Below are 144,179 nucleotides of genomic sequence, written 5' to 3'. Positions count from 1 at the left end.
GAAAAGAAGGGTGCAGGTTTGAAGCAGTCCCTCTGGGGAACGGAAGTATAATGGACTAAAGGATTCAAGTTTTTGAGCCTAGGCAACTGAACAATGATGATTATGTTAACAGAAATCGGAGCTGTTGTTTGGGGGCAAATGGTGAAGAAGGTTTTGAACCTGTTGAGTTCAGGAGAGTGGCAAAAAAATCCATGTGAACAAGTCCTACATGTGTTGAGAACAGCTTAAGGGTGTGCAGCTGTGAAAAGCCCACATCCTCTCCAGACTCTGCCAACAGAGCTGTTCAGCCCAGCTGCTGGGCAGAACCTTGTATTATTACTTCCTCCTACAGAGGAGGCGGTAAAACCATCAGATGTTCAGTATGTGCCGTGGGAGAGTCTTTAAGCACAAAGTCATACAGGCTAATAGATGTTGATGTGACTGAATTCCTGAGGCCTTGTTAGTTGGAAAGGTCATATAGGGAAAGGTAGGCCAGACAAAAACTCCTCTTGTAGCTTTTTTTCCCCTTTTTGTCTCTGTTAGCGAAGCCTTGCTCAGAGGACTTGCTGTTTGCTCTGGAGAGAGAATGCTTATTTGGATTTCAGAGCTTTCCTCAGCCCAGATCATCTTCCCAGCTGTTTCCCTACTGACAGACAAATGGTAACTCTATCTTCCGGATCTTTCAGAATGTACATGAAGATATTTTCTTTTAGAGTCTGAATTAAGATATTTTACTACAATATTTGAAGAAAAAATGCTGCAGTTTCTCAGAAACAGGCCTTAATGGTTTAGGAACCTGAGGACTTGGGGCCACATAGGGCCCTCTGGATCCTTGAGTTTGGCCTTTTGACTGAATCCAAATTTTACAGAACAAATCCTACACAGAACAAAGGGAGTCGAGGGGCCACAGTTGGGGATCTGGAGGGCCACATGAGGCCTTGAGGCCACAGATTCCCCACCTCTGGTTTAGGAGAAAAACAATAGAAAGAAAAAAATGAATGTTCCACCCTTTCTCTTGGCCTCATTTTTATGCCAGCTAATGCTTCTAGCACACTCCATGCCTTCTCTTAGCAGGTGGATCTGATAGATGTGAAGGGCACGGAGCTTCTCTGTCCATACATACAGTAGAAATAGGCCCCTTCGAGTCCCTTTCCTTCCTCCAACTTACTAGCTGCTTCATTCGTGTTCCTGGCCTTGTTTATCCATCTCTCTATCCAGGACTGACTTTTAGCAGCTGATAGGGTGATGCAGCTGTTAGAATTTTTACGTACTCTCCTACCAGATGGTAAATGGGTACCTCCCGGAGTTCCTTGAATCCTCCTCCCCTGGGGCTGCCTCAACCCCTCCCTTAAGACCTCAGACTCCCCCACAGCCCAGCAACCAAAGGGGCAGCTCCTGGCACCACAGAGGTCTCCTTTTCCCAGCTGCAGTGCTACAGCCAGCATTTCTGACTGATCATGATGTGCCCTGCCAGTTGTTAAATAGTTTTAATAACACCCCTGCATCCATCTATCTATTTTCCCTTTCAGCTACATATAGACCACTTACATATCTCTAGCACAATACTGGTGAACAAGGTAGGCAAGGTCCCTACTTTTGTGGAACTTATAGACCACAGCAGGGTTTCTCAATCTTGTCACTATTGACATTTTGGGTCAGTAACTGTTGTGGGCGCTGTCCTGTGCATTACAGGATGTCCAGCAGCATCCCTGGCCTCTTTCCCTACATGACAGTAGTACACCCCCATTGTGACAACCAAAAATATGTTCAGATATTGCCAATTGCACCCTTGGGGGTGAAATCACCCCCCCCCCAAATAAGAGGATAGAGAGTATTATCAAACAAATGGTCACAAAAATAAAAATACAATTACATAGTATAAAGAGGCTCTGGAGAAAACATACAGGCTACTGTGCTAGAGAATGAAAGGAGACTTTAGGTTTGATTACGAAGCAAGGCCCGATGGATGAAGTGACACTTAGCAGAGACCTAACTGATGAGAAGGAGCCAGTCACCTGAGGAATGGGGGACTGAACATTCCTGGCAAGAGAAGAAAGGGCTTTGGTTGTGTGAAGAACAGAAAGAGGGCTCATTGGCTGGAGTATAGGGACCAAAAGGAGAAGGAGTGTTAGATGAGCCTGGGGAGATAGGCTAGATTATTTAGGGCCTCATAAGCCATGGTGCTCTAAGACTAATCCTAATGTTTGCGCAGTGTTTTAAGTAGGGAAGTGATAGGTGAAGATTAATGTTTTAAGATCATCTGTGTGCTGAGTAGCAATCAACTGGGAAACAATGACAGTGGTCCATGCAAGAGACTGAGGGAAGCCTGGAGTGTGGCAGTTGAGATGAAGAGATGTGGGTGGATTTGGAATTTGCCTTGCTTGTTCCTAATGCCGCACATATTTCAATCATACTCAAGAGTTTGCAGTACTAGTTCTGGGACCACCTTTACTTTATTTAGTAGCATTTATTGAGTGCCCATTGTATGCCCAGTGTATAAGACACTGATTTTGAGGCAGCTCAAAATCTAGTAGAGAGACAGACAAAAAATGATAACAGAGTATAGAGGTGCCATGACTCTATAAGCATGATGTGTTGAAATCTGTGGCAGGGAAGTTTGATCTGGCCTGGAGGTAGGGGAACAGTCGGGGAAAACTGGAGAAGGTGACACCTAAACTGATTTTAAAATTCAGTTATCCAAGTGAAGTGCAGGCAAACGAGCATGCCAGGTCTACACAACCCAGCAAAGACCCAGAGGACACCAACAGCATGGCAGGCCAGAAGCATAAAGCCTAGGGCAGGGACAGGTGAGAGAGGAGGCTGGAGGAGTTGGAAGGGCCAGATAGTGACAGCGAGTGCCACCTTTGGGTCTCAAGGAGCAACTGACAGTGTGGTAGAAGCAGGAGCAGATAGCATGGGGTCTCCAGCGCCCAGTCTAGTCTCCTCTGGTGCATCCCCTCTTGCTACCAGGGGGCACTTTCTAAAGTCTACAACTGCTTAAGCCCTCTCAATGTCCCTCTCTTCTCTGTGTCCCAAAAGGTCCCCCACAATCTGGCTCCAGAGTGCCCTTGTCCAGCTCCACTCCTGGTACACCACGTGGTGTGCACTTTTACAAACCCACCACCCCCTGCCATGCCACGTGCCAACTCTCACACGGCTCCCTAAATCGTAGAAGGAGAAAACACAAGATTGTTCATAAAATTAACATAATTAATATCCACTGAAATGCTTAATAATAGGGAATTTCTTTAGTAAACAAACAGCCGCCTTAAAATGATATAGAAACATATTTTACCTGAAAAGATAGTCGTGAATATTATTAATTATAAAACAGCAAGAACACAGTATAACTCCAGTAAGCGTATGGGTGTGCCGTGTGAATGAGGGTGTAACAAAATGTTAACATGCTTATCTCCAAATGGACAGAGTTGTAGAGAATTTTAATTTTATCTTTGACGTATGTAATTCTATAATTTCTAAAACGCAATTATTACTTTTATGACAAGCAACAAACAAAGCTGCCCTAGGGATCTGGTTGGCAATGTGCACAAAAGCGATTGACCTCTGGCTGGCTACTGCGGCTGTACATTGTAGACACAGCTGTACTTTCCTCCAGGAGGACTGCAAGCAAGACTAATTCATTAAGTGCTTTCAGTCCCGAAGATGACAGGAGCCAGGAAAGCATAAAGTCTTGTTACTACGACAGCTGGTAGCCTTGATGTCTGTGTGTTTATTTATTAACTGGACTTTATGTATTTATCCTCCCAGAAGGCCCAGGACCTTCACAGCTGACTTTGATACAGATCACATTCTCAAAATAGTACAGCCCATCCGTCAGAACAAAGACAGGGCTGGCTCACCAGAGGATTAAAACTCCAAGAACACTGTCCTGGGAGGCAAAATGAACTCGAAAGAACATATTGATTGGGGTGGGTGAGGTGTTCAGAGACTAGAGCGTTGAGGAGCAAACTGGGTGAGGTCACTGTCTTTGCACTAACAATCACTGATGCCTTTCTGTGCAGCCATTGAGTATAGTTCCGTGCACATTCTCCTTCCCTTGACGGTGGTTCTGGGAGGAATTTTTCCCATTTTAGAGCTGTTAACACCGAGACTCAGAGAGAATCAATGACTAGTAAATAACAGAGCTTGGGTTTGAACACAGCTGTTTCTGCACCAAACACCACACACCCCTCCATTTCCCTGCTTGATGGATGCTGCTTACAGGCAGGAATTTGTAAACTTGGAAAAGGTCCTATTGATTTTGGCAGGAAGTAGATGCCAAATGCTCTTGTTGAATGGATGGATGAATGAAAGAACAAAGGAAAGAATGATTTTAAAAGGTCACATAATCATATCAAGGCAGGGGAGAGATAATCACATTAGAAACCTATGTCTCAATTGGCACAAATGAGTGTAGAGCAAGGATTCAATAGTTCTTTCTGTTTCCCACCTGAGATTTACAAGTATATGCCTGTAATGGGAGTAAACATCAGGAGGGTTGTTTTTCTAGGGCTGGTAAGAATTAGGATCAGGCTGAGTATGTGGGTCGGGCAGCCCTGTCACAGGAGGAGAGTTGTTAGCCTGGTTGTGTTCCCAGGCACAAAGCTCCATGTCTGCTGTTCTCATTGATCACTAAGGTCCCACCATGTCCTAGTAGTTTGCCTGTATCATTTATGGTCTAGGGACACCACAGGAGGAGGCTCTGATGGCACAGCTTCTTGGACCATTTGTGAGAGAAATGCTTTATTTTCTTTTCAAGATTATATCAAATGAAGAGCTGTTTTTCTCCATGTGTGTGCTCTTGACTTTAGGAATGCTCAGGACTGGTTATTGGGTCAGCGAGTAGAAGTTGAGGGAAGCTTCAGTTCAGTTCTCTTATCTCCTTAGTCATCTTCTTTGCTGCACATAGAAAAGGCTCTCATGTCCCTTTCTCCAGCTCTGTGTTAGTTAGCCAGTGACAGGAATGAAGGCCACTATGTATAGACCACTGTGGGGGCTTAGAAGAGAAATACGTGATGGTCCTTGTCTTCCAGGAGTTCGAAGTGTAGGAGAAGAAACAATAATTTTCCCTCTACCCTGCAAAGTTCTTACCTGGGACCTCCTGTAACAAAAGTCAGATTAGCAAGAGAAAAACAAACAGAAGTTTACATGTTAAACTTCTGTTTGTTTTTCTCTTGTTAATCTGACATGGGAGATAACCAGGGGAAAATGAGTAAATCTCAAAGAGGTGGCTTAGAATTCAGGCTTAAACACCATCTTCAACTAAAGACAAAAGAGAAAAGGGTATGGGGAGAAGCCAGTTATGGGGAGGTGACCAGGAAAAGTCCAAGGGTAAGGTTTGTTGTGTAGTTCTAAGTTGGAGCCTTCTCCATTGATATGACTTTCTTGTAAGTTAGTCATGCTTCTCTTCCTGGCACAAAAAGGGAAACACCCTTACAAATAGAGATTTCCTTTATAGATATAAATTTCCCTTACAAAAAGGTAACTTTTTGTGGGGGGGGGGGTGGGGCGGGGGACAGAGTCTCACTCTGTTGCCCAGGCTAGAGTGCCGTGGCATCAGCTCAGCTCACAGCAACCTCAAACTCCTGGGCTCAAGCAATCCTTCTGCCTCAGCCTCCCCAGTAGCTGGGACTACAGGCATGAGCCACCCTGCCCGGCTAATTTTTTCTATATATTTTTAGTTGTCCAGCTAATTTCTTTCTATTTTTAGCAGAGATGGGGGCTCACTCTTGCTCAGGCTGGTCTCGTGCTCCTGAGCTCAAACGATCCACCCGCCTCGGCCTTCCAGAGTGCTAGGATTATAGGCGTGAGCCACCGCGCCCGGCCACAAAAGGTAACTTTGTTTACAGAGCTTCTCCTGTACCTGCTGTTTCTCAAAATAATCAACTCAAAATAATGATTATGCCAAAGAGGCATATTTTGGCATGGCATATTCTGATCTCTGCAGTCATATTTTGGGGTGGCATATTCCGGTCTCCTACAACAGCTTCCTTGGAAATAAAATATATCCTGACTTTAGGATTACAGAGCAATGTCATCGAATATTTGTGGAAAAACTTGTAAGCAAAGAGGCTGGCTATAAAACACTAGACTGGTTAGTTTCTTCTTCTGAAAAATGAGGGCAGTTGGGATGGACTCTACTTTTTCCTACTCTCTTTCTGATCTAAGAATTTGTAATTCTTTAATCACAAGTCTAACAAGGATCAGGAAAGACTTGAAGGAGGGGACTTCTGAGAAAGGGCATAGGACATTTTTGGAGAATTGTATCTCAGCTTGAGAGGAGACACATAGTTTCTGGGGGTAGGTCATAGCAAGTCCCATTTTACAGATGTGGAAACTGGGGGCTTCACCCCACCCCCAGAATGGCAGAGAAATCCTAATGCTTCTGCTTGTGCCATGGCTGTAAGACAACTACCTTCCCTTGGCTAAGGAGAGGTACTTTCCAGGAGGACTCAGCCAGGTGTGTGTGTTAAGGAATGAAACTGGAGCCTGCTTGCCCAGTGCAGCAAAGCCAGAGATTGAAACAGAGAATTGTAGGAGGAAGAGGAGACATTTTTATTGCATGGTACCATGTAAGGAGAATGAGCTAATGCTTAAGACCCTAAGTCCCCAGTGACTTACAAGCAAGGGTTTTCAAAGGCAGGGGTACATTTCAGGAAATCAGAAGTTGCAGGCAAAATTGTGAATCAATACATGGAGGTTGTACATTGGCCTGGCCCAAAAAGGCAGGATATCCTGAAGCAGGGGCCTCAGGGTCATAGGATTCAGAGATTCTTGGATTAGCAGCAAGGAGTGTTAAGATGAGTGTGACTCTTTCTAGGTCCCTCAGGGAGAAATTTAGAACAAAAAATGGCAGTGGGAGTTCAATTCCTCAGTTCCCCCTTATCTTCATTTTCTATCTAGTGGGGGTTTCTGAAGACAACTCAAGAATATATGTTAAGATGCCATGTTTTAGTTTCCATAGGGAACCAGAAGGCCCATGGCTCTGGCTGGCTTGGAGGGCCATTGTTGCTGCACTCTTCCTGCCCATGAGGTTGCCTATTCACTTTTCAAGGCTAGCCAGATGCCCAGAACTACCCTGGAAGGGACTCAAGATTTTCCTTTATTTCCACACTTGAAGGACCTCACAGGCCCCAAAGAGGGGTCCCTGCTCCAGCTCATGTGGAGGAGTCCGAATTCCTCCCCTCAGCCCTCTGTCAGACTTTGTCCTGGGGCTTCCTTGCCAGCCCTATCCAACTTGGATTGGGGAACTACTTTTAAAAACAATTCTAAAAGATCACACATGTACGGATGCGCACGCACACGCACACACGCACACACATACACACGCACACTGAGTGAGCTCTTTGTATTTTATTTGGAAAACCATAATGACTCTCAGACTACACAGAAAGCTGAAACAATCAAATAATCTTTCCAGGGCTCAAAAGAAACAAGAGTCACAGAACTGGCTGGCAGCACTGCAGAAGACAGAGCAGATGGAGACTCCCATGGGGGTGTGGGGTGACCTTGACAAGGGAAACACTAGTGAGTATTTTATCTGCCCTCTTCCTTTCAGGACGCCAGTGCTGCTGCACGCACCAGCAACAGGCTCCAGTTTATTCTCCTAACATCTGGGCAGAAGGGATGGGAAGACAGTGAAGCAGATAAAAGTATACCCATTTCCAGGAGTGGAGAAACTGAGCCATCAATAGAGAATGGGGCTTTTTAAAGTGCTGGAGACAGATGTTGGGGTTCCTCAAATGGAAACAGGTTGCTTGGACTCTCCCAGTTTTCACACTCACAGTCTCACATCCAGGGAATCCCCTCAGTCCTTGGCAAACTCTATCCCTCAGTTTCCTCTATGAAATGGGGATACTGACAATTTGTACCTCAAGAGGTTGCTGTGTGAATTTGATAAATCCATACATGAAAAGCACTTTTATTTCAAATTCTGCCTGTCTTATAGGAAGGGCTCAATAAATGTTAGCTGTGATTGTTATTTTGTCAGCATCTGCCTGTTAATGAATTACAAAGGCCACAGGATCTTGGAATTCATGGATGCCTCCTTAGATTTCATCTCAGAGCCCCCAAACTTAAATGTATTCCACACATTGTAGCAACCCCCTTCTGTGTTGGGCCCCCCTTTCTTCCTTGACCCACCAAAGTGGCTGCTACTCTACTCCACCTGGTGGTAGTGGTGGGAGAGGGTCTAAATGCAGTATGTCTCAGACTTGAGCATGCACACAAGTCACCTGGGCATCTTGTTAAGTGTGGATCCTGATTCAGCAAGTCTGGGATGGGGCCCAAGACTCTGCATCTCTAATAACCTCCCAGGGGATGCTGGTCAGGGGACCACTCTGTGAGTTCAAGGTCACACTGTGTGTCAGCCTGTTGGGAGTCTGAGCAAAAGCCTATAATATTCATACTGTTAATGGAGAAAAAACTGTAAAATAATTCAAAGAGGTTTATTCTGAGCTAATATGAGTGACTGTGGCCCAGGTAAAACATAAACACAAGAAACCTTGAGTAAGTTCTCAGATTACTGTTTGGTTTTATGTATTTCAGGGAGTTACAGGCAAAGATATAAATCAATACATAGAAGGTATATATTGCTTAGTCCTTAGAAAGGTGGGATATCTTGAAGCAGGAGGGTTAACTAGTCATAAATGGATTTAGAGATTCTTGAATTTGTAATTGGTTAAAGGAGTAAAGATCTGTCTAAAACTTGGAGTCAGTAGAAAGGAATGCTTAACTCAGGGGCTCTGTTATCTGTCATGTGATACCATGCCAGCAAAAAAAAAAAAAAGACCTGTTTAACTAGATTTTATGGGTTGTAAGGTGTGACTTAAACCTTGTCTGGCATGGCCGTAGGTCTTGTTTATAATTTGGTATCTTATTGTCACAAAGAGTCCGTTTTGTCAGTATCATGATCTCTATGTTGATATTAATGCCGGTAAGTGGTTGTGTCTGTCAATGAAAAAGAAGCCAAACTCTAAAATAATTTAAAGATGTTTATTCTGAGCCAAATTTGAGGACCATGGCCCGGAGTCACACCCAAGACACCTTGAGCAAGTAGACTGGCTGTGGCTGGGTTACTGTTTGGTTTTATACATTTCAGGGAGACAGGGGTTACACATAAAGTCATAAATCAATACATGGAAGGTGTACATTGGTTTGGCCTCAAAAGGGGGTGGGGCAGGGGTTACATGTTACAGATGGGTTTAAAGACTCTTTGATTTGTAATTGGTTAAAGAAATGAAGCTTTGTCTAAAGGCTTGGAATGTTTTAAGTTAAGATGAGGAAGTCTGTTTATCAGAGACAAGCCACCAGCCATATACTCAGACTCAAGTAATTTGTTATGTGAATTGAGGACCTGCAGGTTTGTCTTGCATAGCCTTAGGCCTGTTAATGAGTTAGAAAGGATGTCTCCAAGAAGGGACAGGGGCATGATGAGGCGTGTCTGACCTCCCTTCTACATGGCTAGCAACTCAGTTTTAGGGTATTTCTGGTGTCCCCTTGGCCAAGAGGGGGTCCATTCAGTCAGCTGGGGGGCCTTAAGAGGTTTTCCTTTTTGTTCACACATCTAAACTCTAGAAGAGGGGGGTATAAGGAGGAGTGTCGGTCCTCTCTTCCTGTCATGGCCCAGAACTCAGGTTTTTCAGGCTTCTCAGATCTCTTTGGCCAAGAGGGGGTCCATTCTCTTCGTTGCAGGGCTTGGGATTTTATTTTCATTTTACAATACCCAACTGAAGATCCTGAAATGTAGAGAATTAGTGCTGTGGGCAGTGGTGGGCACTGCTTAGACACACTTAGAGCATTTGAGCAGAGCCACTCAGGGAATGGAGACGCCAGCAGGGCGCCAAGACTCTGGGCCAGGCTTGAGATCTGTGGTGAGGAGTGTTGCAGGTAGTTAAGAATATTGGTTAAAGAACTGAGCTTTGGGAATTTTTTTGTTTGTCTTAAATATCAAGACTGTTGCTTAAATCATGGCTCTCTGTGTCTGTGCATTTGCTCTCTTGAATGGTGGACAAGGGATATAGTGCCCACCAGTGCTCAGGAACCACGCACGGTGCGCGTGACTAAAGGTTTAGAACTGCTGGCCTGAAACGACAGAAGCCCCAGAGCTGGGCCTCCAGTCTCCCCCACAAAACAGAGTGCCCTTGCCTAGGAGGGTCTGGATACTTCCTCAGCCACCTCAGAACTCAAGTCCGGCTCTTACAGGTCCATGTTGGATGGATAGACCAAACTCTCCCAAACAGGCCACCTGAGTACCAGAAATAAACATAAACAGTAACCCCTCACATCTGAGGTACAATTCACTCATTTTTCAAAGCCTCAGATGAGAGTCTTCTGCCATCCCCCTCCCAAGTGTCTTCCCCGAGAGGCACCGTCAGATGCCAAGATGGCATCACCGCCTCTCGCAGTGGGTCTGCCCTCCGCTCTCTGGCGTGCACGGTGCTGGGGGGGACCTTCCCAGGAGAGGTCGGGGATACGGGACTTGACTTGAGTCTGAATCTGCCCACCGCTGCCTGGCTTCCCTCAGGTCAGGCTTGTGCTAATTTGAAAAGTGGCCTTATGATAACGAGCACTAAAGCACTCTCCAGACCCCTGTGCCCTGGGAAGAGAGTGGGGAACTCAGTTTCTCCCAGCTCCCTTCCCTCCAAAGCCAGCTTCCAGCTTGCTGCACTTTAGTTTCCCACATGGCTACCAGTGTGCTACACATTTGTACCTGGTATCTGTCGCTTCAGATCCCCCGCATAGCTGCTCTTGGCCAGCCGGGAGCCTTCTCCTTTCTTCCCAGAACGTTCCTCCACCAGCCTGGCCCTTATAAAGGCTTCTACTTTCTTTTGTTCCTGTTTCTTGGTAAACTCACAGCCCCTACTTCTACCTTATAGAACCTTCCCAGCACAACCCCCACCCCCCTACCTACCTGTCCCCCACCGCTATGCCCCTGCACCCCTAGCCTGCTAGAACATGGCCACCATGCTTCCTGATGGATTTCCAAAAGTTGAGGGGATGCCAAACACAGCTTTCCCCCAATCACGTTTCCCTGAGCGGCTCCCCTTGAAGAAGAGTGATGGGGCTCCCATGCCCCTCCCAGCACAGATAAAAGTAACAGATCCCAGAATTTTCTGATGTCCTTCCAATTCCTACAGTCAGAAGGGACCTCAGACTTTTCTTTCTTGTGATTAAAAAAAAAACCCACATAACATTAAATTTATCATCTTAACCATTTTTAAGTGTACAGTTCAGTAGTTAAGTATATTCACATTGTTGTGCAACAGATCTCTAGACCTTTTTTTTTTTTTTTTTTTGAAACAGAGTCTTGCTCTGTTGCCTGGACTAGAGTGAGTGCCATGGCATCAGCCTAGCTCACAGCAACCTCAAACTCCTGGGATTAAGCAATCCTACTGCCTCAGCCTCCCCAGTAGCTGGGACTACAGTAGAACTATTTTTTATCTTGAAAAACTGAAACTCTATACCCCACTGAACACTAATCTCCCCTTTCCCTTTCCCTCAGTCCTTGGCAACCACCTTTCTACTTTCTATGATTTTTGACTACTTTAGATAATTCATATGCAAGGACTCATACAGTATCTGTCCTTTTGTGAATGGTTCATCTCAATTAGCATAATGTCCTTGAGGTTCATCCATTTTGTAGCATATGACAGAATTTCCCTCATTTTTAAGACTGCATAATATTCCATTGTGTGTATATACCACATTGTCTTCATCCATTCATCTATTGGTGGGCATTTGGGTTGCTCCTCAGTTTTTTTAACCCTTTATTTTGCAACTGGCCATTCGCATAAACAAAGTGATTTGCCCAAGACCACACAGCCAATAAGATGTTTGTCACGATTTTGTCATTGTCTCCTGGATTCTGGCATCAGCATTTAGGGGTTCTGGTCTGACCTGGAGTTAGCTGAAACAGGCCCCCTGAGATTTCTATAGGCTGCGGAGGTTCTGATGGCTGTGTGCCTGTGAGAACATCCAGCCTTGGCCTGGGGCCGCTCAGATGTCTTCTATGTGTGGACACTGGATTTCTCTTATGATATTAAGAGCTTGATATTGTTCATTTGTTTAAGTGTGTTAGTGGTATTGTGTTATGCGTTTTCTTAAGAAGACTTTTATAGATGCAGACTGAAATGTTTACAAATTCAATATGATGTCTAGGATATGCTTCAAAATCACTGGGAGGTACATATGAAACAAGCCTGTGGGCTATTAGGCCATTCTCTCTACTTTTGTATATGTTTGAAATGTTCTAAAATAAAAATTTTTCTTTTTCATCTTATATTTGGATAGACCACACCTGCCTCCCACTGTTCAGGAACTCAACAGATTATTGCTGAAATAGGAGCAGTTTTGACTATTATCAGTTGTAAGTTCTGGAGGATAAAGTACCACCACCATTGTGCAGACAGTGTAAAAACAAACAAACAAACAGAAAGTCCTGCGGGATGTGGGGATGGACCAGCAAACACATGTGTGGCCCTGTGCCAGAGGTGTCAGTGGCATGGAGGGCTCAGATCTCTCCACAGAGCATGCTGTATGCTCCCTGCTCCACCAGGCTTTCCTGTTAGCAGTCACCAGCTTCCTGAATTAGAGATATTTGGGTCACAGTGTGAAGTAAATATGACATGTGAGTTTGTTCATTTGTTTCTGTATTCATTCACTGGCTCATCCCTAATTCTTTTTCTAACCACCTACATCCAGCCGACACTATGATTGAATTTGCCTCCTAAATACCTCAGATCTGCCTCCTTTAATCCACGGCCAAGGCCACTGCCCTAGTTCAACTGCTATCATCGCTTACCTTGGTTATTGCAATACCTCCTAACTGGTCTCCTTCTCGCCATTCTTACCCTGGGCATCCCATCCATTCTCTAATCACGCCACTCATCCCTGTGTAATGAAAACCCAGAAAGCCTTCTCGCTGCCCTCGAAATGAATTCTGAACTCCAGCAGTGCCTTGATAAGTCTTGGGGGGACCCAACCTCTCCTCTAGTCTCATGTTCACTCCCACCCTTCTCACTCCTTGTGCCCCAGACACCCTGAAATTCATTCAGTTCCTCAAAAACACTGTGCTCGTTCTCATTTCCAGGACTTTGCCTGCACTGCTCCCTCTGCCAGATACCCACCTCCCACCTTGGCCTGGATACCATACTCACCCTGCAGTCCTCAGCTGAACCTCTCCCTCAAGAAGCACCCAGCCCTCGTTTTCCCCAGCCACACTGGTGTTCCCGCTCTGCACTTACGCCCCATAGCACTCAGCCCCACTTGCTGCAGGTGTTCAGTAAACATTTTTTGAACTGGCAGAATATATTTGATTTGCAAGAAAGGAAGACATATAGAAATATATGTTGCAACAAGCAAGTATTCTCAGTCCCCAGATATTCCCATGCCTTCTCAGTCATCCCAGAAATGTTCCCTGCTCCAATTATCATTGAAGGAAGTTTTCCAATTGCTGCTGAATCTATTGTGCTGCCCTCTGCTGGCAGGGCCTAGTTGTTTGGGTGTGATCTCAATCACACTTTCCCACTGTTAGATCTTCTCAGCCAGCGCCACCCCTACCACCCCACCTCATGCAGGACCAGTTCAATGCCCTCTGGGCACACCCCTAATACAGGGAGCTGGGCACTCTCCCAACAGGGGGCATCGTATTAGTCCTGCATGGGGTGGGTTGGTGGCCGCTTCAGCCTCCAGTAGAGATCCCAAGTTAGGGTGTCCCCCGATGCACCGCCCCCGTGCACCCTCCTATGCATCCTCCCAGATGCACATCCCCTCGTGAATCACCCTCCCCTCTGTGCACTCCCCCAGGTGCATCTCCCTACTTGCAGCCACCTCTGCACCCACAGAACCTCACCCAGCACTGGGGTTCTGCCCCGCCCTCAGATGCTCAAAGTCTGGCAGCCTTACCTCTCTGATCTCTGTCCTCACTGAGGTATTCCTGTGAGAGCTGCTGTCACTTTTGTTCTCTCCTTTGCAAAGTTTCTTTCTTTCTCTCCTTCTTTTGTCTGTGCTTCCACACCACCGTCTCCTTCCTCATTCAAGACCTTGTGCCATCCCTGCCCCCTTTTTTTCTTGTACCTTTGGTCTGTCGCCTTGCAGCTGTGCTCCTTCCTTCAGTCCACACCTGCCTTGGCTTCTGCTCCAAATGACCTCTCTAAGTGGACAGCTGGGAGGTCACAGTCTCTTGCCCAAACATCTCCTCTTATTTTGCATTCCAACTTTGTTGAATATCAGGGCCAAAATTAAACTGCTCCCCTATAAAAAGCAGCTGCTCCAGACTGTTCTTTCTGTCAGCAGTCCTGTCATTCTCTGGTCCCTAGGCTCAAAAACCCACAGCCACCTCTGGCACTTTCCCTTCCTATGCTCATATCTGGCCAGCCCATAGGTCCTGTCACTCTGCTGTCCCTGAGGCTTTCACATCCATCTCCTTTGAGTTCCTCCTACCCTACCCTTAGTTTAGGTCTCACTGCACTGGCAGAAGTCATTTGGTCACCTTCCTCCTCCTCCAGATCATCTTTTCCAGTCTTTATGTCCCCAGACCATTGTCCACTCTGCTGCCAATTTTGTCCATCTACAGAAGTGATTCTCAAAGTAGACCAGCAGCTTCATCACCTGGGAACTATAAATACTTGCTATAAATACTCATTCTTAGGCCCCACTTCAGACCTGCTGATTCAGAAACTCTTTGGGTAGGGCCCAGAAATCTGTGTTGGATAATTTGGCAATATACTAAAGTTTGAGAACCACTTCCCTAAAACATTGCTCTGAGCAAGTTTCTCCTCTGCTTAAAAACCTAAAACATTTGTTCTAGTTAAGATAACGTTCAGTTAGCTATAACAAGATAGAAATCTACTTTTCTTTCACTTAAAGGAAGTCTGGCCATGAACACTGCAGAGCTGATATAACAGCTCCATGGTGTCATTAAGATCCCAGGGTCCTAGCTTTCTGTTTCAATTCTTGGAACATGGCTCTCTCTATCTTCAAGGCTACCTCATGGCTCAAGAAGGCTGCTAGACTCTAGCCATCACATCCTAATACAGGCCAAGAGAAAAAGCAAAAGAGCCAAAAGTGGGAACTCTTCCAGCTGAGTCAGCTCCCTGTAAGCAGCCTTCCCAAGAGACCCAAATAACACTTCCACTTAAATCCTGATTGGGTCAGAATTTGGTCACAAGGCCACACTAGATACAGAGAAGCTGGGAAATATAACTCTTTCTTCTGGATGGCAATATGCCCAACTGAAAATTGAGGTTCTTTCAAAAGTTTACATACAGTACTATATGATTCAATTTATATAACACTCTTGAAATGGCAAAATTATAGAAATGGATAATAGATTGATGGTTGTCAGGGAGTGGGGAGGGAGGGAGGTGACTGGTTATCAGGTAGCACCAGGGATCTTCGTGATAGATCTGGTTGATATCTTTGGTGGTGGTCACAAATCTACACGTGATAAAATTTGCACAGAGCTAAATATACCTGTGTACACATGCATGTGTGCCTGTAAAGCTGGTGAAATCGAGATGTCGCTGGATTGCATCAATGTCAATTTCCTGGTGTGGATATTACACTATAGTTTTACAAGATGTTTCCATTGGGGGAAACTGGGTGAAGGGTATATGGGATCTGTCTGTATTATTTCTTACAATTGCATATAAATCTGTAGTTATCTCTAAATAAAAAAATAGAAGAAACAAAAACAAAGTCAAGGTTCCATTACTAATGAGTAAGGGGAGATGTTATAAGCAACTAGTGGTCTCTGCTATAAGCCTAACCCATCGCCTGCTGTAACCAATCCATGCTTTTTAACATAATCAAGGCCTTCATGATCTAGCATTAAGGTAGCTCCCAAGCAGTCCATACCTTGCCAGGTTAGTGTCATTTGCATTAAAGCATAGACCTCTAGAGGGTAGGCCCCAAAGGTGTGGCCAGTATTCGTGAAACACTTCTTCACCTGTATGGCCCTGAAACATATTTTCCTACCCTCCAGAAGCCTCCATTCTGAGATAGCACCAATATTCTCAGGTGTGGCGTTCACCTAACAGGGAATGAAAATAGCCTCTGTCTAATTGAAAGGGGCAGTGAGCAAAGAGGGACTTTTTAGACCTGCATATTGCTCGAGTGACTACAATGAAAGCAGGAGTTACCAAAGCATATTTTGAAATGACTTCTAAAGAATTCTGTCCTGTCATCTTTCTGCATGTTCTGGACCTCTATTCCTTAAGGTTTTATCTGGCACCAGCTGCTCTCTCACCCCTGGGCAGCTTTGCTGAACTTGACTGCGCCCCACGGGAAAGGAATCAAACTGCCTGTCAGAAGCTTCTGCTCAGCCAGAATGCTGCCCAGAGCCTTTTCCCCAGCAGCTTCTGAGACTCTCAGGTGCCCCAAAGGGAGGTGCTGAGGAAGCTGTACCATGGAAGGGGACACCTCGGTGGCGGAAGGACTCTGGAGAGAAAGAGAGACGGTCCAGAGGGACAGGCATCTGGAGGAAGAACGAAGATGCAGGTACAGCCCTGGGAGAGTGAGGAAGAGACACAATCAGGTGGAGCAAGCATTAAGGGGCCTGGACAGAACATCAGCACCCAGGAGGCAGAACACTCTGCCCAGAGTGCTGCCAGGTGCAGCCTGTGCCCTGAGGAGGGCAGCTGAGGGACACTGCTGGTGGCCAGGCCTGATGGAGCGAGAGAGGGTCCTGGGCTACAGGTCAGGCCCTCCCAGTCCTGAGCCCATGGACTCCCAGCCCAGACTCCAGGCAGGGGGCATCCAGGGATGGGCTTCAGGGGTTCCATGAATCCCTGATCTCATAGGCAGAATTCTGTGAGTGTGTGCTTTTTTCTTCAGGAAGAGCATCCATAGATTTCATCACATTCTCAAAAGGCATCCTTAAGCCCCCAAAAGCTGGAAATGACACCCAGGGATACCAAGAAAGGGAGCTTGGGGGAGGAGTGGTGAGGGAGGGCTAGGTAAAGGGCCGAGTAGAGCAGAGAATAGCGACAGTGGAAAGGCTTCTGAAAAAGTACTAGCTCTGGCTTGTGGGCTGCACGGGTCCGAGCAACACTGGTCTCCCTGGTTCCCCATGGGGTTAGATGTCCTGACCTGCTCTCAGCCCAGGTAGGAGTCATGGCCAGGACAGACCTGGAAGAGACCTTCTCCATGCTGGCTCCTACTGATCTAATCTTTTATCTTTGCTTAGTGAATCCCTCAAGCTAGGGGACCCTTCCTGAGCCCCCAGACCTATTTGTTCCACCAGAAAGTACTCCAAAAGCACCCCACAGATCCCCTGTCGAAGCCCAGCATGCTTGTAATTGTGGCCAGCGTCTCTGTTCCCTCTTCAGGGGAGCCCTGCCTGTTGCGTCCACAGCTGTAGCCTGGCCCAGTGCCTAGCATGTGACAGACACTCAGTATTCAGTAAATATCCATGGGATGGATGGGTGAAAACCTAAAATACATTGTCTTATGGGTGAGGACCAGATACCCAGGGACTACTTTGAGGACCATCATAAAAAGGGCTGGGACTGATCTTTAATCTATCAGGAAAGAACAGGACAAAGATGAGTTTGAGCTTGTGAAGTAATTCCACTGAGAGGAGGCCAAATTCTACAAAACACCCCCTAGAGTCCTTGGCAGGAAAGATTTGTTCTCATTAATTCTTTGCTATAAATTGAAAAGAAAGCAGACAAGGCTGAATGAATTGATCAGATGGGTGGGGGTGAGGGAATTAAGGAATTAGCTACATATTGGGGTGTGTGAAATAGATGAATCATGGATTCCACATAACAGACCTACACTTAATGTGTGGTCTGGTCAACCAGTTGGCATTGTATGAAGTACAGTACTTACTCTGTGCCAGGTGCTAGAGACGTAAGAGCAGTGTAAGTCATGGGCAGGAATAATCCCATGAAAGAGAAACTACCTGCAACTTTACTAGGGTAGCATTCTCTCGTGTCTCATCCCTCAGCTCTGTCCCAAGGGTGTGTGTGTGTGTGTGTGTGTGTGTGTGTGTGTGTGTGTGTGTGTGCTGGCCCTGGGGAAGCCCCTTCATCTCTGTGGGGATGTCAGCCCTCCCCTCTGCCTGGTTGATTGTCCAATTGTGAAATGGTCTTTAGTTGGCAAGATTGATGATCTTCCTTGTTTAATTTAACTCTGTTTAATTTACTGAAGTGAAATTCACATAATAAAATAATCATTTCAAAGCACACAGTTCAGTGGCAGTACATTTACAATGTTACACAACTACCACCTCTGTCGAGCACCAAGTTTCCATCACTCCAAAATAAAACCCTGTACCCATTAAGCAGTTCTCCCCAATCTACACCCCATCTCTATGGATTTGCCTATTCTGGAAATTCCATATAAATGGAAAAAATATAAATTCCATATAAATGGAATCATAACTATGTGAAGTTTTATGTCTGGATTCTTTCACTTAACATAATGTTTTGGAGGTTCATCCAGGTTGTAGCATGTATCAGAACATCATTCCTTTTTATGACTGATTGGTATTACATTGTATGTATCTACCCCAATTTTTTATCCATTCATTTACTGATGAATATTTGGACTGTTTCCACCTTTTGGCTATTGTGAATAGTGCTGCTCTGAACATGGCATGTGTATGTATTTGTTTGGGTACCTGTCTTCTAGGTATATACCTAAGAAAGAAAACCTTCTAAGTTTTTGCCCAAAGAATTTAAATAGAATGCCTTCTAAGTTTTGCCCAAAGAACAAAATATGCATTTAAATTCTACCAGCAAATGCTTACCAAAAGCTCAATGAAGAGAAATATTATTCATGACAGGTTTTTAAACTTCAGTTTTTGATGGAAAGCCCTTTGTCAAACAGCTGACCCCAAACTCTAATATATAAAATATAAAAAGACAGAGATGCCATGATAAGGTGGACAAGTTGGCCAGGAGCTCAGTGAGACCAGCCTCTGTACACCACCCACAGACCTGAGAGCCTCGCAGACCTCCTGCGCATCAGAACCGCTGCTCTAGGTCAGGCTCATCTGTCAGAAAGCTGCAGGCTAGGACACTGCCACTTCTTGGCAAACTCCTTTCAGAGAATTATACTTGGGTGGTAAGTCCTCAGACTGCCCTGGGAGGTACAATACGAAGCTGCTTTTTAGATATGTAATGACGTATTAATAGCAATGACTTTCCCCCCTCAGACTCCCCTTTAAGAGAATCCTCAGGAGAAACTCATTTCAAGGCTTAGTGGAAAGAAAAGCTGAGCTCCTCCTAAATGGTGATTTGTTTTAATGGACTATATTTCTCTCTTTTTGCTTTCATTGCTAGGAAGCTCAGAGTTACATTTGCAGCTCATGTCCAGCAGTTCTGTATACCAACTTTATGACTGGCTACATGTTGCTATACTACCCTTCCTGCTGTCCATTTAATTTTTATCCTCCTGAATGGTATATACAGATGCTCCTCAACTTATGTTGGGTTTACTGGGATGTAATGCATTTAATGCCCTGATAAACCCATTGTAAAGTTGAAAATTCAGAAGTTGAACCATCATAAGTCAGGGAGTATCTGTCTTTCTGAAGTACCTATAATCCTTTTTAGGTTGAGGTAAGATATAAAGAATTATTTTCTCATCTTGGTAGCTGTGAATGTAGACGTCTTCCTGCCATTAACTCTGAGCATAGAACCCAGAGATGGTCCAGATAAATCCTAAGGAGAGCCAGGGCAGCCCTCTTCGCACCCCACTAGCCCCAGCTCCAAGGAAGAGACACCACCCCAGGATGGACCAGGTGAAAGCAGGTGAGCCCAAAGCCTCCTACGGCCATTATCAGCTTCAGTTCAACCGACCCCAAGCACCTACTTGTGAACAGCACTTTATGGAATAAAAGGCAAAATAAGGATGATCGTAGGCCACTAGGAACTGTAGAGGACAAGGCAGCGTGTGCATAAATGACTGTGCAGTTGGTGCATAGGAATGGAGTAAAGCATCACATGCCCCGGGAGCAGAGGGGAGGAAGAGGTTTCTCTGACCATGGGATCTGAAATAAATGAAGGTTTGATTTGGATGTTCTGACAAGTGGTGGTAGGAAGGCTAGTAGCATTCCAGGCAAGGGAAATCACTTGAGCAAAGGCATATAGACAGGGTGAGGAAGGGGACATGGATCAGTGTAACTGGACACACAGGCCACAGATGCAAAGGCCTGCAGGGGTGTGCAGTGAACATGCATGTATAAGGTGTGGGGAAGCATAAGGAAGTTGGTGCCAAGGAGCTCGTGGTGGGACCAGAGATAATCCAACCCACTTAGTAGCAGTGTCCTTTCCGACACTGTGGGCATCACCAGCCAGCTGGACAGACATGAGCTTGATGCAGGCCCTGTGCTAGAGTTACAGGGTTTGGGAGGGAGGTTTATAAGGAGAGAGAAGGCTGACTCAGGGAGACAGGGAATGTTTAAGTTTTATCTTAGAGGCTGGATGAGCCTTCAACAGTTATGTTCTAGAAAATTACTCACAAACCTGAATGCTCTCAATATACATTCATGTATTGAAAAATGATACAAAATATTATATTGTTAAAATATAAAAATTATATTGGTATTAAGAATCTGGGTGGTTTTTATTTTCCTCACACTTTTATCTTTACTGGTATTTATATTATTAGAAAAGGAGTCAATAAAAGTTATATCAAAATAAACAGTCAGAATATTTTATGCTGGGCCAGGCACGGTGCCTCACACCTGATCCTAGCACTCTGGGAGGCCGAGGCAGGAAGATTACTTGAGGCCAGGAGTTCAAGACCAGCCTGGGCAACAGTGAGCGAGACTCTGTCTCTACAAAAAACAAAAAAAGGAAAAATTAGCCAAGCATGGTGGCACCTGCCTATAGTCCCAGCTGCTGGTGAGGCTGAGGGAGGAGGATCATTTGAGCCCAGGAGTTTGAGGTTGCAGTGAGCTATGATGACGTCACTGCACTCTAGCCAAGGCAACAGAGTAATACCCTGTCTCAAAAAAAAAAAAAAAATTATGCTGGCATTAGTCTATGAGGGGTAATAAGACACTGAACCCCAGGGTATTGGTAGCAGGAGTAGAAAGATTAGGTTGGGTTTCAGCCTGTTTGAGGAGGGAATTAACCTAGGCTGGGGGGAGCTGGGGTGTGAATGAAATGGGCTGGAGCAGTCAGGATCACGCCTTCACTTTGTGATTAAAGCCGCCCCTGGAGTGCCCAAGAGCCTCCCTGGCCCATCAGTGTTTCTGCTCCCCTGGTACTTCACTGAGAACTGGTGGGGGTTGGAGACTCGGAGGCTCTTAGCTGGCACAGAGAGCTGCTTCCTCCCAAGGGCCTTAAAAGCCCCTGTGGGACCTGGTTTGTAGGTCTCAGAGAAGAAGCTCAGGCAGTGACAAGATGATGTTTTAGATAAATGAATAGACTGAAATATTCCAGGGAACATAGCCTTGGCGTTCTGGACATTTGAGACTAAACACTGAATACTAATATGTATTCCTATTTCCTGCTTATCAGCTCCTATTGGCTTTTGCTGTCTTACTGCAGGTAAAAAGATTTATGTTGTTTTCAAGTGGAAGTCTCAAGGCATCCATAATGACAAGTGGAGTTTTAAGTCTGGGAATTCTTGTGAATGACAAAGTGGTGGATTTGTGGCCATGGCCTTGGTTAGGGGCCTGCTTTCACCACTAGCTGGGGCATCTTGAGCAAATCATTTCAGTAAACTGAGCCTCAGTTTTTTTTATGTGTGAAAGAGATTTGTAACACCAGCCCAGTTTATGTGATAGGGTTGCTTTGAGCTTTATATTAGGTAACATGAAAATACCATATAAACTATAAATGGTTGTTTTCACAAAGAATGCATGCTCTAAAGAATGCCCTGGCCATGACCCCAAGTCTTGACTCTTGGGCTCTATCCCTGGAGCACAAGACATGGAGGGTTGGGGTCAGGCAGGTTCACATGGGTATTGTGATACAAGCCATGACACATGTTCAAAGAAGAGGCCTCTAGGTAACGGGCCAGAAAGGCTCAGGACTATGTGAATGTATGTATATTTATGTTATGGGTAAAGATCTCAAAGGTTAACCATAACTGATAGGAGAAAAAAAAATCTATAAATCCACAATCACACTTCTATTCAGAAAGGAAATTATTTATTATTTGATTATGCCCTGTTGCAAGCACATTAAGGGACTGATGATCTTGGCTCCCAAGTGTGAAATGGAAAATTTTAAACATAAAATGTACTTGTGGAAATACAAGCAATGTTATTTACCAATGATTATAATCAAGACAAGACTTCAACTTAATCAGTTAGCTTTAAGAAGTGACGTATAAACAAAGCTAAATGCATAAGTTGGGTGATCATTCTTCCTTGCTGTGGCCATTAGTCAATATAGGAGTGGTAACCATGCGTGTACCGTGTCAGTGGTTCTCCAAGTGTGGTTCCCAGATCAGCAGAATCAGCATCACCTGGGAACCTGTTAAAAATGCACATTCTCAAGCCCCACCCCCCAGACCTGCTGAATCAAACTCTGGGGCTGGGGCCAGCAGTCCACATTTTGACAAGTCTCCCAGGTGATTCTGATGCTTGCTGAAGGTTGTATGATTCCTATACAGGTACCTGCCCCAAGATGGTTGGCATTAACTGTCTTTGTGGTTTCTTGTGTTTGCCTGAAATGCCTCATTCTGCATGACAAAATAACTGAGATTCTTGGCATTAGCTGAACTTCTAATGCTATCTAGTTATATCAGCTAGACTAGAGGTATAGGCCCAGACTTACACCAAATAACCAGAGTTCTTCTGAGTATGTTAGTGGTAAGGGGACAGAGGGTACTTGGCAATCACAATGTGTGGCAAGAATCAAGGAAATGCAGCATTTTAAGTGCTTTGAGATCTCAGAAGTAAAAGCATCTGATGTGCTTCATGCAAAGGTCTCTTGGTACCTTTGTTATGAAAATCATAGAGACAAGGGGAGAAATGCAGGTATACAAGATGGCTCTAAAACCAGTGATTTAATAGAGACTGAAAAGTAGATTAGTGGTTGCCAGGGTCTAGGTGAGAGGGGAGAATGGAGAGTGACTGCTTAATGGTACAGGTTTTCTTTTTAGGATGATGAAAATATTCTGGAATTAGATAGTGATGATGGTTGAACAACATTGTGAGTATTCTAAAAACCACTGAATTGTACACTTTAAAATGGTTATGATTTGAATCTTACGTGAATTTTATCTCAAAAATTTTTTTGAATTAATGGGGAGGCATGCTCATACCTCTCTTTGATTTCTCCTTGTCCCACATCTAGCTGCAGTATAGCATGGGGCACGTAATAGATGTTCAGAGAGCTCCCGGTTGCTTGGTTGACTGCTCTGAGCCCCGAGAAAGGGGTTCTCATGAGCAGGCATCTGGGAATTAGTACATGGTTGAACTGTGCTCCCTTGGGGGGGGGCTCCCTGAGGCAAGTGTACCTTTTCTTGGAGTCAGTTCTCACCTCCAGTTTAAAAGATTCCACTGGAATGGGGGAGGGAGTGAATGCAGATTTGTTAAAAATGACTTCTTGCTTTGAGCACGAGTTGTTTCCAGCTCCCTATGATGAGCACAAATTTGTTTATGCCGTCAGAGGAAAAGCTTGGGAGGCCAGCTGCTACTCCTTGATGTGGAGAAGGCGCCTCTCCCAGGCTGACTCCTTTGCAGCCAGCAGCCAGCCCCAGGGAGTGGGCAGGATGATGTCACGGGGAGGGGGGGCGGTGAGCATCCCGGACAAGCACCAGGCCCCTCTGCTCACGGATATAATCAGCTTTGATGGGCAGAGACTGAGGCTGTTTTTCCAATTAGAGCTGTTAGAGGATTCTGGCAGGGGCAGCGGTGGGCTTAATTTAACAGAGCTGGAACTCATTGAATTAGCAAATGTAGAGGGGATGAGAAGGGCACTAATGTAGGGATGCTGGGGCTGAGATGGGGAAAGGGCAAGGGGGCCTTATGATGGGGTTAGGGGGCTGCATGTGAATGTCTTGTCATTTGGCAGGGAAGCTTGAGCAAGCAGGATGGGGCAGACACTGCTTTGGTACTGGTAAAGTTGGCCTGGGAGGCTTTGCTCATGGGGATCTGGATTCTCAGAGGCTGTTGTCCGGGGCTCTGGATGGTTTCTTGTGCTCATCTTATTTGCCAGGGACCTTGAAGCTGCTGCCATCTCCTCCCCTTTCCAGAACCCACAGTTCTAGGCCCACCCTGTCAGGCAGCCTCTCGGTTTGATAATAAAGAACATTAGAGCCACAGCGATACTGAAAGGTCCAGGGTCCATACCTTCATTTTGCAGAGGAGAAAACAGTTTCCTAGAGAAGTTTAGGAACTTGTCTGAGACCACCCAACCGTTAGCCAGTGACAGGGTTGCAATTCAGGCCTCCCACCCCCAGCTGGCGCTGTCTTGCCACACCATGCTCACAGCCCTTCTGTCCTCAGCCTGTGTGTGCATTCCTGGCAACTTACATCCACAGCCACCTGGATGGCTTGAAAACCATTCATCCAAAAAGCTGGGTACCAAACTACAGACAGCATAGTCTCAGCTATATAAAGAATAAAATACATGGAAACGATTGAGTGGAAATATAGGAAAAGACTGCTCTTGGTCTTGGCAGTGAGGTGATTACTGTTAACATTGTAAATAATGTTTATTGGGTTTTATGATCCATCCTAACAGTGGCCTTATGTTGATAAGACTGGTTCAACTCCTGTGTTGCTAGGTGGCAATGAAATTTTGTGAAAACCTTTGGGGAAATAGTTTGGCAATATTTATTTTTTTAAATGTGCATTAAAAAGTATTCTAATTCAAAATAGCTAAGCAAACACCTGTGCTTATTTTCCCTACCTTCCAACATCCCATTGAAATAATAGAATAGGAAAAGATAATCCTATATAGTATATGATAAAAGTGAGGCACAGAAAAGTTTGACCAATGTCACATAAATATTAAGTAGCAAATCCAGAGTCTGGATGCACTGTCAACCACTATGTGGGACTGCCACACACTCCGCACTTTTTTTTTTCTTTTTTTTTGAGACAGGGACTCTCTCTGTCCCCCAGGCTACAATGCGTGTCATAGCTCACTGCAACCTCAAATTCTTAGGCTCAAGTGATCCTCCTGCCTCAGCCACCTGAGTAGCTGGGACTATGGGGTGCACCACCATGCCCAGCTAATTTTTCTATTTTTAGTAGAGACAGGGTCTCACTCTCGCTTTTGCTCAGGCTGGTGTCAAATTCCTGAGCTCAAACAATCCTCCCTCCTTGGCCTCCCAGAATGCTAGGATTATAGACATGAGCCACCATGCCCGGCCTTTGCACATTTTTATACTTTCCAAATTTTCTACAGTTGAGCATATTTAAAAAAAAAAACAAAACAGATTCCACTTCCTGATAGGATAGGCCAGCCAACGGCAAGGAACATTTCCCCAATTATACCTAGCTGGCTCAGGAATGTGCTCAAACGCTGGCCTTAACTCCCAGGGGCACATTTGGAATAGAAGTCCTGAAGGAAAGAGATACAGGTGAGTTTCCTGCCACCCTTAAGACCTTCAAAAATCTGATTTTTCTGCAGAGGAGCCAAAGGTCTGCATCTGGAGGATTCCTGGAAGGCTAGGGGGCAGTTCAGGGCTGGACACAATTGGTTATATTTGAAGACAAGCCTACCCTACATTGACCAGAATCTTGTGCCTTGCAGAACCTCCTGTCTTCACCAAGAATAACCTGGCCACAGCTCAACTTGCCCATGCCCCTACCTTGAGCCAGACTTGCCTCCTCTTTAAGAGCACTGGTGGCAGAGGTAAGAGTGTGGGATCCAAAGCCACTCTACCAAAGTTCATATCCCAACTTTGTCACTTACTAGGGACACTTACTAGACAAGTTACTTTAATCTCTCTGAAATTGTTGTCTCCTCTAAAAATGAAGACTATTATGCATTATAGAATTTGTTGTGAGGATGAACTAAATTCACAGTGAACACAGTGCCTGGAGCGTGGCAGGTGTCCGTCCAGCGCAACCTTCAGCAGTTCCCTTGCCACTCTGTCCAGCATGGCCCTGTATGAGTATGTACCTACGTACTCAGACCCAGAGAAAACATGACATGGTGTCTTCCCTTGAGGGGCTTATCATCTTCAAGGCACAAAACCTGCACACATGAAACACAAAATTAGAAGTAAAAATAGACTAACATTTGCTGAATTCCTATTATATGCCACAAAAAGAAAAAGGATACTGCCTTTCTTTTCTTTGTTGTAGAAGATAGCCTAGTATCAAGACACTTTGCAGTGTACAAAATCTAGACGCCAAGAGTTTGGGGTATTCCTTTCAGCCCTGTCCTTGTGACTGACTTAACAAGTGACTTTAGTCCTCTCTAGCTCTGTCCCTTCAATTCCTTCAGGCAAAGTGGACCCTCTGTTGCCTGGCTACCAGGCAGGTGGTCCCAAATATCAAAGAAAAGCTGCCCAACCTTAGAAATTGGTCATGGACATCACTGTGGGAGGACAAGTAAATATAGAACATCAAGGGGTTATTCATTCAGAGCCTGGCTTCTGCAGCATCTCCTCGCTGTGATTCACCAGGTCAATTAAAGGCACAGTAATTCAGTGTGTCAGGGAGGCTGTGTGGAGAGAAAACGTCCAGCCTCCCCTTCTCCCCCTGGTCCACATCCCCCCACTGCACCCCCACCCAACACTCACCCCAGAAGCTGATGGGATTTGCTCCGCCCTTGCCTGGTACATAAGTTACCACTGCTTGTTTCCAGAAAATCAATTAAGAAACCATAAATTGCAGTCGTCTAGAAAGGTCACTGCCCAGGCTATAAATACAGGCATTTCTAAACTATGAGTGGAACTCTCTGAAGCATGTTCTCTCCTGTATACCCACATCTTCCAGCTGAGGTGTTCCTTTGGTAAAATGAGAGAACATCCAGCCCGAGATCAAAAAGGCATTCCCGGGGTGTTCATTCTGCAGCCTGCCCTCTTGGGTGTACCTGGGAATTCTGAGCCTCTCAGGTATGACTGCATGCCTTTGGCAGCCCAGCCCAGAACAGACTCCAGGTTTGGTTTTGGTTTCATTTGATTTGGGGGTGGGGGTAGTTCATAATAATTGTATCTTCACAATGTATAAAACGTGTATGAGTTCAAGGCAAAAAGTTGGAAAACACTGAAAAGCACAATGGGGAAATAATAACCCATAATTCCACCCCTTAAAACTGTTAACACTTTAAGATATATTCCAGGCTTTCTTTTCTAGTCTGTATGTGCGCATGTCTGTTTTTCTTTACAAAGACATGTTTAAAGAGTGTCATTTAGTAATACTGTTTTGTAGCCTGCTCACTCAGCAGTATTTATGTGCTATGTACATAATAGTCTATGTATACCATAATGTATTTAACTTTCCCCTGTTAAGCATTTAGATTGCTTACAGATTTTCATTCATATATAATACTGCAGTGAACATTATTGAGTTAATGTCTTCATATAGCCATAATTCTTTCTTTCAGGGAAATACTTGAAATGGATTTGCTGAGTGCTCAATCTTTATTTAAGACTGGTATATGTTGCCAAATTGCCCTCTAGAGAGGTTGTATAATACCTATTTACACTTCCATTAGTGTATTCTTGTGACCATTTCCCCACACCCTTGCCAAAAACTGACTATTAATATATACTTTTTAATCTTGACAAATTTGTTGTATTAAAAAACATGTCATGTTGTTTCAACCTAAGTAGTCCCTTGGTACCTACTGACACATCACAAAAGGCTCCCAGAACCACGCAGGAGCCTAACCTGGAGTGGTGGTTCCTTCCCACCAACATCAGCTAGCCTCTTCTGAGCTCCCTCACCTTCAGGACTGTGGCAGTGACAGCACCAAGGTCTCAAGTCTCCCCAGGGTAGATCCAGAGCCAGACATAGGTTGGCTGAAGGGTCCTATTCAACTCAAAAGAAGGGCACTGCAGGGCCAGCCACGAATCTGGGCTGCAGGCCTGAATATCATACACAAAGTAAAATGAACTCAGGATGTGGACCCAAGAACAGAGCCAGGCTCTTCTACTTCCCCACCAGTGCCCTCTGCTCAGCAGCAAATGAGAGCTCCAGGGCTCAGTCTCAAGGGATAAGACTAACACCAGCCACACATGGCAGCAATTAGCTACCTGGTAAGCCCTTTGACATAATTGTGTCATTTGATCCTCAAGACAACCCAATAAGGAAGATACAAATATTATCCCCATTAACAAAGAATCAAGGCCGGGTGCAGTGGCTCACGCCTGTAATTCTAGCACTCTGGGAGGCCAAGGAGGGAGGATCATTTGAGATCAGGAGTTGGACACCAGCCTGAGCAAGAGCGAGACCCTGTCTCTACTAAAAATAGAAAGAAATTATATGGACAGCTAAAAATATATATAGAAAAATTAGCCAGGCATGGTGGCGCATGCCTGTAGTCCCAGCTACTTGGGAGGCTGAGGCTGAGGCAGGAGGATCGCTTGAGCCCAGGAGTCTGAGGTTGCTGTGAGCTAGGCTGACGCCACAGCACTCTAGCCCAGCAACAGAGTGAGACTCTGTCTCAAAAAAAAAAAAAAAAAACACACACACAAAGAATCAAGGTTCAGAGAGATTGAGTAACTCTCCTAAAGTCACAAGGAGAACCAGGATTTAAATTGAAACTTCAGGCCCCAAATCCTGAGCATTTCTAATGTGACCTATAACCTATCTGGCCCCTGGCATTTCTCAGCCCAAGGTCTGCCCTTGTCCTTATGTATTCCCGTGAGTTTCAGGAGCCAGGAGCCAAGGCCTTTTCCTAAGGGCCTAGCAGTGGAATGGGCTGGCAGGGAGAGCAGGGTGCTAGAGCTCTATGCTGGTGGCCTGCCACCAGCTCTGCCTGCAGCCCGGCCACTTCAGGCCTGCTGCCAAGAAAAGGGAGAGAGACGTTTCTAACCACCAAGGATGTGGAAGGATGAATTAGATAAACCTTTCATTAGGCAAACCTTGACATCCTTTGACATACAAGTAGTATTATTAATAATGTTTGAAATGAGATCATTTCAAAAACATTAAGTGGTCATAGAACAAGTGGTATCAAATCCAAAGCAGAGTCTTCCAGTTCCTAAGCAATCTCTTTAGCCCAAGGCTCCTCTTAATTTGTAGTAAATAGTCAGCTATTTAGCTAGGCTATTAGGCCTTTGAGCAAGGAGAGCTCACCCTAAACACTTCTATTCTTGAAACTTGTTGATCTAAAATGGACATAAATGATAGCTCCAGGTACCAGCATGCATGTGTTTATTCAGCTAGCGTTTCTAGAGCTCCTACCATGTGCTGGTCCCTGGACCAGGCACCAGGGACACAGAAATGAATAAGACACAGCCCCTGTCCTGAAGCTTCTGTCACCCATCTTATGTAGTTAAATGGATCTGTAATCAAATAACTACACACCCCTGAGAGCAGTGCAAATAGAAGATACACAGCACCTGTCACACCCGCGAGGGCGAAACCAGGAAACACTTCACAGAGGAGTTTTGCATGAGGAGTAGCCCTGGGCCTGAGAGCAAAGTCTAAGCACACCACTCCCCAGCTCCCCCAATGTGCTGGGCTTTATCCTGGGGTGGCGGGAGCAGGGAAGGATCTGATTGGATGTGTTTTAGGGAACTTAGTCTGGTGGCAGAGTGGAGAAAGGACTGGATATGGAAGAACTGGAGCCCACTGTAGGGCCCAGGTGGGAGGCGGTGGCAGCTGTCCTGGCGAAGATCAGGGGTGCCCACATCCAGCTCACCCTGGGAAACCCAAGGAAACATTTAACCATACAGCTTCCCACCTGTAGAGATTCTGACTCCCTAGGTGTGGGTGGAATCTGGGACCTATATGGTTACAAAGCTCCTCTGGCAACATGCATGCCAGCCAGGCTTGGGAACTGCTGGCTCAGGTGTCCTCCAGCTCAGAGATTCTAGGAGACAAGTTAATATATGGGCTTTGTAAGCTGTAAACTGCTATGCAAATATGAGCAATGTGTTTCTCAGAATTTTCTCCATCAAAGTAATTTTGTCAATGCCCATCCAATCACTTCTTCTCACAATGTATGTAATTGGTGACAAGTTTCCAACACTTCTGCTATCTCCCTGGTCCTCTAGCCTTCAAGCAGTCAAGGCAAAAAGAGAATTCTTCTCCAGCCAAGGGGAACCATTTTGTAAGTGAATAATCCTCCCTCTTTCTCACCACGCACTCACCTGCTCATAGTTTTGGTAAATCCAAATGATAGTCCTCTGGTTTGCAATGAAACTGTTCCTCCCAGACTGCATTTGTTAACCACCCAGAGCCCATTCACCTCTTCCCAGGCAAGCTTCCAGGCCCGAAACCTCACAAGGAAAGCCTGCTCTGGCCAAGACCTGCTCTTCCGCTGGCCCTGCTGCTTTCTTATGCCTGCCAAAGCCTGCGAGAGCCAGTGTAGATCTCTAATAGGCTGAGTCCAGATAAACTCAGTGTGGTGTGGGGCTTTGGGCTTACACACTTGTGTGCAGATCCAAGTCCTGCCTCTTACCAGAGGCAAGAGTTTAGATAAGTAATTTAAATTTCTGACCCTAACCCAACCCTAACCTTGGTTTCACCATCTCTAGAATGGGGGAAATAATACCTATGTCCCAGGGATCTTCCAAGGTTGAAATAAAATAATGCACATTATGTATTTGGTATGCCATTGTGCAGGAATACAGAAATGCAGTGTTGCAGCTTTGTGGAGGAGAGATGTCACAAAAAGAGGGCCCAAGAAGTCTGCAGACAAGGCACTCTGGCTTGGTTGGTGACTGCTTTCCAGTGCAAGGCCCAACCCTCCAGCCTGCCCCACTCTCCAGGTGCTATGTTCACCTGGCACAGAAAACTGCCCGCTCTGTGTCCACTGGCACTGTGTCCAGACCTCTGTCCTTGCTGCCCCTGCCATGTTCCCTGCAGCAGATATATCATCCTCCAACCCCAGTCCCATGCTGACACAGAGAGCAGGTCTCCTTGTGGATATGTCTGCCACCAGCCCCCTTCTATGAGCCCGAAGATGGCTCTGGTCAGCCATCAAAACCACAACTTGAAATAAGTGAAATTTCCAGTTACTTAATTTCAAAATCCTCAAATTCATTCCCAGGAGAGCAAAGAAAAGATCAGATTCTTCCTTCTCTTCTTGTTTTTCCTCTTCTTCCTCATTTCAGATCATTATTAAATCCTAGATCTGATCATCCAACCAGGAGGAAGTACACCTTGAGGCATCCCTTAAAAGGGAAGGACAAAGAGTGTCTGAGCCAGAGGAGCAGTGACTAAAGTCTTAGTATTTGCAGGGCACTGTCCCATTGCCTTAGCTGATCCACACAACCAGCCCACAAGGAAAGTAAAGTCATTAAATAATAAAGTAATGTTGCTACCCCCATTTGCAGGATGAGAACATAGAGAGTGGTTAAGAGCCCTGTCCAGCGCCACACAACAAATAAACAGCATTGATTTGAACCCAGGACAGCTGACTACCAAAATTCACAGATCAACCAACCACACTTCGGATCCTGAGGAATAATGGCAGAAAAGTAGGACTGGGCCTATGTTTTGGAGAGCTGAACAGGTGAGGTTGTGTTTTATGTAGTGGGTGATGGCAAATCTCAGAATATTTTAGAAAAGGGAAGAAATATAATCCAAGAATGATTTGGGAAAGTGAATACAGCAACATACAGAACAGAAAGAAAGGAGAAGAGATTGGTAGAAAAGGAACTTTTCGAAATATGACCCTTAACTCAGATGGTAGTGGTAGGACCAGAAAGGGATGTCAAAGATAACATTAAAGCTCCAAGCCTGGAGGCAGAAGGAATACCATCAACAGGAGTAGGAAGCATTAGTCATAACAGTTCACATATTTTCTGAGCAGCTGTTATGTGTTTGCTACTGCAAAATCAAGAGCTTTTTGTGGACTTTCTCATTAAGTCTCCTAATGGCCCCCTGATGTAGTTACTATTATTATCCCCATTTTAGAGATGGAAATCTAAGGCCCAAAGTGGTGAAGTGCTTTGTCCAGTTTACATGGCTAATAAGCAGTGGAGCCAATATTTCAGCCCAAGTCTGGCTGGCAGTCTGCAGAATGCACACTCTTACCCCAGCGCTGAGCTCTTCCATCCCACCTGCAGACACGAGCTTGGACAAAACGGGTCGACTTGGTAAGAAGGCAGACCTGGCCTCTGTAGCTGCCACATCTGCTAAGAGACCAGATTCACCATTCTCCTGGCCTGGGTAGATGGCAGTCAGCACTCACTGAGGTTGGGATTTCTGTGAAGATATTGCTCTAGAAAAGGTCCACAGTAGGGTGGGGAGGGGGTGACTCCAGTTCAGACTCTGGGCAGACCTGGGAAGATAATGATTCTCATCAGAGAATCAGGAGACAGAAGAAATTAGTGGAAGAAAGTTGCAGGAGAGGAGACCCTCCAAAACTCAGGGGAATTCCTCCAAAACTCAGAACATTCTTAAGGGATGCTACGTGACCAGCCAACAGAGAGAAAGGAACAGCACACAGAAGGATGTGAACTGGAGGCCCCGCCAACTGTCGTGTCTGGGTCTCTCCAGTGATGTTCCTTTTCAGGCCACTGCACCCACGTCTCATAGCCCAGCAAACTTCCCCTAAAGCCCGGCTCAGAATCACCCAGCCTAGATGTCTTTGTCTCAGATAGAGGATTTTGGTCATAAACTCAGATAACATATTATCTCTAGATAATATAAACATCCAAAAGAAAGAGAAGACCAAAGGACCCCTGACATCATGAGACATTAGTGTTAGAAGTAGCACTGCCCCTTACACACAGGCAAAAGAGGCCCCCACCCGGGCCTTCCTCAAGCCACACTGCTCCCCACATGGAGGACAAGTCTGTGGGGTCAGGAGGATGTGTCTGTGCCCTCCCTTCTAGACCACACCCTTGCCCTGGCCAAACGGCCCTAAGCTGCTTCCAGGGTCCGTGCAGGCCTCTGCCCCATCTATCCTTCCAAGGGTTTGCAAATCCCTGTGCCTGTAGGGCAGCTAGGAGGCAGCTCTTTGGGGACAGTGGATGGAGCCTAGACACTAGAGCTGGAGTGTCCACACTGCACGTGCATGAGGCCCTCAGGGGCACAGGACCAAGTCTGGGGTGGAAAGAGAAAGGGGAATGCCTGCAGGCTGGCAACGGGGCCAGCTGTTCCCACGATGCCACATTCCAGCACAGAACTAGTCTTGGAGTTCTTAAATTGAGCCCAGTCTTCCAGATGTTATAAAAGTATATTTAAAAAGGTAGGATAATAGAACATTTTTTTCTTTAGACTCCTATTTTTTTAAGACCTTTTTGTTATTTAACAGTTGCTAGCTTGATATTTAACTCTTAAATATTTAGACATATGGTCTATGGCCTCCATTTATCCTCTTGCCCTGGGCCCCACAAATGAAGGAACCGTTAAAAGCCATTTACTCCAACCACCCAGCCAAGCTTGAGTCCCCACCAAATGCTTAGACACCTCCAGTTATGATTGAGTGCTGGTCTCGCTGTCTTCTGCGGTACTAGATCATTCTGTGGCTGCACTCTTCTCACTGCTAATATTGCTCCTTTGTTCTGAGTCAACATGCCTTCCTGTTCCAGAAACAGCGTTTAGCAGTGATACGCGATGGTTTCCTCTGCCAAGCAACAGAGTGTAGAGGTTGATGAGCTGTGACCTCATGTAGACCAGGGTCCTAATCCTGACTCTGCCACTGACTAGATGTGTGGCCTTGGGCAAACGTCTTAATCTCTCTGAACTTCAGTTTCCTCATCTGTAAAATGGAAATAATAATTCCCACTTGAAAGGATTGTTGTAAAAAATCCCTATGATAGACATTTTTCATTCTTGATATCTTAAACAGAAGGCCCAGTCTCAGGGATGAGGGACGTAATTAGTGCCAGTAAGCAGTGGCTTGATTATTGTTGCCCAGGTGCTTTCCTTGTGGAAAGAGGTTGGCGTTTGGCATAGGAAGACCTGAGAACCAGTCTCTGCACCACCACTTACCAGCTGTGACCTTAGAGGAGTCACCCCTCCTCTCTGTGCCTCGGTTACCTGTCAGTAAAGTGGAATTGATGATATCCCCATCGCCTCACAGAGCTCTTGTTAAAAAGCCCCTACCAAAAAGTCACTTATTCATCTATTTATTCTATAAACGTGCATGAAAGAGCTGCTCTGTATTAGGTGCTGAATTTCAAAATTGTGCCCCAGCTGCTGCCCTCAAGGGACCTGCACTCTACTGGATAAGTCAAAGAGATAATTTAAAAATATAGAATACGACGTGATAGGTGCTGGCACCCTAGGGGACAACTGGCTGAAGGTGGGGACAACTGGCTGTGCCCCAGGAAGGCTGCACAGAGGAAATAGCACTTGAGAGGGGTGAGGGTGGTGGGGAGGAGAATATAATTTTAAAAAAGCATAGAGTCAAAGGCCGGGCATGGTGGCTCACGCCTGTAATCCTAGCACTCTGGGAGGCTGAGGCGGGTGGATCGTTTGAGCTCAGGAGTTCAAGACCAGCCTGAGCAAGAGCGAGACCCCATCTCTAGTAAAAATAGAAACGAAATTATATGGACAACTAAAAATATATATAGAAAAAAGTTAGCCGGGCATGGTGGCGCCTGCCTGTAGTCCCAGCTACTGGGGAGGCTGAGGCAGTAGGATCGCTTAAGCCCAGGAGTTTGAGGTTGCTGTGAGCTGGGCTGACGCCACGGCACTCACTCTAGCCCGGGCAACACAGTGAGACTCTGTCTCAAAAAAAAAAAAAAAAAGCATAGAGTCATGTAGTTTTATGGAAAAGAAATACAGGCTAAAACTAATCCTTCTTTCGAGTGACAGGTCTTTAGATATTTGACAAGGTTATCACGGCCCGTCCCCGCATCCTTTCTCTGACATCTCCTCACAGGCACGTGCCACATGCCCAGGGTCTTCAACTACTGCTCACTTAGGTGGCTGCGAGTCTCCCCAGGCTCTCTGAATACAGTCCCTTCTCTACATGGCCCCAGTGACAGGGAATACATGTATGTCTGCATATGTCACATACGTTGCCATAGCCAGTTCCTTAACCATAGCATAATTATTAATAAAGCCTTATTTTAAAGCAGGTTGTACTTTCCAAACTTCCAAGTCTGGAAGTTATACCACAGATCAGAAGGCCCATCACCCACCTACGTAGTGATGGATGGGCCTGGCTTATGGTGAGAACATGGGGCACGGAAACGAGAAGAAGAACGTGGACACGCACAGGGCTTCTGTGCACTGCTGGCTTAATGCTCTTAGGAGACAAGGACGCCCCAGCTCTAGACAGTGTCTCATTAAAGCTCAAAGGATGCTGGCAAGATAGGTCTAGAACTAATATTTCAGGTGTAATATCATAACTCACTTTGGTTCAAAGGCCTTAGAATTGGCTCTGATGCAACTGGGTGCTTTTCCTTGATTGTAAATTAAAAAGGAAAGCAGAGTGAACAGCAGGACCTTTCCCCAGGAAAGAAGCAACCAAGCTGCCACAGGAGCTAGAGGCCCTGCCACTGTCTCAAATGACCCAGTGGGCATCTGGTCAGATTGCAGAGTGCCACCACACGCTAGGTGGCTATTGCTACCTGTCTGACTTGACACAGGTGCTACTTCTCACTGTAAGGCACTATTTGTGTGAATGCAGTCCCCTTAAAGCCCCATTTATGAGTGAAAAGAACCTAGTACTTGAAGGATGGCTAGAAGAGGGCAGCCAGCACTAGTCCCTGAAGGCTTCATTTACCATGGCCACAGCTGCATCTCCCAAGGTAGCAGACCGGTACCTTTCTGGGGCACCGGCTGGCCTTGCTCTCGCACTCTGGGCCACCATCTCTTCCTGTTCAGCTCAACAGCAGCACTGTGACTCCCTGCTCAGCCCCCAGTTCAGGGCCCTGTCTTTGCTATGAAGTGTAGGGAATTAAAGGGAAGAAGGCACCTGGTTCCCACTCAAAGAATTAGAGCTTTGTTCTCACACTTGATTATCTGAAGAAATACTGGAAATGAGGGTAACTGTCTGGGTTTATGCCAGTTGTCCCAGCATAATTATTAACAATAACCCCTTTTACTCAAAAGTGTCCCAGTTTAGGCAATTGAATAAGCACTCTACTTAAAGTGCATATTACCAGGCCACACCCACAGAGGTCTAGGGGCTCCAAGGAATCTGGATTTTAAGCTGGCATACTGGCATTTCTGTTGCAGGTGAATAGGCACACTTTGAGAAATTCTAATGGTGAGGTAAAAATAGGTAAACCAAAAATCATTATAATAATATTAATGTTAAAAAACAGTAATCCTTTGCTTTTGTAAAGGGCTTATATGGTACTTTTAAATGTATAACTTTGAATTAACAAGTACAAGTACCTACTGTGTACAGAGCTCTTTGCTAGATGCCCTGGGAGACGCAGAGATAAATAAGGTGGGCCTTTGCGTTAGAGGAGTTTACATCTGGTGAGGAACTCATACAGATGCTCAGTGGGAGTGAATTCTGGGTAACAAGGAAATGCTGAATCAGAGGCACATACACACTAGTGTAACAGTGTCAGGTAGGAAGGACATTATTACAGGGAGATGGGAATTCAAAGAGGCTGAGTGACTTATCCAGAGTCCCACTGAACCATGAATCTAACCTGGGCCTCCCACCTCCAAGGCCTGGGCTCCTTCCCCAGATGATGTGCTCACCACAGAAACATGTAGCCACAGACAGCTGCCTGCTTCAGCCCCAGAGATAAATGTGCACCTGATAAGTAAACACTTAGTGAAGTGGTAAGACGAGGGTGTGGGAGAGGGTTATCAAAGTGACTAGAATTAGTGAAAAACATGAAAGAATTAATCTAAAGAGGACAAAAAGGAGTTTATAAAACTTTATTATAAAACATTACAGAAAATGATAAAAATAGAGGGGAAGAATCATCCATAATTCTCACATACCACCCCCACCCTAGCCAAGTATTATGTTGGCCCTGCCTTTGTTCCACCATTTACCTTCAATGTTTTGCCTGCTTGTGATCATATTTTATATGAATTTATGTCCAAGTTTGTCAGCTTAAACAGTTTTTCATATAATGATAAAGTGCTTAATAACTATTCATTGTGCCATTGAGTACCTATAGAATGAGTAAACAAATAATTTCCCTATCATTAGATATTTAGTTTGCTTCCAATTTGTTCTCTACTATAAATAATGCTACAGTGAAACTGTTTTCTGATTTTAGCCTTTTCCTTATTTTGGATCATTTCCTTCTGGGTATGTTTCTAGAAATAGAAATATTAGGTCAAACAGTATGAGAGTTTTTTAGGTTAAGTGTTAATCTCATACACATAATTTTTATTATAAATGGAAATCTATCTCATTCTCTCTAACAATTGCCTAGTATTCCATGTAAGAACTTTAATTTACATGGTCCAGGCATGGTGGCTCACGCCTGTAATCCTAGCACTCTGGGAGGCCAAGGCAAGAGGACTCTTGAGCTCAAGAGTTCCAGACCAGCCTGAGCAAGAGTGAGAACCCGTCTCTACTAAAAAAAAAAAAAAAAAAAAAAGAACTTTAATTTACCTACTCCTCTGCTGATGAATATTTAGCAATTTTTTATTAAAAACAATACTACCAAGAATGTACTTGTACGTGTATCTATGTACATATATATTTCTATAAGATGGGTTCCTTAGAATTGTGGTCCCCAACCCCAGGGCTGCAGACCGGTACCCATCCATGGCCTGTTAGGGACTGGGCCACAGAGCTCTGTAAGCCGCCTCATCAGTGGAAAAATTGTCTTTCATGACATCCAGGAACAGGGTAGGCGGGGGTCGGGGAGGGCGGCACACAGCAGGAGGTGAGCAGCGAGCAAGGGAGCAAGAGCAAAACTTCATCTCCATTTACAGCTGCTCCCTGTCACTCACATCACTGCCTGAGCTCTGCCTCCCCTACCCTTCCCCCATCCCTGGAAAAATTGTCTTCCATGAAACTGGTCCCTGGTGCCAAAAAGGTTGGAGACCACTGCCTTAGAAGTAGAATTGGCTGGCGCAAAGTGGATGTGTCTCTCAAATTTTGATACGTGCTATCAAAGTGCCATCAAGTCAGCCCTGCCAGTTTACATTCTGCTATGGTTTGAATGTATCCACCCAAAATTTGTGTGTTGGAAATTTAACTGCCATTGTAATAGTATTAAGAGATGGGACCTTAAGGAGGTGATTAGGCCACCATGAGGGATCCACCCTTATGAAGGGGTGGATTAATACTGTTTTCAAAAGAGTGGGTTAGTTATTGTGGGAATGAGCTTCTGATGGAAGGATAAGTTTGGCCCCCATCCACTCTCTGCCTCTCATGCTCGCTTGCCCTCTCAGCCTCCACCATGGGATGAACCTTGCCAGATGCCAGCACCATTCTCTTGGACTTCCCAGTCTGCAGAACTGTGGGCCAAATAAACTTCTGCTCTTTATAAATTACCCAGCCTGTATTATTCTGTTATAGCAGTAGAAAATGGACTAAGATGAAAAGTTGGTACTCAGAAGTGGAATTGCTACTATAGAAAATACCTGAAAAATTGGAAGCTACTCTGGAACTTGGTAATGGGTAAAGGCTGGGAGAGTTGGAGAAGCAGGCTAGAAAAAAAACCTGTATGACCATGAACAGAGCGCATTTGTGGTGAGGGCTCAAAAGAAAGGGAGAGCTGTAAAGTCTAAATCTTCTTAGAAATTGCTTAAGTGGTTTGATCAGAACATTGGTAGAAATATGGAGAGTAAAGACCATTCTGATGAGATCTCAGATGGAATTGAGGAACTAGGTATTGGAAACTGGAGTAAAGGCCATCCTTATTATAAAGTAGCAGAGGCCTTGGCAAAATTGGGTCTATGTCTTAGTACTTTATGGAATGTAGAACTTAAGAGCAATGAACTAGGGTACCTGGTGAAATAAATATCAAAGCAGCACAGCTTTCAGGCTGCTGCATGGCAACTCTTAACTGCGTGCAGTGAGATGCAAAAGGAAAGACATAAATTAAAGCCAGCATTTATAATTAAAAGAGAAGCAGAACAGAAAGAATTTCAAATTCTCAGCCTGGCCATGTGAAGAGTGAAAAGGTGTCTTTAGGAAAGCAAACCAAGGGTGTTGCCAAGTGAACATTTGTTAAAGAGATTGTCATGGGTGGAAGGGAGCCAGGTGGTGTTACTTTTTTCTTCTTGCCTGTTTCTCACTTTTGGAATGGGAATATCTATCCTATGCCTGTCTCATCATTGTATTTTGGAAGTAGATAACATCTTTTGATTTCACAGGCTCACAGCTGAAGGCAATTTGCCTCAAGATACAGTGTGCCTTGAATCTCACCCATATCTGATTTAGATGAGACTTCGAACTTTGGACTTTTGAGTTCATGCTGGAATGAGGCAAGACTTTTGGGAATTAGGATAAAGTTAGTATATTTTGCATGTGAGAAGGACATGAATTTCAGGGGCCAGGTGCAGAATGCTGTGTTTGAATGTGTTCCTCTAAAGTTCATGTGTTGGAAACTCAATTGCCATTATAAAAGTATTAAGAGGTTGGGCCTTTAAGAGGTGGTTAGGCCAGCAGGGCTCTGCCTTCATGAAGGGATCAATGCCATCACTGCAGGAGGGGCTCCTGGTGAAAGGATAAAGTCAGCCCCAGTTTTCTCTCTGTCTTGTGCACTTGCTTGCTCACTCACTTTCTGCCATGGGGTAGCCTTGCTAGATGCTGGCGCCATGCTCTTGGACTTCCTAGCCTACAGAACTGTGAGCCAGATAAACTTCAGTTCTTTATAAATCACCCAGTCTGTGGCAGAAAACAGACTAAAATGTACTCTCACCAACAGTGCTAGTGCTGTGGCCTGTCCACAGGCTGAGTGCTCAGTGGTAGCTGGTCCCAGAGGGGTGACCCAATAGGAACATTTTGAGAAATGTTTACGCTTCATGTTTCCTGTCAAACCCCTGTCTCCTTTTGTCTTTTTATACTCCACTCCCTAATTGGGCTTGGTTTTTCTTATGGAAGTGACTTCCTGCCTTGGCCACTCATAACTGATTTCAGTTTAATTATTTTTCCTTCCTCTACCTGTACGTCCCACAAGAGGGTTCTTTCTCCTTTATTATTATCATTCCTGTTATTATTATTTTACTGCTTTTGTCTTCTCAGCCATCTCCTTGCTCTGCTACTTCCTTTCTACTCATCATCTTATTCACTGGTCCTTGACCTTTCTACAGTCACAGAATGCTCTGATATCTGATGAAAGCTACAAAACGCTCTCTAGAAAAACATTAGTGCACACACAGAAACTTAAAATTGAGGAAGTTCATGAATGCTGATCTGTTTTTTCCCAACTCTGCCTAAATTGGCATCCTCTTATCTGTGAGAGTTACTAATAATTCCTACTGATTATTATTCTTTGGACAAGTCATCCTTCTTCATAATGATAACCCAGAAAAGGAAAAAAAAAGTTGCCTTGTGGGCTCAGTCCCTTCAAGGTGTCTCATTCAAAGAAACTCACATCTAATATGCAAACCATATTTGGAAAGCAATTAAAATTTTTATTGAAGATTTTGGGAAAATCCCAAAGGGAGGAATTTCGTTCATAACATATTTTTAAAATTTTTAAAAATCCTCTTTCCCCTGCTACTACTACAGTGGACTAAAAAAAAATCCTCTTTCCCCATCTCCATCTCTCCCAATATCTCACACAGATTACCCCCAAAGTCTCCTCTCTACAGTGTCCCCAGAGTGTTCCTCAAATACCTCTCACGCTGGCTCTTTGATGTATCCTCCTCTCGTCTCTTAGTCTAAGCATATCCAGGCCAGTTACTCTGACCTTGCTAACTTAGATAAATCCAAACAGCATGGTACCTCCAAACTTACCTTTTACTCAAATCTGCCCGGCCCAGAAGATGAGCTGGTAGACATAGTTTAGCAGAAAGTAGAAGGGAAAGGCTATAAACATTGCATCTTAACCTGCTGTGTTTTCCTATTACATAAATGAAGTATGAGGTTGCCCTCTTGCTAACCTACCTGACCTGCTCTCTAGAACAGGCTTACCTGGCCCATCCTGTTCTGGAGGCTTCCCCCACAGGTAAGTTTTCACCCCTTCAGCCTGCAGGTGCCGGAGGAGGACGTGAGGCTCCTGTCCACTTTCATCTTCACTTCTGGGGGAAGAGTTAGAAGCTGTAGTTTAGAATCAGTCAAAGCCTCCCTCACCCCAGCTATAGGGTACAAAGTGATAAAGATTCAGCTCTAAAAGCTATCACAGGACTGTATGTAACTCAGAAATAAGATCTGTTGAGACAGGAGGAATAAGTTCAAGAGATCTATTGCACAGCATGGTGACTATAGTTCATGACAACATATTGTGTGCTTGAAAATTGCTAAAAGAGCACATTTTAAGTGTTCTCAGAACACAAAAAAAAAATTATGTGAAGTATGTTAATTAGCTTTAGCCATTCCACAATGTATACATATATCAAAACATCATGTTGCATACCACAAATATGTATAAGTTTTATTTATTAATTAAAAAATTCATTGAGATACAGATGCTGTTTCCCTAGTTTTGCTCCCTCTACACATCATATTGACTCAGTTAAACAGGTCAATTTTTAAGAGTTTAACTTGGAACTTCACAAAGACACCCAAAGAATTGGTTGAGAATTACCAAGTCCATAATGGGGACTAGGAGCCATATATATTGTGATGTTCGTTGACATAAGCATATGTGTGTATAATTATTAAGAATATAAGTGATGTTTGGATGTGAGTGTCCCGTTCCAGCTTGCTAAATGAGGGTGGGAGCTCCAGTCTGCCACGGCTGAGGGCATAGTTCTATTCTGACCCAATGGGATCCTCTCCTTGCAGATTCTGCTGTCTCCCACGCTGGGTGCACCCCATGTGGTCCTGCTGTGTGTGGGGCGGCCTCAGCCTCGTCTCGGGAGCCCCCTCTTGAAGGCACTTCCTAGGCTTTCCAGGGAATGCCACCTCCACCTGTGCTCAGCAGAAGGCCTGCTGCCCGCCTTACCAGATCACCTGGCGCTGGGTTTTGGGCAGTCCTCCTCAGGGCACTGTCACCCATTTCAGAATATTTTCTTTGAAGTGATTGAGGATTCTGAATAAACCCTGATGCTTTTTTTTAAGGCCTCCAAACCCTGAAGCTGCCTTGTCCCACTCAGGACAAGCCCTTAGCCTGGCCCCGCCAGATCTGATGGCGGGATAAACAGGCCAGGCCCTCTGCGCTGGAAGAAAGGATCAGACAGCAGCTCAGCAGTGTCCCCCAAGACTCCCCACACCACATGGGTGGACAGTTTCCAAATCTCCCTGTTGCACTTGTTTATGTCCTTCTGTGAGATTTACCTTGGACTTGGTCTAAAATTTCTTTGGTATGATTTTAACTCCTTAGTTCAAATCCTGTTCCCACTTCCTGCTCCCCTGGGCTTGGAGACTCCTGGTTCTGAGGCTGGTCCTTGCAGCTGGCTCCCTCTGGCCATCTTGTTAGCCCAGTGCTGTGCTGCTCCTTCTCTCCCTCCCGCCTCAGACAGCAAACTCTCTGCCTCTTCAGTGACCTGTGTTCTTATTGGATTTCTTCCAGTCTGCTGACATCTTGTCAGCGAGGAGAAACAAGCCCCGTAGATGCTTCTGCCTGTCCTAACAAGTTTGTTTAGCAGTCGTTGGGCTGGAGGCTGCTGCCTGGGGGTCTCAGAACACCTTCCAAGCAATGGCAGATATCAAGTACAGATGAGAGAAATCCGGGCATAAGGCGCAGCACAACTTCCTTGTGAAATGTGAGCCACTATCCCACAGCACCGGGCCACACCGCCACATCCCTCCTGGGAATGGTCCGCTATTAAGGCTGCATGGTTAGGCCAGGAAAGAGCACTGAATGTGGAGTCAGGAGAGCTGGGCAACACAAAGATGGGCCACTGGGCATGTTCCCTGCATAGTAAAAGCAATGCTGGTCATGGAAGGACAGTGGGTGCAGGGTGTCCCAGCTGTCATGGAAATAGCCGTGTGACCTTGGCCAAATCACTTTGGCCTTCCTGAACTTAGTGTTTTCTGAAAAATAAGAGAAATCAAAAACTGCCATGCCTGGGGGTCAAACAAGATGAAGCATACGAAACTCTGTGAATGGTAATGAACATTGTTATGAAAGGCAGAAAGGGAAACGAACCAAGTCCAAGGTGAACCAAGCCCTTAACAAGTGTACTGGTCTCAGCTCTGGCCTCTCTGAAGCAGAGAAGACAGACCCATGATTTAGAACCTCAAGAGCTACAGAGATGAGCATTACCTGTGTGCAGTTGTCCACACTCATCTAAAATGGCACATAATTAGATCCCAATTGTGTCATATGGACTATAGGCAAAACTGAGAGGCCCAGAGGGGTCAGGGAAGGCTGTGAGGTGGGCAGGTGGGTCTTGGGGTGCCTGTGATGCTCCACAGCAGGGACAGGTAGGCAGTGTTGGGGGCAGGTGGTGATGAGGAAGACTTCCCACAAACTTGGCACACACCTGTTCACTAGTTTCTTCGTTTGAGAAATGTGTATTGAGCATCTATTGTGTTCTGGAGCTAGAAGTTCACTGGTGAGTGAGGCAGACACAAAGCAGCGTGCTTATGGGGCTTCAGACAAAAGTCACAACCCCTCGGCAGCCTGAGGGGCCCATAGCCAGGTTCTCGGGCTGTGGTAGTACAGGGGCTCCCACATGGCCGTGCCCACTTTTCTTCCATGAGCAGCGTAGCTTTTGCTGAAGGAACATGCAGAGTGGCCTGTTTCTGTGTCACCCCCATTAGGGAAGCAGTGAGCTCCACCTTGCCCCTGACAGAGGCATCAAGCATGTAGGCAGCTCCTCCGCTGAGAGGAGCAGGGCGCCTCTTGCTTTTTGCCATTTATCTGCAGCAAACATTTATTGGTAACACTGAACGAGCCTGATGGATATGCCTGCTCCAGGGAGTGTGCGGGCTCCAAGCACCTTGGTGGTCTGTTAGAGACTGCAGTGTCACCCCCAGGCCTTCTGCCGGTGGCCTGCCCATCTGGGGGTCTTGAAGCCTGAGGACAGGCCATACCCACTAGCCCGTGAGCTCCTCGAGGGCAGTCTGCCTCTCATCTCATGTCCCTGGGCCGGGCTCCATGCCCAGCACTTTCCTTCGTGCTCAATAACTAGCAGATGAGGAATCAGCAAAGGGGGAATAAGAGTTTCCATGAGTATGCTGAGACAAAAGGTCCCAGCCAGAGTGCTAGTCAAGGTCATGACCAGGAGCCTTAGGGACATGTTCTGATCTCAGCGGCAGGTCAAGGGCAGATTGGAAGAGGAATGACAAAGCAGTTTCACAGGCATCACCTCAGGCACAACTCAGATATAAGCTGGCGTCACGTGTTCTACGGGATCTAAAAAGGACCTGCTCAAACCCCCACCACGGGGCTGATAGAAAGCCTGAAATCTGTCTCAAGCATCGCGTTCTCATGGTCACCTCTGCTCTAAACTAGTGCCCCCTGAGTTCTTGCTTTGTCGTCACACACCGTGGGAAAGAGCCAATGACCCAAAGGACACATTTCACACGCAGGCCATGTGGGAGCAACACGCTGGTTTAGTCACCCGGGTGCGGGTGGGCTGAGTCCGAAAAGAGAGTCAGCACAGCAGGGGGTTTAGTGAGGGTTTTTATAAACAGGGATAGCTGACTCCCTCCCACCTGCCCTGTTCAGTTCTTTGTTCCTGGGCCAAACCGGCAGGTGAAGAATTGCTTCCTGCTACGTGCAGCAGAGGACGGTGGGCAGAACAGCTGTTTGTAGTAAATTCTTCAAACAATCAACTCCTACCACCCCTCTGCCCCAGTCACATCCATCCTTCTGCTGTGGCGTCTCCTTATCCAGAGAGCTAGGGAGGGGTAGCCTTTGTCTCCATCAGGACAGGAGGGAGAAGGAATGCTGGCTGCAGCCCTCTGTCAGATCTACAAAGTCTGGGCATTCTCCAGACTCCTGCGGCTATTGTTTTACAAGCTTAAGTTTTGCACTGACCACATTCTGTCCTATACATACTTTTCGGGGTCCCACTTGGAACAAACCTAACACCGCGGATATGCACCCAGATGTGCACTCAGCCCCTTCATTTGATTGCCGCAGATAGGAAAACCATCACTCGCATTTGAGGAAACAGCACTACAACAAAAGTCATTCTTTAACAAAGACACCTGTACCCGAATGTTTATAGCAGCACAATTCACAATCGCAAAGATGTGGAAACAACCCAAGTGCCCATCAATCCACGAATGGATTAGTAAACTGTGGTATATGTATACCATGGAGTACTACTCAGCTATAAGAAATAACGATGATACGACATCTCTTTGGTTCTCCTGGAGAGAGCTGGAACCCATTATATTAAGTGAAGTATCCAAAGAATGGAAAAACAAGCATCACATGTACTCACCAGAAAACTGGTTTCCCTGATCATCACCTAAATGTACATCGGGGAAGGATACCAATTGGATATCAGACTGGGATGAGGGGTGGGGGGAGGGGATGGGTGCATGCCTACATGATGAGTGCGTTGCATACCCTCTGAGGAATGGTCATGCTTGAAGGTGCAGACCTGGGGAGGTGGGGGGGGGAGGGGATGGAGGTATGACTACATGATGAGTGCCAGGCGCACTGTCTGGAGAATGAGAATGGACGCGCCTGGGACTCTGACTCGGGGGGATGGGCGGGACATGGACAATGTATATGACCTGAACTTATGTACCCCCATGATGAGCTGAAATAAAAAAAAAAAAAAGAAAAGAAATTTAAAAAAAAAAAAAAAGAACTTAGAATTAAATAAGAGACCTCCCAATTCCTAAAAGCCTTTTGCACTGATTAACTGCCAGGCCAGGAGACCAGACAGAATCCCAGCCTCGGCTATGTTCTCTGGCTCATCTATCTTCCCCACCCCACCCTCTCTGCTCTGCCAGCCACCCCACACCCAACACCCTTTTCTTACTCTGTTTGCTGAGTGGTCCAGCTCACACCAGGCCTACTCCCAAACCTTAGCGTGGCCAAACTCATCCAGGGAAGAGAGTGGGCACGAAGGGCCGTCTCCTCTGTCAGCAGCACAGAGGACCTCAGGAACCCTGAGGCTCTTGGGACAACTTCTACACTCCTTAGAAGGGGCATAATTTTAAATAACAGCCCCCCCCCATTTTCCCATATAACCCTCACCCTGTAAAGAAAGGTGTATGATTTATCTCTGTTTTGCAGATGAACCTTAAGGAGATCATTAATTGTCCAAAGTCATCCAGGTAATGAGTATTGAAAATAGAATTTGAACCCAAATCTTGGGACTCCTACCTTAGTGCTCTTTCCACTACACATAGCAGAGCAGATCAGAAAGGAAGGCCCCATGTGGAGATGGCACTCTGCATGCAAAGCCACTTCCCCACAAGACCTGGCAGCTCCTGTGTCTGGAATGCACAGCACACCAGACAGCTGGCGTGGAGCCTGACAAGATGTGAGATTCCAACTCCATGCCCTCAGATGGCCTACGCTCTGGGGAAGGAAGCAGACATACCCACAGGACTCTAGCGTCTCAATAAATAGATACCTGAGGACAGACAGGACTTAGGAAGGCCAAACAAAAACCGTCAGCATTAAGTTGATCATGGAAGGCTCCCTGGGGGAGGTGAAAGCCTCCTTCCTTCTTTTCTCCTTTTGTTTGAGTTGGCCTCAGAGGCAGAAGACTGAGTTAATTATCCTCAGATCACAGCACAGTGTCTTTCATCATTGCTCTGTGCAAGGCCCATCTCTTATTTCTTTTCCTTCTTTCTCCCACTCTCATTCCCCTTCTTCCACAGGCAGCCATGTATATCTGTTTTTTGGTATATGTTCTTGAAAAATGTGAATTGTTGATCTGTATACTTATATTTTAAATTTATGTAAGCTATATTGTTATACAGCTCATGTTTGGGTTTTTTTGTTTTTTTCACTTGGCACTGTGTGGAGATTTCTCCTTGTTGCCACGTATTGCTGTGGTACGTCTGCTCCGTTGTTTTCAACAGCTGTGTTGCCCCCCATGATGCACACCTGCCTGATTTTACCTCTTCACTCCCCAGTGATGATCCCTGAGGTTGCCTCCAATTCCCTGCCACCATAAACAACCCGGTACAGTAATGAACATCTTCGCACATGACCCTCATGGCTGTGTGGAGAAATTGGGGGGCCACAGACTCAGGCACAGAATTGCTGTTTCATGGGGCATATGTGTACTTCCTGCGGCTAAGTGGGGCCAGGTCGCTCCCTCAGCGCTGCCCTAGCTACACCCCACCACCAGTGCTCCTGTGTTCCCACATCTGCACCCATACTTAGCATTATCCTGCTTCTAGTTTTTGCCAGTCCAGCAGGTAAAAAGTGAGCACTCACCACGGTTTCAGTTTGTGTTTCTCAGATTACTAATGAGTTTGTGCATCTCTTCATTTGCTAGTCAGCCTTTAGGGGCTGCACCTTTCGTAAACCACCTGTCCATTACCCATTATTACACTGAGGTTCTTGGGGTTTTTCCTTGATTTGCAAGAATTCCCTGTATCTTCTCAAACAGCACACATCTGTTTGCCACTGTTACCCACCTGGGGCAAAGTGACCCATGTCACCACTCTTCAAACCCTCATCCTGGGGCTCAGGCCTTGGTAATGGACATACATACAAAGTAAAAGGAGCCCCTTCTCAGCGCCCCTCTGCCAGCCTTGGCTGAGGATTGCAATCCAGGAAGACAGGTAACAGCGGGGAGAACCTCTCCTCTTCTCTGGGGCTGCTAACCTGCTGTGTCAATTTCACAAGTTAATAAGTGATTGGAGAAGGCTTAATTGCATTGGAAGAAATTGAGATCAGCCAGTGCTTAGGCCCCACTCAATTAACTTGTGCTCCTAAGGAGGCCGATCAAGGAGCAGGGGGCAGTCGATGGTTAATTACACATGCTGGTGCCAGCTATGGCTGGCGTCTCCTGCTGGTATTCATCCAGGCAGTGAGGCGAGGTGACCTTGCTGCAGTGAGGCTGAAGCCACTAGAGACAGAGGGGCCTTCAGAGACAGCAGAGACCCCTGGCCCTGTGGGGATGAGGGGCCCATTTCCCAATACATTCTATCCGAGTGGCTTTTAGTGCCCAGCCTCTGCTCCTGCTGGAGAAATGGCCTTTAACGTCCCCTCTTCTGACCACTTTGTTTGCTCCATCCCACCCAGGCTAACACCACACACCTTTGGTTCTTCTCAGGCTTCCGTCCTCCTCCTCCTGACTTCTGGCTCCCTTGCCCCAAGGACATAGAACCCAGAGCCAGTCTTGTGGTGGGCACCAGATAATGCCACAGGCTCTGCAAGGTCACCCCCTCCCCTGCTGCCTCCAGATTGAAATCCTGCCAAAGATCTTCATTCTCGCATCATTTCTCAAAAGGGCCAGATGGTGGGACTCACACCTGTTAACAGTGTGGATTCCCGGGCCCCACCCCTGCAGGTGCTGCTTCAGCACATCTGGAGGCTCCAGTGCTTAACCCGTGGCTCAGGTGACTGTTACCATCCAGCCAGTTTGAGAAGCCCTACTTCCGGGACACCTTAGCTCCTGATGAAGTAAGTATAGATCTTCTGGAAGTAGGGACAGCATCTAATGGCAGGGCCCTAGCCTGGGGCCAGGGGGCTCCACTCTCAGTGCCTCTGTGACTCCATCTGTATCTTACTATGTATGTTTGTTTTTTTTTTTTTTTTTTTTGAGACAGAGTCTCACTTTGTTACCCGGACTAGAGTGAGTGCCGTGGCATCAGCCTAGCTCACAGCAACCTCAAACTCCTGGGCTTAAGTGATGCTACTGCCTCAGCCTCCCCAGTAGCTGGGACTACAGGCATGCGCCACCATGCCCGGCTAATTTTTTTTTTCTATATATATTTTTTAGTTGGCCAGATAATTTCTTTCTATTTTTAGTAGAGACGGGGTCTCGCTCAGGCTGGTCTTGAACTCCTGACCTCGAGCAATCCACCCGCCTCTGCCTCCCAGAGTGCTAGGATTACAGGCGTGAGCCACCGCACCCGGCCTGCTATGTATGTTAAGCAAGTCACTTATCCTCTCTGAACTCGGTTTCTTCATCTAGAAAAAAAGATATTGGGAGTCCTTACATTTCTATGGGTCATTTTTCTATAAGTAACTGATATGTTAAAGAAGCATATTGCATTACTTGTGTTCAAAAAGCAACTTTAATTTTTTTTCTTTGTCCCTTTACTTTTAAAATATATTCAGTGGGAAAAATCTTCCCCTGCCCCTAGAAAAAAACTTGGGTCAATCCATTGCATTTTCATCCACTCTTAGGTGATAGTCTCATGGTTACTTTGTTATACAGTCTCAACTCAAAAATTAGCAGGCATAATAATGAGTAATAATCAACACTCTCAGTTTAACAGTGTTAAGCACCACATCTCTATTCCAAGGGTCTCCTGCAACCCCTTGTTCAGCCCCTGAGCATCTGAAGACCACCCCCAGCCTCTTCAGTTGAAGTCTTCCCAACCCACCACTGGCACTGAGACAGGACTCAAGATGGGCAGCCCCATGGCCCTCCTCTCTTGGGATTTGTAGCTCAGCCAACAGCTCTCACCTCAGAAATCTTCCTTACCAGCCCTTCACCAAATTATTGTCACATCTGTATTTTACAGAATAGGTAGAAGCATCCACAGATCCTGACACGGATGTTCTTATGTTTCCACTATACAGACTGCACACTGCCAGGCGGGCGGGATCTGTCCCAAGCTTACTTTGGCCTTCCGGTTTCTCTTTTGGCACATCAGTCAAAGCTTGTGTAGGAAGAACCATGCCCTAACACTCAGTCCTGGGTAACTTACAGTTTAATGAGAGTGAGAACATCTTTGGGAAAAAAGAGCCTGAGTGCCCTGAACGCCCAAGCAAGAGCCAGGAGACAGCATTATGGCCAGATCTAGAAGGGAGGTGACCGTGGACACAGGGCTGCTCTGTCGTGCAGTCACTCTGCCGCCTTCTCAATTTCCCCCAGAGGTCTGCTCCCGAGACCTGCTAGACTCAGACAAGCACCACTCCTTGACACACTCCAATGTCTGTCCTTTGACCTCCAGCTTCTGGCCGAGGCCAAGAACCCAGAAATGGTCAGCCCTGTCCCCTTGGCAAGTGACTCTTTGGATGTGGTTAATGGCTGGGTTCCCTCCCCAGTGCAGACACACACCCTAGAAGCCTCCACTCCTCAGGACCACTGAGGCAACTGTCCTCTCCCTCCCTTCCCCAGCATAAGGCCCAAACTCTTCTAAATAATGTGGAGTGGGTATTTAAAGAACTTAAAGAGACCCCCAATAATTAGCCTACACTGAGTTCCTAGATGTCTCGGGAGGGTCCCACCTCCCTCTCCCTCAGCAGGGCAGCCTGAACTCAGGCGTCCCACTGTTGATGTGTCTGGCCTAATGGAAGTCAGGATCTCAGAGTGCGGGAAGGGAGTATGCAGTGCCAGACATTGGGAATAATGGACGAGCCCAGGGAAGAGTGGGGAATGGAATGGGAAAGAGATATGTGGGGCCAGAGAGAGGGATCAGTCACACAGGCCCCAAGGACACCTCAACTGGGGTCTGATCTGAGTTCTCTGGTGCAGCCTTACTTCCCAGACAGCAGCACTGAGGGAGGGAGACCAGGACACGAGAACACGTGACCTTAGAGATCTGTCCTCAGGTTCTTAGGCTGCGCAGATCAAGGCAGCTGCAGAGGTCAGGAAGCAAACCCCTTTGGAAACTTCCACTCTAGAGTCCACAGGGTCACAGCAGGTGCAGGCCCGAGCCTGTCTGCCCTCTCAGACTCCCTGTCCAGGCCTCACTGATCCTCCCCTCTTTTCTCTGGCAGGGACTGACGCCTTGGCCATGATGCACCCCCAACTGCTGTATGCTCAGGCGCAACCTGCGTGACTGAGCCACCACTCTGGCTGTTTCCCGTAAGTGTAAGGCCCAGGCCGACCCATCCCTCCCCACCCCAACCTGGGAAAGGGTGTCTGGGCCCTGGGTGAGTAAGGAGCTTCAGAAAGTCCTGGTCACCGAGGGCAGGCCCTAGGGATTCTTTGGTGAACATCAGCTTTGTCCTCTTTGGCTGACCCCAGCCCCTGAGTTGGCCACCACTAAATCTTTCTGTCCCAGATCTGCTAGGACCATGATGGGAGCATGGAGACTGCTTTCTTCTGTTCTCAGGAAGCCACTCGAGAGGCAGCTGGTATGGTGGCAACTCCACAGTACTGGCCCTTGCATCCTGACTCAGACAATTTTGCTATCCTATGACTTTAGGCAAATTACTTAATGGTCTGGCTTCCCCTCCTACATTGTGGAGCCCCATTTTGTGGGGTTTTTTTAAGGTTCAGGGAAGTGTATTAGTTATGTTTTGCTGCATAACAAACTACTATAAACTTAGCAGCTTAAAACAACACACATTGACTGTCTTGGAGTTTCTGTGGGTCAGGAGTCAACAGGCATGGCTGGTTGGGTCCACTGCTGCAGAGTCTCAGCTGGGGTTGCAATTTCATCTGAAAGCCCAACTGGAAAAGGATCTTCCACTCTCTTTTATGTGTTTGTTCAGTAGCCATTGAGCAGCTGGATTGAGGACCTCAGTCCCTAGATGGCAGTTAGCCAGATGCTCCCTCAGTTCTGTCACATGCACCTCCCAGACACGGCAACTTGATGCATCAAAACTAGCCAGGGAGAGCACTGGCTAGCAAGAGAGAGGCCAGAATCTTACATAAGCTATTCATGGAAGTGACATCCCATTTCCTTTCCTGTATTCCATTGGTTAGAAGCAAGTCACATGTTGCACCCATGGTCAGGGGAGGGGGTACAGAGGGCACAATGCCAGGAGGCAGGGAGCATTTGGGGCCATCTCGAAGCCTACCCACCAGAGGAGGGAATACAGATGGAGCCCTTTGTAAATTGTGGGGTGCTGTTCAGGTGCAGGGAGTTGTTGTCAGCATTTGTATCCAGACACAAAGGGAAAATGAGCCCACCTGAAATAATAGAATCCCTGAATGTAGGAATTGAAATACCAAATTGTACCAGCAGTACTGGGCCCTTGGGGAAACTGGTTGAGAGCTGGTCAGTTCAGTTCACACCCTTTACACACACCTTTCTGGCTTATGATTTTAAGGCCAGACTTAAGCAGACACAAACGTCTGGGCCTTCCTTTTCTCCACAAATAACCATGTTCATAGGGTTTTTTAGAGTTTGCAAAGAATTCATACATACGTCTCACTTTTTCCTCACAATCACACTTGGTAACTCTGACGAAAAGAGTTGATACTTGATGATGATGCCTCACAGTCACACCTGGGAGGGAAAAGAGAGGTGTACGGGAGAGCTGAGTTTTCTGGGCCTCCACCCTGAGCCTGCAGCCCCCGGCACCGCGGCGCCCCCGCGCCTGTCCGCCACCGCGCAGCAGAGGCGAGCCGGACGGGGGCAGCGTGCGGTTCCTCCCTGGCTTCTCCAGAATCCCGTCTCCGCCTTCCTGGGCACGTCCTGGGGGACAAGGCCGCGCCTTTCTGGAGGGGGGGTCCCCGCTGCCTCCGCCTCAGGCCATGCCCCGGGCTCTGTCCCCCACGCAGCCCTCGGCAGGAGCGCGCCAGGAAGCGGGAAGGTGCTGCGGGGAGAGCGCATGCCCTCCCCAGATGCCCCCGGAGCCCCTAAAGCATGGCCCGCCGTGGCCGGGGCAGAGTCGGGCTGGTCTGGGCAGGGGCGCCCCAGTCTGCGGCTGGGACTGAGCTGAGAGCCGCGACTTTTGCCCCCTGGTGGTGCGTCGGAGTCGTGCCTGCCAGGCCTGTGCCTAACTGCCGCGGAGCTGGATGACGACCACGCCAGCACTGAGCACCACGTGCCAGGCATGGTGTGTAATGCTGCAGGGGGATAGGACGCAGTATGACTCACAACCCCCGATCCCAAAAGACTTATAATTTAGTGGAAGAGTCAAGATTTTTCCACATGTAAAGCTAACTCTTACCCCACCAAGATAGGATTTGGAGAATGGAGGGGGGAAAGGCATTGTGGTACGAGTCCAGAAATGAGAGAGCATCAGGGATGAGTAGGACTTAACTAGAGAAAGAAGGATCATGACCTTCCCTACTGAAAGCCCCTCAGGAACCCCTGTCATCTCCAAGACAGTTAAATCCTAGTTCCTTGCTGGGCTTACAGCCTCTTCAGCTTCATGCCTACGCAGGCCTGCCCCAGCCTGTCCAGATTCCTTACAGCCACCCTTGTCCCCGTGTTCTTCACACCCTAGACTCTTCATTCTGCCCTCTCTACCTCGTCTAGCGGACAAGCGGTCACTCAGCTTTTAGGATTCAGCTGGAACATAGTATCTCCTGTGGAATGTCTCTCCCCAGTAATGAGCTGTGCCACCTCTGTCCCTGCAGCCCTGGCCTGTGCCTCTGTGACTGCATGTGTCATGCAGTGTCATGTAGCACACCTGTGTCTCTTCATCACTAGGCTACAGGCTTCTTAAGAACTGGGACTGCCCGGTGGGGCAGTGGGGCAGAGGGTCCGTGTAGGGGAACAGTGGAAGGTGAGGGGGAAGATAAATGGGTGGTGAGCTGCAGGGAAGGGGGGAGGGCAAAGCCTTTGCAGCTCCATCTAAAGTTTTGTGCCCAGATAAATGCATCCTGCAGGCAGCATGGTGCGCTGGAGTCACAGAGGGGCACAGGGGTATGATGAGAGGCTTAACTGCCAGCTCTAGGAAGGGTGTTCAGAGACAAAACCAGGCCGGTTTGTCTCAAGTGCAGGCTTGAGATGTGGAAGAGTCTTCACTGGTGTGGGGAGCAGAAGAACAAAGAAGAATTTGAGGATTTTAAAGTCTGGGCAATGAGGGGAACATCCCATGGTCTTGTGCAACTCTAATGTGCCAATTAATCACCCAAGACCTTGTGAAAATGCAGACTCTGACTGATTAGGCCTGTGGTGAGCCTGAGAGGCACATTTAACACACTCCTGGGCGATGCCCACACTGCTGGCCCACAGACCACACCGAGCAGTGCAGCTGCATGGCCCCTTCGAGTGGGTTAGGAACAGTGCCACTGGGTGGGTGCTCCCTCTGGGAGCATCGTGTGGGCGTGTGGTATCTTTGGGTGAAGAAAAGCCTTCCCCTTCCACCTGGTGAACGTGTGAGGGCACACAGCTTTGTGGGCAGAGCACAGCTGGGTCCTAGCCCCCATCGCACTTTGAGTCATGAACAACCTGCAAAACCCTTTGGGGCACCCTGGTAGAACCACTAACAGAGACAGAAGTAAGAGGTGGGGAGCTCATTTTGGTGAGCAGAGTGATGATTTTAGCCTGTCATGGGGAATTTGAGATGACAGTGGGACATCCAAGTGAAATGTCTGTCTACTAGCAGCTGGAGACATTGCTAGAGGCCCTGACTCTGGGTCTGTAGGTTCATTTTATTTTATTTTATATATTTTTTTGAGACAGAGTCTCACTCTGTTGCCCGGGCTAGAGTTCCGTGGCATCAGCCTAGCTCACAGCAACCTCAAACTCCTGGGCTCAAGCAATCCTCCTGCCTCAGCCTCCCAAGTAGCTGGGACTACAGGCATGTACCACCATGCCCGGCTAATTTTTTCTCTATATATATGTTTTTAGCTGTCTGTATAATTTCTTTCTATTTTTAGTACAGACGGGGTCTCGCTCTTGCTCAGGCTGGTCTCGAACTCCTGAGCTCAAACAATCTGCCCGCCTCGGCCTCCCAGAGTGCTAGGATTACAGGCGTGAGCCACCGCACCCAGCCGGGTTTATTAATGATACACTACACAGAAAGGAAAGCAAGATGAGGGTGGGGGTGGAATCCTCTAACCCTTGGGCCCTTATTTGGTAGGTACCACTCTTCTTCCAACATCTCTGTCCCTTTTGTTGTCTTGCAGGTCACCGTTCCCTTTACTGAACGTAAGTGCTCGCAGCTATTCTTCCATCCTCAAGAAGCCAAGTCCCCACCCTCTTGTTCCCGTGGTCCCTGGGAGGCTCAGAAATCCTCCTTCACTAACCTGAATGGAGAGTCTGTCCAAGGCCAGGATAGCCGCACACCCAGGGCTTGGCCCTGTCCCATTCACTCAGCCCCATTAGCCAGGACCAGCCCCCAGCCTGGCCACAGCTGTCAGGAGCTGCCTTGGGGCTCACCTTGCCCTTGTCTTACAGGAAGGTTTGAAGGAGAGGAGAGACATCCCCAAAAGAAGTGAGAGTTTGAGCCAGGGCAGAACCAAGTGGAACTTTTGAGATTGGGGCCCTGTCCCTTCCAGCCAAGGGCTCAGGGACCATTGGTGTGTGTGCCCCTTAGGGCAGTGACAAAGAGCGCAGCCTTTGGGATGAACCAGGCTGGGTGGAATCCCAGCCAGTTAATCTCAGCCCCAGTTCATCAGATGCACAGTAGGGATAACTAATAACTGTCCTGAAAGGTGATTGTGAGGATTCAGTGAGATGTGCCGGGGAGTGCTCAGTGCCACCCAGGGGCTCCCTGTCCCTGCTGCTCTCAGGTCCCCTGCCTCCAGCCTAGTGGAGAGTTCCAGGAAGGCTCCCCCAACCCAGCCCAGGGGGAAGCCACAGCTGGGCCTCACCTCCCAATGCACATCTTTGCAGAGTTTGATGGGGCGTCGGGCGGATGACAGCGGGAACGGTCGTGATCACCGGCGGAATCCTGGCTACGGTGATCCTCCTCTGCATCATCGCCGTCCTGTGCTACTGTAGGCTCCAGGTCAGTGCCCTGGGCCTGCAGCCACAGCTGCGGGGCCAGCAGCAAACCACACTCTTGTTAAGGAGGCCAAAACTGGAGACCACTTTGGGCCACACAGGGCCCAAAGCCACAGAATGTGGGAGGCGTGAGTCAGGGAGGCTGGGAGTTGGGGCCAGTCAGAGGGGGCTGTGCACCCCCGCACCCTGCACCTTTTGGGGCACCTAGAGGGAACATGCTGGCAACATACTGGGTCATTGTGTTGTGTCTCCTGTGTGTCTGGGACTCCAGGAGTGGTGGGACTAACACCATCCTGGGAGATCTTGAGAGCCACTGCCAGCAGCCCCAGCTCTGTCCTCAACATGATGTGCACATCCCTCCCTCTCCACCTCCTGCCTCTCACCTCTGAGCTGCAGCCTGGTTAACACACGGAGGAGTAGAGGGAAGGGCAAGGGAAGAAAATGTGGGCCTTGCAAGGCTAGGAACATGTACTTGTAGAACGTGGGCCTCGGCTGTTCAGCTTTATCCCCAGTACCAACAAAGGGCTCCACCCCAGGGACTCGGTGGAGCAGGGGTGTGGGTGCATGTGTGTACACAGAAGCACCGGGCCGGGGCAAGACTCCAGCCTCTCTCAAGCATCCCTCTCCCCTTCCCCCAGTACTACTGCTGTAAGAAGAGCGGATCTGAGGATGCAGATGAGGAGGAGGAGCAGCAGGAGCACGACCTCCCCGCACATCCCAGAGGCCCCAGCTGCAATGCCTGCAGCTCCCAAGCACTGGACAGCAGAGGCGGCCTGGCGCCTCTCACTGGCGAGCCCTGCAGCCAGCCATGTGGGGTGGCAGGGAGCCACTGCACCAGCTGCTCCTCATACAGCTCCCCCTTTTACATACGGACGGCTGACATGGTGCCCAACGGGGGTGGAGGTGAGAGGCTCTCCTTTGCCCCTACATACTACAAAGACGGGGGTCCCGCATCCCTCAAATTGGCAGCACCCCAGAGTTACCCGGTGACCTGGCCAGGCTCCAGGCGTGAGGCCTTCACCAATCCAAGGGCTATTAGTACAGACGTGTAACCCCTTCCACCTCTGACCACACACACACACCACGCTGCTGCCCCGGCAGGGGGAAGCAGGCAGTGGGTGGCCCTCCAACAGCCCCACAGGGGTCGCCTCTGCTTCTTTGGCTTTTCTTGCTCCACAGTGGAGGGCTCACCAGGACTCAAGCTTTTCAGTGCATTGAGAACCAGGACAGGCCTGGCTCCAAGCCTGTGGCCCAGGTCGGGGGTGGGCCTCATACGGTGAGTCTGCAGCCTTGCCAGTTTCTCGGTTGGGACGTGCCCTGGCAGCCCAGCACGACCCGGCATGACCACAGCCTGTTGCAGCGTCCCCAAGCCCCTGCCTGTGCTGGGCTTGGACAAGGAGCACCAGGGAAAGCTAAGCACAGGCTCTGGAGGCTTCCAGAGTCCTTGGGAGATGAAGTGTCCATGCCCAGAAGAAAGAGGGACAAAGGGGAAGAGGAGAAGTGAGAACTAAGACATTCCAGAATTTGAGAAGAGAAGGGAAGGCATGGTAAAGGGACTTCTTCAGGACTCACTTGCTAAAACGAATCCCAGAGCTAATTCACAATCTAGTTTTGTACTTGGGTTCCCATAGACACTGCTGCACCATAGCTGCTCTCATAAGGACATTGATTCCTGAATGTACCACATCTCCATCTGCCCCCTTCCTCATGGAATGCCTTGAGTTGACTTTAAAGGCCATGGCCTGAGGTTATTTGTGGAGACTGCTCCAAAAAGTGACTGTCTAACCTTATCTTCCTAAAAATCCTTTCTCTGCCTTAGGAACCAGCTGCCCCCTGCTGGAGAAGCTTTTTCAAGTTTTGTTGCTAGAGTCCTAGTAGCTTAAAGGAGATCTCAGTGATGGTCTCTGGGCCCTGGTCCACCACGCTGAGCAGTGTGCATGGACGCAGGCCTGGGAGGGTGTGTTCGTGCAGCAGACACGTTCAGGCTGCAGAGTGGAAGGGTCTCAGATGTGCCATCTAGAAAGAAAAGTCTGACCCGCAGACAGCATGAACAAAAGGTGATCAACATGGCAAAGCCCATGGCAACCAGCTGGTTGGTAAACAGGAGGAGCGTGGGCTCTTCATGGGGTGATGCTACAGCAGCTGAAGCCACTTAAGCTCCTCTAGAGGCTGGTGTTCTACTTGGGCCTCCACCCATGACACCATAGAGCAGGACCTCACCACCCCACCAGGAGCAACAGCCCCCAGTCCTGAGGATTGGAGGGATGTGACTCAGCCACTGGATTCCATGCTCGCTGCCTTTCCTTGGCCACCCTGCTCTCCAGCCTCCTGGTGATGGCCACGTATTGCTGTCTCACTCTGACCCCATGTCCAACTCCCACGCCCCACTTAGAACTCGGCAGTGGCCTTATGCTTGTTGAGTAAGTTTGCCTGATGAGTTTTCCAGTTGCCTCTACAGGAGCTGCCCCTCTCCTCCCAGGGTATAGCTAACCCCACCCACTCCTGAGTCACTGAATGCTACAGGGGGAGAAGCAGGGAAAGGGCTGGCCCCTCTGCTGAAATCTTGATTTTTGCATTTGACAAAGGGCAGGGTGCAGTGAGGGAGAGGGGATGGGAAAGGGATTGGACACCTTTTGCATAACCCTGTTCAACTTGTCACTTTGCATCTCAATCTGGAATTAAAGTGCCCTGGGTTGAGAAGCAGACAACCTGGGCTCTAGTCACATTTTAGTCACTCACTAGCTCTAGGACCAGTCACTTATCTTCTCTGACACTCCATTTTCTCCAAGGAAGCGAGGTTTGCCCAGATGGACTCTAAGGGCCTTTAGTGCTCCACAAAGCAAGGACTTCCTAAGAGATACGCCAGCCTGGCCACTCCCTCCTGCCCTAGTCCTGGCAGGGGCTGGATGTACTCGCCAGCTGTCTGACCCTGTGTGCGGGGATGCTTGTTGAGGGATGAAAGACCACAATAAAACACAAGAGTAGCAGCAAAACAATTTTAACTGTCAGTGAAAAAGCAAACATGTTCAGCTGATCTTCCCACTGAGTGACCTCAAATGGCAACACTTCTCTTGCACCAAGAAGCAGCTCTAAGGCGGGGGGGCGGGGGGGGGGGGTCATGAGATCTGCCTCCCAGTGCAGCTTTAACATACCCCAGCCCACCACCGGCCCTCACTGGGCCAAGTGCAACCCCCGACCCCCAGTGGGCTGCTGGGCCTGGCAGTGCTCCCACTTCCTGACAAACCAGCCCCAGTGCCTTGCTCCCCTGGAATCCCACAGCAGCTGTGTCAATGTCATTGTACCTGTCCTGATTTAATCGAGACAACCCAGTTAACTATCAATCACCTGCTTCTTGCCCCTGATCTATCAGAGTCCCGGAGTACAAAGCATCCTATGCAATCCTGTTTCCTCTGAATGCCGCCAGCCCACAAATCAAAATCAGAGTCAGGGCATTGGAGAGACTGTGGGCTGGAGCTGTTCCCTGCGCAGCCCACCTTGCTCAGGGCATGGGCTCCCGCCCAGCCTCAGGACCGCTGCCCGCCTGGCTGCAGCTGCAGCGCCTGCGCTGTGGAAAAGGAAGCTGCCGGTTCAGCCGCACTGTCCGTTCCAGCTGTGGCATCTGTACTATGGGAAACCATTTGTACGTGTTTCCAACAGCACCTTATCCAGGATCTTCCTGGAGGAGGGCAGGGGACACTCTGTTCTCTCCGCCATCTTCCTCCATCTCCCCCTCACTACTCCCTCTACAGATTTCTTGTCTTGCATCTTTGATAACTTGGAGTGGCAACCAAGTGAATGTCAAAATAAATGAAGAATTTGAAATACAAATCCCACAGGAGCCTTCATTCTTCACCTGGGGAGGAGGCAGTTGGGCATGGGTTTGAGAGAAAATACTCCTTTTCAACACCCAGAATATTCGTTCCCAACACCAAAATCTACCAGCTTCCTCTCCTCTCCTGCCTTCATGTTAACGAATCCCTCCACCTTGTTGCCGGCACCCCCATTGCCTCATATGGAGTTCACTCCCTGGGAAGATGTGTCCTTGGGAAAGGAGATCTGAAGTGTATCTGCTGCTGCCCCCTGAGGGGAAGTGGCCCTTAGGGACAGGCTCCCTTACCTTCTGGGCCTGCAGTTTTCCCCATCTGCATAGCCCTGGGTCAGGCCAACTCTCTGGAGACTCAGAGTGTCACACAGCCAGCCCTTTGTCCTGGGGAAAGGCAGGGAAGAGGAGGGAGCTGGGACAGCAGGAGTGTGGAGCGGGAGCTGGAGAAGCAGGAAGTAGCTTTGTGTGTGGTGGGGAGAGTCAGGAAGTGAGTGTGTGCACATGAGAGGAGACACACACACACACACACACACACACACACACACACACACACTCGTGCTCTCTCCCCACCTCAGGGCCACAGCGGGCCCTGCCTGCAAGGGTAGCAGGCAGCCTGGCCTGAGCCCGCAGTGGGCTCCCCTAGTGCCAGTGGGAGCGCAGCTTCAGCCTCAGCCCCGGGAGCATCTGCCACAGCTCCGGCACCACAGATATCTTCTGGGAACAGAAACTGGGCCCCGAGGCAACTCTCATTGCTGCACCCCCCCCACACCTTCAGCCCCTCGCCCAGCACCCAGCGCACCTGCTTGGCCTGGGCGCAGTACAGCCCCACAGCCTCCGCCAGCTCCTCTCCCTGGCAGCCCTTGCCCTCCCCCAGCCCCAGAAGCAGCAGTCAAGGGGGAGGCCGTCGCCCCGATACCCATGGGGCTCTCTGACCAACAGGGCTCTGCCCCTGGACACCACCAGCCCTGTGAGCATATCATCCAACCCAGGTCCCCAAACCCTGTCCCTGGGGTTTCTGTAGGGACTTCAAGGAGAAGCTTCTTATACCATAAAAACTTCTCACCCAGTTTTCTACACTCAAGTTTGCAAGAGCTGCTCAGAGGCCACTGATTACTTCCAGGGGATGGTCACCAGACCATAAACATCTGAGACTTCCAGGACAGCACAGCAGAAAGAAAGGGTACAACCAGGAGTCCCCCTCCAGCTCTGCTCAAAAAGGACATGGCCCACACTCCTGCACCTCAGGCACTGACCCAGGCATTGCCTAGACAACAGTGACAAGGACGGCCAGCACCTCACCTGCCCTCCTCGGTTTGGTTCAAGCTGCTCTTCCCCTCCCCTCCCTGTCTGCCCCCTCTGTCCACCTTTGTCTCTGATCCCATTGGCCACCATTCCTCCACACCCATCATCTCCCTCAGTGGAGAGCCAAGTGGTACCCAATGTCTTGACTCATGCTATGTGCACCTCAGGTTTCTGGGCCCCCATACAGCATGCCTCAGGGCACTCATGGGCTTACCCCATCCTCCAGCCCAGCACACAGCACCCTGCACACAGCTGGCATTGTGCTGGGGACAGCATGAGGATGGAAGGAGGAGCCCCTGGGTCACAAAGCTGGCATCTCTTTTCTCCCTGTGGGCCAGCCCCAGCAGATAGAGCAATCTGGCTATGGGGGTTAGAGCATGGGATTTCAAAGCAGACTTCAGTTCGAATCCTGGCTCCAGCACTTATTGTGTGACTTTGGGCAGCTTTTGGGACCTCTCAGTGTCTCAGTTTCCTCATCTGTAAAATTAGAATCGTAATGCCCACCTTATTCCATTGTGAAAATTAAGCGAGCTGAGGCCTGGCACACATGGTGGCCACCATCATTGGTAGGGTTTATAGACCACTGAATCTGAGTTATGGAGGCAGCAGGGCCCCATGGGAGTCAGGGTGGAAAGTCTTGCTGGATCCCACCCCCTGTCCCCACCTCCACCCCACACACACCTCCACTCTTGCCGAGCCCCGCCCCCTTGTCACCTGTCCCTGCCCAAGCCAGGCATTGCCAGGGCCACCTCCTGCTCACTAGCACCTCTCACTTCATTTGGAACTCCTCCTTCCCAATAACTCTGCCTGTGACTCTGAGGAACCAATGCTCCCGCCAGCCTAGGACTGCATTTTTGCCTCACATTTGCCCAGTAAAGTGAATGAATGAAGGAGAATATTCATAATCCAATACAAGAGCACAGCTCAGCTTGGCTCTGCTTCTTGTTTCCTGGGCTTCCAAGTTCAAGGCTTGGGTTTCAAAGGTAGTTCAGAAGGGACCAGAAGACCGCCAGCCCTTCCCCCTGAGCTTGATTCCTCTGCTTGTTCATCCCTGGCTCCCCTGGGCTTCACACAGAACCTGCTGCACACTCTGACTTTCCTGCTACCAGGAGTGGGCAGGGACTCCAGGGGGCACTGGGGAGGTGAGAGGGGGAGGAAGGGCAGGAGGGAGGGTGCCCAGACGTGCGGCAGGGAGGGAAGGGAAAGCACTCATGCAGAACACCATCTGCATCTCCCAGGGTTAGGAAACCAAAGGAAAACCACCCCAGGGACTGGACCTGCCACACACCTGTCACTCCTGCCAGTGCTGGCTCTATGGGACCCACCTTCCCTCTGCCCTGAATCCTCCTCCCAGGCTCCAGGGAAAAGGAAGACAAATGATGGCACAGCTATAAAGCCTAACCTGTGGGTCACAGGGGGCTCTATTCCCTGACCAATCGCCATATGATCACTTAGCTCCAATGGATGTAAACTCCCTAAGAAGCAAAATCAAGGTTCTTTCTCTACTCAGCTTACAAAATGGGTAAGCCAACTCTGCAACCCTGCTGTGTCCTTGTTCATGTCACAAATATAGATGCTTCTCAATTTACCGTGAGGTTATGCCCCAATAAACCTGTCATGAGTTTTATTCCTAAAACTAACAAAGGACCACTCTATCCCCTGAGAGGGGTTATGCTCTGGGTCTGACGAGACATTTTGAAATTAAAGCAGAGGCCGGACTCCCTCACAAGGTCCTCTGAACTCCTTCCCTAAACAGAAGGGCTCCAGAAGGATCAGAAGACTCCAAACCCCAGGCCCCTGGATACTGAGGGTCTGGCCAGCCCCCCACTGCCACTGCTCTTGACTCTGTCTCCCTCCCACCCCACCCAGTTCCATAATGTCCCCATCTGAGGAGTCGTCGTGAGCTGGTGACAGTGAACGAGGAGGAGCCTAAAGGAGAAAAATTAAGAATTGAGAATTTTAAATAAGATGAAAGTTATAAGATAAAAACCTCCTGACATAAAAACTGGAAGGATTTTCTGTTGGAGGCTGGATGCAGTGGCGCATGTCTGTAACCCCAGCATTTTGGGAGGCTGAGGCAGGAGGATCGCTTGAGGCCAGGAATTCAAGACCAGCCTTGGTAACACAGCAAGATCCTGTCTCTATGAAAATAAATAAATAAGCTAGGTGGTCTCAAACTCCCACCCCTGGAAGTAATTGTTCCCTTTTCTGGATTAGCAAAACATCCTCTGTCTCCCTCCCTGAGGCACTCTAGTTGGGCTGCTGGCATTTGGTATGTCCTTTATCTTCCTTTGTAGACAAAGTGCTCCTGAGGCTGCATTCACCACTGCAGCAGCTCAGCCCCACGTCTGCTAAAGGAAGATTCACTTCTGTCTTTCATTAGGCTGCAGGGCTTTTTTGTCAATTTTTTTATTGTGATAAAATACACCTAACATATTTATCGTCTTAACCATTTTTAAGTGGACAATTCAGGGCATTATTTTCATATTGCTGTTCAACCATCACCGCTATCCATCCCCAGAACGCTTTTCATCTTCCCAAACTGAAACTCTGTACCCACTAAACACCAACTCCCTATTCCCCCTTCCCCCCAGCCCCTGGCAACCACCGTTTTACTTTGTCTCTATGAATTTGAATACTGTAGGTGCCTCATATAAGTATTAGTCTTCTGTGACTGCTTATTTGACTTAACATAACGTCCTCAAGGTTCATCTTGTTTCATCACATGTCAGAATTTCCTGCCGTTCAAGGTGGCATAATAGTCCATTGTATGTCTATACCACGTTCTGCTTATCCACTCATCTGCTGATGGACACTTGGGCTGCTTCCGAGTTTCAGCTACTGTGAATGATGCTGCTATGCACATAGGTACACAAGTATCTCTTGGAGACTCTGATTTCCATTCTTTTGGGTATGTACCCAGCAGTGGACTTGCTGGACCATGTGGTAATTCTATTTTTAACTTTTTTTTTTTCTTTTGAGACAGAGTCTCCCTCTGTTGCCCGGGCTAGGGTGCCGTGGCATCAGCCTAGCTCACAGCAACCTCCAACTCCTGGGCTCAAGTGATCCTCCTGCCTCAGCCTCCTGAGTAGCTGAGACTACAGGCATGCACCACCATGCCCGGCTAATTTTTTTTCTATATATTTTTAGTTGTCCAGCTAATTTCTTTCTATTTTTAGTAGAGACGGGGTCTCGCTCTTGCTCAGGCTGGTCTCTAACTCCTGAGCTCAAACGATCCGCCCGCCTTGGCCTCCCAGAGTGCTAGGATTACAGGCATGAGAACTGCGCCCGGCCTCTATTTTTAACTTTTTAAGGAACTGCCATCCTATTTCTCACAGCAGCTGCACTATTTTACATCCACGCCAACAATGCACAAGGGTTCCCGTTACTCCACATTTTCCCGAAACTTGTTAGTTTCTGTTTTTCTGATACAAGACATCCTAATGGGTATGAGGTAGATTGGGCCATTTTTAATATTCTAAAATAAGCAGGTGTGTTGAGGAGAAGGAAGAATCACAACAATACAATAAATACAAGGAAGGACAAGGAAAGAGTTAAGTTCAGGGGGAACAGAATGTCCCTTAAAGAATATCCCTTGAAGTGTGTCTTTTAAGTGGCATTAGGTTACAACATTTAAGAGGATGAAATACTGCGGCTGCATTTACACCCAAGCACTTGATGATGGTAGAGATTTAATAATATTGTAGTCTGAATTCCTGGAGAAAGTGATTCCACAGTCCATTTGCAACAAAGTGGGTAATTCTGAGGGCTTTGCTGGGCCCCAGGCTGCCCCTGGGGAGCCGCACATCAGTGCTCAGAGAGCTGCAAGCTTTCCGGGAGGCTGGAGACAGAGCGCTGAACATCCAAAGCTCCACTGAGTGTTCAGTTTCTCTCTCACTGCTTCTCTGGGCTCCCTCCCTTTGGGGATTTATTCAGCATTCGGGACAAACCCTAACAAAACTAGCTGGTCATTTAAAGCTGCGGTCCCCAACCTCCCGGGCTGAGGACCGGTATCAGCCTGTGGCCTGTTAGGAACCAGGCCACAGAGCTCCAGCCCCTCTACCCCAGTCCATGGAAAAATTGTCTTCCATGAAACTGGTCCCTGGTGCCAAAAAAGTTGGGGACCACTGATTTAAAGAGCTCTTCCAGAATGAATCTCCCCAAATCAGCTCTTCCAAAATGGGCCCACCACCCTGCTTCCATGTCTAGCCGTGAAAAGGGAAGATTCCAGAGCCACTGGCCCCCTCTGGAGGTCAAGGCTGGCATTTTTTCAGGTGCAGGTTTCTCAGGAGTCGTAGACCGACCTGGGCGAAGAGGCCGCTCTCCGCTGACCGTGGCGCCGAGTGGCCGGCAGCGCCGCAAGGCCGTGGCTTTCCTAGTAGGCACGCCAAGGACGCTCAGCCTCCGGGTCGAGCAGGAGCACCTGTAGCTCTGCCCTTGAGCAGGAGCATGGGGAACAAGCAAGCAGGTGTGCAGCTTGCGGCCAGGGTCTAGAATGTTCCCAGCCCAACCACGGAGGAGACCCCCCAAGGCCAAGCCCTGCCCTCCCGGCTGCGGGTCCGGCCCGCTCTGGCTCCGCCCCGCCTGCCTGGCTCGCTGCTCGCCCCACTGGCGCCCTGGGGCGGTGCTTCCCCGCCGCCGCCGACCTGGCAGTGCTGGAACCGGCTGGCGCGGGTGCTGTTTAGTTCCTGGAGCTTGGGGCGGCTGCAGGCAGAGGAGGATTGAGCCGGAGGAAAGGAGCCCAGCGGACTTGGGCATCAAGTGGGCGGAAGGTCCAGGAGAACACCAGAGTGAGGGCCTCCCTCTGCCCCACCACGGCCCGCCAGGGTGCCTGGCCTGCAGTCACGGGTGTTGTCTTAGTCCGTTTCCACTGCCATAAAGAAAATGCCTGACTGGGTAATTTATAAAGAAAAGAGGTTTATTTGGGTCACGGTTCTGCAGGCTGTACAAGAAGCGTGGCGCCAGCATCTGCTTCTGGTGAGGACCGCGGGAAGCTTCTAATCATTGTGGAAAGCAAAGGGGAAGCAGGAGTGTCACATGGTGAGAGAGGGGATGGGGGTTGAGCTGGGGGAAAGGTGCCAGGCTCTTTTTAACAACCAGATTTCAGGAGAACTAATAGGTGAGAACTCACTCATTACCCACCCCCATGCCCCAGACACAGCCTAGCAGGGCCCACCTCCAACACCGCCATCGAATTTCAACTTGAGACTTGGAGGGGTCAAACACCCAAACTACACCAGGCACCCGAAAGCAGGGGGAAGGGAGTGTGCTCTGTGAAACAAGTCTAGAATGCTGGTGAAGCCACACATGAAGGCAAATATCAATTTTCCACATCACAGGACAGTTCCCAGTGGGTTCTTACACATACTGAGCTTCTCCATTTGACTCGTTCGGTTTCTCCACAGCGGAAACAGCCTGGCCTAGGGCTCAGGATCCAGGCTGTGGTCTCAGGCCTGCACCACAATCTGTGGCCTTAGATAGTCCCTTAGCCCCTTAGTTTCTCCATCTGTAAGATAATGTAGTCATAAAATGATTTTAGGCTATATGACCTTTTCACTTATTTCATTTTACTATTTCATGCCCCTTTTTATTATATATCTTATTGACTTAGAGACCTCTAAGCAAAGAAACTTAAAGCCAAATGTCAGGAATCTATTGGTTATCCAAGTCCAATCAAATGAAGTTAGAACATTTGAGTAAAGATAAAACAACTTGGTTTCCAGAAATTCAGCTCACATGTAACTGTCAGGAATCTATGTGTTGCATAAAGTTATTTATAAAGTGGCCTGAAACCATCATTCCCTGCATGAGCCCAGTGGTTTCCTCCATGGTTGTGTGCACAGCTTTGACCCGTCAGATCCAACCATTACTCTAACAGTGAACCAAAGTGCTCCTCAGCCGAAATGTGCAGCAAGGCCAGTCCATGCATGGATTCTGAAAAATTGCCATTAGAGGCAAAACTGCGCATTTAGGTAACATTTGCTGGGGACCTACACTAGGTACCAGACATTGTGATAGGTGTTAGAGAAATGAAAATGAAAATACCACCCCTGCCCTCAAGGTTAATGAACATTAGAATTTATTGAACTCCAGGGTAGAAAATTATCACATTTTCACAGGTAAGATACTAAACCCTCCCAAGTATTTACTTGCCCTGGACTAAAATAAACACAGTGGAGACTGAAGGCAGGAGGTGGAGTCACGTGTTCTGAGACTGGCCAGGGGTCAGAGACCAGGTGGGTTCATCTGCCAGCCAGAGATGGCATCATGACTTTGGGAAGCTGATATAAGCAACAGCATTTCTCTCCCACCACACTTTTTGCTCAAGTTATAGAGAAAAGAGCGAAATTACTACGGATGGGTCCTAGGTCTCTAGGGTAGGGGCAGAGAACCATGATCAAAGCAGTTGTAGTTGGTGAAGACAGATGGAAATTCAACCAGAGATGTGCGCAGGTATGCAGAGGATGTGCTAGGGAAAAGGCTAGAGTCTTGAGAAGGTGGAAAGAGATAATGTGAATCCAAGAGACAAGAGAAGAAAGAAGATGATGCTAAAACTTGATCCCGGCTGTTAGGGTCACAGAGTCCTAGGGCTAGGACCATCAGAGGTCATGACATCCACCCCACCTCAAAGCAGGACCACAGAAACCATCTGACAGGAAAAAATTGTCCAGTTTTGAGGATAATCAGGCATCCCTGGAACGCAAGGTGTTCATTGCAGCGCAAAGCCAGCCCTGGCAGAGCCTGGCCTGCTGGTGCTTGGCAACTACTGCAGAGTCAATCGCTGTGAAGGTTCAAGAGAAAGGGCTTTGCGTTTGTCCTCATTCCCTCAGAAAACTCAGGCCCCTGCCACATCTCTGTAAAAGGGACGATAAGGACTGAGCTACAGAAAATACTTAGGCAGAAGGCACTTGAAAAGGGGTTATAATTCTGTGTTAGTTTCTTAGACATTGGAGTCACGCAAGGACGGAAAGAGGAGACCTAGGAGTGGCTACAGGGCGAGTAAGAAGCAGATGGAAGATGCAGGACTTCCTACATCTCTGTGAGCCCACAAGAAAGTATGTATACAGGGGCCGCATCCACTGCAGCCCACCGTGGTCACTCGCACCGGCGGCTGCACCCCACGCGGCAGGCAGAGCCAAAGCCCTGCCACGGCATCCTCTCAGTTTCAGCCGTGAGGCCGGGTCACCGCCAGCCCGAGGCAGCGTTGAGGAGGAGGAGAAGGTGGGATCCGACATCCTCGCAGGGCAGCTAAGGACAGCCAGCCGTGGCGCGGAGGATCACCTGGCGGGCGCCGCTTAACGGGACTACCTCCACCTCCCAGACAGCCACAGGTCACTGGCCACTGTCATTTTTCAGCATCACCTCACAGCAAAGAAGCCAGTTCTCACTCCATTTTTTAATATGTTAAGATGTGAAACTAGAGCGAATTTCAGATTACAACGCACAGCTGTGCTTCTCTCGTAGGGCACTTCTACTCCTACCGGAGGCGTCTGCTTTAAACCATGGATCTATCAGGCACGCTGGTATTTTCCTTCTGCGTTTTGTACGTTGGTGCTGCGCATGAAAACCTGTCAGGGGACAAGCAGCCCCAGATCACAGCTGGGAGCATCATTGTCATCTGCTGTGATGAGTAACCTGGAGGGGCTGGTAAGGTCAATGGTTTCTAATGCACTTCTCTTGTTACTTCTCCTGTGTCCCCCTCAAAGCACGCTACTGTTAAGCCTCAGAACGTTGATCTGACGTGAGGCTTTGGACAGCATATTGTGTATGGGTACCCTATTGTCAGCAAAAAGGACATTCTGCCAAACATACATTCTTGTCATAGTCCCCACAGATAGAAGAGGAAGGATCTTATTCAAGGTTACAAACCTTGGGGTGGAAGGAAATAATTCTCGCGAACGATATGAAGCATGTTCTCCTATGTCATTGAGATATCCAACGTTCAGCTCAGTTCTTGGCACATGGCGGGCATTTGGTAAATAGGTACTGAACTGAATGTGTAGCCTCATACCCCAGACTACAGAAAACAAAAAAGGAGACAAAAGGATTAGATAATTAAAAATGCTTGGAGAAGAACTAAAGACCGCCAGTGGCTTTGGTATGAGGGTGTTTATATTCTTAGTCTATGAATATTTTCATGGAGCTTCTTTTACTCAACATTATTTGCAAAATAATCCAATCCAGTAGAGAGGGGCTTCCTTTCACAGAAAACAATGGCAGTTAAGGCATAACTCGGGCAGTTATTTATCTCTGTGAGGATCCTCAGTGATTGAGTGATTTCAAAGATAAATAAACATTCCTTGCTTCCTCCTAATAGAAGGAAATCTCCCAGTCTGGGGGCAGTGGGGATGGGGGATGGGAAGTGGCAGAGGGGAAGAGAAAAAGAAAAAGAGAGAGAATCCATTGAGAGAGGGAGAAAGGGAGAGTGGGAGAGAGAGAATCTATTCTCATCTTTCATATTTGAGTGTGAAAAAAAATTGGGCCAGGCGCGGTGGCTCACACCTATAATCCCAGCACTATGGGAGGCCAAGATGGGAGGATCACTTGAGGACAGGAATTCAAGCCCAGCCTGGGCAACATAGCAAGACCCCTGTCTCAAAAAAAAAAAAAATACAGGCTTTGGAGTCTAACAGCCATTGAACACGCAGCTGGCCTCTCCCACTTCCTGTCTGCGTGACACACCTGTGCTGTCTACAACTCATTTCTCATGAGATTATTGTGAGGTTTAAAGGAGATAGCATATGGAAAGAGTTCAATACTAGTAAGTAATAGTCAATATGCTGTTGTTTATGATCAAAATAGAGGATAAAACAAATAATTTTTAAAAAAGAAATTGGCGTTTTTATATCACAAAAGTTAGAACTCAGATATGAATTCTTAGATTTGAGACACATTTTCCAGCTTCTTCTAGCCATAACATAATCACAAGGCTACCTAAACTAAGCAGACTTTAGTAGTTGTCAAAGACAAACTACATGACAAATAAGAAACTATGAAACTGACTCATAGCATTCTTTATGAGGCAAACAAGATGTTTTTTAAAAGGCTGCTTGAGACAAAGTGATTACTAAATATTTGCAGATAGCAACACCAGTATCGCAGGGCTTGCCAACAAGCAGCATTGCTTATGTAACCTGTGCACCCGACATTGAGTACGCCTAGTTCCAAGCTCCCAGCAGCCTCTGCCTGACTTTGAATGCAGGTTCCAGTAGGCCTGTGGCTTCAGCCCTTGAGTTTTTATTCTGTTTCTGATCCTCAAAGATGCATCTCTTCTTTTTGAGCCTGGTTCTGTCTTTTAAATTTTCCCTTGAAGTATTTTATTGTTGTGTTTGGAGTTATAGAGGAGTGCCAGCCCCTAGTGAGAACTTCAAATGGCATCTCAGGTAATATGATAATAAATGGCATTACTAAATTAATAGTTCATCTGAAATATTGACTTCTATATTAAAAAATTACGGATCCTAGAAAGCATCAGGTTATAGATCAAAATGAGTTAAAATGTCTCATTTTTAATATGTGTATGCGGACCTTCTGTGGACCCTAAAGTCATATACCATGTGGGTGGGCTCCTTGGTAATAAGTGCCCTGCACATACACAAAACAGGATTTGCCCATTCATTTCCTTTTCTTAAAGTAGCTAAGATCTTTTCCTAGCTTAGTTTGATGGAGCTGCTTCTGCACCAAACATTCCATGATCCAAATTGCAACTTCAGACTTGATACCATTTTTATTGTAGCCTGTTTAATATGACAATTCCTACAGTAAGTAATTCAGTCATTCCCTTCCTTATGAATCAGTACTGAGGCCTCTTCCCGGGTATTCAGAGAAGTATGTAACATCCTCTAGTGGTGAGTATATGCATTAAGAAAATCAGGTTGCTGCTAACCTAATGTGGATATTTACAATGAGTATTAGGAAATCCTATGTTCTTCACCTTCAGGCTCATCTTACACTTGACTTTAGCCCGTTTCACTGAAAGCTCATATTTTATGATATGCTAATTCCTGTGAGTTCCTATTTTTCTAAGCTGCAAAAATAAATCTTAAAGATTTTCAAAATTCAATTCAGATTTGGTAGAAAATATTCAGTAAAATGTGTCAGTAAGTCCTTTGATTTTAGTTGGGTATAGACAGTGGGGCAGAAAGCTGGGCGAAGGTAGGTGAGGGGCTATTGCTTTTCAGGAGCTTCTGGTTTGGCAACCTTTTCAGACAGACATTCTTAACACACCCCTGCCTCCCTGCTCCCAACACACAAGATGAGGGATGCTCACATTTAAGAAACACCTTCACAATAGCACACTCCAGGTTGTGAGCAATTCCCAGGGATCAACCTACTACCCAGTGTTTGCTCCCGCACTCAAGAAAGCCTTGTTAAGTAGGAACAGCACACGATGAATGCAACCTGAGAACTGCAGCAGATTCTAGTCGGTGTCTGTACTATACTACTTCACGGATGGCCACGAATGCCACCCAACCCTCACAGGATTCTTTAGCTCTTCAGCTAATTGCCAGATGAAAGCAGTTTCCTTTCCCACTATTAATGACGACATGCCCATTTCTACAAACTTGCTGTTTTTGGAACATTAATCAAGAATCAGTCAGCTGAGAAAGATTAAGATTTATTTTGGTAATAACCAGACAGCTAATCTGAATAAGGCACATTCTTCAACATCCCTAAGAAACAAATGCAAAAGCAATCACAGTTACATAGAAATGGAATGCCAAGAAGTCTGACATTAACACTGGCAAAGCCCATTTATTTTTTTAAGTACAAACAAGCAAAATGCAGTTGGGGTTGAAAGGCAGTGTACTGCTTCTTTCTTTTGTGACAGGGATGGCAAACAGGTTTAAATTTCATGTGATCTCTGATGAATCAGGAGAAACTGTTGGCAGGAGGTCAAGGCCTCATTTGGGCTGGGGGGAAGGCAGGCTGTGAGTGCTGTGGGCAGGGGAGGCAAGCACAACACCCACTTAATGCAATGTCACTAAGCTTCCTAAGTCTGAACTCCAAATTTAGTTTATGAGCCTCATTGAGGAAAAGTGAGAGACCACTTCCCAATACAAGAACCAATTTATGGATTTTTGAAGACTTCAAAGCAAGCTGACACAGAAAATGCAGGTAATACTAGAAGGAAAAGCATTGAAGCCTAAATTATTTATGTCTTTGCAGATTAGAGGATGCTGTGTTCTCAGGCCATTTGAATTGGGCTAGTGCACTTTGCTGTATAGATTCAGAAGTTATAGGGCAGTATATTAGTTGGAAAAGAGTTTTAACAGCCCAGCCTCAGTCAGAATAAGGCAAATTTAAGCCCACATCATTAGGTATTTTGCAACCTAGTATTTAAAACTTGACATAAATAAAAATAAGGCTTATTTTAAAGTCACGTGGAGAAATTTTACATGAATATCTAACTTTATTTAGTCTTTTGTAACCGGTAACATCATCTTCGCAAATATATTATTCACAACAAGCATTTCCCATTAAAGATAAGCATAAATTTTCCCATTGAACAAGTGAGAGTGTTCAAGGTACTTGATTTTGAACCAAAACCAAAACCACCATGAGTTCTCAACAAATAAATTTTAAAATGAAATACACTCAGATTGGTGAAGGGACATAAAAATGAAGATTAGCCTTTAACCATATATTCAACTTGAAAAACACATAAAAACTGCTTTTATAAAATATTAAGGTCTTTATAAAGATGTACTGGTTTAACAACAAATAATAAAAGGTTTCATGTTTAAAAAAGTTTCATGCTGCTATTTGAAAGTATTTCTCTACAAATAAACTGTGCATGGACAAGCCTTATTCCCATTAAATGATTCACTTTCACATGCCATATCTGTTGCATTTTAACATCAATGCTCTTTATGCTTCCTGTCTTCAACAGATAAAAGCATAAATCAAACAATTAAAAGCTATTTAAAGGGTCAAAATCATCTCCGTGGCAAGCACTATTTAGCCGATTCATTAGCTGAGAGGTTGGTGAGTCACAGGCACGCTAGGCCTTACTTAACTACCATAAGCTGGGAGGCTTCCAAATGAAATGTATTACTTTATTGATTGATTTAAAAAATAGAAACAGAAACAAATTAGCATCACTATCTTTAGTAATATGAACCCCCTGGAACTTCTCCGTCAATCTCTGGAAACCAAACAGAAAACCTAAAATTTACTCTAAGGGAAAAAAAGCAAGTCTAAAGACAGTTTCTGATTCTGCCATTTGCTTCTACAATTCTGGTGTTACTCAAGAAGTCATTTATATTTATGTATAATGTAATGAAAGTTGTTCTGTGACAGTAATTAAGTGGTGATGTTTAGTTATCATTTATAATATTGTATGCCCACAAAATATTTTCTAAGTAAGCAAATTACCTGTTCCAATAATGAAAAACTACTAGCTACACAAAAGAAAACTTGAAAACTGGAAAAATGTAAAAAATAGAAACAATCGAATAGAAATTAACCTAAGAGAATATATTAGATTTGAATTTTTTGTACATTTATAAAATATATAGTTTATGCTTTAAAAATAATTTTATTAATAAAAAGACACAGAATACACTGCTTTTTAAAATTATTTTTGAAATAGTGGACAGAAAACTGAAAACAGTCTTAGTTGATTGCACTTATACATGGAAGGAAAAGTGTTTTTAAAAAGGATAAACAGTTTAAAAAAAGGAATTGTGACTTTTAGAACTTTATTTTTCTAAATTATATTGAAAGTAAATGATGAAAAATCATATTCAACTGAAGGAAGAATAAAAATCTTTGTTTCAACTGTGGTCTGAGTCACTCACAGAGATTAGATACATGCACTTCATACCGGTTCCTTTATAGATCTGAGGTAGCACAGGTAGCAGGCCAACATAACAGTTCCACAAGGCACCATTGGTTTTGTGTGATGTAATGCTAGCATCTAAGATCCAGAAATACAGAAAAAAATCAAATACGGTATGTAGATTTTCCTTCAATTTCCTCAGATTTTATATTGGATTGACACTGATATTATTTAGTACATTCACTATGTTTTGTGTTTGGGTCTTTTCTGAAATAAACTGTAAGATCTTGTTAATGTCCCAAATGCAAATTGTTCCTTCAGGTAAGCCCCTACACTCAATTGAGCACAACATAAGGCTTTGGTTAGAACAGATTCATGTGTTTTTCCTGTGGCAGATATTTTCAAATAGATTCTTCCCCATGTTTTTGTAATCTTTTTAGATATCAATAAAGATCCTGATATCTTCTTAGTGTTTCCTAAAATCCTTCCATACTTTAATCACATGACTTAAGAAAAAAAATATATACATATACATATTTATCATAGAAACAGAGAAGCCAAAACTTAATTGAAACATTCCAGGATCATGATCAAAGTCCAAGCAATCCTCCTGCCTTGGCCTCCATAAGTGCTAGGATGACAGGCATGAGCCACCACACCTGGCCCAGAACATTTTTGGAGTACAGCTGCTCTTACCTCAGCTCATTAACGGAAAAAAAGCACAGTGCCTTACATATGGTAAGTATTTAGGTTAAGTATTCGATGGTTTAAATTTATATTTTCTTTTTTCATACTACTCAAAACTGCAAATAGGATATAATCCCACAACATTATTAAAGTGAGCTTTAAAAACTTAACATGTGATTGAAAAGTTTTCTAAAATTTATCATTGCTTCATAATTGTAATTACTTTTGTCCGATTTCAAACACTACCTAAAAGTTTCTTTAGAGTCTCACTCAAGAAAACAAAAATCACTTTATAGTTACTCTGAGAAGTAGGAATATCTTCCTGTGCAATGATTTTGTTGCTGTATTTTGGAATTTAAAATATTCCTCAGTTATAGATACCATGCTATATTTCAAATCTGATTTGCTTGTAAAGGCAAAGAAAAAAAGTCATCAATTCTTAGCTTTGTCAAGGCTTAGATGATTAGAAAGATTTTACAGAAAGTAAAAAATGAAAACTTTTTTTCTAACGTAAGTTCATTTGTGCTTTTCAGGCTATTTCTTCACATTTATCAACCTCTTTCCTCATGAATGGAAGGCCTTTAATCTTTTTCATAAGCCTGTGCCCTCTATAATCAACTCTGAGCTTAGCTTTTAAAAAGGCACCCCCGTTCCTCTATGTTCCTCACTGGCTGGACAGGCAGGACCAGGTGGGAAATGCGGCTCCAGAGCCCACTCAGTTTGTCTGAGTCCATGCGGTTGAAGGAGCTGGGAGTGTCTGTGTTGGTAAACTTGGCCCAGAGTAAATCCCTCACTTTTTCTTCAGTTTCCCTGGGGCCTACACTTGCTTCTAATGTTTCCTCCTCTAATAGAACGGTCAGAACCAGGGCCACATCTTTAAAGGCAGCGTTCTCATGATCACAATACTTGTAGAAGATCAAGGTAGAGCCTGCAGGAAGGGACTCAAAGTTGTGTACCACGGCAGCCTTCTGGCCATTCCCAAATCCATAGCTCAGTTCCATGTCAACCAACAGCTTGACTGTGTCACTGTCCTGCAAGGTTCTTCCAGCCCCATCAATCTGAATGGCAGAGACTTTCTGGGAAGAGGCATAGGCATCTGCAACGTGGTGGCTCAGGCACTTCAGGGTCTCTCTCCCCTCTCGAGCTGCTGTAAATATGATCGTGGCTGGCTCAGTAGGGTTTGAAGCATTGAGGTGCTTCTGGAGAAACTTACGTCCTCTCTGCCACAAGAAGGAACTCTGGCCTGGAAATTTATCCTTCAACTGGCTGAACTGAGCCAAGAAGGCCTCCAAAGCTGGATTTTGGGGTACTTGCTGGGCTGGAAATGAACAGTAGCTATTAACATAACTTAGCACAAAAGCCACAACCAGGAAGCCAAGAAAGATGAGGCCTGTGAAAAGAATGAGAAAAGGATAGAAAATTAGAACATGAGTCAGAAACAAAGCTTGTGGTAAACTGAAATGAGGCAGAGATACTGTCAGGTTTTACTCTGGAAGTGGTAAGTTTCTTCTGCCTAACTCATTTAAACTTTCTGCTATTCAAGTCTACCAGAAATACCCTTTCTTTTTTTTTTTTTTGAGACAGAGTCTCACTTTGTTGCCCGTACTAGAGTGAGTGCCGTGGTGTCAGCCTAGCTCACAGCAACCTCAAACTCCTGGGCTTAAGCGATCCTACTGCCTCAGCCTCCCGAGTAGCTGGGACTACAGGCATGCACCACCATGCCCAGCTAATTTTTTCTATATATATATTTTTAGTTGTCCAGATAATTTTTATTTCTATTTTTAGTAGAGACGGGGTCTCGCTCAGGCTGGTCTCGAACTCCTGACCTAGAGCGATCCACCCGCCTCGGCCTCCCAGAGGGCTAGGATTACAGGCGTGAGCCACCATGCCCGGCCCAGAAATACCCTTTCTAATCTCTTCTCAGATTTAATTATTTGAAGATGCAATATCCTTGTTAAAAAGTAAAATCTAAGTTTATGCATTTGTTGTTATAATTAATGAAGTGATTTAGAAATGAGCTATCAGGATTTTCTTCTACCTTCTCAAAGTACCTATATAGCAGAACTTGTTTTTAGGGGTCAAACCTTAAAAATGCCACTTGAGAAGTTAATATTTTAATAGAAAGGCAGTTTTAGATTCTTCTTTAGGACAAGTCCTTTCTACTCTGGGAATTTTTCATTCTGTCAAACACAGCAAAACATCAGCCAGCATTTTTAAGGGAAAAAAATCCCTAAAATTCTATTGCTCTATTTTACTATGACTTACTATCAAACATTTTTAAAAAATACATTAATACAATGTTAAAACTATTTAAATTTGCTAGTTTTCTAGGCATTCTCACTGAGGATTTCTGAATGTGAATCAACACTGCAGTAAAACCATGTTTGTTCTCACCATAGCTCCAAAAAGCCTTTTTACTAATCTTTATTATGACGTCTTGCGCATTCTCTTTGTTTTCTTCCAATTTTTGTGTTTCTTGTTGACGACTTTCAGCCTCTGGGGGAAAAAAGAATCAATATCATTGTCAGACAGTACACTACTGACAGTGTGCATACCTTTATATCTCTCACCAAACCAAAGAATTATTTGACTAAGAGAATTTTTATATTTTGTAAAATTTTCTTTTATACAAAGCTAACTTTTTTCTTGTCATTTCCTTAAAGGCTCACTATTACTTTTACTCTACTTAGAAAAATAAAATGAAGTGCTTTGAAATTCATTTAAGGATGCTGTTGTTACATTCACAATTCCTCACTGCCCCTTACATCAAAGACCAGGAAACAGGTATTCTAATACTATAGCCAAACCTATCTAAAACGTGACTCAGCAAAATGTACACAGTTAAGAAGGGATTTAAGGAATGTTAGCTACACACAAGACTCAACAACACAGGGCAATGGTGCTCAAATTCCAGTCGCACATGGCTCCTGAAAACCCCAAGCAGAAAAAATAACAGAGGCACTAAGTTCAGAGACAGGAGAAATTACTGTACATTTGTAAAATAGCTTGCAAAAGAAAGTTTGAAACTCTTAGTGAAGGAGATAAAGCAAGGAATATATGGTGAAGAAAATTTATAAAATATGTAAAAATATAGGTGCATATCAGCATACAAGCATATCAATCTTAAAATATGTGGCTGAAATAAAGGGCAACATTCTATAGCACTCTAAGCTAAATCACTCCAGAATCTAGATATGTGCTTGACTCCAGCCAGGTACCTCTATTAGCATAGACAGGTAGATTCATCTTAACCTATAAAGGAGAGTTCATATCACACCAAAAAAATAGGTTCTTAAAATATCGTATCATGGAATTTAAGGACTGAAAGGATCTTTAATGAACACCAACTCCAGCCTCCTACTTAACCTAACATGAAAAAAGGTCTGAGGATGGTAAGAGTCTTATCCAAGGTCACATAAAGAGATGTGACTGAGTTGAGATCAGAGTGAGGTTTCTTATCTCCTTCAGTGGTCTCCAACCTTTCTGGCACTAGGGACAGGTTTCATGGAAGACAATTTTTCCATGGAAGGATAGGGGAGTATTGGGGGCAGAGCGTGGTTTTGGGATGATTGAAGCACATTACATTTATTGTGCAATCAAACCTCTCTGCTAATGATAATTTGTATTTGCAGCCACGCCCCAGTGCTAGCATTGCCCCCTCAGCTCCACCTCACATCATCAGGCATTAGATTCTCATAAGGAACACATAACTTAGATCCCTTCCATGCACAGTTTACAGTGCAGTTTTTGGTCCTATGAGAATCTAATGTCACCGCTGATCTGACAGGAGGCAGAGCTTATGCCGTGATGTGAGGCTGTTCATTGGATAGCCTGCTGCTCACCTCTTGCTCTGTGGCTCGGTTCCTAATGGCCATGGACCAGTGCTGGCCTGGGGGTTAGGGACCACAGTCCTAGATTATAGATTAGCTCATTCCACTAAGCTAAATTGCTTCCCACACATAAATTGCATGTTTTAAACAGTATTTTCTTCCTCTGCTCACAATGAACCTGCATAATGGTGAAATTTTGATGGCAGATAATGGTATATACAAATCACATTTATTCATTCATTTGATAAACATTCATAAAGTTGTTTCTTTGTGCCAGGCACCAGAGATACACTATGAATGAAAGGGACACAGTCCTTGCCTACACTGAAGTTACAGACTATTCTAATGACTAATGAACGAGACACACACTTGAGATCAGTCACTGATTTGCAGTGAAACATGAATTACTAGCATTTGGTCAAGTCTCTGATAAACAGAATGTCTTGGATATCATCTCATCCAACTTCTTCATTTTACAAATAGGACATCAAAGTACCAGGCAGTTAAGAGACTTGCCCAAGGGCGTTCAAGTGAGCAAGTCGTAGGGCCCCAACTAGAATCCACATCTCTTGAGTCCAAAGTAAGGATTTAGCAACTTCAACTCTTACCTTCATAAGGGAAGATATGCTTATTCCCCTTAATATACAGGCAGGGAAAATCAGGTATAAAGCAATTAACCGATTTGCTCGAAGTCCTAAAAAACTGAAATATGACTGAGCTAAGGATATTGTACCATTAAGGTTTGTTTTAAAATATGCCCATATCTTGATTTATGTAACATTTAGTTTCCCCAATAGTACAAGATTTTTAAAATTGTAAGTCAAAATATTCTCATAAGAAATAATGAAAAGGCCAGGGACTAATTTTTTAAAAGTCATGCCCCTTTTTGTCATATTGCCTTAATATTAATATAGAGTAAGTAAAAACATTGTTAAGAATGCAGTTTATGGGTAGGAAGCAACTTCATGTAGTGGAATGAACTACTTTAGGAGATGAGAATCTCATTCTAATATCAACTCGGCCATAATGCTTTGTGTTACCTTGGGTAAGGCCCAAAGGCTTTAATCCCTACGAAAAAGATAAAAGTTCTCTAAAAAGACCCTTGACTTTTGCTGTGTTCTCAGTAACAGAGCAATACACAACAGGATAGTATTTCAGTGGGTTCTCTCACCTGGTAGCAGCAGTCGCCTCCTCAGTGAATCCTGGCTCTCTAGACCCACCCTGGAATGATCAGGACTCTGGGCCTCCTGGATTATTGCAGCAGATGGCTCCTGAGAAGCTCCAGTTCTGTCACTCACTTCCTCAGGGAGGGCTGCAGAGCTGCTCTCTAAGTGTGCGTCTGCTCTTCCTTCCTTATCACTTGCAGAATGGTCAGGATCTGGATCCAAGGGTTCTTCACCCAGACTTTCTGAAGGGACGTGATGCCCTTGTTCTCCATCCTGAAAACTCTGGTTGTTCTCATGCTCTGTTTTATCCTGTGGATAGTCCCCCAAATTTGTTTCATCTGGACTTTCTGATTTATCAACTGTATCTGCACTTCCTGGATATATTGTCTCTATCTCTTGGTGGTCTTTGTTAAGACCAGAGGCAGGGCGTGGAGTCTGAGCTTCTTCAATGGTACTTGCTGTGACTGTGGTCTTCTGTGCCTGAGAATTTATTGACAGATCATTTTCCAAATCCTTTTGAGAGTCTATGAGACAAAAATGTATAATTTTTAATGAAAAATAATTTCCTATATTTTTGTACTTTAACAAGGTCCCTGATTAATAATATCTATATAGATTTTCATGGTATACAAGGCACTCTTCCTAAACATTATGTCTCCTGGCTCCCTCTAAAGGTGATTAAAACAAATTTATTATCATGTTAATAAATTCAACAAATAATGCTAATATAAAACAATTCTGAGTGACAGAACCAACTTTTCAATATATTAAATATATCTTCTTCCCTAATGAAAGGCAATGATCATCAATGGCAGCTAAAACCATTATGCAAAAGGCTGATGGGGAATTTTATAATGGATGAACCAGACTGACAACTGCTAAACCCACTGATCAATCAACATCACAAAAACAAGGAAAAACCAGATGTCATTAACCTCCCAATACAATGAACTAAGAAGTACACTAGACCACCTGTTAAGTATTCTTCCCAAACAACTGAACTGGAATCTGATAAAGCTTCTAGAACTACAAGCTTCTAAGAAATATACGGATAAAGAAATATACTAAATTATGCCTCAAGAATGTAATCTGCAAAACCCAGAATGGGCAAATTTCAAGAGACAAAAGACTGCGTTTCTTTAATAATGGCAAGAAATAAAAATAAATGGCAAGAAAAGGGAAGAAAAGGAGGGGTAACCTATGGATTGAGATTCAAGAGACACATCAAACAAATACAATGTGGACCACAATGTTTAAATCCAATTTAGAATAAACCAACCATTAAAGAAACATGAGACAATCAAGAATATCTGAATGCCAGATATTTTGATGATACTAACGAATTATTTTCATCTTTTTAGGTATGATAAAAGTATTATGATTATGTTTTTTAAAAAGAATCCTCATCTTTTAGAGATACATATTCAAGTTATTTATGGGTAAAATTATAGGATGTCTAGAATTTGCCTCAGTTAGATGATATGGGGAACACAGAAGTGTGGCAGTGTAGATGAATTATAATAGCCATGACCTGAAAGCAGATGAAGCTCTTTAACAGGCACATGGAGGTTCACTTAATCTCTCTACTTTTATATAATGTTCGAATTTTTTTTTTCTTTTTCTGTTTTTGAGACAGGGTCTCGTTCTGTTGCCCAGGCTTGAGTGCAGTGGCACAATCATAACTCACTGCAACCTCAAATTCCTGGGCTCAAGTGATCCTCCTGCCTCAGCCTCTAGTGTAACTGGAACTACAGGCACACACCACCACACCCAACTAATTTTTTAAAAATATTTTTGTAGAGGCAAGGTCTCTAGCTATTTTGCTTGGGCTGGTCTCGAACTCCTGGCCTCAAGCTATCCTCCCTCCCTGACCTCCCAAGTGCAAGGATGGATTACAGGCATGAGCCACTGAGACAGCCAGAAATTTTCAATAAGATATTTTGGTTATGTTTTTAAAAAAACAATCTATCTTTTGGAGATGTAAGCTAAAGTACTTACAAATAAAATAAAATGATATTATGTCTTGGATTTACATTAAAATAATCCAGGGCAGGCAACAAGATCAGCATTGTTATTGGTAATAGCTGAAGTTGGATATTGAGTACATGGAGGGTTCATTATACTGTTCTTTTATAACACTTAAAAACTTCCATAGTAAAAAGATTTTTTGTTTTTGTGGGTTTTTTGAGTAGGGTGCAAGCTGTGGGGGTGGGCTCGTTTCACTATATTGCCCAGGTAGGTTGTGAACTCCTGGGTTCAAGCACTCCTCCTGCCCCGGCATCCCCAGCAGCTGGGGACTACAGGCACGAGCCACTGCACCCAGCCAATAAAAAGATTTTTATTTTTATTTTTTTTGAGACAGAGTCTCACTCTGCTACCGGGCTAGAGTGCCATGGCATCAGCCTAGCTCACAGCAACCTCAAACTCCTGGGCTCAAGCAATCTTCCTGCCTAAGCCTCCCAAGTAGCTGGGACTACAGACATGTGCCACCATGCCCGGCTAATTTTTTCTGTATGTTTTTAGTTGCCCAGCTAATTTCTTTCTATTTTTTAGTAGAGACAGGGTCTTGCTCTTGCTCAGGCTGGTCACAAACTCCTGAGCTCAAACGATCCACCCACCTCAGCCTCCCAGAGTGCTAGGATTACAGGCGTGAGACACCGCGCCCAGCCAAAAAGATTTTTAAATACATGTCCTTTCTCCTCTGAAAAATCTATTTTGTATTTTACCTATATCTCTTATATATACATATAAGCAGGATAAAGAAATTAAATTTCACTCTTACCTGTAACTGAAACATCCCCTCTAAATATAGCACAGTTTTTTTTTTAATTTTATAGATCTAAAGATCTACCAGCTTTTTAAAAGATGCATTGTATTTTTCCAATATTATAGGTCCCTACTATTGGAGTCTCTAAAACAATTATCTTCCTTATAATTAGGGCCTGCTATTATAGTAAAATTCAGTAAATATTAAAGAATAATAACACAAATTAATCTACTGAATTAGCTTTTTTACTTCAAAACTTCAGGTTCAGTCATCAGAGATTCTCTCTCTTAGCACAGCCTATTTTCCTGCAGCACAAATGTCAGTGCTGCACAAACTAGTCTTACCCTCTTGAGGCTCCCTAAATCCACTGTCAGTCATGTTTGTGTTCTATGTCTTCAGAATTTGGGGTAGTTTTTTCAGTGTCTGATTTTCCTTGTGAAGATATCTTGTTTTCTTCTTGTCCCAAGTCCCAACAGACTCATGCTTCCAGGGGACCCAGGAAACAAGGCATACACACAGTGACTAAAATAAAATGAAAAAAATTAAATCACTTTTTATCCATACAAGGGGGAAATGCCAATTTCAGCTTTATTAAATCTGTTTAGTTTGAGGAATATTTCCTTTCTGAAACTTTTTTAGTAAAGAAAAACTGCTTTCCAGTGTCATGAGGTTCATACTCCAAATAGTAGACAAAAAAAAAAAGATACAGACTATTATTATCCTTGCATGGACATCATAATCTCCTAATACATTCCAGTATAGTTGAAAGAGAATAAAAAATAAGATCAGGTATCCAGAATCGTAAACAGAATAGCCTGAAATGGAAGTTAAAAAAAAAAAAATTCTAAGATTAGAATTTAAGTCACTGCTGTGACAATCACTGTATATTTCCTTTATATCTTTGATTTCTTTCCCATATAATTTTCTCATAGTCTGCCTATCAGAGGCATTCACTTATTAACAAATAACAATGCACAGGGGCTGCCTTGAGGTACTAGGAAATACACATTTGGACTGCCACCTTCATGGTTTTCTGTAAGTATCTTCTGGTAAAATGTGGAGACAGAGATCCCTTTATACAATGTCTTTTTATACAAGTCTCCAAGAAGACAGATAAAGAAAAATTATGAGGTTTATACAAAAAAAAAATCAAAATCAGAAGTAATTTATAAGCAATAAAAACTGAGTATCATTTTATAGTTAAATCTTATTTTTTGTCAAAAACAAACTGATAAGTTACTTAACTTTCACTGCCTATAAAAATAAGATTAAGGATTGCTATGAGGACTGAAACACAAAAATCCATATTTAAGAGCTTTGTGAAGTGTTACATTTTTTTGATAGCCTAGCTGAGGGGATAGCTAACTAGCCTTCTTTGTGTTTTTCTCACAGTACTCTTGGGTAAAATTAAATTTTAGCAATTAAAAATTCTGATCCCAAATGCCCAGCACAGGACCTAGCGTATAGTAGGAACTCCATATTTTAATTTAAAGGAATATAAAAAATGAATGAATGAATAGTGACGGTATATGTAAACTGGGAGGAGTTAAGGACAGACCCTTCTTTCTGGTGGTGTGAACACTTAGGAATGCCTCAAATTTGGAGAGTTCCTTGTCATCTCTTTTAGATTTGGATGAATCTAAAAATTGAGTGAAAGAACCCATACATAAAAGTGTACATCAAATGATTCCATTTACATGAAGTTCTAAAATAGGCAAATGATTACGATCAAAAGTAATAGAAAACAGATTAGTGGTTACTGGAGGAAGGAGTATGGATTGGAAAACAGCAAGGAAACCTTTATGAGGTTATGAAGTGTTTCATCTTTACTGAGGTGGTGGTTCCATTTGTCATAAAACTTAAAATCTGTTCGTATATTGTATGTAGATTATCCTCAATAAACTTTATTGAAAACAAACAGAACTGAATGCTTTCAAGAATGTGATTATTTGGTTACGAGGTTAAAATAAAAAAGAATCAACAAAGGAGCCAGAACAGGTATTTCTATAATCTTACAAATGCTTGACATATACCTTTCCTGTCACAAACCACACATCAATCCTGTAGCCCACTTCATTTAGACTCTTTGAAACGTATCATCACTGTTCACTGTTCCAGAGGCAGGTCAATCTTCTGAACAGTATCAAATCCCTATCAGGAAATGTGTTTATTAGGAACCTGAGTGCTGGACTGTATAATGGAAGTGAGGCAGAGCCTCAACCTGATGGAAAATGGAGTTGTTGGGACTTTTTGTAGCTGTAGAAAAAAATCATTCCATAACCATGTCTGAAAAAAGATACCTTTGATGGTATCTTTTGCAATAAGGATCTGATGAAGACCTGTGGGCTGCACAAAAGACACTTATTTTAGTGAATCCCTTACAAGTTCAATTGTGAAATGTTGGTTTTCAGTACCCCATATGTGGAGGTGATAAAGATTGATTTTTCTACTTAAAAAAATTTAACCTCATCAATGTCATCTCCACTTCCCTGTGACCCTGAAATCTGCAACAAAACTTGCATCCTTTTGTTTTAATTGTCTCCATCAGGGCTTGTAACAGGTTAAAGCCATAGGGTTTTATTCTCCATTTATGGAGAATGCACTAAATTGTAGGCTGAGGGATATGCTTTGCTTAATTCGATTTCCTAGAACTTCTCTAAAGAGGGACACAAATTTGCCTCACTGTTTCCTCTGCAAACGTGGATGCCCGTGCTCCTTTAAAATTTACCCTTTCTGCTTCATTTCACTGGACAACAGTAAATGCTTTAACAATCTAGTAGGTGCCACTGTGTGGTATACTAAACGCCCTTCTCACAGCAGTCACATAACCAAGTTCAGGAGTCTCCAACATATAAAATTAAGTGTTCTAACAGTACCTGCAAATTAATACATATTACATGCTTAAATATGAATTTGATACTAAGAAAGTTTTGAAAGTATTCCATTCTTTCACTGTGTGCATTGTTTATATATAAATTTATAATAAAAAGTAAACATATAAATGGAAAGGGTACACATTAACTTCCATTTAGTGCTTGCTTCTCCAAGGAACAAGCAGATTTCAGTAGTATATGTAAAGTTTCTTAAAAAATAAAAAGAACTGAGGTTAACTATGGGAAAATGTTAATGTAGTTTAGATCTAGGTACACAGATGCTTGTTATTCTCTGCATTTTTCTGTATCTTTGATGTAGATAATGATTTTTAAAAATGAGTAATAAAATATATTAGGCTCTGTAGGAAAAGTATGAAAAGGAAAGGCCTGGAATGGTAACTCTTGGAGCCCACATGCTATGACCTCACACTACAGAGGTACACTTCCACCACAGCCTCCTATACATTTTGTCACAACCAGCTGGGAGAATACAGGACAAGGAAAAGCTGTCTGTGAGACAAGATCAGGGCTGAGAGAGCAGCGGGACCTTACCCATTCTCCACTCCATCCTGTAAACTGCTAGTGTTGCCATGGGACCGAGCAAAAAGGAGAGAAGAAAACCTAGGGAAAACCTGGGGGGAGAAAGGAGTAGGTATCAGGAAGCACAAAGATTTAATTTTTTTTAATAGAGGAGGTAATTATAATTGTAGCAACTAAGAAAATCAAAAAAGAATCATTAATTCCAGGATGATAATTTAGATGTAAATGCCATCATGACTAATGTAGGTAGTAAGGGTACAAGTATTTATCTTTTTTTATTTTTAAACACTTTTATTTTAGTGAATGATGCCATTTTTGGCTCCAGGGATAAAAAGAAACATATCTTGACCCTCAAACAATTTACAATCCTGCTGTGGAAAGAAATAACATATAAAGCATACACAACTATAAAATCTAATATTTATTGAATGCCTTCTTCATGCCAGGCAGCATTCAAAGCACTATATATTAACTTTATTTTACAGATAAGGAAATTGAGATCTAGAAAGGTTAAGAACCTTACCAAAGAACACACAACTGCTAAGGGCAGAGTCAGGATTTGAACTCAGGTAGTCTGGCTGTGGGACCTAAGCTTTTAACCATGACGCCTTAAAAAAGCTTATATTAAACACTCTACAAAGCACTCTGACTATGGAATACTTAAATCTAGCTTTTACTTGTGACTCTAGCACGTATGACCTGAGTAAACTGGCACATATCCTTCAACTTTTCTCAACCTGCTTATTTCAGTGCTGTGGAAAGTCTCAAGCGATATAATAAATCATACAGCAATTACATCAACTATAATTAAGATTTTAAATGGACCTAAAAAATACGACAAGGATCTACCTTGGGTCCATCTATCCCTCCAGGCCTGTTGATCCTTATACCTAAGACCATCTGACACAATACAGGCTCAACCTCAGTCCCCAAAACAATCTTGCCCTTCATTGGGAGAGATTTAACACGTTTTTAAATAATTCAGCACCACATTCTAACAACCGGCTTTAATCCCTGTTCTAAGACTCTACATTATTTCCTAGTTCTAACATTTGCCTTCTTGCCCTGTACCTTTCCTAGTCCTACAGATTTACTATGTGCTACTATGTGAGATTGGTATATGCTAACACATTTAAACCTCACAGCAGTGTAAGGTAGGTATTAAGAAAATAGAGAGAGAGAGGTTAAAATGCCCAGAGTCATTTAGTAGTGTCAGAATTAGAATACAAATCTAGCTAGTGGCAAGGTCATTATTTTTCCTCTACAAAAAGTAGTTTTCAAGCTATGTCCCCAAAATTCCATGGAGAATCAAGGGTTCCCACGGGAGATTAAAGAGATGAAAGGACTATGGCTCGTCCCACTTTTACAGACAGCTATGGCATGCAGATTGCCACACAGTGTTTGGATGCCATGGACTTACATTTGCCTGCGCTTTCTCTTCCTATAACTTACTGATGAATCTTACCTCAGCCACCCATACCCCATGAGAACCCCCACCTTTTTGGCAGATGTATTTTCTTTTCAGTCTGCCCCCAGTATGTTTCCATTAATGCTTCCACTCCCAGGTCTGCCATAAAATAACAGGAAGTAGTTATAATGGTCATTTTAGAAATGCTACCATTATGTATATTATCAATTCTTCCACACTATAAAAATTGAGACTAATATGACTTACACAATTTAAAACACCAGATAAGCCCTAGACCATTTGTTCTTAGAATTACTTTTAACAACACAGTACTTATATTTTAGTAAAATTCATTATTCATATCAACTATGGAGTATTCTAGAATCTGCAATATTTTAAGCCACGTGAAGTCATACTAAAAAAATCTAAGCTGAAAAGCTGCAAAGCCATCCTAAATTTTCTCCTTTGCTCAGTTTTATGATGCTAGTTTTTGAGAACTAACCTTGTAACATGCATGCCAATATAATCATGTTTGAAGGCAAGGTACCCTTAATATTAAAATTAATATTTTTGATCCCTTTCTCTTGCCTATATACTCACGTAGCTTATGACACCAAACAGAACTGTCTGTGAGGAGGGCTAGAACAGTTCTGATTAGTTTAATTAATGAGAAAAATATGACTGTGCTATGACCTAAAATATTGACAGTGATCTTCAGTCTGACATGAAACCTCTTTACATGTCACCAGCACAGGAAAGTATGACAAATATTACTACCTTGCAGTACTGACTCTCAGCTCCCATTCTTTCAAGCCAGATAAGTAAACACTATGGATGTGCTACTACAGTGTTTCTCAAAGTATGGTCCATAGAGCACCTGCATAAGAATCTCCTGAGGTGCTATTTATAATATGCAGATTCCCGGGCCCTACAAACCACCTAAGGAATCAAAATATCTATAGTAAACCAAGAAATCTACATTTTTTAATAAGCTCTCCAAGGTACTGCTTAGGTATTGATTTGAGAAATCAATGGTATAAGTCCTTTTAAATTGACCTTACTATTTAAAGGAGAGATTGGTTAAAATAAAGACCTTTTCTCTATTTTGCTGTTTAAAATATCACACATATATAATGTGTTTCTTAGTGTGTCCTTGTAGCATCAGCATTGTCTAATAATTGAAAAAATTTGGGAGACAATAATATTGATCACAATACAGTCCTCAAAAGCACTATCTCAAAGTAAATTTTTACTTTATAGGAAGAGCTTTAGCATAGTGAAGGAGTTCTTAATTAATGGTTAATGACAAACTAACTAGTCTTTACTCAATTTAGCAGCCCACACAGTTTATTTAGCAATATAACAGGAGAGAGCCTCCATCATGATAGACATAAGGCAAGTACACGGTGGATCTCTGGGGTACACTCTTTATACAGGCCAACAAATAACTTAAGGTCTCACAACATGTGGCAAGTATGATTTATTGCATTCCAACAGTCATTCATTTCCCACTTCTCTCTACCTAAAAGAGCCCTGATTTTATCAATGGAGGCAATGCACCCTACCCAGGCAATACTAATCCTGGTCCCCTCTGCCAAGCTTTCCCAGGTTCCCTTGTGAACCAGTACCTTCTAATGAGACGTTAAGAAGAAACCTGCTATGAACTCTGGGGAAAGACTTTATTCCCAAATAAAAGATAGATTTGAAAGGAAAAAGCCTTTTGCTTCCTACTTCTAACCTTTTCCTGGGATTAAAATATCTGGTGCAACAAGCCATATTTACTCATTGAAGAAACCACCATAAGGATAAAAAGCAAACATGACAAGGATCCCAGGGAAAGACAGAAAGAATTTGGGTCCTTGATAACATTGTTGAGGTAATATGCTAGCACTAGATACCTAGCATCTTAAGTGTAATTTAAAAATTGTTCAGTGGCCTCTGAGTTGTTTTCAATAACTTTTTCTAAGTTGCTTAACCCCAAACTCTGGTTCCATGATTTTTATGAACAAGAAAAATCCAGAATGTGGCCAATGTTCAGCAAGACCTTCTTAGTTCTAAGAAAGATGCTTCCCCTAGACTGCTCATAATACATATAGAGTCAGGCTCAATAATTCCTTTCGTCATGTATCTCATACAGGTGCTTTTCCATTTCTAGGGGAGGACATTGTAAATTCACTCATCACGAAGGTCAGTCTTTGTTTATGTAGAGCAAAGTGTAGACAGGTGGCATATTTCTGCATGTTTTTACATAACCTATGCATGTGTTACCTAATACAATGTGACTTCTCTGACAGTGACCAGTTATCAATGTCACAGCCATGCTGATGATGGGCCAGAGTCAATGATGAATAAATGGTTATACATGAATACATTTATATACAAACACACACACACACACACATACCATCACTGATCAATGTATAAGATGTGGAATTTAGAACATAGTTCTTATTAAAATTTACTGGAATAATCTAGGATCCAGCTTCAATGAGAATGCTTTCCCACAAAAGTTACCCTTAGAAATGCCACTATGCAGCACAGTATGGGGCCTCCCTTCTAGGATTACTTTATCATTTGTCAATAATTAGGCTGTGGAACTTTTTAGGAGTGGCAAGATAGTTCAAAACACTGCTTATAGGGAATATGGATTAGTCTAGCTCTAGATGAATAGTCGGTCTTGAATATTGACTAAATTCATGCTGAACAAAATACATGTAGGCCACAGAAGCAGGTCCAGCAATTGAAGCAATTCCCCAAAGTAGTGACAATGTGGGTCAGAGTTAGAAATGAGTTATTTTTTCCATCTTCCTTGGACTACTAGCACAAAATCCTCTAGAACTTGATGATTTTGACTGTTGGAGAAGTTATTTGCTTTGGCCAAGTTTTTTATTTAAGGTTTTGTCTGTTCTGGTCAAGATTAACTGTAATGCAGGGTTAAAACCAGCTAGTCTAGAGTCATGTATTCTTTTTCTAACCAGTGGAGGACCCAGAAGAAATGGATGGCAAGCTTTTTCAAAGGTCCACCTGGTGAGATTTTGGGGAGCCCATTCAAGTGGGAAAGACCACGGAAGAACAAGGCTTCTATTAGCAGGATTATCAGGATAACACTCAGGGCAATAATCAGCTCTGTTAATACGGTCTAAGAATACTTGGTAACATTCATTTTCGACAAGTTCAGTTTGGTACAACCAATGGCCTAGTTCTAAACTAGGGAACCACTGTTGTCCACAATCAGGGCAATGTGAATTATCTGAGAACATCTGGATCTAGAAAGACAACACAGGGAGCAATGTAACAGCAAGAGGCAACAATGACAAAGAGAGACACCAAAATAACCAGTCCTAATACAGGTTTGGTTTAGCAATTTCTCAGTTCAATCAACATTACTTGGAGAGGGCTAAATTTGGCTTGCACCTCTGTGCAATTCTTCAAGATTTCGTTGTCTATTTTTCACTCAATTGCAACTCAGTCTCTGAACTCAGGGACCAATCCAGTCTATAAGGTTATCAGTCATTTATAATGTTATTAGTCACTTACTAGCAGCACAGATCTCAGAATAGCTCCTTCAAATCCCAGCTTTTCAAGAAGAGATAGGCTTTAGGCTAAATTAGTTATTATTTTTTTGTTGTTATCAGCTGGTGGTGGTGTCACACAGAGGCACTTGGCTTACTCTTTCTTGGTAAGATTATGTCTGCTGGCTGAAACAGAGGAGCTGACAGGTCCAATGGATCTTTTGTTGGCGATGGCACCCTTGCCGTTGTGATAAATGGACCCAAGTCTTAAGGCCTTGGCACTTTACAGCGATGTAGGGTGGTCAGGAAAACCTGGCAGAGTCCTCTTGAGCGTAGATCCAATGAAGTCTCTCTTGGGAGGACCTTAATCAGGACCCAGTCACAGAGAAAGAGCTGATGTTGAGTTGGCTGGAGGATCTGGGAATGCGTCACATACCTGTAAATGATAAAACTTCAGACGACTCATATGGGTTTTGCAGTTGCTCACAATATTATTAGAAACATGCATGTAGAAATTATTTGGGTCAGTCAAGGTGGATGAGAAATGTCTCATGGGTTACCCCATGACAATTTAACATAGGTAAAAACCAATTTATCTATTGACAGTTATTCTTATGCTCATATGAGCACCAGGAAGGGTTCTGGATCATTTAAAATTTGTACTAGGACTAGCTTATTTTTTTTTTTAGGACTGTATTTCTTCTACTCCTTTTGCACATTGGGAATAGTAAGTCTGTGTAATCATGTTTAACTTGGTAAAACTTTGAGATCTCCTGTATGTATTTTCTGTGAAATGGGTGCCATAAATGGTATTCCCATAATGTATGGGATAACATTAACAATGACAACTTTTCCCTAATAGGTTTCAGTCCACCTGGGAAAAAGCTTACAAAATTATTAGGTAATATTCTTAAAAGCTAACCATAGGAAGCTGGATGAAATCCTTTTGAACACCAAAAAAGAAAAGAAGAGGGGCAGGTCTCACTGCTCACATTTATCTTTATTGGTTTATGTACACTGTCAGTTTGAGAAGGCAAGTAAGGCATAGTCCTGAGCAGTTCTGAGCTATTCTTGGAAAATAAATAGTAAATCAGTTAGAATGTACAGATGCCATCATCGTCTTTGTACTCCCCTTCATGACACTGAATGTAGTATGCAAACAAGGTGGGGCAGCAGGATGTATGAAACAACTAGATGGTCACCTACGGTGTATCACAGATTATCAGATTAAAATATATACCCTGACTTTTTACAGTGTTCTTTTTATAAATTCTGAGAATCAACACTGTGAGAGTAATAAGGCACATAGGAAGGGTGTAGGTGTTAAAACTGTATAAAGATATGGCCTGAAAAACAATAGTTACAGCCTTAGTTGTGGTCAGCCAAAGCATTTTCCTTATAAATTATTAATAATAGCTGTGACTCTCAGATTTTAAGATGGCAAGTTTAAAAGTCAACTGAAGAGCCTCTGACAGTGCTACAACGTGGGGCTCACGTTTTGATGGGTGCCCCAGAGGAGGTGAAATAGTGCATATACTGATGTGTTTTTTGAGGTTAGGTAACAATGTGTGGGTGAGGGCTACCAATTCAGCTCCTCAGGCATAGTGGAGAAAAAGTAGGGTTCTTGACTCAATGACCTTATACTCGGTGGTGATAGCATAGGACGTAATAGATTTCCTGAGGGTCTGCTGACAAGAGTCACCAGAGTAAAAGTTTCAGCTGCTGAATTAAATCTTGGCTGCCTAGTCATGGTATATAGATAGATGATGAATAAAACCCCCACAACTGTGGAACTCACTAAACACAGACGACGAAAGTAAAGCTATATGAGTAAGTCTGACATTTAAAAGGTCAAATTTTGGATTTTTAGAGTGATATCAGGGAAATGCAAATATTATTTCATATCCACCAGACTAGCAAACATTAACAAGTTTGACTAAGGGGATTTGCCATACTATAGAAACCACCCCTCCCCCAGGACTTCATTGGCAGGAGTCAAGAGAAAGCCCTCAAGTTCCAAGTGCTCAGAATAACTCCATCCCTCCCCCAACTTTCATTTCTCCAACTTCAAGAGTCAAGTAAGCACCAGAGCTCAAAGCATTCCTGAATCACGAAAACTCCACTATTCTGTATGTTCCAGACAAGACAACCCCTCTCCTGGGTCCTTCAAACCACTATAGGCAAGAGCCAAAAGGCGACCCCAGAGCTCCAAGTGCTCAGAGTACCAACACCCTTTAATGGCCTCTTTTTCACAAACTCTTTAGCCTTATCACTTCTGAATGAGCAGTGAAGAGAAGGGCACCTGGAAATGCTCCTGGCAAAATTCCCAAATGCCACCCCCACCCCAACATTCACAGCTTCAATACCATTATCTACTTGAAAGCATCAGGACCAATCTCATACCTGCATCTATTCATGTCATCCCACAGGAAGCCCAGGACTTCCTAGTTATATTTCATCCCCTTAGCCTCTAATCACTCACATGGTTCTAAGAGCAGTGAGACAACATCCACTCCCCCTGCTTTATTTTTTTTTTCCATAAACACATACCACTTTGCTATATTACACATTTTAGCTATTTTTCTCCACTAAAATATAAACTCCCTGAGAGCAGGATTGTCTTTTTATTTACTGCTACAAATGTCCAATAAATATTTCTTGAATGAACAAAAGGCAAAAAGAAAGCACAACTTAAATCCTTACATTCTTAAGACAGAAGTGTGAATTAGTACAACCACTTTTGGAATTAATTTGGCATTATCTAGTATAGCTCAAGAGGTGCATTTCCTATAACTCAGCAATTCCATGCTTAGGCATACACCCTACAGAAACTTACATATGTGCATTTGAAAACATGAATAAAAATATTCATGGTAGCACTGTGTAATAGCAAAATAATAGCCAGAATGTCCATAAACAATAGAATGGATAAACTGAGGGATTGCCATACAATGAGACACTGTATATATAGACATAGATGAAACTCAAGAAAGTTGAGCTTAAAAAAAAAAAAAAGTATCAAAAGGAAAAAAATACACACACGTGCACTTTTTTTTTTTTTTTTTTTGAGACAGGGTCTTGCTCTGTCACCCAGGCTGGAATGCAGTGGCACCATCATAGCTCACTTCAGCCTCAAAATCCTGGGCTCAAGCAATCCTCCTGCCTCAGCTTCCTGAGTAGCTAGGACTAGAGGAGCACACCACCATACCTGGATAATTTTTAAATTTTTTGTACAGACGGCGGTCTCACTATGTTGCCCAGGCTGGTCTTAAACTTTTGGCCTCAAGAGGTCCTCCCAAAGTGCTGGCATTACAGGCATGAGCCACCGTGCCTGGCCAATGCACACATTCTTAAACCTTCCACTTACATAAAGTTTCAAAAGCATGTAAAATTAATATATTGTTTAGGGATAAATATGCAACAAAGCTAGAAAGAAAAGAAGGATAAGCCCAGAACTCAAGATAATTATTACCTATGATGAGAGAGTAAAGTGGATGGGATGGGGAGGGCATCCAAAGAATTTCAAAGATAACTTGTAATTTTTTTTTCTTTAACTGGGTGGAGGTACAGCTTACAGCATCTCTATTCAGTACTTTATAATTTAAAAAAAAAAAGTAGTGTGGAAACAGCAACAGGATAGAAGACATTAATAAGCAAAACCAAACTTTCTCATCGTGCACAAGAGTAGCACCAGATAATTTGCTCAGAGGCAAAGCAGGTGACCGATATATTGCGATAAAGAGAAGCCCTACAGAAAATATGGCTCTTTGTTTTTCTCATAAAATGGTAAGCAACCATCTCTTCATAGAAATAAGGCAAAAGGGGCTACCTAATGCCGGTATGAAAAAAACAGTTTATCTTGGCATTCGCCTTGAAGGCATGAATCTTTGTATAGGGAAGTTGCTACTTCATATGGCACCTTTGTGCAGACTGGAAAAAGGCACCTTTCCTACAGGCAAGATGCAGCCCAGAGAACCTCACTTGGCCAGGTATTCAACAACACACAATAACCTTCTGTCTGTTAGACAATAATACTTAACAATAGCTAACATTTATTTAAGGAATGCCATTTTCTATTCTAAATACCTTATGTGTATTAACTCATTCTTTACAAGAATCCAACAAGGGATCATTATCTCTATTTTACAGTTAACAAAACAGAGTTAAGCAATTTGCCCAATATCATATAGGCAGTTGTACAGAAGTCAGATTTAAATTCAGGCAGACTGGTTCCAGAGCCTGTACTCTTAACCATTATGAAGATACTGCCTTTCTGATGCAGTGACAGTTAAGCTTTAGAAAGCCCTTTCATAAGCTGTTTGCAAAGCCAAAGGATATTCCTAAACTGTGTTTATATACTGGGGGTGGGGGTGGAAGAAATCACCCCTCAATTTTCCACTTCCACACACAAAAAAAAAATGCAGGATAAGTTTCAAAGAAGTCCTGAATCCCCTGAAACATATAAAAATCTTTATGTATATACATGCATTTTTCCCAGAAAGACAGTATATACTCTTAGACTCTCAAAGGAATCTGAAGTGATAGAGGACCATTAGGCATCAATGGTTCCTAATCATTTTACAATCAAAGACAACTTTTATTCCTAGCACTTCCTTGCATCTCATTTTGAAAGATGACTAACAATTTGCACTCTTGTAATAATTTCGTTTTTTCATTTTTATTAATCAGACATGTAGATTTACCAGTGAGAACTTCTAATAAACCAAAAAACTAGTGTTACTAGCCTTGGTTTATAAACTTTCAATATTTTAAATTAGAGATACTATTCTGCATGCCTACAACACAAAGTTGGAAAGACTTAGGTATCCTGAAATTTGCTTCCATCCTCAACTTCATTAGCTTAAGTCAAAAGCAGCTGATTTAAGGTAAATATATGTCTATCATTAGGCTTTCAGAAATGCAAAATACCCTGAGAACTACCATTACTCTGATTATTAACCATAACTGTTTAAGTTATCTGAGAAAACTACCCAATGTCAAGTACTATGGATACGGAGAGAACAATCTTTCAGGACTTCTAGTTGTCTAGGGAATCCAGATTGAACCAGTGATTTAGGTGAAAGCTAAGGGCTTTTAGATGGATATAAAAAAGATTACCTGTAGACAGCCTGGGCAATAGGGAGATCCCATCTCTACAAAAAATTTAAAAATTAGCCAGGTGTGGTGGTGCACCTGTAGTCCTAACTACTCAGGAGGCTGAGGTAGGACTGCTTGAGTCCAGGACTTCGAGACTGCAGTGAGCTATGATTGCGCCACTGCACTCCAGCCCATGCAAAAGAATGACATCCTGTCTTAAAGGAAAAAAAAAAGAGAGAAAAAAAGATCACCTGTACAGAGAGATCACAGGAAATTTAAGAAGGCCCACAGAAGAAGCTGGAATGCCTGTATTAATTTTTAATTAAGTTTTTTTTTTTTTTTTTTAGAGACAGGGTCCCAGACTAGACTTGAACTCCTGCCTCAGCCTCCTGAGTAGCTGGGATTATAGGCGCATGCCACCTATATTTTCAAACAAACATTCTGCCAAAAACAATGGGCAAAAACCAAAGTTTTAGGAGTCTCCCTACCACACAAATGCTATACAAATGCTATACAATTGGAACTTTTGTTTCTGAGAACTAAAGTAAATTTAAGATTCTTTCTGAAATTTTATTAGAAAAGGCTGGGCGCGGTGGCTCACGCCTGTAATCCTAGCCCTCTGGGAGGCCGAGGCGGGTGGACTGCTTGAGCTCAGGAGTTTGAGACCAGCCTGAGCAAGAGCCAGACCCCGTCTCTACTAAAAATAGAAAGAAATTAACTGGACAACTAAAAATATATAGAAAAAATTAGCCGGGCAGGGTGGTGCATGCCTGTAGTCCCAGCTACTTCGGCGGCTGAGGCAGAAGGATAGCTTGAGCCCAGGAGTTTGAGGTTGCTGTGAGCTAGATTGACGCCATGGCACTCTAGCCAGGGCAACAGAGACTCTGTCTCAAAAAAGAAAAAAAAAAAAATTTATTAGAAGAAAATTTAGAAAAGAAAACAGCACTTTCACACTAAAACAGAAAATGCAGTTCTACTTAATCCACTGAAATTTACACCCACGAACCATGGCAGTTTTATACATGTTAAATAATTACCTTCTCTAAATATTCTGATTCTATTTCATTCTTTCCTGAATGGATGTTAGTAAGTAAACTCAAAGTTGCCTTTGATAAACAAAAATTCTCTTGTTCTTTTTAGTGGTAGCACAACAATTAGTTTCAGACTATGTAAGCATTTGGGTGACTTTTCCAAGCAATATATCCTTTAGACTTCAGCCTGAACCAACTCTTGATAAAAAAATATAAAATAATATCATAGAAATTTAAAAAATAAAAGAGAAACACATAGAAAAAAACAAGTACTTTAAATCCTCTTGCATTCCCATTTTAAATATTTTCCTCTATGTGGTATTACATTCTAAGGCTAATCAATAATCATAGCTGTCTTTTTTGTACGAGATAGTTTCTCTAATCAGTTTCATACACAAAGTGAAATCTTAAGAGCTTCCTATTTCATAACTAGTTCTGAATTTAGATGATGGGAGATTAGGGAGTATGAAAACAAGAAGAATCACTCTTTTTGAATTCACTAATCTAAAATAATTTGTTGAAAATACATTATAAAAAATGCTCCTGAAAAGTCTTCGTTTTGTAAAGAACTACTTTTAATCTGGCAAAGTCTTGAGATCAAGTCTTGAGAGAAGGCATACGGATGACAATATTCAGTACCATTTAGCACACACACAGTTCTCTTGAGAACAGGCCAGTTGAATGAAAACTGTGATCCTAGGTTAGAAAACAGCTGCAGAATGTTCCTTTTCACCCCAAGAACTAACAAACAAAACAGGTATGTAGATGCATTGCTAGCATACTTTGGTGCGGGGCAATGGAGATTGTCCATAAAGGAGAACAAATGATTTAGAAATTTACTCCTACATTTCTATCTGTGTTGTCCTAATGGACCCAAAGTCCATGGTTCAAATTCTACAGTTTAACTTTAAAATACCAGTAGCCAAACCTTTAAGGCTAATAGGCAGTTTTCAACAGTCCAACCCTGTGGCAAGCTTAAGTATTTCTATTACATGTATTAGTTATTTGTGTCTGTGTTTAAAACTAAATTTCTAAGTCTTGCCCACTCTTCTGCACCATATCCACTGTCACAATATCCCACCCAGCATTACTATTTTCACAATTTACCCACTCATTTCCCAGTATTTTCACTAACTGGTAACTTACTCCAGAATTTTAAAAGGAAGTTTGGAAAAGTACACTAGGAACAAAAAGCACTCCAATTACTTCCTTAGGGAACTGTTTTTTTACCTAAGGACTATTCAGATACTATACATACCTTCTCAGTAGACACGTATAGTACCCTTCTTCCTATTACCTTCAAATCCCTTTGACTTTTATCTCTGGTTTAGGCTGACCATGCAGAGCCATTAAGCAATGCACAAAGGATCTAAGAGTTTGCTAAGATTTCCAATGCTGGGTGGCATAACCAATTCCCAGTTTTAGTTCAACTCCCCTGACCACTTTTAGTAGCTACTTCAAGTGAACACATTTTTATGTGTTTTATTTTAAACTTTTTACTTTGAACTAATTTCAGACTTACAGAAAAGCTGCAAAAATAGTGCAGAGTTCCTTTATATCCTTCATCTAGCATCTTATATAATTAAAGTACAATTATCAAAACCAAGAAATTAACATTGGTAAAAGTCAATTAACTACAGGCCATGTTCAAATTTCAGTTTTCCCACTAATGCCCTTTTTCAGTTCCAGGGTCCAATCCAGGATCCCCACATCACATTGCATTTAGTTGCTATTTATCCTCAGTCTTTGCTTGTCTTTTATTACTTTTCCTTGTCTTTGTGACCTTGACACTTTTGAAGAATACTGGTCAGTTATTTTGTAGAATGTCTTCCCAATGAGTTTTTATAATATTATATCATGATTAGAAAGAAAAGGAGATTATGCATTTGGGGCAAGAAGAATAAACATCACATAAATGGTGTTGTAGCCTTCCCACTGCATCGTATCACCGGGTTCATGATGTCCTTGTTTTATTACTGGTGATGTTAACCTTGATCACTTGGTTAACATGATACTTCCACTGTCAAGTTACTATTTTTCCTTTGTAGTTAATAATTATCCTGGGGGAGATACTTTGAGACCATGTAAATATCCTGATTTTCCTCAATCTTTCACTCACTATCATCATAGATGGATTTTGTCTTCAGTACCTACTATGTTGTTGCTAATGGTGGTTTTCTATTTCCTTCTTTCCTTCTATGTTTACTAACTGGAATTCTTCTGCAAGAGTTGTATCTTCTCCCCTACTTATCTATTTATTCAGCTATATCAGTATGGACTCAAATACTTATTTTGAGCATTTTCTTCATTTCAAGCACAAGATGTTCCAGGCTCATCTTGTATTTTCCCTGCCTAGCTCTGAAATCAACCACTTCTCTAAAAAGTTGTGGTTCCTTTAACAAAGAAGATCTGAGTGCTCAATGCTACTGAGGTATAACTGTCAAGTCAGCAATGTGGACAACCACCACTAATATTTGTTTCCTTATTATATTAAACTCATTAGCTGGGAATCATTAGCATCACCTGGAGCTTGCTAGAAATACAAATTCTTGGACCCCAACCTAGACCCACTAGACCAGAATCTCTGAGGGTCTCCTGAAGCAATTTATGTTTGAAGAAATTTGCCAAATGATTCTGGTGTTCACTGTAAAGTTTAAGGAGCACTGCTTTAAAGAAAAGTTAGTTTTCCTTCATTATAAACCCCATGTTCATCTCTAATAAACAAAAAGGGCAAGTTCAGACCTAATAATTTGCCTTGTGCACAAATCATATTTTTACTACTGCAACTAACAAAACTATAGGTGAAAGGCCTCATCCATTAAAGAAGTAAACACTTTCCTATTCTTTATTTTCCTATAAAAGCTGTTAAAAGTCTGGTGGTCTAAGTAGTTATAAACAAAAAAAGGTAGTTATAAAGTATCTTTATACAGTACTTTAAAAAATACTATAAATAATATTACTTTTATACCAAGAGTTGTAAGTCAGCCTCCGGGATCAACTCCTGCCTACGTATATGACCTAACACCCATATAGTGAATCTACAAATACAGAACCCAATACAGCACTATCCTTTAAAGTCAGACTGCCTAGGCCTGAATGACTGCTCCAGCTTCTGACGTGATGAACTCTCTCTATATGCCTTTGGTTTTGTTAGCCACAAAATAGAATAATACTACCTAGATGGAAGAGGTAGTGGGAGGGTTAAATGAGATAATGTGCAACATTTACAACTATGGGCGCACAAAAGAAGTCCTCAAAAACTGTTAACTATTATCATATGAATAGTAAATAAAAGTACAACTACAGGTTTTATTTTTTGGAATGGGGAAGGCAAGTGGAAACTGCACTAAAGGAAAGTTCTGCTGCTGCTTCACAAGTAGATCTTTAAAAAACGCAGAACCAGACATCTCTATTTATATAATTAAAACAAAACCCTCAGAAGTTAATAAACCCATGTTTTAAATTTGACTTCTTGCAAAAATGTTATTACAGGGCCGGGCGTGGTAGCTCACACCTGTAATCCTAGCACTCTGGGAGGCCAGGTGGGTGGATCATTTCAGCTCAGGAGCTGGACACCAGCCTGAGCAAGAGCAAGACCCCATCTCTACTAAAAATAGAAAGAAATTATATGGACACCTAAAAATATATATAGAAAAATTAGCTGGGCATGGTGGCACATGCCTGTAGTCCCAGCTACTCAGGAGGCTGAGGCAGGAGGATCGCTTGAGCCCAGGAGTTTGAGGTTGCTGTGAGCTAGGCTGACGCCACAGCACTCTAGCCCGGGCAACAAAGTGAGACTCTGTCTCAAAAAAAAAAAAAAAAAAAAAAATGCCATTACATTTACATTATGTATAACTATGGTCAAGGCCTGAGGGAAAATATTAAAAATCAAAACAATTTGGTTTGTTGAGGTAGTGTAATTATAGGTGAATTTTCTTCCTGTCTATTATGATTACCAAAATCATGTGTACAGTTTGTATCTGAGTTACAAAAAAATAATTTGCCAACTCCTCTAATGTTAGTAAAGAGGAAAGTAGCCCCAAAAGTAGTAACAGTTCCCATTTACTGAGTCCTTAAAACTATCCCATTTAATACTCCAAACGACCCTATGAATGTCCACTTTCCATAACACTCTTTATTATCCCCAATTGCTCGATTTCTGTGCAAAATTTATGATTTAAAGTACAATTGCCACATTTAATTATCTCTTGTGGGACACAATTTAATATGCAGTTCACAGGATGTAGAAATATTAATGAAACCTAATTAAAATTCTAAATGCAAAACAAAAACAACCATTTCTTTATTCCTTAAATTTTTTTGGAGGTTGTTGAACCTTCCAGTTTATGTGCTTTTGCATTTGGCTTAATGTACAACCTGAAAGTGAAAAAGCAGACAAGCCTCCTCTGAGAAAACTTTCTTCAGGAAATTCAAGTGGCACTTCAAAGAAATGTGGACTTCCATGACTTCTTAAGCAAAAATAAGTTATATACAAGACATAATGCATTATTAAAAATAACCAATAACCCTCAAATAACTAGCTAAATTCTGAAGTTAATTTCTGAATTATCAAAGTTCTCAGGCTAGCACTATTCCTACATTAGGAAGGAAACTAGGTAAAATACCGCTTAAATGAGTCATTCAAGATTACACAATAAACCTGCAGCAAAACTGGTATTAAGTTGTGGACTCTGCACTGATCATAATAAATATTACGGGAGAAAAGCTCTCACTTAAAGTTTTCACAGCAAATTTTATTTTTTCAGACTGTTCTAATCCAAACAAGCACTTCCAAGAACATTTGTAGTTACTCTACCGTGAAGTTCCTTTTCTCATTAAGTGAGTTTTCACCGGCCATTTATATACCAATCATGTGATTAAAAAATAAAACTGATAAATATGGATGGCTGCCACAGCACACAAGGAAAGGATCTCTTACATACATCCAAAATAAAATGTTTTAAAAACCTAAAGACAGGTAAAAGAAACAAAACCAGTATGTTTAATCTGTACAAGATAACTCATTTCTGGATCTGTGTAACAGCATAAACCTTAACAATTAAGCACTACAAATAGTGCTGTAAACTTCGGAAGAAGGAAGGGTAAACTTTTTCATCGGGAATAAAATACTGAGAGTAGGATCACACATAATATGTAAGCAAAATGGTAGGGGGGGGTCTTACTAAAACTTCAAACTTTGCTCTTTTTAGCACCTTTAAAAAAAGTGCTATCTTTTAAAGGATTAAGATGACGAATGTTAGGCACGGAGTAATCGCCACCTAGTGTAGGCAGATCTACCGTTTACATTTCGAAACTTAAATTCTGCTTTGCATATTAAAGTCTAAACCAAAAATTTACTCACACCTTAATCTGTTTAATATTTATAAGACTTTCTCTGTTTTTAACTCCAAAACAAAAATATAACCCCAACCCACCTCGTTTACTGTTTTCGCGGTAGGGTGGTGGGGGTGGGGAGGGATCGTTTCTGAACCTTTTGAAAGAAAAAAAATATTAGTTCAAATACTGTAACATGAAAAAATTGTATATTTTGTTTACTTACAAACTCTAGCGGAGTTTTAAGTCGTAGGCCTGTCTATACCAGGGAAGCCTTTCGGGTCTTCCCTCTGCTCCACAACGCCAGGCTGCGCCCCTGCTGCCGCGCGGCCGAACGTCGCCCCCGTCCTCGCTCACGTCACGACGACCTCCGCCGGAAGGCGCCCGCGGAATGCTGGGACTCGTAGTCCCCATGCCCCACCTCCTCCCTTCCCCTCCCCCAACTCTACACCATTCATCCCCTGCTGCCAGGCGAGGGGCGCGGAGAGGGACGCGCAACCGAAACGCGGAGGTCTTGGAGTTCTCATTGTGACATCTGACAAGACTGCAGGCAACTCCGCAAGACGTCTAATCACCCTAACCCTTATAATGACCTGAAATTCATAGACTGGAAAGAATCTATAGGACCAACACAGTGAGAGGCAGTACTGAATAACGGCAAACACCATGACTTGGAACCCAGCCTCTCCCATTACTAGAAACATGGTTCTCAATCGAGTTGCTTCATCTAAACCTAAGTTTGCTCATGTGTCAAATGGGGACAAGGTTACTTACCTCATAAGGCTGTACGTAAGTAAATGAGATAACCTATGTAGCGCGTGTCTGCTAGTAACAGTAAATGAATAAAAATAGCTATTGTTTTGATCTATTAATTTTATAAATGTGAAAATCGAGAGATGGTAAGCAATTTACCCAAAAACATATAACTGGTTAGGGGCAAAGTCAAGTAAGTCTAAAATTCCTGTTCCTGACCTCCACCAATTCAAGATAACAGAAGAAATCTACTCATGTAAATCTCACACACTACTTTCATTTTTGTCTGACTCCTCTCACAGACTATAAAGAACAGGGACTGCCTACAACATAGTAGTAGCTCAAATATTTACTGAACTAACCATACAACATGATTTTTGGTGCTTTTACCTCTCAATCATCCTCTTTTGGCAGAAGTCACAGGATTTGGGAACACTTAGATGCTGTTCAATAATTGACTGCAATTTCTAATTCAACAAAGGAAGGGAAGAATCCTATATTCTGTTCACTTCATTGAGTTTAAGTTCTCTTAATTTCAGTATAATATTTCCAGCAAGACATTTTCATTTGTATTAATTCTTTAACATATTTTTTCTATATCTTGTGAGAATAGAGAATGGAGCCAACTACTATGTCTTTAACTTTTATGTAATATTTTAATCCTTTCCTTATCAAAATTAACAATGTTGCCCCTTTCTATTATTACTACTAAACCACAACCCCAAAGATATTTATTTCCCTATCCAACCAGAAATGTGATTATGCATAATGAACTGATAGAGGCTTTCTCTTTAAATAACTGGATTTCTGCTTACCCTAAACAAAAAAACTCCTGTACAAAAATTTATTATTTTAAAATAAGTTTTACTTAAAATAGCTGATTTAGAAACCCAGTCTCAAGAGCACAGGCTTCTAGACCAAGCCCTAATAGCTAAGTATGTAAATTAAATATCATTTAATCTGAATGCTAACTTTTTGTGTATCCATCTTTCCTAATAAATGGAAAGTTCCCTCAAGTAAAGCTATCTTCATCTTTGTTGGCATATAATGCATGTGATGCAGGGCAAAGACCCCTCCTTGGGACTCACTGGGCACCCCCAACATGGAAATAAAAGAAAATCTTGCAGGGAAGTTCCTGGCACCTGGCCAATCTTGAAAAGTGAATTCGCAGCTGGTCTGAGTGCAGTGGTGTTTACAACTAATCACAACCAGTTACAAATTCCTTTGTTCCTTCTTCACTCCCACTGCTTTCACTTGACTAGCCTTAAAAAAAAAAAAAAAAGTGAACAGGCAAACTGATAAGAACAATGGCCCATCAAAAGAGCCAAAATCATCAAAATCATGAGGTGTTGTGTTTCCCTATGGAAACCAAAATATGACATCTTAACTTTTTTTTTTTTTGAGTCAGAGTCTCACTCTGTTGCCTGGGCTAGAGTGCCATGGAGTCAGCCTAGCTCACAGCAACCTCAAACTCCTGGGCTCAAGTGATCTTCCTACCTCAGCCTCCAGAGTAGTTGGAACTACAGGTCCACACCACCATGCCCAGCTAATTTTTTCTATTTTTAGTAAAGACGGGTCTCCCTTTAGCTCTGGCTAGTCTCAAACTCCTGAGCTCAAGCAATCCTCCCGTAGTGCTAGGATTACAGGGGTGAGCTGCGACCACCACAGGCCCATATGTTCCCAAGTTGTTTTTCAGAAACCCCTACCAGGTGGAAAATGCAGATAAGAGGGAACTGAGGGATTGAACTCTGACACCCATTCTTTGTTCTAAATTTCCCGTAGGCACTGTCACACCCATCTTAATTTCTCACTATTCCAAGAATCTCTGAATCCACCTAGTCCCCACCCCCATCTATTCCCATCAGAGCCCCACACCTGCTTCGGAATATCCCACCTTTTGGGGCCAGGCCAATGTATAATTTCCATGTATTGATTTACAACTTTGCCTGCCTGAAATGGACCCTTGCCTCTAAAAACCCTGGCTTATAAACCACGGGGGAGTCCTGGTCTTAAACATTAGCTAGCTATTCAGTCTCCTTGCATGGTGCTCTGCAACTCTTGTCTTCAGTGCCTGGCTTTACTGTGCCCAGTGAGTGAGGGACTCCAGTATGGTTTGGTAAAGGATGATTAATAAATATATGAATTAATTAGTGTTTTCTTTATTATTATCATTTCTTCTCTTACCTGTCTTCTCTTTTGATTCACTGAATTCCTTCATATTTCTCAAATTTCCAAAGTAACTGTTTAACATCCAGAACTCAGGCATTCTTTCCTCTTGGAATAAGTGACCCAGCAAATCCCTTATATTTGCTGTGAGTCTCCTGTCACTGTAATGACACCTCTTTTGGGCCGCCCTTATAGTTTGGAAAACACCTACAGCAGAATATCTGGTTTGACAAGAGTTTACCTTTGCCTCACAGTCAGTGATGAACGTTTGGTATTTGCAAGGTTCTTAGGTATGGAAGGCAGTCGTAGTAGTGCTAGGATTATGTAATCGTATGCCCTAGACAAGAAAAGGAAAATCCTGAGCAAATATACGTGTTAGCATTAAAGATACCATGCCTCTGATTTTGGGTCTCATTAGTTATTTCTATGAAAAGCCATAACTACGGCTTTATAAGCATTTTAATAACAAAATAACACATATACTGATTATTCAATATGTAGAATCTTTCACCTTTTTCTTTTTTAATATGTCCCTCAAACCTGTTTTATTAATACAAGCCTGTATCCAAGTTTTACAAGCCAGTATCCAAGTTTCTACATAATCATTTGTCCTGGTAAATGTGTTAAAGAGGTTTTTAATATGTGCATTAATGTTCATAATATTAACTTAATCTATTAATGCCATAAAATTTATATTTAATAATTATACCTATTAAGAAACTTTTACTATTATGTGTTACTAATGAGTAATGTAATAGCCACCTTACAGAGAAAGCATTACTTAAAACATAAATAAATAAAAACCAGGTCTTACCAAGTACTTTCCAGCATTTTGTCAAAAAAGAGTCAGTTTCACAAATTTTCTTTTTTTTGTCCCCCCCACCCACCACAAATTTTCCAAATATACCATCTAGCCCAGGCTAACAAGAGAGAATATCCTCTTTCATCTTCTCTTTTAAAAGACTGAAGAAAAAAAAAAAAAAAAAAAAACTAGCAGTAGCAGTATCTCTTGTTACTGCTCCTCCAGGTTTTGGATTTTGTTTATTTTGCTATATTGTATATAGTAAACAAAGCTAAACTAAACTAACTCTTAACAGGCCAAAATCTGACTCTAAAGCATGTAATTCCTTGTATTTGTGGCCAAATTTATGAACTATTAGTGAAAACATAGTACACATTAAAACTTTTAAGACTTAAGAAATTTATCCCAGATTTGAGCAACAAATGAGTTGCTCAAAAACATTCTAAAGTGATTATTTGGACAAATAAATTTTCAAATTTTCAAATATTCACAAATTTTCAAATTTTTCAGAATCATTCATTGTACTTGGTATCCAAATTACAATTCTTTAAATCTATTCTTCTCCAAGAAGACAAGTTGTATATCTGAAGGTAACATTAAGCTTTCTTTCAATAATTATTTAGACTTTACACTAACTTAATGGGCCTTCTCTGAGCTTGTCTAAATTTGGTTAGACATTTGGAGATTATCCGCAAGTATACCAACTTGAAAAAAAAAGGTTTTATCATGGTTTCTGATTCCGTAAACTAAGAGCAGGAACCTTAAATTAAATGCATTATGTCAAGTCATGCCCAGAATCAAAGTAAAAATAATGGCTCACAACTTAAAATTACAATGCTGCCTTTAATCAAAACATTTCTTCCTTTATCACTGTGCATAACGCAGCATTAATACGGTGTTCTGGACCAGGAAATATGAAAGACCAGGAACATGGTTCAGTTTGCTCTGGGTACGTTTTGCAAATGGAAATTTATCCCATGAGCGCGACAGTAGATACAATTTTGTTCACCCTCAACAAGTGATTTACAATTTAAAACTGGGTAATCGCCTTCCTGAGGCGCTTGAAACTAGAATTTTTGCCACGAAAAGATGACATGTGCAAAAATTATCTCTCTGACCATCACTCCTGGTAGGTTCCCGGAAAACTGCGCAAGAGCCTGGGACTGAGAATTGAAACTCAGTCTTCTCCACCCTGGTCTCACTCGTTCTTTCCCGGAGACTCGATACTGGGGGCCAGGACGGGCGTCTCCAGCATGCGGGCAGTACTTGTCACAAGCGGCTGGACTTAGGACAGGCAATTTGCCCTGCCACCCTTCTGTCGCCCCCACCCCTCCCTCCCTCCCTCACTCAAGGCTGAGGGCAGAGACGTCCTCCTCCCCCTTCTCCTCCTCTTTGGAGCCTCCAGCCAGGAGGCGGGAGTGACCCACAGCAGCTGACCCAGCGCAGGCACTGCCTCTCCCACAGCCCTCAAGACACACCATGGGCCCAGAGGCGGGTTTGGTGCACAGCAGCGACGACGCAGGCGGCGGCCCCGGCGACTCTCAACTGCCTCCCTGACCACGGTGACCACCGCCCAACACCCCCGAGAAGCCATCGTCACCACCATCTGGAGAGTATAGGGGCCACAAAACCATCTTTACGATCGACTCAAGCTACGTCAACAACAATGGCGGGCGAGGGGCGGCGGGCGGAGTCGGTGTGGGAAGGATGGGGTGTGCACGTCACGCCCAGGGCCCCCCTCCGAGAGGGAAGGCTCCGGCTCGCCCCTCAAGATGGCGGCGGCAGTGGCGCGCCTGCGTACGGAACTCCGTCGCGCCAGGGCCGGCGGGAAGTGAGGTTCTCAGAGGAGCCGCCAGAAGTGTACGGCGACTTCGAGCCTCGGGTGACCAAAGAAAGGTACCCGGGAGAAAAACGAACCTCGCTAGAAGTGTTCCGGCCCGATTCTGCGAAAGAGGAGGTGAGAGAAAGCGCCTACTACCTTCGGTCTAGGCAGCGGAGACAGCCGCGACCACAGGAAGCCGAGGAGATGAAGACTCGAAGGGCTACCCGACTACAGCAGCAGTACTCACAGCAGCCTGCGCTACAGACGTCTCCGGTTACGACCAGGAGAGGGTTGCGGGACTCTCCTTCCTCTGAAGGTAGGCAGAGATAAGTCTCAGCCGCAAGACAGGGAACGCGTGCTGCTGGCGTGTGCTTCCGTGGAGCTCATGCCTGCCTGGGTATTGAGTCCTCTTCGGTCCCCGCTGAACGTGCGCCCTCGCGCAGGGTCCACCCAGACCCGCAAGCGGGCAGGAGGCGCCGAGTGGCAGAGTAGAAAGGTGGTCATGCGAAGCCACCCGGGGAGAGCCGGGGAGCTTGGCCCAACCTTGGCATCAATTTAGGGGCGTCAGGGTTGCCACTTTCTGCAGGCTTTCACAAGGGGACGGCGAGTTACTCCGGGTTCAGTTTCATTTCGGATTCCTTCGTCTTGCCGATGTTTCTTTCTACGGAAGCCACTTCTATTTCCTCTAAAGCTCAGAGGCCAGAAGTCCCTAGCTGGAGATCATGGTTCTAATCTAACCTTCCAGTCTTTTTCCATCCCCACCCAGGTGGGGAGAGAGGCAGGGGAAATTTTTTGTGAGTGGGCGTGTCAAAGGATGGCGGAGTTAGTGAATTGACTTGAGACCCCACCCAGATACTTACATCAAAATGGGGTAACTCAGGTATCCTCAGCTGAATGAAGCGCCTCAATGTCTGATAAACTTGAGTTCATCGCTCTTTCTTCAGTGTGTTGGTCCCTACCAAAAATTTGCCACTCTGGTGACCCTCACTGTAACCTGACAAAAAAAGACTCTAAATTAGTAAGTTTTCATCTAAATGGGCCAAAAGGATGCTGACAAAATGAGTGTATAGTTTTAGGTGAGTCATAGGTGAATCAATTTTCTTAACCTGTGCTCTCCTACCCTCACTCCACCCTGGGACCTAACACTAGGTCACAGATGAATTTTCATGTTAGCTCTACGTGAGGCACTTATGAGGTAAAAGGGGATTTGGGTCACAATAGGATGACATAGTGGTAGACCATTGATGGATATGAAGAGGAGTGGATTTTCATCTTAGAGCACAGTAATAGGCTGCAAGTTTACCTGCTGACTCTTGAAGTTCTGACACATTTGAAGACTTGATTTTGGAAACTTGATGTTAATGTAAGCTACTTTTGGGTGTCATAACTCAAGACAGTTTAGCCATGTGTATGTTAGTTTTGTTTCTTTTAAGATTATAAACTTTTTGAAGACAAGGATCCTGTCATATATATTTGATGATAACTTATGTTAATTCTGTATCTCTTTGAGTACCTGAGAAAATGCTTTGCACAGGGTAGGCAATAAGCATGTTACATTGTATTGATTTTCACAGCTCCTGTGCAGTTATATAGGCATTTTTTTTAAAGAGGTAGGAATTTGCTTCTATTTTAGTAAATCTTTTTTTTTTTTTTTTTTTTTTGTGACAGAGTCTCACTTTGTTGCCCGGGCTAGAGTGAGTGCCGTGGCGTCAGCCTAGCTCACAGCAACCTCAGACTCCTGGGCTTAAGCGATCCTACTGCCTCAGCCTCCTGAGTAACTGGGAGTTACAGGCATGTGCCACCATGCCCGGCTAATTTTTTCTGTATATACTTTTAGGTGTCCAGATAATTTATTTCTATTTTTAGTAGAGACGGGGTCTCGCTCAGGCTGGTCTCGAACTCCTGACCTCGAGCGATCCACCCGCCTCGGCCTCCCAGGAGGCTAGGATTACAGGCGTGAGCCACTGCGCCCGGCCTATTTTAGTAAATCTTTAAGGATATAAACATTTTTCGGCCAGGCATGGTGGCTCACGCTTATAATCCTAGCCCTCTGGGAGGCCGAGGCGGGCGAATTGTTTGCGCTCAGGAGTTCGAGACCAGCCTGAGCAAGAGCGAGACCCCGTCTCTACTAAAAATAGAAAAGAAATTATCTGGACAGCTAAAAATATATATAGAAAAAATTAGCCAGGCATGGTGATGCATGCCTGTAGTCCCAGCTACTTGGGAGGCTGAGGCAGGAGGATTGCTTGAGCCCAGGAGTCTGAGGTTGCTGTGAGCTAGGCTGACGCCACGGCACTCTAGCCCGGACAACAGAGTGAGACTCTGTCTCAAAAAAAAAAAAAAAAAAAACATTTTTCACTCTTCTGCTTTTTTCCACATCATTTATGAAACTACCCCATCTTTTTAATTTTCTAAAGTAGTGTATTTTTATTGCAAAGCAACAATGGTGAATAGTTTATTTTTACATCCTGACAAATTAGTTATGTTCTCTCTTAAGAGGATTTCTGACTAGTTTAATTTTTAGGTTTTGGTAAACATAACTACATGTTTCTGAAGAAATGAATACCTTGCATTTTTGCTTATATATTGTTGTAAATATGAATAATCTGTACCATTATCTCCCAGGTTATATATTCTGAATTTTAACTCTTTTCATATTGGTTCTTTAGAGGATGAACCATCTTCCCAAACTGTTTTAAGCCAAACAGCCTCAAAGAAAACTGTCAGGAGAACACAAGAGGCTCCAGGTAAGAATAGTTAATTTTGTTTTTGTCTTTACCTGCCAACTTTTTTTATGTTCATTGAATTAGGCAGTACAGGTAGGTGTCAAGAAAAGACAGGGTAAACACTTGAGTACCTGCTTAAAGTACCAGTTTGTATTTGTTAATCCATGTAGCCTTGCAAGAGTAGATACTATACCCATTTCATAGATGAGAAAACTAGAGCTCAGAGAAGCTGAGACTCCTCTCTAAGATCAAATATGTTACTGAGCCAAAATTCAGACCCAGATTTGTGTTCTCTAAAGCCCTTTTATTTTCCTCCAAGTGCCTCACTATCACTCTCCCATATAATAACCAGCTATGCAGTGAAGTTTGTTAAATGTCAAATGAATGAATATCTTACTGACCTCTACCTAAAATGGATTAAGTTTTCTGCATAGCAAACTCTTGACACAATGTGATCAATCTTGTGAGTTTAATACTATGTCTTATCAAATCTAAGATGCCATCAGTTGTAAGATACACATCATTGTTTTATGTACCATCTAGAGGGAAAGCTGCTAATTTTTTGGTGATTCATGATAATATGTCACAGATTATATGCTGCATTCCCAATTTCAGAGATGTTAAAGTGTAAAAAAAACAATTGTCTTAGAATCAATGTAACATGGAAGTAGACTACATTTAATGGTTTACTTAAGTTTTAAAAACTGTTTAAAATATTTTGAAAAGCTGGGGAAATTATTAAATTCGGTTAAGTTATTAATGCTTTGGCTTTTAGTTCCATTTACGTTCAACTTTCTTTTTTGATATTACGAAAGTCACACAATAATAAATGATCATAACTATTGAAACTGATCATCCCTGGTTTTTATTACCTAGACCCTGACTTATTTATGTATTGCTTTTAATAAGATTATGCTTTATAATTTGAACTATGCGATTCACAATTTAAAATTAAGCCTATCTGGTTCAAACTCAGTTTTAAATAAACACACCTTAATGCTTAATTCCTTGAATAGACTATGTTACTATGTTAAGGTTATAAACTATCTGAGAAAAATACTTTGAGTAATGATGCTATAATCAGATTTTTCAGGCCATTTGTAAAAACCATAATTTTGAGTTTATTTACAATAGATTTAATTGTATGTCTCTTATACCTGAAAAGCAAAACTATGTCAATTTTAAAATCTAAACTTATAAAAGATTTACCTATGGCGTTAAGTAAATTGGTATAATAAAGGCTGTTGAATACCAGCTTATAGACTTATTATAAAACTATTATAGAATGTTTGAACAGTCTTTTTGGAATTTATATTAGGCTCATATTTAGGTACATGGCTGCATAATGTTGTGGAAAGAACACTGGGTTTTGGTGAAGTTACCCACCTACCTTGATCCTTAGGCCTTTATGTATATTATTTGCCCTGTATAACTCACAGGGCCACTGGAGAAATGAGATAGTATGTATGAAATCACTTTATACCCTGTAGAACATACAGGTAACGCCCCCCCCCATCGGCCCAGGGAATTTTACAAGAGCTATGAAGTACATAAAATGTTGCTTAAGCATATCCTTTTCTCAAGAAGGTTATACTATAATTGGAAATTTAAAAGAAAACATTTCCCAATATAGATGACATATTGAATGGAAACCATACATAGATTACTTGGAATGTATTGATAGCACACTGTACATTCAGTATAACTAGAAATAAGAGTATGTCTACCTTTGGGAGATTTGAGATACTCAGAGTCCTCTTCCTCTAAAAGGTGCTTTTAAAAAATCATATCACATCTGATGGTTGGCACATTCCCATCCCATGCTTCTTAATGAAAGGAGAAAAAGTTTGGAATTATTAAATAAATGCTCATGAAGTCTGTCTAAGAGGAATTATTTAAATAGAAGTCCCTCTCTGTTGGAGTACTGCTTTAAGTATAAGTTTAAGGGTAGGCCCTTCCTCCTCATAGACAGGCTTTTAGTTTAACTTTGGTATTCAAAGTAGTGCTGTAATTTTTTTTTTTTTTTTGAGACAGGGTCTCATTCTATTGCCCAGGCTAGAGTGCAGTGGTGTCACTGCAGCCTCAAACTGCCAGGCTCAAGCACATCCTCCTGCCTCAGCCTCCTGAGTAGCTAGGACTACAGGCATATGCCACCATGCCCAGCTAGTTTTTCTATTTTTTTTTTTTTGTAGAGACGGAGTCTCATTATGTTGCTAACACTGGTCTTGAACTCCTGGCCTCGAGCAGTCAGTCCTCCTGCCTCAGCCTCCCAAAGTGCTAGGGTTACAGGTGTGAGCCACCATACCTCGCTGGTGCTGTAATTATATATAGGGCCACTGGTGTGGTTTGAGAGAAATTTATGCAAATATATACTTAGGAATAAAGACCTAAACCAAGCAACTGTCTTCTAAAACAACCTAGTAAAAACATCTACATGATTTGTCATCCTGTTTTTGGAAGACTTGAAAAATGTTAATGATATTAGTTTTAGAATAGGGATAGGGTCTGAAATCTTCTCATCATTTGAAATTCTAGAATTGAATTGTCTTCACATTTAAATAGCCATTAGGTTGTTTAGTCAATTCAGTTCATATATACCTACCTAAATGTTATTCCTCTATGGATTCATTCCTTTCTGGAAATCATGAAACTAATTTTATAATATAAAAAATATGTTATTACCCATTTCATTTAATTTCCTAAGGTTAAATAGGTATTTTCTATCTGTGGTTTCTAGCTAAGTAATCATAGATAAATATTTTTAAATGCCTACTATTTTGTCACAAATATTTGATTCTTTAGCTGCTGTAGTTATAGCATTCGTTCATTCTCTGGATATTTATTGAGCACCTTGTACCAGTCTCTGTGCTTGATGCTGAGGGTGCAGTGGTGAGCAAAAGCAGACAAGTGAGGGAAATTTCAACTGAAGAATGGTACAGTGGCTCATGCCTGTAATTGCAATACTTTGGGAGGCCGAGGCAGGAGGATTGCTTGAAGCCAGGAGTTTGTTTGAGGCCAGCCTGGGCAACACAGTGAGGATCACCCCTCTACCCAGCCCCCTAGTCTCTACAAAAAATTAAAAAAAAAATTAGCTGGGATGGTAGTGCACGCCTGTAGTCCTAGGTACTCAGGAGGCTGGGATGGAAGGATTGCTTGAGCCCAGGAGCTCAAGGTTGCAGTGGGCTATCATGACACTGCACATCAGCCTGGTCAGCAAAGCGAGAACCTGTGTCTTTTGAGTACCTTACGTAGGTCTATGTGTACAGTAGAACTTACAGGAAATGCTTCCTTTTTTTTTTTTTTTTTTTGGAGACAGAATACAGAGTCTCACTCTGTTGCTGGGGCTGGAGTGCCATGGCATCAGCCTAGCTCACAGCAACCTCAAACTCCAAAACTCCAGGGCTCAAGCGATCCTCCTGCCTCAGCCTCCTGAGAAGCTGGGACTACAGGCATGTGCCACCACACCCAGCTAATTTTTTTCTATTTTTAGTAGACGTGGGGTCTCACTCTTGTTCAGGCTGGTCTCAAACTCCTGAGCTCAAGCAATCCTCCTGCCTCAGCCTCCCAGAGTGCTAGGATTACAGGCATGAGCCACCACGCCTGACCAGGAAATGCTTCTTAAATGAAAAAATGGGGAACTAGTAATTCGTGTCTGTAGATTAAGTTTTTTAAAATACACCTCAATAAAAGCAAACAAAACCAGATTTTGTGTTTTAGGTTTCAATTAAACCTGAAAAGAGTGGAAGTACAGAGGAGAAAAAGAGGAAAGTAGTTGTAATATTGGGAGTAACAGAAACTAAAATTTGCCTTTATTATCACGTGTACAAAATTTATTTTTAAAGCTATTTATATAAGTTCTAAATACCTGATATGTGAAATACTAACTGAGATAGATATTACATAGAATCTTAGAGATGGAAGAGTTAGGGAAATCATTAAGTTTCAGAAAGTGGTTTTTGCAACTCATACAGAGCCAAAACATAAAGGTTTTTTATAGAGATGCATGAAACAAAACATAATACCCAAATTTAGATATGTATTGGGTTTTAGAATATATTGTGTGAGGCTCTTTGAAAAAACATACCTCTGTAACTGGTTTTCTAAGCTAAAATTAACATTTTAGTTAATAGAATGGTCTTCTCTACTAACCGTATGCCACTGAACTGACTGTCTGAAATGAACCCTGACTAATATTAACATTTTACTTAAAATTAAGAGTTTGTGTTTCCTCAATACACACAAGGTTAAATAGTTGGAATAAGTGTATTAACTCTCAGGAAGTTAACCATAAAATATGCCATAAATAATCCACAATGAGGGTAAATCACAAAGGGAACAGACAATTGAGTTGGTTCTATAGTACAGATTTTGGTTCTTAATTGAGCTATTTTGAAGAGGTTTATTTAGTATTTCTTTCCTTGTGTACAAATATGGTCTGCTGAGAAAAATTGAGAATTTCTCCATCAAGACCATAAATTTTATATTACAAGAAACATGCCTCTAGTTCACTATTGTCACTAGTTCACAAGTGGCCTCACTTAGAGAAACTTGTCTCTAGTTCTCCAGCATAATGAAAAGCTCTGTAAACCTATGTTGAATAAATACGGGGATGATTGCATAATAAAGCTTGTATGTTTCACATTTTATATTTTTTTAAACGTTTTTTTTTTTCCTATATTAGTGGTGAGAGACGATCTTGTAATCAGCCTGTGTAGACCCCCTCTGAGAAGCCCAGGATCTGGTAAGAGATTGTTTTGTCTGTTAGCTTAACTTTTTTATAAATACAATTTTACTTTTAAAATTATTATTTTAAAAGTGAAGTACATTATTCATATGGTTCAAAACTCAAAATTTAGTATAGATATACACTTAAAAGTCTTCCTGCCTGCTTTAACCACTCATTCTCCTCATCAGAAGCAACCAGTGTTGTCAGTTTCTGAAGTATGTTTCCAGAGATATTTTTTGGAAATTTAAGGAAAGTCATGTATAAATTATCTTTTCCTCCCTTTTTTTTTGAGACAGAGTCTCATTCTGTCGCCCCAGGTAGAGTGCAGTGGTGTCATCATAGGTCTCTGCAACCTCAAACTCCTGGACTCAAGTGATCCTCCTGCCTCAGCCTCCCGAGTAGCTGGGACTATAGGCGAATGCCATGACACTGGTTAATTTTTCCATTTTTGGTAGAGATGGGGTCTCACTCTTGCTCAGCCTGGTCTCAAACTCCTGAGCTCAAGCAATCCTCCTGCCTTGACCTCCCAGAGTGCAAGGATTACAGGCATCAGACACCGGGCCTGGCCCTTTTCCTCCCTTTTTTAACACAAATTTTGGCCTGATAAATACTCTTTTCTGCACTTTCTTGTTTATTTTTACTTAACATATATTGAGAGATCTTTTCATATCAGTACATAAAGGACTTCCTAATTTTTTTAAGAGATTGTTTCTTATATATTGCTCTGGTTCTTTTGTTAGCATGGTGATTTTAAACCAAGGTCAGGGACTTTTTATTCCTCCCAGTATACTGCTAGTAAAAAATTCTCAACTGAGGCTTTGTGGCACAGGGCTATAAAATGTCCCTGCTTTTCTTTTTGACTAAAACCTTAAAAAGTATTGCCCTTTAATTGATTTCATGACTATGAAAGAAAATTAGTAAGGTCATTCCAAGCAGTTTACTTCTACTTCATTTTCAGTGTTTATTGGCCCTTAAGGATGCTTTATCATTGAAACTAAAAATGAAACTTATTTTTCTTTGTATTATGTTTCTATTGCTCTGCAGTCATTCTCTTTAAGGAAGAATTATGTTAATTTATTTTGATATATAGTTGATAGTCCTTTTAAGTATTATAATGATAAAGATCTGTTAAGGTTTTGATGATGAACCTGTGGTATAGAACCATATGATGCATTTCCTTTTCAGCTCTAATCACGCTCTTGCTCTCTCTCTTGCAGATTCGGCGTACAAAACAAATGGAAATACTGAAATGAGTGAATTAGGTTTGTTTATCCCTAATTCTTACAGGTTCCCTTTGAGGGTTCTGATTATCAGTAGAATAAAAGAGTACACATTTGGTTTCTGGCTTGAGAATATTACTTTGTTTATTATCTCAGCTTGTGGGACGCTGTCCCTATGACCGTGGCCTAGCTTGAATAGCCTTGATTTTTATTCTGCCTGAAATTATGTCTTATATTATTGTTTAAATTAATATAAGAACCTATATTAACAAATCTATTTCGTTTTTATAAGTCTTACTTTAATTCCTACTGTTGAGGAAAAAGGAGATATCAACTTAACAATTAGGATTTTTCCCTTGATTTAGAAAGTGAATGTGAGATGTTTTTGATAAGTTCAGTATCCCTTGCCATGTTTGTTGAACTGGTTTTAATTCAAGTGTTTGCGTTGTTGTAGGACATGGATACTAGCATGTGGCTTTAAGTGAACCTACATTGAATGCTGTTGGACTTAGTTTTAATTCTTTTCTAAATTTAAAGATGAGCCAAAAAGAGAGAAGCTTCATTTCTCTTTATAAATAGTTGCAACTTTCTCTATTAAATTCATCTTTCACGTAAGTTCAGGCTAATTCTTTGGAGACTTCAGGATTTATAGTGTTTGAGTACTGAAAATGGTTTTTGCAGTATGCAGCTTATCATGTGTAATACTTTTACGTGCCAGAATTTCTCAAGTACTCTGTTTAAAAACTTAAAAAAAAAATTTTTTTAAGCCATAGACTCTTAATTGGAAGAGAACTTGAAGCTGAAATAATCTAACACTATTACTCTGTATGCTAGATTTAGAAATCATTTTTATAAGAACTGTATAAGAAAAACTAAATTTTTAAAAACCATTTGCCATTTTAAAGTAATTTTCTGTAGGTTTAATACAGAGAATAGCACTCTCTGATTCCTTTTGTAGCAATGTTAGTACAACTTGGAGTATATGAAATGGCCATTCATGAAGCTGGAATACTAGTGATTATCTCTAAACTGTTCTTTGCTCTCTCCTTGCTGCCTTCCTGCTGCCCCACTCTGACTCTGCTCTCAAAAGCATGATTGTCATTGAATAGTCTTAAAGGTATCTATACCAGGGATCAGAAAGCTCCATCCTCTGGGTAAAAAATCTGACTCACAATCTGTTTTTGTACAGCCTATGAACTAAGAAAGAATTTTTACATTTTGAGGGGGAAAAACCTGACAGAGACCTTATGTGGCTCACAAAGCCTAAAATATTTACTATTTGGTCTTTTATGGAAAAAGTGTTGCTGACCCCTGATTTATACTGATGGCAGGAACAAAGACAGCAAATCACTCAAATTGTCATTTGTTTGTTCTAAGAGTAAATTCAGGAGTTACATACTTGCCTGAACATATACTTATTGCAACACTCCATACTAGGTTGTACTGACAGCCTAAGAAGAAAGGAGACAATGACTCCTGTATTCTGACTAGTCTTCCTTTGGGAAAGCACAGCAGTCTCATTTGTGATATGTTCATGTCTTTGTCTGCAGACAAAACACAGAGTAAGCGAAGTTTATATTTTCTTGGGTAGCCTTTATTCATCACACCAACCATATCCCATAAGTCTCTGAATAACGAGGTCCATAGTATAAATCTAGGTGTGTTGTCACCTGGGCTTTCAAAATATCTTGGGAATTTTATGAGTCTTAACAGGCTGAGTTATACCTGGGACTTTGTATTTTCCTTAAAAATCGTAGTTAAACGAAAGAAAGCAAACAAAAAGTGGCATAATTAGTGGTTGGTCTCCATTGGAGGAAATCATTGTAAGTCATCTATTCTTCAAACATAAACACCTCGGACTTCTGAAAGTAGCTTTTCTTAACCAGTTGAGATTGTTGGAAAAATAACACCTTCTTAACAGCATGATTTAATTAAATACTATTTGTCTATATATTTGTTAAAGCCACAGCCTTTATAATTTCTTAAAATAACTTTTTAAAAATAAGAATATTTTTGCTCAAAATAGGATTTTAATTGTCAAAGATTGTGCATGAGCATAAGGAAGAGTAGTACTTTTATTTTAAATATATTTCTTTTAATACTTTAACCTTCTACATGTAGCAGCCAAGTTTAAAACCAAGGAAACTGAATAATATAAAAAAAAAAAAAAAAACAAAACAGGAAATGAGGCCAGGCGCAGTGGCTCACGCCTGCAATCCTAGCCCTCTGGGAGGCCGAGGCGGGTGAATCGTTTGAGCTCAGGAGTTCGAGACCAGCCTGAGCAAGAGCAAGACCCCGTCTCTACTAAAAATAGAAAGAAAATTAGCTGGACAACTAAAAAATATATAGAAAAAATTAGCCAGCATGGTGGCGCACGCCTGTAGTCCCAGCTACTCAGGAGGCTGAGGCAGGAGGATTGCTTGAGCCCAGGAGTTTGAGATTGCTGTGAGCTAAGCTGACACCAAGGCACTCTAGCCCGGGCAACAGAGCGAGACTCCGTCTCAAAAAAAAAAAAAAGAAAAGAAAAAATGGGAAAAAAAAAAAAGGGAAATGAAATTAAAGCTTATGTAGTTGTAGGTGCTACTAATCCATCATCAGAATGTGTTTAAATATTTATCTGTACATTCTTTACAGCTTGGTTAAAAAGATGAAAACAAGTGGAATATTTCAAACCTTGCATGAAATCTAATTATCAAGCACTAATTTCAGACTATTTTTCTTAAGTTGCTAAATAATGTTATTTATCATAATATGAGAAATATTAGCAAAAGTCCTGATCATAAAATCTGTTCATTTGTGGAACAAACTTTTTTTATTTTTTTTAAGCACAGAGTTTCAGGAAAACAAATATTTATTTTTAACCGCTTTCTATATGTCAGCAACTAACTCAAATGTTAGAGCCATGCAATTTTTTACTCTGGGAGGCTGAGGTGGGAGGATCGCTCAAGGTCAGGAGTTTGAGACCAGCCTGAGCAAGAGTGAGACCCCGTCTCTACTAAAAAAATAGAAAGAAATTATCTGGACAACTAAAAATATATAGAAAACATTAGCCAGGCGTGGTGGCTCATGCCTGTAGTCCCAGCTACTCGGGAGGCTGAGGCAGAAGGATTGCTTAAGCCCAGGAGTTTGAAGTTGCTGTGAGCTAGGCTGATGCCACGGCACTCTAGCCAGGGCAAAAGAGCAAGACTCTGTCTCAAAAATAAATAAATAAATAAATAAACAGAGCCAGGTGTGGTGGCATGTGCCTGTATTCCCAGCTACTCAGGAGACTGAGGCCAGAGAATTGCTTGAGCACAGTAGTTCAAGACCAGCCTGGGCAATACAGCAAGACCCCATCTCTAAAATAAAATAATAAATCGGGAGCTCCCTTATGTAAACTGTCTAAAAAATAATTCTTAAACACTCTTCCCCCATGCAAGTTAGACAACACATGGATAAGTAGAAAAAAAGAGATGGAATTGAATTTTAGGAAACCTGGTATGTGGAGGATTGATTATTGAGTGAATTGGCTGTCGACAAATTGACCTGGAGCTTCAAATGTATATGGAAATAAAATATATCAGAATGAAAAAAGGAGGGATTATTGTACTGTTCATTTTTTCTGATAGCTCAATGAAGGAATGTAAATTTTCAATATACCTTTCTTTTCATTATTATAGATACTAAAGTCTATTCAGCCTTAAAAATGTTTTGCTAAACCAAATAATTTTTAAAGAGTAACTATGTAAAACAATAATGTCCTAATATAAATGTAACTTTAGTAAACCCTACTGTATTACATGACTTATACCTAGGAGTTGTTGGAACCTCTCATATTAGGAAAGATTCAGCTCTCAGCTTTTTCTTCATTTATTCATTTATTCAAAAAATTACTAAGCGCTTACTATGTGCTATTATGAATACAACTGATGTGGTGGTAGAAGGGTAGTAGACTAGAAGTCAGAAGAGCCTGTGTTCAAGTCAGTTTTATTAATGTTAGTTCTACACCTTTAGACAAGTCACTTAATATCTATGAACCTTACTAATGAAAGTGTTCCCTTATGATGATATGGGAATCAGATAGCAGTCATGAAGGTTTTTTGGAAAACTAAATAGCATCATGCAAATATTAAGGGCTTGTATTATTAAGATAATAACTAAGATATGATCATTGATTCTTAAGAAAGCATCTTTTGGTTACATGCTATGTGAATAGTTATATAAATGAATAGTATAAAACTGCTTTACAAGTAACAAAGTACTATAATAGTTATGCACTTAGAAAATAAAACTTCCAAAAGGGAACAATACCTTTTTGTAGGAATGGAAATGTTAATAAAATATTTTTAAGGGAACAGTACTAAGAGAAGTTTGACTTTTCATTTTTCTCTTTCAAAAAAGAGAAAATGAAAGGACAGTCTAGTCTCCCTAAGGAGCTTAGATTAAAATAGCACATAATATACCAGATTCTACCTTTTTAAGAGTAACGTGGTGTTATCAGCAGTTTTCTCAGGGTTAGGATTTTTTTCTGGCAAAAATATTCCAGATATTGATTTTCACTTGCCATTGCCAAGAAGGAGAATTTTCAGTGGAACTCAAAATTTGACTAGTATTAGACTAATCTAATTGAATGGATTTGAAAAAAAAAATTTTCCACATTCGCCATGTAGTGTTTGCTTTCCACGATCCTGTTTTCCATTTTAGAAAACAAATAGAGGTCAAATCAACACACATGAAAGCTGAAAAGAAACATTTTCTCAGCTTTGTTGAAGAAGGCTGAATCATACTACTTTTGTACATGGATCATTCAACAATATTTTAGCCCAATTGTACAATGCCCACATTTGGGTCTATCTCACTTTATTTTTTAAAAAGTTTCAGAATAGCGCATGTAAAAATACTGCATGTAAAAACGCTACATTTAAAGTTTGTTTGATATGTTTTGCTTACTTATCTTTGTTCAAATTCTCTTTTGCTCTGAGAAACAGTGATGTATCAATACATGGATCTGCTTAACTAGGAAAAGGGTTTCTTTACCTTTCATACTTCCTCTTTGGATGCACCAGTGCACTAAAAGAACTGGTCTGTCAGTTCAGTGGGTGTGGTAGGTTATTCACAGGAGTGTAGAGAATCTGGCAGATAGGAAAATGAGAATATATAATAGTAAACCTATAGGGACTGAAATATTTGTCAATGTAGAATTTAATGTACTCTGTACATGCAGGTTACATTTTAAAGTAAAAATAGACCATGACTGAAGGAAAAATAAACACTTTATTTCTGATTCTAGTTTGTATCAGACTTATTTCTGAGCTAGCCTAGAAGGAAATGATAGATTTTTAGTGACTTAACAGAAAAAAGATTATTTAGTGTATCTTTCTGTTCATTTTCCTAAATTAGATGCTCTTATTTATTCCTAAGCTTTAACTTTTGATACTATATATTTAATTTTTGATGTATGCTTTTTTCTTCTAGAAGCCAACAGTGTCCAAGAGAAGCTCAATTTCTCTGAAGGAGGTATTCTCTTTGTAATGCAAAATATTCTAAATCTTTTTATTTACATTAGGAGCCATTTTGATAGGTACGTAAGAGGTAAGAGCAGAAAATTGTGGTTTTTTTTTCTTCAGGAAAAAAAATTCATGTTTATCTGAACTGTTAAGTGGGCAAGTGAAATAGGATGCAATGAGTGATGAATGAGCCTTTATGAATATTTTAAGCATCTTTTGTCTATTTGAGTTCATTTTAAGCACAGCTAATATGTTCTATTTCTGGCATGTTGCTGTCCTTTGATTATGGTATTAAAATAATCACTTTTCCAAATTCTCAAAACCAGTCTATGTTTGAAAAGTACAGCAGTAAAATTTAATTCATCTTTAAGCCTAGCATAATCTGAGATTAGTTGCCTGCATAATAAAATGTTTGTGTGTAGAAATGTGTACACTACCTTTCCACCACAGATACACAGCTACAACCTCGTTAATATATACACTAATCTTGTCTGAATCTAACTGCACACTAGCTCTATATAGTTTTTCACCACATAAACTAAAATTTTTCCATTATTTAATGCTTATCTCTTCATTTTTGACTCTACATTAAAGCCTCAGAATGTAGTCTTTTAGATATTACTCTGAATATTTGTTTAGGAAAGAATTATGTGCCTCAGAGAACACAAAATAAATGAGCTCAATTTTAGGTCACTTAGAACTTTGGGATTCAAAATAGTAAGCATAATAAATAAACAGCAATTCTATATCTTTTAATTTAAAAGCCTTCATTTCGTGTTAAATCTTTTTTTAAATTCAGATCTTTTGAGCATTAGAACAAAGACTATACTAGTATATTGTTTACTTCTCTTTAGGAGAAACTGAAGAAGATGATCAAGACAGCTCCGACAGTGATGTTACTGCTGTTAAGGTCAGATCGAGGGATTCTGATGTGTCTGGAGGTAAGATTGCTTGTATACATAGGACTCTTCTCATAGGAGCTATCTTTTTAGTTAAAATACAAAGGTATTCTGTGAATTTGCTTTTTAAAAAGTACTTAAAAATTTTTTTATTGAAAAGAAGTAACTCTTTTATTAATATTTATTTATTTATTTATTATTGAGACAGGGTCTGCCACCTCAGACTCCTGGGCTCAAATGATCCTCCTGCCTCAGCCTTCTAAGTAGCTGGGACTATAGGTGCATGCTACCATGTCCAGCTAATTTTTCTATTTTTTTGTAGAGATGGGGTCTTTCTCTTGAGCTCAGGCTGGTCTCAAACTCCTGGCCTCACTCCTATAATCCTCCCACCTTGGCCTCCCAGAGCGCTAGGATTATAGGAGTGAGTCACTGTGCCCAGCCACAAATAACTCTTGGGCATGAAAACATCTTATTTTCCATAAATAAAAAAGCAGGCTAAAAGTGATTTATTTGTTTAGATATTACATGACATTATATTACTAATCAGATGTATATGTGGAATCAATAATTTTAACACTATTAAAAGAAAAATATATAACTTTTTAAAAGGAGAATTATTTGTTATTCTTGAATTTTGTAGAGAAACTGATCATGTTAACATTGGAATTTACCATGCGATCAAGAAGTGTCACTTAGCTATTGAGAAGTTTTAATATAATTAGATAACTACTTTTATCTCTGGATTGTTCAAATTTACACCAAGTTAATAATTAACAGTTTCTGATTGTTTATATGAATTTATCTTTAAATTTATTCAATGAAAGAGTTTACTGAAGACAGAAAAATACCAATTTGAAGCTTAAGATAGTACTGAATTAATTTATAAACTCTGTAAATAATGAGTAATTTTATACTTTAGTCCTGCAGAAAAGTAATTCTCTACTTCCCCCTAACCACCTCCTGAAAATTTTTGTAATTCCTATGTTTTATTTCATCATTCCACTTTAAAAATAAGCCCATAAGCTTGCTTTATGGGTATTTGGTATTCTGTATATTTCCCACCCCTCCTCATTTTCCCCCATTCTTTCTTGCTATAGAAATCCTAAAAGGAGATATATAACAGTCTAGCATAATGATTAAGAACCTGGGCTCTGGAGCCAGAATGCACACATTTTAATCCTTCACACTTCTGTATTCCTCAGTCTCATCTGGGTTGTTGTGAGGATTAAATTAATTCACATATGCAAAGCACTTAGAAAGTACCTGGCACATAGTAGGCAAATTGTATTGTTATTAGTGTTCACATATGTATACATAAAACTCTAAAAATTAGAGACTAATTAAGTCATTCATATAGCCAATAGTTTGCTGCCATTGCTACCAGCATATAGCTATTTGGAACTACATAAACTCTAGGTGCTGTGATCCCTTCAGAATTCTTAAAAGTTCTTGTGTGACCTTATTGAAGCATACCCACATGCAGAAGAAAACTCTAGCTAAAGAACAAAATGCTGAGACATATTAAGAGTACAGGTCTTCCTAGGTTATCTTCTGGGCCAGTCATCACCAAAGAGGTATAAGAAGATCCACTGGAATGCAGGAAGAAAATAACAGAATTTTGTATACATTTATTTTTTATTTCTATCTGTAGAGACAGAATCTCACTCTGTCACCCAGGCTGGAGTGCAGTGGCATGGTCATAGCTCACTGTAGCCTCAAACTCCTGGGCTCAAGCAATCCTCCCACCTCAGCCTCCCAAGTAGCTAGGACTACAAGTGCATGTGACCAAACTTGTCTAATTTTTTTTTTTATAGAGACAGTGTCTTGCTATATTGCCCAGCCTAGTCTTAATAAATGTATTATTTCAGTAGTGCATGTATATAATGTAAGAAAGAAAAAATGTTTCAGGGATTGATGATCAAAATTTTTTTAGTGATAGAAGTATACTATCAAAAATATTTAGCTACTATACCTTTATGCATCAAATGCTTCTGTTTCCAAAATAGCAATTTGATTACTTGTAAACAAATCTAGTTATAAATTCTACTTTTTATGGAGAAAAAATTTTTAAGAAAAGCAGACTAAAATACATAATGAATTGCCCACTTGCAGGAAAAATTTAAAGCAAAATGAATATTAATGATTTCAAGAAGATCCATCATTATAAGCTTTTTAAAATTTTCCCCAAACTCAAAGATTTCATTATTTCCTTACCTCATGCTGTGTTCCATATCTTATAATTTTTTTCTTTAAAAAGTGGCTAAGGAAAAGATGTAATTAATCAGTGAATTTTTTAGATATGATAGGACTCTTTAGCAACTATGAGTTTTAAATAAATTATGCACCCAAGTGTTGAATTCTCTGCAGTTTATCTGAATATTTTTGCTCTTTGGATTAAATACTCATTGTTCTCTCATATACTGTAAATTTAAAAGTTAAATGTGATTTATAATATAGTTTTTTTTGTTTGTTTGTTCGTTTTACTTTTTAGATCAAACTAGCGGATCATCTGGTCAATATCAAGAATCATTTTGGCAATCATCACAAAGTAAGTAAAGTCATGTTTACGGGTCTACCTGTGGGCCTGGTCAAATACTATTCTTTATTTTTGAAGATCTTCTTTTGCAATTTAATATAAATATTGAAAAAAAACTTACCAATATCTTTTTACCTCTTGAATTTGCTTCTTGAGTTATTCTTCTCTATACCCAAACCTGAATTTGAATTTAAAACACACAAAACAAACCACTACTGCTTTCTGTGATTTGTTGAATGACCTTGCTTACAATATAAATGGGTTGGTTATTGTTAGTTTAATTGACCAATATAGTGGTTTGAGCCTACTTATATGGACGTATTCTAATAAGGACATACAATTTTATATATAGTATGGTTTCAACTCTGTTGCAAGAGCTTGGAAGGATGAATCAATAAGTGATAAAGCACATGCAGTAAAAAGTCAGTGGTGAGCTAGGAGGTGGGTATATGAGTATTCATTGTAAAAGTCTTACAACTTAGCTTGCAACGTTGAAAATTTTCCTGACCAAATGTTGTGAAAATATAACAAAAGATTGGAAATACACTAAACGCTAAGAATGATTTGCTCAGGATGTTAGAATCATTGGTGACATTTTTCTTTTACTTTATTATTTTTTGTATTACTATTTTTCCTTTTTGCATTTTTAAATCAAATCTCTCAGAATTTTAGTTAATTATTAATTAACTGAAAATGTCTTTGTACATAAAATATTCAAGAAAATTCTTTTTCTTCCACATCGCTTTTTTTTTTTTTTTTTTTTTTCCTTGAGACAGAGTCTCACTCTGTTGCCGGGCTAGAGTGCCGAGGCGTCAGCCTAGCTCACAGCAACTTCAAACTCCTGGGCTCAAGCGATCCTCCTGCCTCAGCCTCCTGAGTAGCTGGGACTACAGGCACATGCCACTGTGTCTGGCTAATTTTTCTATTTTTAGTAGAGATAGGGTCTCATTCTTGCTCAGGCTGGTCTCGAACTCCTGACCTCGAGCGATCTTCCTGCCTGGGCCTCCCAGAGTGCTGGGATTATAGGTGTGAGCCACCGCGCCTAGCACCACATCACATTTTTAAAAAGAAAAACCCTTTGGAAATCTGTTTTATAATCATTGTGTTCATAGAATTCTATTTTATATATTTTTTTAAATTTTAGTTTTGGGTTCTGGGTTACTGACTCTGAACTGAGACATAAAATGAATAAGCTGCTGAAAAAACAATATCACTTGTGTAAAATTGCTCTTTGAATTATCTTATATGTTTTTCCTATTTTACTCCAAATCTTTGATCCTTGGAAACTCTTAAAATCTATCTACCTATATAAATGATGCTACCTATGCAATGAAACACTATTTAGATATGAAAAATCAGTTTATTGTATACTTAATGAAAAGATGATCAAGATATATTTCATTGACTCAAAGATGCCATTGATTTTATGTATCAATGGAAAAGGAAAACCATCCAGTTAAACTATGGCATACCATTGATTATAAGATATAGCCCTAACTCAAAGACTTTTTTAAAAAAGTACTTCTTATAATTTGATCAAGCAATCCTCCCACCTTGGCCTCCCAAAGTGCTGGGATTACAGACATGAGCCACCGTGCCCAGTGGTAGGGTAGACTGCCTGCATTTGTGTCTCAGCCTTACTACTTTTTTTTTTTTTTAAGACAGTCTCCTTCTGTCACCCCAGGTAGAGTGCAGTGGCATGATTGTAGCTCGCTGCAACCTCAAACTCCTGGGCTCAAGTGATCCTCCTGCCTCAGCCTCCTGTGTAGCTGGAACTACAGGCTCATGCCACCACACCCAGCTAATTTTTTCTATTTTTTGTAGAGGTGAGGTCTCATTCTTGCTTAGGCCTCACTACTTCTAGATATGTAATTTCGGGAAAATTATTAATTTTAATTTTCCCTTATTTTTAAAATAAGGATAGTAGTGTTTTCCACATAAAGTCTGAGAATTAAGTAAATTATACTTGATAGCTGGTAAACATTGAATACTTTTTTAGCCATTATTTTGATGGTAATGATCATAAAGCTGACTCCTTTTCTAAGTCCTGAACATTTTTAAGTTTAAAATGAAAAATATGGAGAGAATATTTTGAACTGATGAGAGGTTTGTGTTTTTTGGTTGTTCTGGGGTTTTTTTTAATAGTATCCACAATAAACAAGCAAAATGTCTATATATCTTTTTTGTTTTTATTTTCAAGTAGTCTATAACCTTATCCCTGTTTTCTGTTTCAGGTCAAGACTTCATTGCTCATAATAAGCAACCTTCAGTGCTGAGTGAGTGGTTGGTTGTCTGCTCATTATTCGATCAATCAAATCTAACCTTACCTTATTCTCCCAACTTAAAGTTCTGATAGGATTTTAAGTCATTTTACTCTTTGCCTTTTTAATCCACTACTTATCAGTACTACGTGTGATAACTACTCTGTGATGTGGAAACATGTTCAGGGCTATTTTACTGCAAGTAATTTACTTGCAAGAGTAAATAGGTCAGGCACAGTGGCTTGTGCCTATAATCCCAGCTACTCAGGAGGCTGAGATGGGAGTATCACTTAAGGCCAGGAGTTTGAGACCAGCATGGGCAACACAGTGAGATCTTATGTGTAAAGCCATTTGAAAAGTTAGCTGAGTGTGGTGGCACATGCCTATAGCCCCAGCTATTTGAGAGGCTGAGGCAGGAGGATTGCTTGAGCCCAAGAGTTTAGGGCTGCAATAAGCTATGATCATGCCACTACACACTCCAGCCTGGGTGACAGAGTGAAACCCCATCTCTAAATAAATAAATAGATAAATATACATATATAGAGAGAAAGATAGCAAATGGCTAACTTTTCTTCTTAAATGACATTAAAATCTAATGAAATGTTTTTGAACTCAGTCATTCCCATATACCAGAGCAAAGGACTTTTGCCTAGTTTTGTCTGTTAGGTGATATTATACTTATTTGCTACCTGCTTTGCTGTGGGAAGTGGTTCATCCTCACTGATATGATCCTTTGAAATTATGTTTTTCTTCTGTTAACTATTGCTTTTATTATTTTCCTCCCTTACTTTATTTTGCCTTTCTGATAGATTTATTGTATAACACTGAAATATGGTATAAACTTTCAAAGTATGGGAAATGATATTTTGATATATGTATTTGCTTCAGCCTCAGGATATCAAACACCCTCTCAAGTATGGGCCAAACAAACTGCAAGAATAAGGAGTAGGAGGCATAGTAAGTAGATAAATCTCTGTTATTGAGATAATTTTATTTGCTATGTTTTTCTTGATAAAAATATTTAGTTCTTCAGATAAGCATTTAGGTTGTTTGTGATTTCACTAAAAAGGACAACTATGGTTACTAGTTTAGTGATTTCCATTTGCCTGGACTGGCAGCAGATGAACTGGGTGTAGAATGTAAATAGTGGTATGAGAAAACCGGTGAATGATGGGTTTAGGCTTGACAAGCTGTCGATTCTAGCAGCAGTATAGTCTGTATATGATAATGACGTTCTGCTCTTTTGACAGTACCTGTGTTTTGTTTTTAGCAGTCTTTACGTAAATCACCACTTAGAGCAGCTTTGTATACCTATCATTTTATGTAATAAAGGCTGAAATCCACAAATTACGTTTTCATATTTAGGTTTAGAATGGATTAAATGTCACAGAATTTAAGAAATGCCATAAATTGTTGTGATGAAATGGTCATACTTTGAACTCGGTGCCTATCATACTTTCTGTGGAAATGTGTCCACATTACACCTTGACTGCATAAAAAAAAAAAACCTTTCATATTTTCTACCTTAAGTGACCTTTAAATGCTATCCCTTCTTTACTTATCTAACCACAGTAGGTCTCAAGGTCATCATGTATCCCTTTACTTTTATGTAGATAATATACAAATCCCCATCATCTATCCCTTGTTCATGGAATGATTAATTCTGTAGTTGGACAAGTTGACTTCTGTGGCATTCCATGAGTAAAGTAGTTAGGGTCACAATTCTTTCTTTCTCAGCAGTAAAGTTCTACCCCACATATAAGTGAATTATTAATCTGTCTAAACTGAAATAGCTTTTTGCCCTTGCTTTGTTGGCTATCATTTCTTATTCCTGTGAGTGTGTGCTTACTATCAGAAGACCATTTCCTCTTATAATTCGCTCTTCCTGACCTATTATAGTTAGGAAACCAAATATCAGTTATTCAGCTTGTTAGAATTATATTTATAACCAGAATCAAACATTAAAATTAAATTTGAAGACCTAAGAGATACTCTTGGAAGTAAAAACACATGAGTTTTAGTATATATATTGGGAAAAGCTCAGAGTCTTCTGATATCATTTCTTAGTTCTTAACTATATATTCTGGGTAACTAATTAGTATCAGATAAATGACTTCCAGATAAGTGAAGTTAGTACATACTGTTATCAGAAAATATTTGTATAATTTTTATTTCCTCTTATAAGACATTGCAATGCAGAAGGAAAAATAATTATATTGAACATCTGATTGAAAGGCAGAAATAGATTTTTTTTTTAGTTGCTCAATTGACTGCTAATTTTTAGTATTTTATCTGTTTGCATTTCTACTTTGTCTTTAGTGTACTTACTAAGGCTTAAATAGTGGTACATTGATTGATAACCACCTACCATATATAGGTACTATGTTGAACTTTGAGCATTATGTAGAAGTAACATACCAGAAATGTGTGTGTAACAGAATTTTTTAGACCTTTAACCATATGAGGACTTTAAGACAGAACAATGAATAGGAAGAAAATATTTTCAGTGAAGTGGAAGAAGACTCCAGTGATTTTTAAATAGCGTTATCATACATTCCTTTTCAATCCAAGATCATATTTCAATTTTTTTCTTAGCATTCTAAATTTCATATCTCATTCTCTTAACTGAATATTTCTGCCTACTTTGGTGAGAAAAAAAGTGATTTTTAGATTTGGGTGTTCAAGACACTGGGGTTTAGATTCTTATTGTCATCCCGTGTTAGCACCAGTTCCCCAGGCAGACAGGCCCCAGTTCAGGTTTCTATGACTATCCTATGCGTTTGGGAAAGATGGAACCACTGTCTTTACTTTTTCCTGTTTGCCAGGTGATAAAACAGTGAGAATAGGGAAGTATATATATATATGTGTGGAGAGGTCACATCATTAACAGACATGCTTTGGAATCTGTCTTAGAAGTTGGTATAAAGGAAAGAAGACAGTTTGGAGTTAAAGCTCTTGGGTTCCAGTCCTATCTCTAGTAGTTCCAAATAGAGTAATCTTGGCAAAGTCATTTAACCTTTGTGAACCTCAGTTTTCTTGCCTTTAGAGATCATAGTGCCTATACCTATGTAATTGTAATGAGCTTATATGTGTAAATGTAATTTTTTAAAGTCTAAATATCATATAATTATTAATGCTTATTTATTGTTAATATACTGTGTAACAGGGATTCATGCCCTCTACTCTTGACTTCTACAGAGTGATTGTTACCATACTCTTCAAACTGAAAAAGCTTGAGCTTTATCTTTTAAAAAGATTTTTTTCAGAGTTTTTGTTATCGTCTGTAATAATTTTAATAAGAGGGATAGAAATGACCTTTTAGACAATGTCCTGCTTCAGCTGTGTATACCCTGCTAAGTGTGTGCTTGTGTTCTATGAATTATATAAATATTACATATGGTATATAATTATTATTTAGCTATTCTTCATTAACATCATAGAATAGCACTTCACAGCATTTTCATACATATCATCTCATTTGATCTTTGCAACCATAGAGGGAGATATTCAGGATAAACATTATCTGATGGGTTTGGGTGTTTTTATTTGATTGAGTTTTTTGTTTCGTTTTGTTTTGTTAGTTGTAACTTTTATGACCTAACTTAGAAAGTTTTAAATGACTAAATTTTCTAAGCTAAACTAGTAATTGAAAAACAATATGCTTCGGAGTTACAGTTGATGTCATTTTGTCTTATTTGGGGTTTTTTGTCATCTGACCAAAAAGTCTATTTCTGTATCTTAGCAGTGCTAATTTTATTCCTCTAGTTTAGTCCAGTGTTTCTCAAATGAAAGCTGTTGTCAAAGTACCAGGAAGATCATTTGTATATATTAATATAAAAGTTATAAAACTCCAGGCAAGTGATAGGTGACAATACTGATAAATATAGGGCATATGACTGAGACACCTCAGCCGGGCTACCTTCAGAACCTTGCCCCTCCATTCCCTCTCTTAGATGTTAAAATCTTCTAAAATAATGATGGAAGTAGAGATTTGATGTTGTGATAAAATTATTTTTGAGCTGTGTTTAACCACAGATCTAAAACAAGAATTACTTAATTGTCTATTAACAGAAATGATGAACAGTTTTTTAATGTGATTTTTAAAATATGACTAATATTTGAAATGATCAGAAGCCCCAGAGGAAATATTTGAATCAGTTTGAGGTAGAAAATAGATAGGATTAAGATTGAATTTTATATTGAAACACCTTATCCTGATAGCTCAGTAATCCGTAATCCACATTTTGTCCTTTTCCTCCCTCTTTACAGCACCTTCACCAGGCAAGAGTTCAATATATGGCAGTTTTTCAGATGGTATAATATATTTCCTTTTATTATGGTGTACTATTTTCTTTGTCCTCTTAACTTTATTACAGAAGTTTCACCAATCCTATTACATAATTATGGGTCAGATACTTCAGGGCTTTCTTGGATAACTACATATTAAGTTTGCTTTGTACTAGACCACTACATGCTGTGATAACTATGAAAGACATAGGCCTTGTGTCTCAAGGAGCTTTCCGTCTGATGGGCACTCGGATAATCTGCTTTTTCTTCTGCTTCTGGCTGATCTCTGCCTTCTTTTTTTTCTTGGTGGAATTTATATATTCCTTCTCTATTAGAAATAAAAACTCAAATTATAAAATATAAGATGACAGTCTTCTTTTATTACTCCTATCATTAGATGACAGCATTCAGAAATCAGAGCTTGGAAACCAGTCTCCATCAACCTCTAGCCAACGTAAGTTTGTCTAATTTGGTTTTCGTTAAATGGGTCTCTAAAATTGGTGGTCCATAATTGTTTAAAAATGACAGCAGTATGACTGATGCTATTTGAAGAATCATAGTTTAAGCATTTCATAGGAAATAATATTTTTTACTAGCAGTGAAATTCTCTATGGACAAACTATATGAGACAACATCTGGTTTTCTCCTTCACTTTATTGTCCGTAAACCAAAATAAAAGTTAATAAGTAAAGCTACTGATACTGTTAACTGAGTGAACCTTGCTGAATTAGAAGAAAGATAGCACATAGAATGACATAATGGAATTATGGGTTTTGGAGTTCACAGACCTGTATTTGAACTTGATTGGACCACTTAGCTCCTGAATAGCTTGGAGCAAGTTTCTTAAATTCTCTATGCCTGTTTATTGTCCTGAATGAGTACTAAGAAAATAAACTACCAGTGAGTCTCAAACGTTTTGGTCTCAGTAACCCTTTACACTAGTAAAGTTATTAAGAACCTCAAAGAGCATTTAAAAAATATATATGGGGCCAGGCACGGTGGCTGATGCTTATAATTCTAGCACTTTGGGAGGCCAAGACAGAAGGGTCATTTGAGCCCAGGACTTTGAGACCATCCTGGGTAACATGGCAAGACTCCATCTCTACAAAAAATTTTAAAAATTAGCCAGGCATGGTGGCTCCCAGCTACTCGGGAGGCTGAGACGGGAGGATCGCTTGAGCCCAAGAGTTTGAGGCTGCAGCCAACTGTGATCACACTCCAGCCTGGGTGACAGAGTGAGACCCTGTCTCTTAAAAAAAAAAAAGGCGGAAGTTTAATACCTATTTATACTTACCTAGAAATTAAAGTTGAGAAATTTTTAAAATATTAATTTATTTTTAAGTAATTAGTAAGAAGAGTGACAGTTTTGCATTTTTTTTCTAATCTCTTTTTTTTTTTTTTTTTTTTTTTTGAGACAGAGTCTCACTTTGTTACCCGGGCTAGAGTGAGTGCCGTGGCGTCAGCCTAGCTCACAGCAACCTCAAACTCCTGGGCTTAAGCGATCCTACTGCCTCAGCCTCCCGAGTAGCTGGGACTACAGGCATGAGCCACCATGCCCGGCTAATTTTTTTGTATATATATTTTTAGTTGGCCAGATAATTTCTTTCTATTTTTAGTAGAGACGAGGTCTCACTCTTGCTCAGGCTGGTCTCGAACTCCTGACCTCGAGCGATCCACTCGCCTCGGCCTCCCAGAGCTAGGATTACAGGCGTGAGCCACCGCGCCCGGCTCTAATCTCTTTAATGCCTGGCTTAATAAAACGGAATTGGATTTTCACATCTGCTTCTGCATTCAGTCATTACAATATATTGTTTGTTTATTTGTTTGTTTGTTTGAGACACAGTCTCAGTCTATTGCTCTATTGCCAGGGGTAGAGGAAAGTGGCATCATGATAGCTCACTGTAACCTCAAACACCTGGGCTCAAGTGATCCTCCTGCCTCAGCCTCTCAAGTTGTTGGGACTATAGGTGTGTGTCACCACGCCCAGCTAATTTTTCACTGTGTTGCTCAGACTGGTCTCAAACTCCTGGCTTCAAGCAATCATTCTGCCTCAGCCTCCCAAAGTGCTAGAATTACAGGTGTGAACCACAACATCTGGCCTGTATTGTTTGCTTCAGTTGAAGTATATGTAGAAAATCTACTTTCATGAAGATATGAATAATTTTAGTAGCCTTTTCAGAGGATTATGTGAGGTCAGATATTCTTTTTTGGTATTCTCCAAAACTCAACAAATGGTAGTTTCTTACGTGTTATTTGAAATACGAAATAGAAACCATAGTAATGAACTTTTTGTACCCTACTAAAATTAATTGGTCTTTCTTATACTTTGAATGGAGTATAATGGACTGGTCATTTTGAAAATACTCGTTGACACATTTGTAATAGAAAAGATCAGATTTGTTAATATCACTACCAATCTCAAGACTTTTTTTTTTTGAGACAGAGTCTTGCTCCATTGGCTGGGGCTAAGGTGCAGTGCTGTAATCATCATAGCTCTCTGCAACCTCAAACTCCTGGGCTCAAGCGATCCTCCTGCCTCAGCCTCCCGAGTAACTGGGGCTACAGGCTCACGCCACTGTGCCCGCTAATTTTTCTATTTTTAGTCAAGAGGGGGTCTCACTCTTGCTCAGGCTGGTCTTGGAACTCCCGAGCTCAAGTGATTCTCCCACCTTGGCCTTCCAGAGTGCTAGGATGATAGGCATCAGCCACCACGCCTGGCCTTAAGACTTTTAAAAAGTCTTTAAGTACAGTATTGGGAGCTGTCAAGCTTATGGTGGCAGATAGAATTTTACTAAAATCCTAATTTTCACTTGAAAGCTTAAATTTTATAATTGATGAATACTGTCAGTTGTTTTCCTAGAACGGGCTCACTTTGTTCATTTTCAAGAAAATGTCTGCCAGGTACACAAGTCTGACTAACCACAGTTTGTTACTTGTTCTTTCATGTAAAAAATGATATTCCATTAAAAAAGTACTAATCAGCTTACACCTAGGTGCACAAAATTCTTTTCCTTGAGACAACCATTGTTCTGTGTTATGCAGCAGAAGTGCTTTATATATACTTCCCATTTCTTCACATGGAATATTGAAAAGATATATACTCAAATTTTGAGATTTAATGAGATAAGTAACTTCAACTGCTTCATGAACAGCATTCTTAAGTGAAACTGGCCCCTTTTTTTTAACCTTGCATGCGTGGCCATGAAAAATGCAATGACTACACTGGTACTGTTTGATGCCACTGCCCTGTGAGTCATGCTAAGTCATCAGTAGTTTTTCCCACCATTGCTTTTGCACCATCAGTGCAAATTCAGCACAATGGAAAAAGTCAAATAACATCTGAATGTTATGAGAATAGCTTTAACCTCATGGATCCCCCTAAAATAGGGTCTTAAGGTACCCCCCACAGACCACACTCTAAGAACTGCTGCTCTAAAAAGGTCCCTAGTACAATTATTAGCCTAAAGCAGTTAATAAATAAATAAAAGGCATAAAAGTATAGGTATTATCATATTAACTGATTAAATGAAGTAGAATATGAGAAAGTGCTTTATAAACTGAAAAGCACTAAATACATGTAAATTGATGTTATTGCTAATAATAATTAGGGATACAAACTAAATTTTACCAGTGTTACCTTCCATCCCAGAAAAAGATAGGCATCAATGCAGTTAATTTAAAGGGACAACTAGCTATTACAATATCTGGAAGATGTTCACTTATATTGCATCCTTTCCTTTATCCCTTTATATACTTCAGAAATATTTCACCTTGGCAGGTGGCCCAAGCCTGTAATCCCAGCACTTTGTGAGGTCAGGAATTGGAGACCAACTTTGGCAACATACCAATACTCCATCTCTACAAAAATAAGAAAAATTAGCCAGGCATGGTGGCGCACACCTGTAGTCCCAGCTACTCAGAAGGGTAAGGCAGGAGGATCTCCTGAGCCCAGTAGTTCAGGGTTACAGTGAGCTCTGATGGCAGCACTGCACTCCAGCCTGGGCAACAGAGTAAGACTCTGTCTTTAAAAAAAGAAAAAGAAAAAGGAAATATTCCACCTTGGATAATTAGCCATGTGAAATGTGAACTGCTGAATTTCTAAATTTGAAAATATTTTATAAAATGTCTTTTAATTCTATTTTTCTCCCAACTATTAGCAGTATTATTAATAATAGTTTTGCTTTATAAAATATTATTTCTGACCTGTTTATGCCATTTCATATGTTTAAATGCTACTTTTTCCTTGAAGACCTATATTTACATTGGAGAGATATATGCACATTTATACACATAACTCAAAGCCTATGGGTATTGAGGTTTTCTTGAGAACATGATAAATTATTTTAATTCTTTAAGAAAGAAAATTATCAGTTCCCTTCTTTAAAGACCTTCCTCTTTTAATTAATGTTTATAAAGATTAATACTGATTTTAAAAGTCATTCATTCTTGAATCTAAGAAAATGATATTTATATCTGTCATTTTTTTTTTCTGAGCAGAATTGACTAGACAACCCAAAAATGTATCTTTTGTCAAGATCAAGTGGTGGTGGCCACTTTTCCTAATAGCTCCTCTTGCCTTTGGGAGTCTTTGGTTCTTTCGTACTCCTGAAGTAGAAACCACTGCTGCTGTTGAAGAGTTCCAGAACCAGATGAACCAACTTAGGAATAAGTACCAAGGCCAAGATGAGAAGCTGTGGAAAAGGAGCCTAACGTTCCTGGAAAAACATCTTAATAGCTCCCGCCCTCGGCCTCAGCCTGCTATCCTGCTGCTCACTGCTGCCCGAGATGCTGAAGAAGCACTTAAATGTCTGAGTGAACAAATTGCTGATGCTTATTCTTCCTTCCATAGTGTTCGTGCCATCCGGATTGACGGGGCAAGCAAAGCTGCTCAAGACAGTGATACTGTCAAACTCGAGGTAGATCAGGAACTGAGCAATGGATTCAAAAATGGCCAGAATGCAGCCGTGGTGCACCGCTTTGAGTCACTGCCCGCAGGCTCTGCTCTGATCTTCTATAAATACTGTGACCACGAAAATGCAGCCTTCAAAGATGTAGCTTTAGTACTGACTGTCTTATTGGAGGAGGAGACACTTGGAACCAGTCTAGGCCTAAAGGAAATTGAAGAAAAAGTGAGAGATTTCCTCAAAGTCAAGTTCACCAGCTCTAACACACCCAACTCCTACAATCATATGGACCCAGACAAGTTGAATGGGCTCTGGAGCCGTATTTCTCACTTAGTCCTACCTGTGCAACCTGAAAATGCCCTGAAAAGGGGTATCTGCTTATAAGGGGTGAGAAAAGGGAAAATCATGTCTCAAGTTCCAAGAATTTTTCAGACTTCCTAACCAGAGACAGGATTCAGAGCTCTTTTTGAAAGAACTGGTTTCTTTTTAAAGGAAGTCAAGTTCTTTATGTAAATGTGGAACATCTAAGTCGTTTATTCAACCTAATTATCTATCATATGAGAGAATCATTTCTGTTCCGACTGAGAGTGGTGTTAAGGGTATCTTAGGGGTGTAAATTATATGCGGTTCCACAGAGAATCTATTTTGATCCTGGGCTGAATTGTTATTGCTATGTTGTAACCAGTGAGAGGGATTCAGCTCCTTTCTTGTGAATCTTATCGATTTTTTAACTTAGATTTTTCACAAAGTTTGTTGAGTTATTAGTAAGATAGCTTCCCTAAATGTAACCACGGATTTTCCCAGTATGTTCTCTTTTACACCATTTAGTTGTGAGTTCCTTAGTCAGCTTCTGCTTATAGAAACAAAAGTAATGAAAGGTCATCTGGGTGTGTATTTGGATTCTTTTTCTTTTGTTTTTGGAGGATGGAGAGAAGGAGGCAAGGGAAAAGAGAGAAATTGTGTAATAGGGAAGGTAAGGGGAGGAAAAAAGTCTTCAAGATGAAATGTTACAATAAGGCACTGAGATGTAGGTCAGTCAAACATAGGTATTTGGGATTTATTTACATTTCCTTTTTTTTTTTTTCCTTGAAGAAATTCTTGGTCCTCCCAAGGATTTTTTTTAAAGCATGTGTTTCACAAGGTTTAATATATTTGTTTACTTGACTCTTAAGGGTAGGAACATTCAGAGCAGTTTATTTTGGACATATCCTGAAGCTTTTGTTTTAAATTAAGAAACACAGTTTCAGGAACTGGTAAACCATTTTTTTAACCAGCTATCCTGGGCTTTTGAAGAAAGATTTAGTTTTCTGCACATCCACTTGTTGCAGTCTTTAGAACACTCCATATAAAAATTTACTATGCACATGATAAATTTTATTGAGTGCCTCAAGCCAAGTTAGTGAACTTTATCACATATGAAGAATGTTAAATGTATTTCTATACTACCATAGTATTTTACCTGTAACTTTGCATCTATAACTGAGCTTTCTCATCTGTCAACTGCTTTGGTTTTCTTAAAATCTTATGATTCTAGATCAACCTTGTTTTTTTTATTTTCCATAAACCTTTAAATGAAAATATTGTTTGTGGAATCAGTCATTGGCTTCATCATTTACCCTTTGAGGGTCCCACAACTGATAATAGAGAGGGGTATGATTTCTTTTCACTAGGACTCATAAATTTATACTCCTTATTGTAATTTGTTCCTGACTCTGAAAAGTCAGATCATCTGATTTATAGAATATTATAAAACAGCAGTTTTTAAAAGGCTTATTTTATACATACCTGTTATATGGAGAAACAAATATTTTTATTAAATATTTCACTGACGGAAGTAATTTAAAAGTAATATGTTACTTATATCTTTCAGGAAAAATAATTGTAGCAGCTGATCTGTAAATGACTTTAAAAACTATTTTAGTAGTATAAATAAATTTACTTTCTTGGTTTGTACTCTGTGTTATAAATTTAATGATTTATAAACCTTTTTTTAAAAATTAATCCAGGTGTTTCTGTACACTTGAACAATTATAATGACTTTGGCTAGGAGAAACAAGGCCGAAGAATTGGAGCCATTCACAAGTATACATTGGTTAGAAATGGCATAGCTATGATTTTGTTTTATCTAGAGATTTTGAATTATTAAAATGTAGTTAATTTAGCTATTGCTCACTCCACACAATGAATCTCCACACAGATTTTCCTAAACTTTTCTTTATCACCTCCCTAAAAAGGCTTTTTAGATATTTTTTTCTAAACATCCCCTCCCCATGCAATTTTAACACCACATATACAATATGTTTATGGATTGTATATATTTTTGTGCTTCATACAAAATACATTTTTTGGCCGGGCGCGGTGGCTCATGCCTGTAATCCTAGCAACCTGGGAGGCCGAGGTGGGCGGATTGTTTGAGCTCAGGAGTTCGAGACCAGCCTGAGCAAGAGTGAGACCCCGTCTCTACTAAAAATAGAAAGAAATTATATGGACAGCTAAAAATATATATAGAAAAATTAGCCGGGCATGGTGGCGCATGCCTGTGGTCCCAGCTACTCAGGAGGCTGAGGCAGGAAGATCGCTTGAGCCCAGGAGTTTGAGGTTGCTGTGAGCTAGGCTGACGCCACGGCACACTAGCCCGGGCAACAGAGCGAGACTCTGTCTCAAATATACATATATATATATATATATTTGGTCCTCAACAAACTAGTTTTCACCCCCACTGGGAATGCATGCTCAAGAGAATCTATATTTTTATTGTTATTTACTTATTTAGAGACAGAGGGTCGCTCTGTCACCCAAGCTAGAATGCAGTAGCACAATCAGCTCACTGCAGCCTCAAACTCCTGGGCTCCAGCGATTCTCCCACCTCAGATTCCCAAGTAGCTGGGAGTAGAGGTGTTTTATTAACACAAAACCCAGCAGTATGAGGCGGGAATTTCCTAGGAGGGTAACTTAGAGGCTGGAAAAATTCATCACGAGCATCACAAGACAACCAATAATGCCCCCTGATGAAGGGAAACCTCTGTAAACTGCTAGCTGAAGCCAGCTCATGTCCTCTTGTTCAAAGCTGGGTAATGTCCACACCCAAACCAGCGGGGAGGAGGGAATAATCATTCCAGAGGGCTCAAATGACTAGTGAATCTTCCAGATAAAGGGAGAGAGCACAGCCTTGCATTTTGAAGTGACTGAGGTGATGCACACTGGGGCTAGGTGCCTCCTCTTACAGCCTCATTTATCCCATGTCACCCCTGTCACAGCATTAGCTTGCTTCCCTTACTGCGTGTCCCTTGAGATGCATGCATGCTGTCAATGTGTGCACAATGGTAATCACAAAGAGTGTTCAAATATTTGTTGAATACGAAGAGCAAGCCCTACCTAATTAGGTAGCTTGCATCTTGCTCAGTGTTTTATATGTTTTTTTTTTTTTTCTGTTATTCCTGGGCCCTTTCTAAAAGCTTTATATAACTACTTCACCTGGATTCAGCAGTGCTATGAATAAAGAAAAAAGAGGACCAATCCAAGTGCCAAAATCTCTGGTAGAGACAGTGGTCATTAGTGAGAGGTCCCCAAGGGGAAAGTGAATATCAAGGGAAAAGATGAGGAAAGCTTGAGGTCTTTTCAGTGATATTTGGCATTTGCATTTTCTTAAAATAGCGAGTTTCCTTACATATTTTTATATTGCCTAGGAGAGTACTATAATCCAGATAAGAGATGGCTATGAGTGTGGAGAGAAGATGGATAAGAAAAATATTTGAAAAGTATAATTGACAAGATTTGTTGACTTTATAAGTTCACATTTTGCAGTTTGAAGTAGATAGTCACATGTATTTAGTCAGGAATTGATTAAATAAAAACCCTGTCCAACCAGGAAATGAGAAAAGGAGGGCTGAGGTGAGAATTAGAAGAATATACCCAAGAGAATATGGGAATTGTGAAGACTGGTTTTGGGTGGAGACCTCAGGAGCCATTCTTTCGGCCTCTACCCATTAGTAATTTCCCCTTTGTGACTTCAATACCAAGAAGGTGAATTTGATGGCTCAATCCAGTGTTTGGAGGATGCCTGAGAAGGATGTATGATTAAACATAGCTGTCTAGTTCACCCCTTTAACAGTGACCATTGGGTACGGCTGGGATAGGGTAGTTTCCTGAGATCCGGCCAGGGAGTGGGCAGTTATGGTTCAGGAATGACGAAATACTTCTTCAAATATATAAAGACCTTTTTATAGATAACGTGATGTTATATGATTAATTCATTTTGGCTTTTTGAAAAAAATTAAAAGTAATGGAAACATTTTTCGTCTCATGCTGAAATCAATATGATATTTGGAAACAAGTTTTAAAATCTGGGTCTTGGTCATGGGTCTACTACAAATGTGATTTCTTCCCATTATTTCTGTTTCCTCTATGCTGAAAAAGAGGGAGACAGGTATCAAGACAGCAGGTACTATTTTAATATACATCAGCTATTATTATTTGTTTTAAGCCCCTCAGTAGAACATGGAGCTTTCTTTGGTTTTCATTCTGTTTCTTAGGCAAGTGAGGTGATTCAAACTTGATTTTTAGGGCTTGTTTTCCCACTTTGAGAGAATACTATTCTTGGACTAAACTCAATAACAGAATCTACTCCATTCTACACAGCCCTCTATGAGGATATTCACCCATAGTAGTTATTTACATTTCTGAATGGACAATTTTTTTTATCTACTCTCAATTCCTCATAGTTTAAATTGACTTCCTCTTGTTTTGTCTACAACAAAGATGGAAAAGATCTATATAAAGATCTTTTTATATGTATTTGAATATGTGTTAAGTTGTCCCTCAACCTTTTATATTTTTTGCCAGCTATTGTTTATTAATGCTCCAAACACTGTTCTAAGTGATTTACATGTATTAACTAATTTAATTCTCACAGTAACCCCGTGAGGCGGTACTATTATGTTTTCCCTATTTAATAGACAGGAAACTGAAGCAGAGAAATAAAGTGACACTCAAAATGGTGGAGCAGAGATTTGAACCCAGGCAGGCTGGGTTTGGAACATCTATTCTCCCCACTGAGATGTTCTCTAGAACCCCATTCTAAATATAGAAAGAAACAAACTCAGTGTCTCCTACTGTACTCTCACAACACCCTTCTCACACCAGATCTATGGATGTTTTTCTCCACACATCAAGCAAGCAAGCAATTCTGCAGCAGACACCAGCTGGGTGTCCTCCAATTCAATTCTGACACCCAGAGATAGCATCAGGTCCCACAGGTTGAGAGTTCAGTCCCAGAGGTCTGCTCCCACCACACACACTTCTGATGCCAGTCGCAAGTTCCAGGTCGTTTTACCTGTATTTCTGATCAACTGGTTATAAATCAGGGTTCCCATGACCCCTTCCTTGGGTTTGATTAATTTGCTAGAGCAGCTCACTGAACTCAGGGAAACACTATTCGGTCATACCCTGCCTAGCGACACTTCATTGTTGGACCGCATATATAACTGTGGTCCCATAAGATTATAATATATTTTTACTGTGCCTTTTCTAAGTTTAGATATGTTTAGGTACACAAATACAGTTGACCTTGAACAACACAAGTGTGAACTGTGTGGGTACACTTACACACGGATTTTTTTCAGTAAGTATATTGGAAAATTTTTTGGAGATTTGCAACAATTTGAAAAACAGATTAAATTCATAACTAGAAATATCAAAAAAAAAGAAAAAGGTATATCATGAATGCATAAAATATACACAGATACTAGTGTATTTTATCATTTACTATCATAAAATATACACAAACCTTTTATAAAAGGTTAAAATGTATCAAAACTACACAAACACATCATACAAGCTGCCATTTGCAGTCGAGAGAAATGTAAACAAATGTAAAGATGCAGTATTAAGTCATAACCTCATAAAACTGTAGTATTAATACATACTGCTCTACTGTAATAATTTCGTAGCCCTTCCTGTGGCTATTGGGGTGAGTTCAAGTGTTGCATCTGCTTAAAACGCCATGTGATGCCAATCATCTCCGCATGAGCAGCGTGTCTCCCTGGTACATACTGTTTTGCAGTGCAAAGTGATCTCCCTCAGTTCTTATGTATTTTCCATCATATTTAATTCAATACCATAAATCGTGAATAATACCAGAGGACCCATACAAAATGCCGCCAGTGATGCTGGAAGTGCTCCCAAGAGGCAAACTCATGACATTACAAGAAAAAGTTGCATTGCTTGATATGGACCGTAGGTTGAGGTCTGGGACTACAGTTGCCACCATTTCAGACAGATGACTCAACTTAGAAACAAAGTAAACTTACAGTATCAATCAATACAGTACACTACTGTAAATATATTTTCTCTTCCTTATGATTTTAATAGCATTTTCTTTTCTGTAGCTTACTTTATTATAAGAATATAGCATGTAATACATATACAAAACATATGTTAATCAGCTGTTTCTGTTATCAGTAAGGTTTCTGGTAACAAACATTAGGCTATTAGCAGTTAAGTTTTTGGAAGAGTCAAAAGTTATATGCAAGGCCAGGAGCAGTGGCTCACGCCTGTAATCCTAGCACTCTGAGAGGCCGAGGTGGGTGGATCACTCGAGGTCAGGAGTTCGAGACCAGCCTGAGCAAGAGTGAGACCCCGTCTCTACTAAAAATAGAAAGAAATTATCTGGACAACTAAAAATATATATAGAAAAAATTAACCAGGCATGGTGGTGCATGCCTGTAGTCCCAGCTACTCGGGAGGCTGAGGCAGGAGGATCGCTTAAGCCCAGGAGTTTGAGGTTGCTGTGAGCTAGGCTGATGCCACAGCACTCACTCTAGTCCAGGTAACAGAGCGAGACTCTGTCTCAAAAAAAAAAAAAAAAAAAGTTACATGCAGATTTTCTGCTGCACTAGGAGTCCTACCTCTAACCCCTGAGTTGTTTAAGGGTCAAGTGTACTTACCATGATGTTACAATTGCCTACAGTATTTAGTACGATAACATGTTGTACAGATTTGTAGCCTGGGAGCAAGAGGCTATACCATATAGCCTAGGTGTATATGCTCTATGATGTTGGCACAATGACAAAATCGCCTAATGATGCATTTCTCAGAACATATCCCCATCATTAAGCAACACGTGACTGTACTTACATTTACAGGACATTTATTTATTTATTTTATTTATTTATTTATTATAAAGGACATTCCAAAGGATACCAATGAACACCAGATGAAGAGATGCATAGGCCAAGGCATGTGGGAAGGGGCATGGAGTTTCCATCTATTCTATCCCATTCCAATCTATTCAGGTTCAGTAGAGGTTATATTCAATCTATATATTATCTGTGGCTTTCCTTTAAACGCTTTTCTTTCTTCCTTGCTCGGCATCTGGAATCCAATGTTGCACACACCAAGGATCTAAAGAATTAATGAGCAGAATGAGACAATCATTGCAAAGTCCTATCTGTTCACACATATTTGCGTGCACAATCATGCCTTTGTGACTATGGTTACTGCAGCGTTAACTCGCAGTTCATCTTTTTCAAAACCCTTACATGTAACCCAGGGGGTGCTTAAATGTCCCTGCTTACCACACACCCTGTTTTTGACCTCTCTCAACCATGATGCAAAACTCAACACCTCTTTGAATTACTAAGAAAGAATCCATTTGGGTGAAGAGCACTGACAATTTCATGCAGAGGAAAAATTGACCACGGGATACAAATAACACACCCCACAGAATACAGAGTCATCCTTATCCCCATTGTAATGAGATACAGTATGCTTAAGAGTATG

General features: G+C 42.2%; 4 protein-coding genes across 13 annotated transcripts in view; 2 read left to right on the top strand and 2 right to left on the bottom strand.

The window, feature by feature from the left end:
- FAM163A (family with sequence similarity 163 member A) overlaps positions 1-59,454 on the top strand; it is a 74,651-nt gene extending 15,197 nt beyond the window's left edge. Inside the window, exons 1-7 of one of the 6 annotated variants that reach the window (XM_045547243.1) lie at positions 5,790-5,812; positions 7,400-7,506; positions 48,419-48,531; positions 50,803-50,890; positions 54,839-54,860; positions 55,548-55,662; positions 56,297-59,454. In XM_045547243.1, coding sequence (XP_045403199.1) covers positions 55,570-55,662; positions 56,297-56,710 — 507 coding nt within the window. In that variant the 5' untranslated portion in view covers positions 5,790-5,812; positions 7,400-7,506; positions 48,419-48,531; ... (1 more) ...; positions 54,839-54,860; positions 55,548-55,569 and the 3' untranslated portion in view covers positions 56,711-59,454. Of the gene's footprint in view, positions 1-5,789; positions 5,813-7,399; positions 7,507-19,681; positions 19,743-45,689; positions 46,221-47,441; positions 48,532-50,802; positions 50,891-54,838; positions 54,861-55,547; positions 55,663-56,296 lie in introns of those variants that run through there. The other 5 variants (XM_045547244.1, XM_045547246.1, XM_045547245.1 and 2 more) reach the window with 5 other exon arrangements.
- An 11,926-nt stretch (positions 59,455-71,380) lies between these two features.
- Positions 71,381-102,125, bottom strand: LOC123635247 (torsin-1A-interacting protein 2-like). 4 transcript variants are annotated; one of them, XM_045547240.1, is made up of 6 exons: positions 102,039-102,125; positions 85,443-85,522; positions 82,362-82,539; positions 79,256-79,774; positions 76,649-76,750; positions 71,381-75,644 (listed from the first exon to the last, which is right to left on the bottom strand). In XM_045547240.1, the coding sequence occupies exons 3-6, from the start codon at positions 82,393-82,395 to the stop codon at positions 74,881-74,883; spliced, it is 1,419 nt and encodes a 472-aa protein (XP_045403196.1). In that variant the 5' UTR covers positions 82,396-82,539; positions 85,443-85,522; positions 102,039-102,125; the 3' UTR covers positions 71,381-74,880. The 4 variants fall into 4 exon arrangements, with proteins under 4 accessions (XP_045403196.1, XP_045403194.1, XP_045403197.1 ...); XM_045547238.1 differs by lacking the exon at positions 102,039-102,125 and adding an exon at positions 90,376-90,462; XM_045547241.1 differs by lacking the exon at positions 85,443-85,522 and having other exon boundaries at positions 102,039-102,086.
- Positions 88,164-90,382, bottom strand: LOC123635248 (torsin-1A-interacting protein 2). Its single transcript, XM_045547242.1, has one exon. It carries the CDS (start codon positions 90,096-90,098, stop codon positions 89,703-89,705), a length of 396 nt encoding a protein of 131 aa, XP_045403198.1. The 5' UTR covers positions 90,099-90,382; the 3' UTR covers positions 88,164-89,702.
- A 4,602-nt stretch (positions 102,126-106,727) lies between the features above and the next one.
- TOR1AIP1 (torsin 1A interacting protein 1) lies at positions 106,728-138,353 on the top strand. Of its 2 annotated transcripts, XM_045547236.1 has the most exons (12): positions 106,728-107,671; positions 110,025-110,102; positions 114,763-114,822; positions 116,025-116,069; positions 121,482-121,523; positions 122,368-122,454; positions 124,904-124,960; positions 127,183-127,224; positions 128,098-128,166; positions 131,479-131,523; positions 131,894-131,950; positions 135,994-138,353. In XM_045547236.1, exons 1-12 carry the CDS (start codon positions 107,200-107,202, stop codon positions 136,782-136,784), a joined length of 1,845 nt encoding a protein of 614 aa, XP_045403192.1. In that variant the 5' UTR covers positions 106,728-107,199; the 3' UTR covers positions 136,785-138,353. The 2 variants fall into 2 exon arrangements, with proteins under 2 accessions (XP_045403192.1, XP_045403193.1); XM_045547237.1 differs by lacking the exon at positions 131,479-131,523.
- Positions 138,354-144,179: the final 5,826 nt, after the last annotated feature.

The sequence above is a fragment of the Lemur catta genome, chromosome 3 (assembly GCF_020740605.2).
Source record: "Lemur catta isolate mLemCat1 chromosome 3, mLemCat1.pri, whole genome shotgun sequence".
Classification (NCBI taxonomy): domain Eukaryota; kingdom Metazoa; phylum Chordata; class Mammalia; order Primates; family Lemuridae; genus Lemur; species Lemur catta.
This window is presented reverse-complemented; position numbering and strand designations above follow the sequence as displayed.

What these genes read in the sequence shown, in the direction of transcription:
- LOC123635248 (XM_045547242.1), bottom strand. Translation starts at nt 90,098, where the DNA reads ATGTTCTCAGATAATTCACATTGCCCTGATTGTGGACAACAGTGGTTC.
- TOR1AIP1 (XM_045547236.1), top strand. Translation starts at nt 107,200, where the DNA reads ATGGCGGGCGAGGGGCGGCGGGCGGAGTCGGTGTGGGAAGGATGGGGT. An exon ending in ATATGGCAGTTTTTCAGATG is followed by an intron (nt 131,524 to 131,893) that starts GTATAATATATT and finishes TCCTATCATTAG; the next exon opens with ATGACAGCATTCAGAAATCA. An exon ending in TCCATCAACCTCTAGCCAAC is followed by an intron (nt 131,951 to 135,993) that starts GTAAGTTTGTCT and finishes TTTTCTGAGCAG; the next exon opens with AATTGACTAGACAACCCAAA.
- LOC123635247 (XM_045547240.1), bottom strand. Translation starts at nt 82,395, where the DNA reads ATGACTGACAGTGGATTTAGGGAGCCTCAAGAGG. An exon ending in GAGGCGACTGCTGCTACCAG is followed by an intron (nt 76,751 to 79,255) that starts GTGAGAGAACCC and finishes TTTTTCCCCCAG; the next exon opens with AGGCTGAAAGTCGTCAACAA. An exon ending in AAAGGCTTTTTGGAGCTATG is followed by an intron (nt 75,645 to 76,648) that starts GTGAGAACAAAC and finishes TTCTTTTCACAG; the next exon opens with GCCTCATCTTTCTTGGCTTC.